The sequence below is a fragment of the Leuresthes tenuis genome, unplaced genomic scaffold (genome assembly GCF_036924035.1).
Source record: "Leuresthes tenuis unplaced genomic scaffold, fLeuTen1.0.hap1 SCAF_21, whole genome shotgun sequence".
NCBI lineage: Eukaryota > Metazoa > Chordata > Actinopteri > Atheriniformes > Atherinopsidae > Leuresthes > Leuresthes tenuis.
Genome location: NW_027325375.1, coordinates 11,125,885 through 11,257,384, shown reverse-complemented (window position 1 = coordinate 11,257,384; position 131,500 = coordinate 11,125,885). Strand labels below are relative to the sequence as shown.

At 39.0% G+C, this 131,500-nt stretch overlaps 4 protein-coding genes and 1 long non-coding RNA gene across 8 annotated transcripts; 3 read left to right on the top strand and 2 right to left on the bottom strand.

Annotated features, from left to right (window-relative positions):
* Positions 1-7,978: 7,978 nt before the first annotated feature.
* LOC140279698 (dual specificity protein kinase CLK4-like) lies at positions 7,979-14,563 on the bottom strand. Its single transcript, XM_072374858.1, has 10 exons — positions 14,457-14,563; positions 13,619-13,685; positions 13,276-13,389; positions 12,903-13,069; positions 10,832-10,926; positions 10,603-10,732; positions 10,436-10,518; positions 10,271-10,350; positions 8,261-8,351; positions 7,979-8,183 (listed from the first exon to the last, which is right to left on the bottom strand). The coding sequence occupies exons 1-10, from the start codon at positions 14,467-14,469 to the stop codon at positions 8,025-8,027; spliced, it is 999 nt and encodes a 332-aa protein (XP_072230959.1). The 5' UTR covers positions 14,470-14,563; the 3' UTR covers positions 7,979-8,024.
* Positions 14,564-30,671: 16,108 nt separating this feature from the next.
* On the top strand, positions 30,672-31,918 carry LOC140279742 (uncharacterized). Its single transcript, XR_011909359.1, has 4 exons — positions 30,672-30,736; positions 30,845-30,907; positions 30,996-31,058; positions 31,339-31,918. It is a non-coding gene; the product is annotated as an uncharacterized lncRNA (long non-coding RNA).
* An 8,556-nt stretch (positions 31,919-40,474) lies between these two features.
* On the top strand, positions 40,475-50,296 carry LOC140279647 (rho GTPase-activating protein 24-like). Of its 2 annotated transcripts, XM_072374802.1 has the most exons (9): positions 40,475-40,732; positions 44,615-44,728; positions 45,037-45,244; positions 45,327-45,459; positions 45,658-45,731; positions 45,818-45,939; positions 46,197-46,431; positions 48,025-48,966; positions 49,149-50,296. In XM_072374802.1, the coding sequence occupies exons 1-9, from the start codon at positions 40,681-40,683 to the stop codon at positions 49,384-49,386; spliced, it is 2,118 nt and encodes a 705-aa protein (XP_072230903.1). In that variant the 5' UTR covers positions 40,475-40,680; the 3' UTR covers positions 49,387-50,296. The 2 variants fall into 2 exon arrangements, with proteins under 2 accessions (XP_072230903.1, XP_072230902.1); XM_072374801.1 differs by lacking the exon at positions 40,475-40,732 and having other exon boundaries at positions 42,753-44,728.
* Positions 50,297-51,388: 1,092 nt separating this feature from the next.
* On the bottom strand, positions 51,389-62,465 carry LOC140279543 (putative monooxygenase p33MONOX). 2 transcript variants are annotated; one of them, XM_072374698.1, is made up of 9 exons: positions 62,315-62,465; positions 60,716-60,839; positions 59,678-59,743; positions 57,653-57,828; positions 57,417-57,531; positions 56,732-56,859; positions 54,440-54,540; positions 54,166-54,335; positions 51,389-53,140 (listed from the first exon to the last, which is right to left on the bottom strand). In XM_072374698.1, exons 3-9 carry the CDS (start codon positions 59,700-59,702, stop codon positions 52,932-52,934), a joined length of 924 nt encoding a protein of 307 aa, XP_072230799.1. In that variant the 5' UTR covers positions 59,703-59,743; positions 60,716-60,839; positions 62,315-62,465; the 3' UTR covers positions 51,389-52,931. The 2 variants fall into 2 exon arrangements, with proteins under 2 accessions (XP_072230799.1, XP_072230800.1); XM_072374699.1 differs by lacking the exon at positions 60,716-60,839.
* Positions 62,466-65,641: 3,176 nt separating this feature from the next.
* pof1b (POF1B actin binding protein) lies at positions 65,642-108,374 on the top strand. 2 transcript variants are annotated; one of them, XM_072374896.1, is made up of 13 exons: positions 65,642-66,312; positions 70,129-70,209; positions 84,651-84,925; positions 88,194-88,227; positions 89,298-89,378; positions 90,368-90,460; positions 94,767-94,880; positions 95,489-95,641; positions 95,896-96,015; positions 98,538-98,669; positions 99,192-99,262; positions 101,379-101,493; positions 103,788-108,374. In XM_072374896.1, the coding sequence occupies exons 1-13, from the start codon at positions 65,896-65,898 to the stop codon at positions 103,794-103,796; spliced, it is 1,695 nt and encodes a 564-aa protein (XP_072230997.1). In that variant the 5' UTR covers positions 65,642-65,895; the 3' UTR covers positions 103,797-108,374. The 2 variants fall into 2 exon arrangements, with proteins under 2 accessions (XP_072230997.1, XP_072230996.1); XM_072374895.1 differs by having other exon boundaries at positions 103,743-108,374.
* The last annotated feature ends 23,126 nt before the right edge of the window (positions 108,375-131,500 follow it).

Genomic DNA, 131,500 nt, shown 5'->3' with positions numbered 1-131,500 from the left:
TGACAGGAATGTTAGCATTGGTTTTCGAGAAGAAAAATGTAATTTCCTGTTACTAACCTTACTTTTAAGTCTGTTCTTTCTACAGCCATGTATTTATAATAACAACTAGAACTAGTAAAACCAGAAACAGGTATTTCTGTGATTTGTACAATTTAGCACAATTCAATTCAGTTTTACTTATATAGGCAAGGCAAGTTTATTTGTAGAGCACAATTCGTACACAAGGCAATTCAAAGTGCTTTACAGCTACATAAAATCAGAAGAAGGCAAATAAAATCATTCCATAAATATAAAAAATAATCATTGATTAATTAATAAAAAGTGAAGAGTGCAGATAAAACACTTTCAGTTGTCATATGCACAGCTAAATAGAACTGTTTTCAGCCTGGATTTAAACATTGTCAGAGTTGAGGATTGTCTCACATCTTCTGGAAGACTATTCCAGATTTTAGGAGCATAAACCTGAAACGCATGTATATCTGTATACAGATATATCTGTATATCTATATATAGATATACAGATATATAGCGTCAAATCACAAAAAAATTTCATTTCAAGGCACTTCAAAGATACAGCCCAATTCAAGCCAATTACAATCCAAGTATTTATAATCCAATCAGGTCCAATTAATTCAATTCCAAATTAGTCCAATTCATACAAAGCCAATTTAAAAGAGAAAGTTGCCTTGTTAAGCACACCAAAAGATGAAATCTCTCTTCAAACAAATCTTCCACCCTGAACATGCACAAGGCGATGATGGTACAATACTATGGTACAGGGTACTTCTGCTTTTGTTACTTATATTAGTAGAATTATACCACATGCAGGACATATATGTGGAACTAGGGATGATTTAGTTAAAGTACAATAAAAAAACAACTTTGGAGTACTGATGTTATTAAACCTACTCTGGCATCATGCTTCTGTAACTCTTCACCAAAGGCTTTCCAACAGCAAAATATTTGCTGTAGGATCCAAAGATAGTGGTGCATTGATAACGGTTAACATCAAAACATTCCTAAAAGTTAGAAATTCAAAGAGTTAAACTTTCCTCTCAAACTCATAGAGTAAACCAGCATGAAGTGAAAGTTGTGAAACAGTATGGAACCCATGACATTAAACCTAGATTATGTGCCTCGATCCTCTGACCCACTTTGTTTCATCCCCATTTATTGCATCTACTCATTTAAACTGATGGCTCTCAGATAGGAGATGGTCTGCCTGTTTATCTGAGTGGCTGTAATGGAGCACATAATATTTTATACCTGAATAACTATTTGGTCATGGAAACTTCCTTGGCTGCCCGAATCTTGATGATCATCATCCACTTTACGTGTCATCTGTCTGCATCAACAAAGCAGTTACACAACATGATATCATAGATTTTTTCTATGAGGAGTTGGCAAATATTTACTTTTAACTGATAGGCTTCAGTGTTTGCAAGAAGTGTTGTCAGCTCTTTGGTTCAGACATACAGTGTTTTAGCAGGGTGCCCATTACAGTTTACAGACTCAATTGATGATTTTACCTCACTGGCACTGTATCACTTTCTTCTGTTTCCTGTTTGTGTCCCAGCGAGGTACAAGAACACTGAGGCAATTCATCCACCACCAAGGCCAACACGTTATATTGCAATTTTCACAAAAGTGAGCCTGATTCATATTTAAATTAATAATTTCATGAAATTCAGTGCAGCAGTTGTTCTGCTGTTCTGTTCATGATCTTTACGATAAGCAACCATTAGTTCTCACCTTTGCCTTTACTCTATGCAGTTAAAATTTGTTAGTGTACAGTTTTTACAGTCAACTTACTACCAAGAAATAATACAATAAAGCCACAGTGCATATGCAATAACCTGAAACTTTGCAAAAGAGCTGCCAATTAAACTTAACATGACCTTGCATATTTTTTTTTTTCTGATAAAGTCTTAAATTTGTTGGAAGATTTCTTAAACTGAAATAAAAGCTCAACATTGTTATTATTATGACCATTCTTATTATTTTCTTGCCTCACCACTAGATGGCTTCATGGTTCCCTTGCTTTTCCAGTCACCTCATCTCTGCTTCTCTCTGGACACCTGCCATTATTACCATACATTACCTGCCCAATTTCCTTTTGTTAATTAATAGGTTGTCTTTGTTGCAATGTGGGTGCTCCATTCTGTAAGTTGTTTTTACCACATACTCCAAATTTCTTCTTATTCCTTCGTCCTCTTGACTGCCAGAGCAAGTCAATTTCGCATCATCGATTTGGCACGTTTTACACCGGATGCCCTTCCTGACGCAACCCTCACCATTTATGTGGGCTTGGGACCAGCACGAGAAATACACTGTCTCGTGCTTCCCATTGGCTGGGTGCTCACACTCACACCTAGGGACAATTTTGTGTGTCACCAATTAACCTAACATGCATGTTTTTGGGGGGTGGGACGAAGCCGGCGTACCCTGAGAGAACCCACGCATATACAGGGAGAACATGCAAACTCCACACAGAAAGGCCCCAGTCGGGAATCGAACATGGAACCCTGAACCCTGTTAACCAGCACACCACTGTGCAGCCCTCACTGCTAATTGTGACTACTTGACTATAAATCTAGATTTGGCAGCTCTGTATTTGGTGTCTACAGCTACACAGTGCCTATGTATAGAGAAAAATCTTGTAACTTGTATCTAAATTGTGGCTTACGAGGAAAACTAGATCAAAGTCCAACTTGAACAATGTGGGATAAACTGGGTAATGAACCACTTGCAAGGCTGCTTCACTCTAAAATACTCAACACTCACTAAAGTCAAAGTCAAATTTATTTGTATAGCACATTTCATGTACAAAACAATTAAAAGTGCTTTACATAAAATAAAAGCATTGCAACAGGGAGCAGAAAAAGCATTAAAATATGTAAAAGAATATAAATAGAAATAAATAAAATTAAAATTAATTAAAATTAATAAAAACAAGCAACAGTCAAGATAAGTTAAAAGATACCGTGCAGATTTCATGCATAGACACATGTTTGCAGCATAACTGCTACATGCTGCTTCTCTTTGTTTAGTCTGGACTGTGGATTGGACTAGCTGACCTGAGTCCTTGGATCTAAGAGCTCTGCTAGGTTTATATTCTCTGAACATATCACAGATGTATTTTGGACTGAAACCGTTCTGGGATTTGTAAACCATCAGTAGGCTTTTAAAATCTATTCTGTGACTGAAAGGAAGCCAGTGTAAAGATTTTAAAACTGGTGTGATGTGTTCAGATCTCTTAGTCCTGGTTAAAACTCTAGCAGCAGCGTTCTGGATGATTAACTAGATTATCTTAACAACACTGAAGAAAGAGTCCAATACTCACAGGAGATTGTCTTATGGCTCACCTTACAAAGTCTTTCTGAAGTCATTCAAATCTCAATGAAATCAAATGAAATATTTTTTGTTTTCTCTCTTAAGCTAAACATCACTTACACAGAAGTCTCTGGGACAACAATGACAAAAACGTTTGATTGTATTCTAAAATGGCATTTGAGAGTTTTCCATTGATTGGAGTCAACCAGCCAGGGAAGCCTGTGCTTTTTGGGAGGTAAAAATCCTCTTTAATTTCTGTTTTAACTGGAAATATGTAAATATTTGCTAGAAAATTTTGCTCCACTTGCCATTATATATGTGTTTATAGTCACGATTTTAGTGTCCCATTTATCAAGCTCTAACCTAGAAGACCATGAAGCTCAGGAGTGACAAATTCTCAGTTAATCTGTGTAGAATGGCAAAGTCAAAGCAATACAAACGATATATAGCCATGATATATAGAAGAGAGTGGCATTTCAGTTTGTTCAAGAGAGGGAGAAAGTTTATAAGACAATAGGGAGGCAAGGCAGCTTAGAGGATGCTTGTGATTGGGAGATGCAGGTAGATTTAGGAGGAAAGCTTGTTGTTCCCCAGGAAATAGCCTCTACAAATATAATAAAGTATTAGTATATAGTCTTGTGGTCTAGGAGTAGAATGAAAATCTATTTCATAGAGCTGACTGTTCCTTGGGAGGAATTAGTAGCAGAAGCATATGAAAGGAAAAAGCTTAGGTATGTGGAATTGGGGACAGAAGCAGAGCAGCTAGGATGGAAAGTGAGGATATGTCCAATGGAAGTAGGAAGTAGAGGATTTGTTGCAAAGTCTGTTTTCTCATTGTTGAGGGAGTTGGGTGTAAGTGGACAGAGTGTGAGGAAAATAGTGAAGGAAGTGTGGCAAGATAAGGCAGTAAAGTCCAGTCAGTGGATTTGGATCAGAAGAAGCAATAGTAGCTGGGGGACCAGCAGGGGGAGCACTTACTTGTAGCACTTACCATGTAGCCTGGTCGCCCACCAATCGGAAGGTCGGTGGTTCGACTCTGGCTTCCCCGGGCTACATGTCGAAGCGTCCTTGGGCAAGACACTGAACCCCACGTTGCCCCCCCAGTGTATCATTGGGGGTATGAATGTGTATGAATGATTAGAAAGCACGTAGTTATGAATCTTAAGACGTGCTGTATGAGTGTGTGTGCGTGGGGTGAATGTGGCATGTAGTGAAGCGCTTTGAGTGGTCAGTTAGACTAGCTATAAACTAGCATTTACCATTTACTTAGGGTCAACAGACTCTTGGAAGAAACAAGGAAGAAATCCAGGATATATTTAAGTGGAGGGTGTGGCCCATGTGAGCCTTTTGAAACCAGGCAGCCATTTTAGATGAGCTGGCCTATATGGCCTTGTTTTTGCTGGCATTTTTAGTGATTGTAGGACTGTTAAGGTGAGTTTGTCAGCTGAATCTGCTAGTGTCTTGTCCTGCCTCCCCCTCTGGCACCCTCTATACTTTCATTACCCCGGGCCGAACTAGGGTTTGAATCCCATTCCTACTTTTCTTTGCCTCTTTTGTTTCTACCCCCTATCCAAACCAGGGTTTGTATCCCCACCCCGCTATGACTGCTGTGCAGTTGGTGAGAGGCTGCGGTAGCATGTGGTTGAAAAAAAGATGGTTGTTGTGGTGTGAATAGCAGTGATGGCTGGCATTAGGGGAGTGTCTCCGGGACGCCAGTCATCACTATCTAGCCTCCTGGAGGTGTCGTGGGCCCAACTAGATGAAACACTGATGAAAGGAGATTCCCACCTGATGACCCCAATGAGATGTTCACTGCTCACTGGTCTATATAGGGATTATAGGAAATTTCACTGAGTCTGGTCCATTTTTTTCTTTCGCACAAGTTTCTTGTGTTTACCTTGAAGCCACAACATCATCATCACATGCCTAATATACTCAGTGGGTTACATGAGTGCAATCGGATTAATGGCTAAATTACAATAAGACTGAGATTATTAAGTTCATATAGACACCTTCATCTGACAAAAAATCGGATCAGGTTACACGCCATCAGATTAAGACCGCGAGATAACTTGATCCAAACGTACACTAAACATGCATGTAGAAATTTTTTTCCCAGTATCATCACCTGGTAGTCAAATGAGACGATATTACTGTTGTTGTCACTGCCTTCGGAAAGAAATAAACAACACGATGGAGAATGCGCCGTTGTGCATCGCGTTTGTGCTATAACCATGCTCATCACAAACTAAACGTAGAGGGACGTAGCTTCATCTTGCTCTTTGTTCACCATCTTTCTCGATTACCTGAGTTTGTTGTTGTTGTTGGTGAAGAAGTCAACTGGAAGTGGCTCTTTTAGCGATAGTTGAAATGGGTACAGCGCCACCTATTGTACCGGGGTATGCCAGTGATTCGATTCATTCACCACCATATATCCAAGGATAATTACTCTTGCTCAAATAAGGAGCATAACCCAACTATAACTATAATCGAGTTAATCTCATCATGTAGACCTACTGACTGTGCTCTCCTCATCCAGCCAAAAGAGACCTGACCAGTTAAGGTGTGGTCAAGGAACATCTGATGGTGTCCTGCAGTGTCTTGTACCAGGACCTTAGCAAAGGATCCTTTGGGCCCTGTGGGTTGTGGGGAGGGTCTTCGTGTATTGACTTTGCTTCTCATGGATGCTATCAGATCCCATGAAATTAGTATCTAGAGAGTTTAGAAGCCAGGGGAATACCTCAAGCTCTTTGAGACGTTTTTTTTAGCCTATCCTAAGCTGTTTTTACAAGATTTTGGTGCTGTCCCTCTGCAGAAATCTGCTTGTTATTGTAATCACAGCTGTGGGGGATGATTGGTCTGCAGAAATGTTTAGGTAGGTCAAAGTGAAATCCATGAGTCCCAGGATAAAGGTTTTCCCAGCAGAACATTGCAATGGATTAAGATGAGAAGTGATGCTCACTTTAGCCCTCAGTGGTTATAATGTCATGACTGATTGCTGTAAATGATGGTTTCATTTTCATTATATGATTTGTAGGCTTTACGCTCACATGCAAATAATGACATTTCATGGGAGGGAAAAAATATTTTATCAAAGTACAAGTTGAATCAGCAATACAAACAGAAGATTCATAATATAAAACACAATTAAGACACTCAAATATGATAAATGTACAAAGAAAATTGTTATAGAATTTAAATTCTATAAATGAGATGGATGTAGCAACCATGGTGTCACCCATTGCAAAGAATATGAAGTGCTATTTTGAAGCCTTGAGTTCAGCATTTGACCGTCATCATAATGGTATTTTTTAAGACAAAAATAACCATGCGTCTGATTTAATAGTCAATAAAATGACATCATATAATCATTACCTAAGCTCATTTTCTTTCCCTGGAGAAAGTCAAGTGACTTTATTCTATTGCCATGGCATGTGGATGTTAAATTTTTAAAGCAATGGATCAGAAGATGTGCAAGTGATTACATATGGTAACTTGCACTATAAAGGGTTAAGGACTTCAAGAATTGAGGATTCAGGATTTTTAAGGACTTGTAGAAAAAACGGCCGCGCTGCAACAAGAATTTGACCACATCTACACTAAGCTGTGATGTGGGTATGGAGCACTGAAATCACAGCTGTACATGAAATATTTTGCAATTGCCTCGGATACTTTGTTTATTGCAATTTTATTATGTTGCTACTCCAAGGTTATGTCATAGATTATTCATTAGATATAATAAAGAATATGACTGTATTCTGACTGGAAGTTGACTCTAGAAAAATTTTTAAAAGAAAAAATAAATAAATATAGTGTTATCATAAGATGCTTCTGTTCACCCTCTTGTCCACATGTTTATCCACATGACTGGATGAAAATAATAATTTCCTTTGCGGCCGCAAGGAAATGTGGGACAGAACGATCTTATTTATTGTTAACCTAATTTCTCCTTAGAATAAAGAGTATTTTTTAAATTTTTATTTAATCTCCTTCCTTTTATCCTTCCGATGCTAAAAGAGAAAAATAAGGAGGCACTGGAGCTTTTGTTAGCGTTTAGGGAGCATTTAGTCGCAATAGCTCTTATCGTGGCGGCCAATTAGATGCTTCCGGGTCATTCCACTCACTTAGGAAGGTTCCTTAGCAAAATAGACTATTCGATTGACCCTGTCTCTGGATGAAAAGGTGGAGGAAGAGAGACATACATAAACCTGATTGGTCAAAGCATCTCTTTTGAGGCCTACTATCAATCTAATTTTGGAGTTACTGTGATGAAAGCAAATCTAACGAATTACATTATGTCTTGAGGGAAAAATTCCCAGACTATATTTCACGAGAGAAGTTGACATGTTTTGATTTTGGAGTCTGTTGGACACAGATGTTTTTTAGCTAGTTCCTGGTGAGCATCATTCATACTCAAGTGTCACATTGGGTGACTATGTCCAATGACCCTAACCCTAACCCTAACCCATCCTCTTTTAGTCCATGATGAAAATATGGAAGCTTATAATTCTTACTGTATGATTACCATGTGTCAGACTAGATGAGATGTCTACAAAATCATTTCAAATCAAACAGGAATGTTCTCTGAAATTATCAGTGAAACAAAGTAATCCAACACAGAACTATAGGTCTAAACAGTTAAGCACTCATCAAGCTGAGGTAGATGCCATGTGTGTGTTTATGTGTGTGTGCTAGCTGCACTGTGATTGCTTCTGTGTCTTCAGTGGCCTGAAGAACGGGTGCCACAGTGCTTCCTCCAGAGTGATCCGTCTGCAGACATCATACTCCAACATGCAGCTGAGTAGGTCGAACAGCTGTCGCTCCTCCTCACTCTTCATCTGCATGTATTGCTGAAAGAGAAGCAGTTACTATGGCTTCCTGCTGCTTATGGATGCAGCTGTCTGGTTAATTCGATCACTTTGTGTACCTTGAGAGGTTGACAGTGTTTTTTGATGTAGTTGTCAGAGGAGCTCTGCTCGTCCCAGTTCAGGCGGTCATGGTTCACATAATGCTGCTTCCTACACACAGTACAAGCATATGGCTTATAGTGAGGCACAAACAAGTATGAAAAATCTATTACTTCCTTCCTGTCAGCACTTAACATCAAGTCATGCTCACAGCTGAAAAGAGCACATGGAGTGAAAAGCACCAAAGGATGACCTATGGTGCTCTCTCCTCTCAGTCTATAGTATAAATTCACTCTCGGCATGCAGACAGCTGTTGTTGTGTGTGTGTGTGTGCGCGCATCAGTAGGGGGGCTTTCTTAAAGGGAGAACAGTTTGGCGAAAGTCGGCGTCCTTCGGAAGCTATTTAGATAACTCGTGATCGGCGTATACCCATATAACGGAGTAAACGGGGCAGGGACGATGCAGCCTCTAAATAAGGCATTATCTGTCTTTATTTCACCAATACTTTAAGAAGAATGAATGAACGAACGTGTACTATAGCTCTGTTAGTTCATAGGTGCTGTTATGGGGCTACTTGCAGCTATAGGAGAGCTAACGGAGGGATTTCTACACAGGCACTCTACTGGGACGACGCGAGTTATCTAAATAGCTTCCGAAGGACGCCGACTTTCACCAAACTGTTCTCGGTGAGTAGATAAACGTATTTCATGCCAGAAATAAGGTCTAGGTTTAAAAATACCGGAGTTCCCGGTATTTTAAATGTGCACAATCCTGAAATTCTTATAAAAGTGTGCATTAAAACACCTAACAGAAAACGGTGGCTGAGGTGGAAAAGTAGGTGTTTTCACAAGAAAATATAACACATACAGACTTTCACTGTCAGTAAAAATGATCTTAATCGGAATCATGACACAAAACTTTGTGTTGTTTGAGATTTGAGCATCATCTTAATGCTCTACATTGCTTTTGTGGCAACAACCAAATACTTATATCTTGATGCCAAAAAGTCCTCCAACTGAAACGTTCACATACATAGTTGGTTTATATTCCTCATGCCCAAATATTCACATAACAGTTTTAGGCAGAAAAGGACAGACATGTGATGCATAACTTTGCACTAAGTAAAGCTTGTATTGTTACTGTAGATGTGGTTTAGTTTTTAACTATAACTTTTTTCAGCTGATTCCACAATCTCTACTTGATGTATGTATTAATATGGTGCTTAGCAGTCTCTGTTTGGTATGTGTGAATTACCAACGAGGAATAGCGGCAGGTTAAAAGGAATTTTTTTAAAACTAGGAAGTCAAATAAGAGAAAAGGGCTACAGCATTGATATGTTTGCTACCATGTTTGTGCTAAAATCTGAGCTAAATACATAATATAAACTGTGGAATTGAAAAAAAAGAAAGACTCAATAAATTAATTTATAATAAATTAATCTAAAATAGGAATGGAAACATACACCTTGCATGGTAAAATTGTCCCATTATGAAGTCTTATAATCCACCTTTAAAGTATTCTAGAGATGTACTGGAGTGGTGGCATGTGTTAGCTCAAACGGCCACAGGATTTGCTCTGGAGATCTCAGAGAGATTTTCCAAGATCTCTGAAAGATTGGCAATTGAGACAATACGCAAATGTAGCGGGAAAATATTCTAGAGGATTTGCAACCTGTGTGTAAGTAAGTATTTGTACATGCTGGTAAGACTTGTTCCTTCATTTTCCTCTCTGTTGACCTGTTTGCTGATTTCTGCCTGCTCCTTGCCATTGTAGATATGTACAGACATATGCGGTACTCATATAAACACAACATGTAGCCTCATCTGCTATTCTCAGCATACTTTGTGCTGGAGATGTGCTGCTTCCTGCAAGAGCACAAAATTTCATGCTGTGAAGCTTATCTTTTGAACAGAAACTGTGGAAAAAGTCAACACCAAACTGTCCACTCACTGTCATGTAAATCTCCAGTGTTAATGAGCAAAAATGGCTTTACATGAATGATTTATTTATGGACAGGTGAGCATGGCTACCTGGTCTGCTTTAGCAGATGTAAAGGAATCGGTCCCAAGACTTTCTCCATCATGGCCAGGTGCTCTTTACAATCATGACTCTGAAACCATAACACAGATTATCAGGATAGAATTAACAACAGTTTCTGTGTGTGCCTGAGAGAGGGAGAGTGTGCGTTTGTGTACCGGAAAGAGTGTTCGTCCAAGGTAAAACTCTATGAGAACGCAGCCCAGACTCCAAACATCACATGACTGGTTCCAGCCTAGATCTAAACAGAAAAACACACAATAGAAAGAAAAAATGTGGATAATTCTCTGTGTGAGGAAGTTATGTGTGGAATATGTGAGCATACCTAAAATGATTTCTGGAGCTCTGTAGTGGCGTGTTGACACTAGGGACTCATGGAGTTGGTGATCAAATGTTGCAGTACCAAAGTCCACCACTTTCACATCTAGACTCATTGGCTTCCTTTTTTCACACATCTGACAAACACATACGACACACAGCCAAATATTGATCACTGCTTGACAAACTTTTAAATGACACATGATTGTTTCTGTATTATCCGTGGACTCATTTACTTTCTCATGGTTGTACTTCACGTCAAAGTCGGAGCAAACAAACAGGATGTTCTCTGGCTTCAGGTCTGTGTGTGTCAGCTTGTTACGATGCAGGACTGTAAAAACACAAAAATTCGCAATGTTCTCGTTTCAGTGTTCAGTGTGTTTTGTTTTCCTCTTACCAAGTGAGTTAAGCAGGGTGGAGTTATCAGTCTTCTTTCAATTGTCTTTCCTTTTTCAATCATGTCTTTACTGTTCATAGCAGCCATTAGAGGCTAATGCTTGTAACTGTTGCTCATTTGGATGAGGATTTACCAGTATTTAGATGTGTTGGGAATGGTGGGTTCTTGCATTGCATTTCTACATACCTATTTATACTGCATTTAATAACAAATAGAAACACGGAACTCCAAATTTCATACTCTTGGCTTAAAAACAAAATAGAAGAAAACAGAGTCAAGTTTTCTTCTTGGGACCTTAAGTAACGTTTATCAACCCAGACTTCCGCCTTTTAAACCAAGTTCATTTAAAATCTTTGATCTTATTTTTTAAATCTGAAATTCTTGATCTTATAAAAATAATTAGCTTATTCCTTTCTTAAGTAAAATGTATAGCTGCTGATAAAAAATCTGTTGATAGCACAGAAAAAAGGCAAAAAGAACAGAGTTCTGATCTCCAAATTCAGATGTACAATGAATGCAGCATGATGTGAAATTGCATGTGGAGATAAACAAGGGGGATGCATGGTGCTGTGGTGGTTAGCATTGTTGCTTAACAGGGTTAATAGGGTTCTTGTTTTGAATCCCAGCTGGGGCCTTTCTGTGTGCATGTTCTCCCCGTGTATGCATGGGTTCTCTCCGGGTACTCCAGCTTCCTCCCACTGTTCAAAAACATGCATGTTCGGTTAATTGGTGTCACTAAATTGTCCCTAGGAGTGAGTTGAGCGTGTACGGTTGTTTGTCTTGTTTATCTCTGTGTGGTCCAGTGGTGGGCTGTCAGGGCCTGCAAGGCCTTCTCTGCTGGCCTAAAAAATATCTGAATCACAGACTGATGTTAATTACATTTGGTCCATGAAAAACTTATTCCAAATAGTCTGTCTGCTTCTTTTCATAGCTTTTCCCTTGGTTGTGCTGATTCCAGATGTGTATTTTCATATTAAAGCATTTAACCAATCACATTTCAGCCATCATTTGTTGCCAAGGTCAAGGAAATCTGCCTGGAGGCCTTTACAATCAGCTCTGCGGGCCCTGTAGCATTTCAGAGCCATCCTCTTTTCTTTCTGCTTCCACCTCCATCCTTCAAGTCTCGTAGTCTGTAAATTCCAATTGAAATAAATGTAGCTGCAGTCTGTAAACCCTTAAATGGGACAGCTGGAATGCTGCCCCAAGAAGATTATAATAATACAGGTGGGGAAAAAAGATGGTGACGGGTTTATGTTTGAGTCTGCTGATGGAAAAATAACACTTTGATGTGGACAGTTGTTCTACTAGATTACATTAGATTACAGCGGGGTTGCGGTTCTGGGCTATTGAAATCTTTTTGAACATCGACTAAACCCAAAGAGTTTTTTTTTTAAAATGAGAATACAGTACCTTTGGTTGAAAAAAATAGATATGTTTATTTACTACATTCAAAGAACTCACCTTGTTCCACTGTGCTTAATTGTTTAGTTTTAATCTAAGGTTGACCATTGCCTGTATCATTTGCATGATCCCTTTGCCTCCCTTGTAAGTTCCCTCACACAAATTTCAAGTATTTGATGCAACTGACTGCGTCATTTAAGTATTGACAGATGGTTTAATTCAATAAAACTCGATTTTTTTGCACTTGCTTATTTTTACATTTCTCCTGCAAAAGAGGGGATAAATTAAATGTATTTATATCTGATGGCACCCAAATGTTTCAGTTGCTGTTGATCTAACTGTGGTGACAGTCATTGAAATATATATTTCATGGCATAGGGATTTTATTGTTCCTTTCTGCAAAAAGAGCCTCTTTAAAATACAAGATAATTAAATAAAAAAATTGACCAACTACTTTCAATGTTGGGGTCAGAGGTTACAGACTTCACAGAAGCACAGACTTAACTTACAGGAGACGGCTCTGAAAATCTCAAAGGCCATGTATCTGATCTGCTCCACGCTGAATGGGAGGAAGTTGTTCTGTTGGAGGAAATCGAAGGTACTGAGGCCAAGCAGCTCAAACACGATACAGATGTGCCCCTCGTGCGTGAACCAGTCCAGCATCCTCACACAAGCACTGGCATAAGAGAGGAAATTATCCATTATCGTAGGATGTATGGTTTTGATGTTTGTAAGGGAGAAGAAATAAAATGCAAAATCCTGCTATTATCACAGAAGCCTATAGTTTAAAAATAAATTACACCAGACATGAAGTTGAATGCTTTCAGAGAACAATGTTATACTTCAGGATGTATTTCAAGAATCTGAAGCAGCTACACTTACAATATATTGTCATCATCCAGGCTTTTGATCTCCTCCAGCACTGCGATCTCAGATCTAGCTACTTCACAGAAACTCTCAAAGTTCCTCACAATCTTCACAGCTACATGCTCCTCTCTGAACACACAAATGCACACAAACAGATGAAAGAAATAGATAAATAATGCCACAAATATGATTTCACCCACACCAAGTGTGCATTTTACACAAAGATTAAATGTTTACAGTTTTAGGTTGTTTCCATGATGGGTGGAAACTGGTTGGTTAGTTCTGAGAATTTTAGCACACCGGGTTATTAGAAAGTTGTAGATTGTAGAAAGATTAGTAAGTAAGCATGCATGCTTACTTGTGTCTATCAATACACTCAACCACTCTTCCATAGGCTCCTTCTCCTAGTGTAGAGACCACCTCATCTAGGGAACAGAGACACATTTATTTTAATTGGCTGATGTTTATGAAATTGTGAACTTTTTTCTTTGCATCCAGCCAAATTGTCTTGACAGCATGATTACATAATGTAGCAATGTAACGTAGAAAGGTAAACATACAGCAGACCTTGTGGTCATAACTTTAGGTCATCATTGAAGAAATATCATATGGAGAAAAGTGGAGGCCAAGTCTGTCATTAAGAATCATACTCACAGTAGTACAGACTATTGGGACAGTGGGATGAAACAATATCTACATATCTCATAAAAGGGCATACAGGACTTAATAATACTCTCAAACTTATAGGCAAATGTTTAACTGGACCCTACCCTAACTCTAACCCCATGTATACATTGTAATCAACCAGGCTCTGTCACGCATTTGTTAACAGGATGTAATGCATTTCAGGAAACATTAAAGAGGCACGTCATCATCTTCAACTGCCACTTACAACTGAAAATCAGGAAAAAGAAGAAATTGTTTTCACGCTTCTAAAACAAGCTTTCCTGCCATACTTTTGTACTCTACAACAAACTTTTCTTTCATTTTAACCAGCTTTACATTTTGATCTCTCCATTTCTGTCAGTTTGATGAAGGGTAGTTAGCTTTAACTATGATAAGACACCTTCAGTCACTCCGCAGTCATCAAATAAATTTCATGAGATGGAGTTTGTTTCCTTTGTGATGCCATTTTAGAAAGTCAACATATCAAAGTTATGACACTGACAAAAAAAATAAAGATTTGAGTTGAGTACATCTTTCTTTCATCACAAGGCCAATGTGATAGTTCAGGTGTCCTTCTTCATCATCGTCACATGCCTCTCCCTCTTTATTCTCATTTACTCCATTGTCAGCACTGACAGCTTCATCCCGGAGAAAAGGGGATTGAATCTGGAGTGAAGTATCACCAGGCTGTTAGAAGAATGCAACAAATTGTGGTGGTTCAGAAGGTTTGAACTCAGATCATATAAATGATTATACGATGATAGTCAGATGACACCATATGAGTGTCAAGACAACATAAAGGTCATTGCACAATTTAGATAATGTAAGAAAGTTTTCCAAAGTTACAAGCAAATAGTTAATAAAATTTTCAAAAGATTCCTTTGTAGGCAAGGCAAGTTTATTTGTTGAGCACAACTCGTACACAAGGCAATTCAAAGTGCTTCTAATGTCACATATTCCAAAGAAATGTTTCCATCCAAACCGTCATCAAAATTCAAACTGAAAGAAATGCAACATAATTATAATAACAAAGTGTGAATGACCCTTCCTGTGAGATGTCAGACCATCCTGACTCACAGCCACACAGATTGACACAGAAGGCTACAGGGAACAGGAAGAGAAAGTAAACCATCATACCGAGTTATACATTTCCTGGGTGGGTTGTTGTGTTCGCTGCTTGAAGCTCCCTGACTTTATGTGAGAGCGACAGTCGGATTTGGAAACATCATTGCCTGCCAGGATGCATTCACAACAAATTACTGCATATTTCAGTAAACACTCATCACAAGCATCAAGTCACATGTATGAGGGTCACAGAAACAGACTAAACAAAAATGTGTGTGTAATACTGTCCCACTAACTCAGTGTGACATGAACTAGTTATGGATATAAGTTGTAAGTAGAAGTATTGTTACCTCTCCAGGAATCGCAGTCATCGTCCTTCCTACCCATCGTACTGTTGACCACAATGAACTCTGTGACCCCCACTTTTTCCACTTAGTCTCCAGTCCCTGGAGGTATGATGCTAAATTAGACAGAAAACTGAGTTATGCAGCCACCTCTTTAGAACATCTCAGACAGTCCAAACAATCCAAATGAGAGGTTATACAAATCAAAACCTGTTCATTTTAGAGTGTAGGTTGATGCAGTTGCTGTTGTTCGAAGGTAAAAAGATTTTGAAAACAGTAACACATAGACAGCAGAGAAGGAGAAGAATTCAGCTCAGAATAAGCAACCAGTCATCATCTGATGAGTCAAATTAGATTATTTGACAAAATTTCTAAATTTAAAGAAACCAAGTTATCACTTGACTCTGTCAACATCAAAAGATATAAAATGTTCCATTAGATTTGACTGAAACTTCATGAGGTAGCCCAGCTAGCTCGGCTTGCTAAGTCAGTTTCCATGTGAGCACAACAGTAGCAGTCAAGTGTGCATTCAAGTGTGAACTACAGCTCACAAGAGTTTATTACCAGTTTAATTCATATTTAATAAGTTTAAACTTCAAAATGCAGTACATTTTGTTGAGCATATGGACACACACATATTGGTTTTGTTTATCCCAGAATTAGGATTTAGCTGAAGAATAAAACATTTTATGTCCATTTGACACAAAAATTACAATATAGAAATATTTCCATGTAGGAGACACGGTTATGAAAAACAAAATTTGAATACAGCTGACATAAAATTCATGTGTAAAATCTTAATTTCAGCCTGACGACCAGTCCAGGATGTACCCCACTTTTGTCCAATGGCAGCTAAGATAGTCTCCAGCCCCTCCACAACCCTGAATTGGATAAAGCAGGTACAGAAAATGGATTGACAGATGAACATTTTACTAATAAGACTCATTATGTGCTCTAAAAACAAAAATAATTAATATTTGTATTAAACAGACAAACACATCTGCTGATATTAGGTCATGTAACACATTAAATGAGGGCCAGGTGTCCCCAGAACCTTCATATTCCTGCACAGGTGTAAACTAGACCTTTTATATAGGTTCAGGGTTACAATGTCTCCTCTAAAATAGTTAGGGGCAGTCTTATAATTTCTAAGATCTGTTTCTTCATCTGAATGAAAGATTTTGTTGTACTCTTTGCCTATCTGTCACATCTTTTTGCCACACTATTTTGGCCATCCTGCCTTCTGTTATGCTTTCAAAGCTAATGTTACACCCAGTCCAGCCTGCAAACTGATCTGTGCTGTTTCCAGGGATTTCCCTGGCCTTTGTAGACTTATAGCTTCGACCACAGCAGGACACCCTCTAAGGGATGAGAAAATAGCGTGAAACCATTATGGTTCCTATGGGGAAATTATGCCGGCAGCAGCTGTCATGTGAAGTACAATAAACACTAAATAAAAAACAGTGATGTTACATCAAAGAACAAATTGAAAATATTTAAGATTAACTGCATTAATATGATGTTGATTTCTTATTTTATCTGTAATATATAACTCTTTTAAGTAATAAGTGCTCTCAAACTCATTAGGGCTGGGCAGAGTAAAATAACTGGCTCAAACTGGTGCCATATGTTCTAGAACTACAATGCAACAGTGGGATTTATTCCTTTAAAAAAAAAAAATTGGATGACAGTGAAGCTCTCTAAAAGAAAGACGAGACATCTCATGCTACGTTTAATTAGACAATATACTTCAGAGAGTCGTTTATGGTTTTGGTGGGACCGAAGAAAAATTAATGACAGTTTTGCAATAAATTAATTGCATTCACTGCACCATCTGCATAACACCTGTCATTGCTTCTACTCTATACTCATGCAATGAACCCCCCCGGCCCCTTCCTTCTCTCTTCCACAAATAGCAGGCATGCCTGCAGAGTGGGGGTTTCTCTCTCCATGTTTCTTTTTTGGCTTTTCATCACCCCCTTCTCCACTCAGCAGCAACTTAAATATGCATCTGGCTTTTGTGATAGGCTGGGTAATTCTCTAAATTATATGGAAATATTTCTACATTTTGGTTGGTTAGTCCAAGAAGGGTTATGCTTTTTATAGCTAACAATGCACACAAGTATTAGTCATTCCCTTGAAAGGGTTATCCTCCTCTCTCTCTCTGAGAAATAGATCTCTCTCTCCACACCACCCCAGTCAGCTGATCGACTGTAAATCAGCATCAAGGAAGACTCATACCACCTGACAACATGTAGGGACCTTTGTCACTCACTTGAGATCCCCCAACACTCACTAGACACCACTAGCCTCTGCCAGGAGTGTAGAGGGTGTCACTCTGCTTACAGCTTGGTACACAACACAAGACTGGAGTTTGGAGTGTACCTGTCACCACCAAAGCTTAATGTATTTAAAACATGCCTGATGGCACAACTATGATTCTTCACTCTGATAGTAGACCTTTCTCCACAAGGATTGATTTATGCCCCTTCAACAATTTAAACATTAAAAATAATCCGATTGAAAATTATTCGAATGATCTAGTCTTACAATTTCATAGGTGACTGTGAAAACCTAAATGACAGCTTGGTGACAAGGTCTTGTATGTTTCTGCTCATCCAACTTTTATCAAGAATTAATTGCTTGTAGTGTCCAACTATAACAACAAATGTCTGATCTGATATCATCAATTATCAGTGGCAGTGGCTTCTCAGAATATTGTAAAATATTGTACAAAAAACAATGACTATACAATGTCAATGTTGTCTTAAGAGGGTGTATCTGAGCTTTTTGTGAATGACCAGGTTTTGTGACTGTAGACTGTAAGTAGAGCAGGTGATTGGCTTCATCTAACTCATCTGATTAAGTCAACAAGTGCTAACCAGAGAGAGGCATCTGAAAATCAAGAGGTGGATCCCACCTTGCACTGGTACCACACTGCTGAATGTGAAACACATCAGAAAAGATTAAAGTGTATATGCTCAAATATTACAGAAATATAAGTGTTCTTTATATCTTTTTCTACTCTGCACTACACCATCCTGAGGAAATCCTTGTTGTACAGTTAGGAGACTGAAACAAATAAAATAAAAGATGTTTATCACTGGAGCTTAAAAAATAATTCTCTTTTGGAACAGTTGTAATCAAGGATAAAAGAATGTCAAGGTTTGATTTTCTTTGACATCTTCCTCCACAAATTTGTTTATTTCTGACTGCTACTTCGTGACAACACCACACTTTTTCCTCCTTTAATCCAAACTGGGAAATAGTCATAAGATAACAGTAGACAGACGCTGCTACTATTTGAATGTAAAAAAAAAAGGCCTTTTAAGCATCTGCTGCCATATCCAAGGCTGCTGGGTTTTTTTTTGAGTGCAACTTTCTCTTTCAAAACAATATTTGGCTTCTGCTTTGTTTTTCATTTAACTCATTTCTTGTTCATTCAGTTTGTTTTCTGTACCTGAAGTGAGGCAGTAAAACTATCTTGAGAAGAGACAAGTGAAAACACAACAATAACCAAACAACTCAGAAAGGTGCATTGAGGAGATAATACAACTTGTGTTTTTGTAAAAACTATTTCTGTGGTCCAAAAAAGTGTTAACCCTCTAAAACAGAGCTCCCACTCTGTTCAGGTTCTGAAACCGCCTGATTTACAATAAAATACTGGATTTCCCTTGCCATGTTGTAAATAACTATTTTCTCAGCGTTAAACACCTATTTTACATATTCACAGATGCAAGCCAGTTTAATACATGAATTAATTATTTTCATGGAAAGAATATTTCCATGAGACTTACTTCTACTAGGTAAAATGTATCAGAATGGTTTTAGTTAGGCAAGTTGCCTTTTATCAAATGTAATTATTCAGCCCTATCTTCTGTAGTTTAACCGTTCACCTGATATGGCTAAAATTATGAGGTGTGACCATTAAATAATAAGACAAATCCTGGGATGACTAACATAAGCTGAGCCTCGTTACCTAACAGCTTGTATACTTGGGTTACATCTAACAACAGTCTGAGGTCTGAGAACTGACTAGTAGCTCACAGGAGCCTCACAGCTCCGTCAATGAGCCCTATACCTGGTAACCACCCTGATGGGTAAGAGTGTAGCATCCATTTATACATCTAAACATACATACATACTAAACCTGTCACATTGTGAGCAGTGATTTACTTAAATACTGAGCATACATCAGCTACAGGTTTTGAAACCATGACCATTTAAAATAGACCTCATCATGTTTTCTATTGGTAGATTTTTATAATACAAAAGTTCACACCAATGGCAATTTTTTTATTATCAGGGTTTTAGCACGTGAATTAAAATGTAAATTTACCTTGTATTGTAGTGTAACATTTGCACAATTTGCACAAGTTAGTCTATCCATACTCATAGAAAATACTGGAATAAAAGTCCATAATGTGAGGAAAATTGATTCTGCCATTGTAAAACTGTACGCTTGACAGCAGACAACACTTCAGATATCTGCTGTGGAGAAGCTACACATTATAAAGTTGAGCTTCCTCACCCACATCATCAGTCAACTAAAGGTAGATACACAAATTTAGTGTTTAGAAGATACATAAAAGATGGTCATGACTTTGACTTATGAAATGTTATTGCAATTTGTTTATGAATTGTTGTATCTTAATTATAATTGTACTTTGTGAGGTCACAAAGATGTATTTGAATCAGCCATTTTAAAGCAAGTCTTAAACCATGTGTTTCAGTGTTACATACTACACTGCAACACAATGCTTTCCATAAAGTGGCTGGTTAAATGGAATTACACTGCAATGAAGTTAATTCATAGTTAAAAGATCATCACAAATCAATCAGCTTATGATTTGATTGTATGTCACATAATTTTTATAACTTGACAAGAGCAAATGACTTGCAAAAACTTTAAGATTTAGACATCTCTTTTTCAGCTTTCAAGACTTCAAACTGTTGTTATCAGTGACAGGGATTTTTCTTGCCTACCTGTGTTAGCTCTTGCTAGTTCTTGCTGTTGTGGTGTCTTCTCCTTCTCCTCTCTTGCACGTCTATTTGAAAAACTTTCCCTCCTCTTGTTTAGTGTACCCCTACCAGTCTGCTCCTCCCACCAGCAACGCAAACACTTGTTGTCATGCTGCCTAGCTGCCAAACAAGGAGAGACAGAAATGGTGGCGGGGTGCAATAAAATGTTACGCCCCCTACAGAAAACCAAGCCTTGGACATTCCTGTGTACTTGAAGGCAGTAAAATCCTCAGCCAAGTGCAGTGAAAAGAGACACGGGGAGCTGCTCCTGCCTTGACCCTTAGCCTGGGGCTCCTTTTTCATTGAGCAGGAGAAAACATAGTGTCCTGTGTCTGATCTGCAAGTGCTGATGCACAGTGATGCTGGAGATGATCTGACGTATATTGGGGATGACACTGGAAACTAAATGGATTTAACCTACACTTTTTATACAACAAATGTGTGGTCAAAGATGATATTACTCTTGTTTCAAAGCAATGAAAATTTGTTCCAGGAAAGTTGTTTTTACGTTAAAACATACAGTGCAATAAAAATCAAGTGTGACAGTGGAAACTGTTGACCATAAATAAATAAACTCAAGCCCATTTTCTGGGAAAAGAATATAACATTATTATTACATTACATTATTACTACATTATTTGTAATAAAAATGGTTTTATTCTTGTTTTTGGAAATTATTTCATTCCTCTCTTGAATGAAATAGTAACAGTGCAAAAGGACACATAACAAAGGTCCAAAACCAGAATGAAACTTTGGAGCACTGTCACTTATGGTGTTGTACAGCTGAACACCACCAAATGCAAATGTTTTGATTAGGGCTGGGCAAATATTAATTTCTTTAATTGTGTTAATCGCATGATTTCCTGTTATTAATCACATTGTTACACGCAAAATCCAATAATGAATGAAAAAGTAGCATATAACGCACTTTTATTGGAACTGTACATTGCATTAATGGGAGACAAATAATTGTCGGGGATAATGATTTCATTAGTTAACGCAAAATAACGCGTTAATGTGCCCAGCCCTAGTTTTGATGCAAAAAACAAATATGCAGATTGAATTTATTGTTGGTTTTAGAGGGAAACGTTACCAGTGTTTAAGAACTGAAAAGAAGACATCAAGTGCTTTCAATTAATTGTATATAGGTATCTTAAACCTTAAAACAATACAATTGTCACACATTGCAAATAATAACCAAAACTTCAGCTCCACTCAGCTTTTTCTAAATGTTATAGTCAGTTCCAGCTGCTTTGCATTATACATTTTGCATGTGAAAATAATGATGTTGCTCCTGCCAAAAAAACATGAAAAAAATATTAACTTAACAGAACCTAACACTGACAGCCATCCCATATAGAAAAGAAATGGAAAAAACACCTACACCAGTAAATCTTTATGTTTTACATGTATTGTGAGTATTACAAGACTTATAAGTCCCATACTATGATAAACTCTTGAAGGTGGCCACTTTTGAATTCTTTTTCTACAAGATAATAAAAAGAATAAAATATAATCAAGTAAAAATGATGTATTTGGTCTATAAGGAAATTGAAAGGCAAATTATGTTTTCCATACATGTGTCATATAATCTTTGTAGTCTTTTAATATGTCAGTTTTCAAGACGTGCTTTTCATATATGAAAATATAACAGTAGGTTTTCTGCGTGTAAAGTGTATATAATTTTCAGGGATATTATGCTTTCTTTATATGATTTATATAAGCTTATTATACGTTATCTAATTAGAATGACTAAACCAGTATAAAAAACATATATGAGTAAGAATCATTACATATAAGTTTTTTGTATGTTACGGGATATAATGTCATCGTAAAAGTTACAATAGTATAGTATATAAATATAGTATATAATAGTATATAAATAGCATACTTTTTATGAATGAATTTATACAATGTGGTAATAGTCAAAAACAAATTAATCACATATTAAAATGACATGACTTAATTTGACACTATACTGACACTGAAATTGGATCAAACTGAATTACAAATTAGCGTGGCACAGACTACCTGGTCACAACTAATTTCTACTAATTCCCTTCCAGTTGCATAAATGCAGTCTGTAAATGCTGTCTTTCAATATCTGTAATACTGAAAACATATCTGTTGGACAAACCTTTAATTTGATAGACTTTATTAGCAGCGAACAATTAATACAGTGAAATACTGCAAGTATTCGGTCTGAGATCTGTATGCAACCCTAATTCTTTGCAAAGTTAATCATAACTCAAACTAAGCAGGGCTAAGACCTGCCCACTTATAACAATATCACAATAATTGGTAAAACCTGGCAATAATTTAACTTCCAGGTGGATAATGTTGATTGAGTTGCATCAGCACTACTTTTTTTTTTACCCAAAGTTAAGAAGTTTTTAAGCTCTTGGGATAATAAATATACAGACATTATCTGATTGTTACTGTCTATCAAAAATGAGTGTTCCTGATGCTGTTTACATCTGTACATAGCCAAACAGTGACAGCTAGTGACACAAAAAACACTACATTAGGGTGATTCGGCAAGGAGTAGTTCAAATTTAAGTGCAATCTCAATCCAGTCATTCTTTACTGTTTGCTATTTACTTTCAGACTCAATAAAACACATCTTGACTGTAAAGCATGATATATCCCAAATAATTTAGTGTGCTTCAGCTTGTCACAAGGGGTCCGTTTCACAAAGCAGGTTCAACAAACTCTGAGTCTAATCCTGAACTCTGAGCTGATCTACTCTGAAATAGAAAACTGAGATAGAGTTTCCGGTTCCAGAAATGCTGATTTGAGTTAGTTTAGTCAACTCTAAGTAGTTTCACCTTGAGTTAAGCACGTGCACCACAACTATAAAAAGCCAGCATCAATTGAGCCCAACCTCGAATGGAAATCTTAATATATACTCATACGGCGAGTTTCAACGGAAAGAAGTGCAACACCGCTGCAGCTGCAAAAGAGAGGGACACAATAATATTACAGGGGAAAATTGCTTGAATGGCAGCCTATTCATTTATTTCATTTAGGTGCAATCCCACAGGGGAGAAGTGGAAGTGCAACAGTTTAAGATTAAATATAAAAACATTGTTCAAACATTTTGATAATGTTTTACAAATATTAAGTGGCTATTTGACTGTCCAGTTGTTTTATCCCCAACATAATGCTGTTTTCTCACACATAAATGTCTTCTCATCTATATCATGTTCTGTTAAATAAAATAAGCCTATTTAAACTAACAGACTTCTACTCAGCCAACAGAAAGAAGGCAGATGCCCATAAAACGGGTGGTGGCCCAGCACCGCCACCTCTAAGGGCGGCAGAGCAGCCGGCCCTAAACCAGAATATTGGAAGGCCAGTGGCTGAGGGAATCCCTGGAGGGAGCTCATCCTCTGAGTCCACCCCCCAAGACACAAGTGCCTTTAGAAAATGTACTAGGCCTATAGATATCTTTTTTAAGCCTATTCATACAAATATTTATTGGTCTTTTTTTCTTTCGTCACAACAGATTCTTATGGTGCCACTCAAAAAGATAATTGTCTGGAAATGCTATAACATCTATGCGTGGTCTGATAACCATCTCCCAACAAATATTTAATTCTCTGCGCAGTAATGCTGCACCTTTATCCACAGGATCGTTGTCAAAAGGACATGCCATGTTCGTGAAAAAAGTTGCTTCCTACTGTGCTGGATGGACTTTTTGAACTAGAGGAACTAGGCTATGCCAAAACTCGCGTGCTGACTGAATGAATGAATGTGGAAATCAAATGGCGTGTGTGGCTGAAAGAGGGCGAAGACAGAGAGAAACTCAAGGTTTATTGAGAAAAACCTGATCCCAACCAGGTTAGGTTCATAGAGTCTGTTACTATGGTAACTGACCGAGAGCTTAAGTTACCTCGCTCTCTAAAACAGGTTACCCCTCTTTCTCTGGTTTGAGTTACGTCCCTGAAACAGAAAACTCAGTTTCCCTCATTTCAGGGTTAATAAACTCAGAGTTTTCACTAAACCTGCTTTGTGAAGCGGACCCCAGTTCTGTAGATGCAAAACAATTATCTATAAAACCAACTTGTTACGTTGCTTTGAAACAGAAAAAATTAGAAAAAGCTGTTCCTGCGAAACAGCAGTGAGAGTACCAATGAGCTGAATGGGGATAGCTGACCCTGCTAAAAAAAACTGAAAATAGTGAATAATTTTTTTGCAGAAGTCAAGTGAAGTCAAGTTAAAATGGCTGCAGGGTTATATGCAGCAGAGTAGAAGACAGAGTCATAACAGTGATAGGAATGTTTGTAAACAGCTGCGGCTTAACGAGCTCTCTCCCAGTAGAACCAGCAGAAATGGCTGAATGGTACTATGGCCTATTGTTACTTATCCATAGTCTTGTTTTGTCTTTATTTATTTTCCACAGTTTAAAATCATAGATATCCAACTCAACCGCGCCTTTTGTTTGTTTTTTGTTTTGTTAAAGGGGAACTCCGGTACTTTTAAACCTAGACATTATTTCTGGCATGAAATACGTTTATCTACTCACCGAGAATAGTTTGGCGAAAGTCGGCGTCCTTCGTAAGCTATTTAGAAAACTCGCGATCAGCGTATATCCATATAATGGAGTTAATAGGGCAGGGACGATGCGGCCTCTAAATAAAGCATTATCTGTCTTTATTTCACCAATACTTCAAGAAGAATGAATGAACGAACGTATACTATTGGTCTGTTAGCTCATTGGTGCTGTTATGTGGCTATCGCGAGTTTCACCTTTAATAAATCAATAAGTCTTTTTCTCGAGTTCTGCATCTGGGTCCTCCCTCCGCACCACATTCGTGACATATCAAACACAACCCAGCTAACTAACTTTTTACCGTTGCTTAAGAAAAACAAATAAAACATTTTTACTTTTAGTCCAGAGCTCTGTGAGCTTGGCATTGATTATGGCTTGAATTATGTTCTTCCATTTGGTAGAGGCAGTTCTTCATTAACGGTTATACGACATAGAAATGTTTGGTAGATATGCATCTCTCATAGAATTCAACACAACTGGCACTAAAGTTTGGCACCATAGAATTTTGGTATCATGCATTGGCTCTTCTTTTAGGTTCCTTGTCTGAAATCAGGAGATACAAAAAAAGCATGGACTATTGGCAAAACACATAACATAAAAGGCTGAAGATATACTGTAAATGGCATCCAATTTATTTTTGTCTAGAGGTAGACGAGTATCTCCTCCACCTCATTTGCCCCCTCGAAGATTGCTCACCAGCAGTATCTCCAGTGGGAAGACTGCTGTGAGCAGACGCCTCACAAATACTCCAACCAAACTTGCAATGAGGGCATAGGTCCATGCCAGTTTCTCAACCTTGACAAGCTGAATCAATAATATTCTTCATGGTCCGTAAGAGTTCTGATACATCTGTACACAGTACATCAAAAACAAAAGAACTAAACAAACAAAAAGGCTGTCGTTATTCTTATTTAATACAAAGTAAAGTACCCTATACTCTAAATACATGAAGTGATTGAGAAAAAAATTTATTATTTGACAAATGCCTTAATGAGTGAGTGATATGAACCAATATCCTGAACAACCATCTCCTTCAATTTATCATTCTCTTCTTTCAGGTCTTTGATCTCTCACTTTAATTCAAATACTATCTTTCTCAGACTTCCATCATCTAAAGTAGGCTGTGAACCACAGTACATCTCAAGGAAATTTTTAGTCAGTCTTTCCTTGTACGAACCTTTGATTTCTGGGTGTCCAGAGAAAGGAAAATAGAATAATTTAAAATAAAAACACAGCTGATGGTGGAGTTTAGCAGCTTAACTGTACAAACAATAGATTCAGTATCAAGAATTAATAATTCTGATGTATTTTTTTAAAAGCTAGATAGTAATGGCTATTATCTAGTAGTGCAAACCTCTTACATAATATGTTGACATGATTTCACTGAGAGATATGATCATCATAAAAGAGCTAAAAGTAAAAATATATCACCTTGACGTGCAATGACTCAGAATCTGAGTCTCAGTGTCAGTTGAGTTATCAAAATATCATCCTGATATTTTTGAGGGGGGACTGATACCCTCTTGGTCAGCTCTAGAGGTTCATCTTCCTTCAGCAGTGAGTTAAGTTTACGGGTTGCCCCAAAAGTAGCTAGAGAACAAAGGAGCAATACAAAAAGACAGATTTATACTCAATCATCTGATTACTCCTCATCACTTTTTTGTAAATTAAATGGCATTTTAGTCAAAAGACCCTGATCACCATTAATGGGAGGACTGACATTTTCATTGGAGTGCCAGACTGAAAATATACTTTGACTTGGCAAGCGCTGCTTGCATGCTCTGTATGTATTGCTCACAACCTGTTAACCTGTTTATAAAGTTTGAGAGTAACATAATGATGTAACACTTCATTTGAATGGGTTATGCATAGGGTACACATGATACCTAGCATATCATACTTGCATAAATGACAAAAAACAAAACTAAGAAACAAAAACCTTTTCAACCTTTGTCAGCTTTCGAAGTGTTATATCTCTTTCGGTATAAACTATGTCAAGTGGCAGAGTTGACATACTAATGTTGTACGACAGTGTCAGCATCCCAACATAGTATGTGTTTTGTTGAGCAGTGGTTCCCACATTAAATTTAAAAAAATCATTCAAATGTTTATAATTTATCTTTACTATTACTATTTTTACTGTGTTACATATGTAACGCAATATGACTATTTTGGTCACAATTTTTATACACGTTATGAAATAAGACATCTAAAAGGGGTCTGTTGTCTTAATTTGTGTCAGTTCAGGGGTCCTTGATGTGGAAAAGCATTAGATTTGGTATGTCTTAGTGTTACTCATGAAATCACTGGGATAGCATAGTGGTATGATTGCCACCTTTCATGTGGAAGACCTGGGTTCAAATGAAAGGTGCATGAAAGGTATTACCTCCAGTAGGGGTCCTTAGGCAAGGCCCCTTACTCTACCTGTGAGTTGCTTTGGAAAAAAGCATCTGCTAAATGCATAACTATGAACTTTGGCTCTGTTCACACTGCAGTTGCAAGTGACCTGAATCAGATTTTTTTCGCTCATATGTGACCCATATCTGGTTTGCTTTAGACATGCGTGTGAACAGCACAAGTCGCATTGAATCTGACATTTTCTAATCAGAATCAGGCCACTTTTAAATGTGGTACTGAATCGGATACGTATCTGATTTTTTTTAATGCGACCACAATCTGAACAGCCAGGTCGCATTTAATGCGACTTTGACATCATTCTGACCCTCGCTGCACTGTTTTGTATGTGATTGACAAATAAAGTTCATTGAAAAAAGAAAATTCATTCAACTCCCGTCTGCCTGAAGCCTCACAGCACCTCCTGGAGTTCGTCTCCCTGGGGTAGTTTAATATAGTCAGGCATGAGGACCTGGTGCACAGCTTTGCAGAAGTAGTAGCAAAAATGGAGGACTTTGCGATGCCAAACAGGTTGGCCAAGGTGCGGTAAACCAACCCCGTTGCTACCCAATATACCCCCACTCCCCCTCGCTTTCTCAAGGAGATGGATCTCCTGAACGACGTGTCTCCTCTTGAAAGTCTTGGGGAGAGGCGTTGACAAATGTGATGAAAGGTATTCCTCGACATTCTAAAGTTCTGGAAGAATTCCTGCTCCGTGTAACCAGCTTGATCCCACCGCTCCTGGGTCCGACGCTGCATCCAAATACTTCTCTATGCGGATGTTGCGGTTATTGCTCCGCAGAGAGCCATCATAAACATCTGAATTTTCTTCCTCCTCTTCCTCCTTCGTGATGTCACCTGCTCACAGATTTGCCGGCTGCCGCCACACAATATTTTTTGCAGGGCTCTCAAGTTTTGAATGAAGGCAAGAGTGAGAATCCCGCCCCCCTTTCCTGCAACCCGGCCGGGGGAGGCGGTGTCATCAGTTGTCGTCAGTGATCAACTGCGCATGCGGTTCACTTAAGGAGCCTGAGCTGTTCACGCAGCAATCTGTAGACAGGCCACATTTAAAGACATTATGTGAACAGCCAAACAAAAAAATTGGATTTGAGCAGTAAATCGGAATTGTGCATTAAGACCTGCAGTGTGAACGTAGCCTTAGAGCCAAGACAACTTGTTTTGATGAGTGACTGTTTATGAAACAGAGTTTAGCTGCCAGCTAATAATTTTCTAGCATTTTTTAGTGTGCAGTATATATGGTAAATGGTAAATGGACTTGTACTTGTATAGCGCTTTTCTAGTCTAACTGACCACTCAAAGCGCTTCACTACATGCCGCATTCACCCCACTCACACACACTCGTACAGCACGTCTTAAGATACACATAACTACGTGCTTTCTAATCATTCACACACATTCATACCCCAGTGATACACTGGGAGGCAACGTGGGGTTCAGTGTCTTGCCCAAGGACGCTTCGACATGTATCCTGGGGAAGCCAGAGTCGAACCACCGACCTTCCGATTGGGCGACTGCTCTTCCTCCTGAGCTACAGCCAGGATGAAATGGTGACAAAACTGTTAGAAAACAAAAGGTATGAGCTCTATTTACACGTGTAACGTTTTCAATCAAGAGGTGATGTATTCAAACAGGGCTCATGTTTCTGCTTTAACTATTTTATTTCCGCGATAACATTTAATTTTTTTTTTTTACTTTTATCTAACCAGATAAAAAAACTCATTGAGATCAAGACCTCTTTCACAAGGGTGACCTGGCCAAGGAAGGCAGCAACGCATGTCATGGTGGTCAAAAACAGACAAACAACATTAACACACAGACATTTAGACATTTAATATCTTAAAAAGCAAGAAAATAAGAAAAAAAAGTGCAGAGGTTGTAGATACAGTAGCACTTTAAAAACATAGGCACTCTTTAAAAGATTTCCATTGTTTTTTTGTTTTGTTTTTTAAATATAGCGGAATGCTACCAGAGGAACAATTTATCCATAGGGCAACGGCGGAATCTAACTTAACGCTCTTCTTCATTCAAATTATACGATACGTTATCCTTGTGTTACCTTTCAAACTCTCGCGTTGATAATTTGTTGACAGGAGGGCTAAGGCATGACCCGCCCTACTTTGCCTCTGATTGGCTTATCCTAATATTTTCACCCTAATATTAACCAATCATCGCTCTCATGACTAAAAAAAACAACAACAAAAACAATAAATTTCCAGGGCTCAGTCAAATCTTGGTTGAATTGTTTCACAGTTTTCCAGGTGAACTAAGCGGTTCACACCATAGATGGATTATAGACGAGACAACTATGCCGAAGAGGAAAATCGTTACACAAGATACAACAGAAAGAGACTGGTTGAGGAAAAACTTTCCAGCACGTACTTTAACAAGATGATAAAAAGGTATGCGCGACATGTCTCCTAACGCAGCTCATAAGTAACGTTAACCTTATAGTAATTGGTAATTTACTCTCCATTGTTTTCGTCAGAAAAATCAACAGAATTTTGAAAGACATAAGGCACACAACATGTAAGTGCAACCATTTTTTTTACTGTCCGTCTTATCAGCTAATATTGTAATACTTAATGTAAGATACAGCGAACTATAATAGCTCACCATACAATAATCATTTAAGCCCTAGTTCAGTTCAAATGTGTCAAATGTGAGCTGAAATTTTCACTTTTTAATTAAAGCATGAAACCTAGTGCACTTGTGCAATGTGGGGTCATGCACACTCCACCAACAGATGTATTTTGCATTATGTTTTGATGGACGAGAATTACAGTGATACAGTATACAAGATTGTACGTAATGTGTGTATGTCACGTGAATAGGGAATTTATTGTTGTTGTGAGAAGAAAATCCCAGGCTTGACTAGACTTCATCATTTCTGTTGCATTCGTGTTATATGATTTTTAAAAGCTTAATCAGTTTGTTCAATAACCCTAGAAATTGTAATGGGAGCAAACGTAATCTACAAGGCAGTAGAAGAGGTACAGTTTTTAATGTATCAACAAAACATACAGTTTCATATTACAGTGTAGTTCAAAACCAACCAGTCATGAATAAAGGTAAGGAAAAAATGCATTGTGATAGTTTTCTGGGGACGTGCATGTAATCTGTCTCTAAGGAGTTGTTGATTTGTATTGTTTTAAGGAAAGTTATGAGGATGCGAGTGAGAGAGAAGATCGGAGAGCAGAACCTCTCACACAAGCTCAGGTGTGACAAAACTACAATATTATACAGCTCTCTTTCAGTCTCTCACCTCACTGTCAAACTACAGCTGCTATTTCTCTATCTCTCCCCTTCATTCTTATCTTTTTAATAAATAACGGAGTTGTGTTTCTCTCAGAACAGTGAAGATGCCATCCAAAGAGAAGAGTAGAGCACAGAGCCTTTCACATTAGCACTAGTGAGAAGAAATTAGTTTTATAACACTCTCTCTCTCTCTCACTCTGCCCCTCACTCTTATTGTTAAACTACAGCTACTATCTCTGGTGTTCATTTGTGTCATTCTTAGGAAAGTGATGAAGATGCCAGCCAGAGAGAAGAGCAGAGTGGAGAACCTCTCGCACTGGCACAGGTGAGGCAAAACTACAGTATTATAGAGTCTTCTTCCTCTATCTCTCTCTCTTCCTCTGTAATGAGCTGTTGATTTGTATCCTTCTCAGGAAAACAATGTTGCCACCAGCCAAAGACAAGAGCAAAGAGCAGAATCATTCACAATGGTGCAGGTGAGGCAAACTACAGCATTCGCATATGAGGTTAATTACATTTTTGAACATTTTGAACAACAAATTTAGTTGTCAACTGACAAACCGTAATAAAATGCACAAATAAAATTTTGCGGTTCATTGAAGTGTACTCGTTCTATTCATCCTCTTTTTTCCCCTCGTGTTGTTGCTTGTGTATATTTTTTATGCTAAGTACAGTCAACTGAAAATAAGGTTATAAGTAAAAGCATTTGAAACCTGATAAGATTTAATACAGTTCTGCTTTTTTCAATCATTTTAGGACGGTGTCCCTCAAGAAGCAGATGTCCACTCCCATGGACTAACAGAAGGGCAAAGCATCATCTCGAGTCTCTCCTTTGCATTGAGACAAGTTACATTCCGCTGGGACTAGTGCACTTCCAATAAGCAAGTATTTTTTTTGAGAAACCATTAGCTGGTATTGCTGATCAGTTTGAACTGCATCATTATTGCAGAGTTTGTTCTAAATACATTGGTTCTTCACAATCTCAAGAGAAAATTCTTAAATGTGTGTCATGTTCCTCATCCACAACAGCAGAAGCTAGTTTACAGGAAGGACATTTTTTATTAGTATTCCATTAAAGGATTCGCTGAAAGATTTTCTTGAGAACCAGGCCATGCATGATCTCTGTTTTCATGCTGATGACAGTAGTAGTGATTTAATAAAGGACATATGTGATGGCACTATATCAGACCTTAAAATCAAACAGTGAAGATGATTTCTTATCCCTTACATTCAACTGTGATGGTGTACCAGTCTTCCAGTCCTCTAAACTCAGTATTTGGCCAATACTGTGTCGTGTTAATGAGATACCCTCTGAGAGTAGAGATAAACATGTACTTTTATGGTTTGAATCCAAAAAGCCAGACATGTTGTGCTTCTTCAAACCATTTGTGGAGGAGTGTGGTTTTGCATGGCAGCATCCTAGTGATCAGTCATTGAGACACATTAAAGTGCACACATTGTGCGTTGTGTGTGATGCAGTAGCAAGGCTATTGCTCCAGAATTCTAAGCAGTTTAATGGTGAATATGGCTGTGGAATCTGCCTTCACCATGGGGTGCAAACAAGGAAAGGAAAAGGAAAAGCAAGGGTTTACACATGTCCTGATGAAAAGCCAAGTGACAGAAATCATAAAACCACAGTAAAAATAGGACAAATTGCTGAAAGAGAAGGGAATATCATATTGGGCATAAAGAGCCCATCTGCCTTTGCCAATTTATCAATGTTTGATCTAATCAATGGGATGGTCCCTGACTACATGCACTGTGTGTTGCTTGGTGAGTGCAGATACATGGCAACTTTATGGATGGATTTTAAGAGCATTTCTGGACCATGATCTATTGTTGCACAAACAGCAATCATGGACAGGCACCTCTTGTCAAGAAAACCTCCAGGTATTGTTGCTCAAGTTCCAAAATCTCTAACAGAACGCAAATTCTGGATAGCAACATTGGCTTTTGTACTATAGTTTGCCAATTCTGAGGGGCATACTTCCACAGAAGTATTACTCTCATTGGGCATAACTGATAGAGGGCATAATTCAATTCAATTCAGTTTTATTTGTATACCGCCAAATTACAACAAATGTCATCTAAGCATTCTGTTGGGTCTGCATTAAAGGCTGAACTGATAGGTCACGCACATGAAGCATTGGTGTACTTTGTTGGAGGTGTGCAGTCCCTGTGTGGGGAAAAGCAAATGACATTAAATTTTCATTCACTTCTGCATTTAAGCAAAAGTGTTGTGAACTGGGGTCCTTTGTGGGCTCACTCAGCCTTTATGTTTGAAGATTTCAATGGGTACCTCCTGAAACAAGTAAAAAGTAGTCAAGCTGTACCACAGCAAATATGCAAACGAGTGGCATTAACCCATGCTTTTCCCCATTTAGCAAAGCAATTCTTAACAAGTGCACCTGCAGAAGTGAAAGATTTCTGCAATGAAATGCGAAATGGAAAGCAGCGTGTGAAAAATAGTGTTTATATGCCATAGGAAACTATTGGAATTGCACAGTGCAGAAGTTAGTCAGAGGTTTTCATATCAGAACTCAACTGAGCTACATGTCAACTGTCCGCTTTCCCACAGGCTTTCACAAAGCCTTAAATGCTACTCAGGTAGTTAGACCATGCATGTATATTCAGTGTCCACAGTCCAGCTTGATTGTTTGTCAGCTACTGAACACATATTACTGTAAGTGAATCAATGTATATATATATATATATATGTATATATTTGTATGTATCATATATGTGGCACCTCACATAAGTCTTGCAAGATTTTAGTTTCACTGATAGTAGTCCAGCTCATATAAATTGTAAATTCCGATTTGACAAAGTCTATTCCATGAAAGTGCTGATGTAGCTTAGAGACCAAAGACAGAGACAATCACTAGTCTATGGTCCAGTCAAAGCAATAAGTTAATCTAAACATCACAGAGAGCCCAATTATCGGGAACAGTGGCCAAACACAGGTGGCAGGATACAGTGTAATGTTATCCTTTCATGCTGTTCTCGTTACAGTTTAGTCTTGTCCCCTGGACTGGTTCTTAAAACCAGTGAAACCTGTGAAAACATGCTACTTTTTGTTTAAAAAGGGCAATACTGAGACCTGGTCGGATACTTTTTTGGTTGCCTCTGTGTTGGCCCTGCAATGGACTGGTGGCCCTATCCAGTGTCTTTAACCCGATGGCATCTGGAATAAGCCCACCAGTAAGTACCACCAGTGACTCTGAATTGGATTAAGTGGGTATAGCTACTGGATGGATGTTTAATTGTTTTTAATTGGCAAAACTATTTGATGAGGGTTCCATCATAGCTGGGGATTAAAAAGCACCGTTTATGTAATTACAGCAATGTCACCTGACATGTGACCTGACAACTATGACATTGTTTAAAAACAATGTCATGAACTTCTGACCAAGCATACCTGTCAAAGGTTTTCTTTGACCGGTATTTTTTTTTCTATTCTATCCTATTCTTTGCCTCATGACCAATATGTACTAGGATAGACTGTCAATATATGGATTCCTCCAAAGACTACTCTTCCAAAACTTCTTATTAAATGTATTGAAGTTAAAGGTTTGGATGACCTTCTTTGTTGATGATGTTTTATACTTTGGACAAAAATAGTCATTGAACAACCAAAGGAAAATCTGTCAAGCCTGCAACTTGTCAAAGCATCAGCATTTAAAGGTCATGCCTTCACTCGAAAACATTCAAATAAACTATCTTTAGCTTTACAACCTGTAACAGAGCTAAAACTAACAACAACACTCAGACTGAATGAAACCCCACAGTAGAAGCGTCAAGCAGACAGACAGGCAGCCAGAAACCCCACAGATCCTCACACAAGTTGTGAAAGGTTGATTGAGCTGCCAAAGTTCAAAGTTTATGCAGTGACACCAGAGCTTGATGTGGCCAAAACTGCTACAGTTTATTAGCTCATGTGTCTCAAGTGCGGATAAATTCTTTAAATGGACTAAAGTCAACCTCGCAGCAGCTGCAGGTGATGAATGACTGATTCCAACTGCTTGTACCGTACATCCAGTGACTGTACTTTAAAACTTTTACATAACACAGGATGCATTTTGAACATTACCTTTAAATATTATCGCCAGTCTTGTTTACTTGACTTGTTAAGGTTAAAAGGGTATGAAGCAATGATAGTGAACAATGTAAACAATTATGATATCAAAGACTAGGACGCCAATTTTTAAGAAAAAAAATCTCGTTTTGTGAAAGATCTTGCTATTGTGTGATAATTGATGATAATTTTTAAGTCTCTTTATTTTTCTTCTTTAAATGGATTAAATGTGTGCTTTATCATCTCTGAACAATTCTTCTGAAAGAAAAAAACTGAAATTGGCCACTTTGTTAATTGGACAAATATGGAAAAGTGAAATATCCTATTCATGTATTTCGACCCTTCATTAAGTATTTGGCAACCATGGCTGTCTCAAATCTTCTTAAGAATAACTCTTCAAGTTTTCTCCTAATCCTCATTATAGAAATATTCAAGCTCAACCAGCGTGGCAGAGGAGCATGGCTGGAGTGTTGCAATCAGCTGGTCCCTGGTTTCCACCATGCTAACAACTGGTAGTAGTGGCCAGATAGTTCATTCTTATTTCAGTTTATCTTTTTCAGGCAGGTTTTTTTTTTAGTAAAGTCCCAACTGGCTGCTCTACCATAAAGAACCAAGAGGCGGTGTGCTGTATTGATGGTTACTCTTGTGTGAGGGTCTCCCATTTCAGAATTCGGGGCCACTTCCCATTAAACAAATTGTCTTACATTCAAACAATTAATTATTCCAGCTCTGTAATTAAAGAAAACATGTTTTGCAGATTGTTGAAAATCCCCTTAAAGATGAGTCTCATCTTAAAGCATATCAAAACATAAAAATCATAAATCATCCAGAAACTTTCTGTCTGCACTACCTGGGAGACAGTTTACTAAAAAAAATCAGGAAAATTACCTTCAAATTTCAGCTTTCATTCCCAATCATCTCACCTCTGCATGAATTCATGAGGACTGAAAACCAAACTATAACCAGAATACTTAATGCAATGTATTTGAACAGCTGGTTAAAAAGCAGGTGTCCGTGACAATCCATAACTCGTAAATTAGACTAACTGATATTTATACCTAGATGTTTGAAATCGGTTTGACACACAGACATAAAAGGTGACAAATGACATTTTTCCTGTGGCTTTGACGCAACCACTGCAGGCTTGTATTTCTTTCATAAACCTAAAGAATAAAAATACCCCTATCTTTAACAACTCTCATAACTTGAATTCTTGAACTTGAACATGAGTACAAGTAGTCCTCTCCTTTGAAAAAGTTATTAAGTCTTTATATCTAATCTATAATTGTATTCAAGTACATCCAGCATTGTTGAGATGATTAAATTTAACTGATCATGTTTTAAGAGTTTCATCTTTGAATTTAGAATTTTTCCAAATGTGGCCTATTAATTATCTGAAGCCAGATCAACCAAGTGGACAGTTTGAATTAATTAAATTGTACATGTTGTGTTTTATCACTTGGGGTGCTACTGTTGGACTTTGGGGTTTTCTCTAGAACATTCAAATAGTGGGCATAATTTTTCCAGACAGACCAAAGACAGCTGGGTTAGAAATACTTCCACACATTTGATTCATTACAGACATGCAGTCAAAGTGAGGAGATGAAAAAGTGGCACATTTCATTTAGTGGAGAGCAGTGAGCACATGCACATGTTCATACAGCACTTTCTAATGAAGAGCATGCTGTCTATTGCCATTTGTATCAACAGATGTGAAAGCTCTCAGCGAAGATTAGATTTCAGTCAATCAAAGACACAAACCTGCAGATGTTAAGTGGAGTATTGATATATATTGGGGTGTGAATCACAACAAAAACCTTGGGTTGTTTGTGAGAGACAAGGGTGCAAATGGTTTAACATTGTTACAGTGCTGTAAAATCTTTAAATAAGGAGGTGGAGATGGATTGTTGGCATAAGTGTTGGACTTGAATTCTTCTTGCCTCCTACAAGCTGTCTACACTTCTTTCTTGTGAATGTAACCATAATGTTTTCTCATTACAAGTTAAGTGCACCATTAAGTTCAATTAAGTTTGTCATATTTATTGCAGGCCTTTTTTTAGCCCCTTGGATTTTCTTTTGCTAAGGCCATCTTAGTGCAAGTCCAAGAAGCTTATAGAAGCTCCAAGAAAATTATACAATATAATAATAATAATTATACAATGAAAATAATGAATGGCCCTCAAGAATTCTTTTCATTTATGTGTCTTGTGATTATTTTATTATTTCTTTGGTATATCTGTTTGATTGGTTATTTATAGCAGAAAGAGCTGATGGTGGTCAGTCATGTGGTCAACATGCCACACCAAGCTAAGTAAAAAAGTTTTTGGTGAAATTTAGGAAGTTTCTTTCTAATTTAATAATTTTCCTAAATCTGTTCTTTCAGAAATTTTTAAGAAGAGAATGGCTTTAGACACAAAAAACCACTTTGTTTTACAATTTTGTATACACAAGATACATTTTGTTTGCAAACTAAATGCTGATACATGCACAGGAGATAATAATGTGTATGTTATGAGCTTCCCTGAAATGACATGTTTTATTCATATGTGAGGCTTAATAAACTGCAGCCGAATAAACAACACCTTTCTCCTGACACTCTCCAAAGCTCAGAACATGCATCTTGTTGCTGTTTTCCTATTCCTATAACTCAAATTTCAACTCACTGCTTATGGTGTAAATCTGAGAAAATGTTGCTGTAGAAAGTCAGGTGATGACACTGCAAACATCACCTCTAAACGCTTGTCACAACTGTGGCACTGTTCGTAGCTGAACAAACGCACATAACGTTTCATATTGAGAGTGGTAGACAAACTATTTGTGAAGAGCCTTCATGATCTTGAAAGGTTGTGTCATATGCCTTACTTAGCTTTCAACCCTAAAAAACACACAAACAAAAGAAAAAACACTAGGATAAAAAACATGTGAAGGAAAAAACCCTAAATGAATGCAATAAAAAATTAAAGGAAGGACAGACATATCAAGCAGTATATTATTGTCTCATGTATAACTCCTAATGAGCAGATTTGTCCTTGTTTCAGCCATTGAAAGCTTTCAGGTTTGTTGTTGAATTTATTTCAGTTGGACATTTGTGGACATTTGCATGAAAAAGAAGATTGTCCAAATCTTGTTTTATACTTTGCTGATTTACAGTCTCCATGAACCGGTACCATTGTAGCAGCTCCTACACTGCTGAAGCAAGGCCATCAAGACATTTAAAAAATATATATTTAAAAATGATCTTTTAGATTAAAAAAGTAAATCTTTTAAAAAAAAATATTTCCAAGCTTGTTGTTGCATAATGACAGAAGAGATGTCAGAGCTGATTAACCCCAAACTGTTACACAATATGGAATGTGTGATAGAATGATTGCATGCTTGTAAAACTGAGCAGTATTTCAAGGCAAACATGCTCATATCAGACAGAAACAGTTTTTATTAATTTTTTTAATGGTTTTGGACACTTACTAATCCAAGCCTATTTACTTTTTTAATGCTCTTTTTAAAATAAACATAAATAAATGTATTTATTTATTGCCAATTGCCAAATTTGAATGCCAAATTTCAAATCTAGTGAAAGTTGCAAGATACCTAAACATAACACATAAAAAAAAAATTTGGACTGTAAAGTTAAACTTGGATTTGGAATTCCACCGACTGTTTGCAACCACCACCCTTCCTGTTTCCAAATACACACTCGTATTCTGGTTCATAAGGCTGGTGCAAGATAAGATATGTACTCGTGCAAGAGAATATACATGAAAATGCTCTTGAGGCTTGTAGGTTGACTTACCTCTTGCCCTGAATGAAAGGTTTGGAATTTTGAGAAGTTTTCTGTGTCCTTACTTCAGAGAGGCATTTCACCAAAGCGTATGTGTTTGAATAGCCTTTTTCCAGCAGTGCATCTATGTGATCTGCATCATCTACTGTCTCAGGATGCAATGAATGCATGTGTCTGTGAAGTTTGCATCTGCAGACTTGATATATGTTTAACCTCTTAGCAAAAACACTGGTACTATTTGATTGCTCATATTGATTACCAACAAGGCTTTTGTAATGCTCTGTACACTGTATTGTTCTTTGGGCTTATTGAATTGGACTGTATTGAGGCAAAGAGGTTTCTCATACTTTAATTGAGTTCAAAAGTTGACTGGTCCAACCAGCCTCTCTCGCTTTTATGTCCACTTGAATAATGGTGACAGTGTGTGTGTGTGTATGTGTGTGTGTGAGAAGGCTGTGCATTAGGAAAATTGGTTCTCTGCGACGCAAAGCTGTTTTACCAAAGTAATCACAGCTGATGGGAAGAGAGGGAGAGAGATGATCTGGCTCAAATTCTGCTGCTCCTGAAGTATGGCCTACTGCAGCACACACACACACGCACACACTTTCTCTTACACATACACACTCAGAGACAGCAGGGTTATTGATGAGGTAAATGGGGAGGGGGACATCTGGGGGCACACACACTGCTGGGAAATGAAATGAGAGGGAGAGAGAGAAGGGATAGTGGAACGAGACAGAAGCAGACGAGACAGAAGCCAGACGTGGACAAAGAGAGGGACAACAGGAGAGACAGTCAGAGAAGGAAGGGAAAGAGTGACGGAGGAGAGGATGACGAGGGATAGGCATGGTGAAGAACTGGACATTCAAATGAGTAGACTGTGTTTTGGATATGGTGCAGTGGCGTCCAGTTATAGAGCTAATAAAGCAAAGGACATATGGATGAAGACAAGGGAGGAGGGAGGATGCAGGAGGGAATAGTGTGTGTCCATAAGGAAGATGGAGTAGTCTGATTCCATAACAGAAGGAAGAGACGAGGAAAAGAAAAACAAGACAAGAAGTTAAACATTCCTACAAGATGGCTTTACATTTTATTGGCTGGTGTGAGAGAACATAAACTACAAGGAAAAATACAGAGGCAAGATACTGAGACTGTTAACATGCGATACTCCAAAGATAGGACGTGAAGTTAGACATCTCACTCCTGCTGCTCTTTGGACTGGAGACAGTTTTGGAAGCCGACAGTCTCTTCATGTGAAAACCTGCAATCTCCACAATGGCTGTTTACTTTAAAGCATCAAAAGGATGAAGACTGGGTCTCTGGGTAGGGTTTGGGGATTTAAAATCCTTTGTGATAAAGATTTATGTTGATGTTGACATCCTGTCTAGAGAAGCATTTTGCTTGCTTGCTAAGCATAATTTCTCATTCATGTTACCGTAATTTCTCTCACGATCTGTAAGGACTTATTCAGAAACAAGTGGCATATTCACTGCTGTAAAAAGGTGTCTCATAAAGAGAATGCTAAAAAGAACATTTTCAAAGGAGATTTCAAAATCAAAAATATGTTGATAAAACTTTGAAGGGCATTGTATCTTTGCAGAGTTATGCAACAACCTGCAACTTTTGTCCACGTTTGACTGTAGACTGAAAAAGATTTTTTTGGTCTGGTTGACCAAGAATCTCTCCTGGATACTGTTCCCTATGAATTTCTATTTGCAGTGTACTTTCACATGAGTCCTGACTTAGTAACTTTCATTTAAAGTTAGAGTTGAGGGAGATCCTACAACTAAAAGAAAAGATTTATATAAAAGAAGAGCTTCTTTTTAATGACAGGAAGTCAAATAGGTTTCTTTTGAAAATACCAGTGTATCACAGACACTGCCATTCCATCAAAGCAACCTATGCTTTACATACCCACCAGAAAATCATCCACAGGATTTCTTTTTCAATTCTCCTTTTGGTTTGTCTGTCTTCTATTCATTCCTGTTTAATTTTTCAACTGGAATTCTGATTGAGAAAAAGTTAAACCTCCTCACAATATATGACATTCATTCATTAATTTCAATCTTTTCAAACATCGTTATTTTTTTAAGACCACATCAGGAATCGGAAAAGCAGAACTTTTCTTTGGGTTTTCTTCTTCTGCAAGAGCATATTTGCAAACTCATCCATCAAAGGCTCTCCATCCATCCCTTATGGTGAAATACCTACTCAGCAACCACAACCAGACCAGGAGTACTGCAGCATGGGACTCAGCTGCTTCAAGTCCTGGAAACATGACAGTACAGGCCACAAAGGTAAGACACAAACACTTACAAACAAGCTATCGGCATATTACTTCCTAATTCTTTCAGAGCTCTTGTTTTGTGTGCTTCTGTGTGCTGTTCTTTTAAAGGCTGAATCGGAGTGTTCTTGCTTCTTTTTTAAGTGACAGTGTGTGCTTGCATATTTGTCTTCTTATGTTTAATATGACATTGAGGAGGACATAAAGCAGAGCATCATGGGAAATGGGAAAAAAGAGGTTGGTGTGTTAAAGAGAAAAGACGGAAAATGTGAACAGGTGGAGACTATATATGTACATGTATACATGTATATACCATACATGTATGGTGTATATATGTGTCTGTTTGGTCATAAATGTTGTTTAATATTTATTGGACAATGTATTCCATTGTGCTATAGTTTCTTTCTCTAGATATATTTTTTTAAGAGGCATTTAGGTTTAACATTTGAGAGTGAACCTACTGGGAAAATGTTAAAACACATTAGAACATTTACATTTACCTAACAAACTGAGTTAATGTGAATAATGATTTATTCTTCTTTTTAAACATGACCATGATCCTCTTCTGAACAAAAATAGTAAGTTAAGAAGTAGTATATAAATAAATACTATGCCTAAGTCCAATCAAACGTTGTGGGTTTATCAATGTTTTGGGAAAATTGAGGGAATCTGTAGGAAAAAAGTAGTAAAATGTTTTCTGTGGCTGGATACTACAAATCTCAAAATGGAAAAAAAAACTTGGGGGAAAAAAATGGGAATGGGAACTTTAGTAGCCCCTGTAGTGGGTGTGACTCCAGTAACACATCCAATATTATTATGAATTATGGACACTTTGAAGGGCATTAATCTACTTGCACCTTATTCACTCGTGAAAAATAAATATTAAAACCTTTATTTATATTTTCATACATTTTTAAATCAATAGCTGAGTCATAATTCAGCTAATAATTAAAAAAAAGAGTGGGACTAGTCCTCGAGGGCTGCTATCCTGTCGGTTTTAGATGTTTTACTGCTTCCACACACCTGATTCAGATCAAGGCATCATTAGCAGGCTTGTGCAGAACTTAACAATCTTTTGCAGAGATCCATTTCATCTGAATCAGGTGTGTTGAAGCAGGGAAACATCTAAAACCTGCAGGACAGCAGCCCTCAGAGACCAACTTTGGACATCCCTGCTCTTGTACAATGAAACTGTGTTCATTATTACTTTATTATGAACAAACAAAATGATCTGGAAGTAACTGAGCAGCATCCTTGATGAGCTGTTCAGATTCTTCAAAATCACTTTTCAAAAAGTTTTTTCTACCATCTTTCCTTAACCCCATGACATTTTTCATCGAGGTCAAGAAAAAGAGCTCAGGCAAAGATTATTGAGATCATTTATTTGACTTTTGGTCTGGACCCCAGGGTTTAAGTTCCTTATTGACACACCTGCATCTTGTTAATCACAGTCTCCCTCAGAATTTCTACACTATATTTTCCATAGTTTTTTGCCAGATACTTGTAATGTTTTATTAAAGTTCTGCCTTGCTCTCAGCCTCAGTTTTTATGGTCAAGCTCATTATGTGTTTTTTTTCGGAATTTGTGTTTTATGTTTTTTTTCCACCGCTGGAACGTTTTAGTTCAATTTTACAATAAAGTCTATGTTTGCCTCATCTGCCTTTCTCCTGCATGTGAGCCTGTATTTGGGTCCTCTTCACCTGACCACTATGTGACAGAAGGATCAGATCCAGTAGACAAATACATCACACTGTTTAGATTTTTATAGCTTGGTTGCTCGCAACCCTCAATTGGATGAAGCTGGTTTAGAAGCCTGTTGTGATGGATGAATTGTTGGGAGGCTTCTAAGACTGCACTCTACTGTATTGAAAAAGATCGGTTCACAAGCCTTTAGCTGGAAAGTCTTCAGCTGGGAGCTAGTTAAGGTCAGACCTGGCAGAGAATGACATGGCTCAACACATTTGACTGAAACCAAACCTCCAGTGACTCTTTGGGCTGCTCCTCCCTCCCCAAGACCATGAGATTATGAGAAGACAGAGGAGATACACCTGGCAGTAAAATCCTTTATGGATACCACTGCTGGGTTATCTTGAATGAGAGAAAGACTTTGAGTTTCTGTTTTCATTTTTTCGACAGGAAGCCTTGGCTAGTTGACAGATCAGGGATGGCTGAGCTGTTGGATGAGGCAGAGTAGGAGCAGTGCTTTGCACAAGAAGCACAGACTATTATGATCCAGACTCCACCAGTCTGATCCAGCTGAAGAAGAGTTTCCCAGCTGGCCTACAAAATACCGCCCGCCCAGGAAGTGTGGCTCCCCAAAACGCTGTCCTTCAGTAACTACTGCATGCAGTTCATCTGTTCCACTTCTGCCAGTCAACAACCTGTTAGTCCTGAATTCAGCAGCCAACCGCAAAGGAGTTCCAGGATCCCCATGGCTGCCTTCCAGAATTGTTCTGTTGTCTACCACTCCTGTTTTTCAATAATTTGGGGTTTTCTTCACCTCACTACTCTGTGACACTACAGTCTAAGAAGCAATCAGAAAAGCAAGAATATTAAAAAGATTAGTTCATATGTGGCACTTGTGGAACTTTATCAGAGACAACAATCACACTGGATTTTAACATGCAGACTCAAGGCAACCCAGAAATTGCACAAAAGTGTAGCCCGTAATCCACCTGTGACCACATGCATACATGTGTGCTCATGAAAACTGGCACTATGATTTCCTCCTCTCTAGACCTTCCTTGAATCAGCAACCTGTTTATGTGGCATGACATGAGGGAAGTTATCAGACATGTCTGATATGAATGTACAGCACTGAGCCCCAATAATAAGACAAAGGCCGTCCGTAGATGTTGAAACCAAATAAAAAGCCATTCTATGGTGTAAAGCTATGGTGTGGGGAGACTGTAATTTTGGTGTTACTGAATAAAACCCCACTGTCATAAGAGCTGCTAGAATTACATTTCTTAATTTAAATTTAATTTCTATTTTTTTCTGTGAGATTTCCAATCAAATTTTTGCATGAGTATTACCCTCTGGTCCCCGATGAGTAACTTTATTCCATCAGGAATCCTGGTTCATCTCTTGCTGCAAACAGTGACTTGTTAATGAGTATAATGTGTGTAATAGTTAGTAATTTTACATATTTTCTTGTTGGAGAACATTTTCCAGTCAAAGAAAAACTATGTATGGTAGGCTACAAATAGAGCACAGGATGTGAGATGATAAGTGGTGGGAAGTATAGCTTCTACCACTATTGCAATGATAGGGCCTTCAGGGAACAAAGTACTGGAGGATGATACTCTATGTTATGAATTAGATATTTAGTCTTTTACATTTACCTTACATTATATTTGTAATGTCAAGATTTCCAAAATAAGAGAAACAGTTTCCGTGGAGTTTTGTAGGTATCCTTTGTCAGGAATCCATAGTCACCATACAATCAATCAGAAATAAGTATTGTATTCCTTTATACCTCCCAGCTGGCTTTGGAAGTGCAATACAGCACTAAATTGGTAGAGTGATCATTTGATAGTGGTGTGGCAAAGTAAAAAAAAAAAAGTCAAATGGTCAGGATGGATGAGTTTGATTTGCTGATATTTTCCAAACCATTTTGGCCAGTTGCTGATATCTTTTTCTCCACCAAACCGCAGAGAACATCATGTCACCCTTGTAGTAGAATTAATCTGTTCTTTCTCACAGTGATGGCCTGTTGCCTGTTCAGATGGTAATATTTGATTTTCAAGTCTTGAGTTATGTACTTTTTATGTTCACAACCAATCCCAGTTAAGAGGACTTCATTTATAGTAACGATCATCAATGACAGAAGAGCTTGCATTGTTATTTGACCTGAGCAAGTTGCCTAAAAACATCCATGATTGTATATCTGTAGGTAACAGAGATGTGCTGGCAAGTCCAGGCTCCTATTTCTTCCTATCCAACAGCGCTGGTCAGGGTGACGAGTGGTTGAAGAGTCTCAACAAGGGAGTCTGGATCCCTTTCACAGGTGCACACACGCACACACACAAAGATACAATCACAACTGTTTTTTCTACGTACATTGGATTTTTTTCATTGATGTAATGCATTCCCTACCCCTTACACTCAAATTTGAACCACCACATCCAAATACCTAACCCTACCCCTGACCTAAACCTAGTTCTAACCACTTAATATTCACCTCTTTCTTTGTTGAAAGAATAAGAGTGGTTTATACTTTGCGCTTGAAAATTAAACATAAAATGGGCGAATGTTATTCCAAATACATTGGTGGAAAGAGTTAATACTTATCTTTAAAATCTTTACCTCTTGTAGGGGTTTTTGGTCAGCGTCTGGAGGAAACAGTGTTATATGAGCGACGTTATGGAATGCGTTTGGTTCCTTTGGTAGTGGAGCAGTGTGTGACTTTCATCAGGGAACGTGGCCTGTATGAAGTGGGCTTGTTTCGCCAACCTGGACAAACCAGTTTGGTCAAAGAGCTGCAAGAGGCATTTGATTCAGGGGAGAGACCAACCTTTGACAGGTACAATCCCTCTTTTTTCTACTCTACAGTTTTCTCATCACAATTTCTTACAGAATATGGTTTTCTGTATTTTTTATTGTAGTAGTACTGACGTTCACACAGTAGCGTCACTACTGAAGCTCTACCTCAGACAGCTGCCTGAGCCTCTGGTCCCTTACAGCAGCTACCAGTACTTCCTGCTCTGCGGACAGAAGCTGTCAAATGACCGCACATTGGTAAGTGCAGCTCTTGTACACCACTTCATTCACCAAATAACCCAATTATTATGTTAAAAAGCCACTTAATCTCTCCTGGAAATCTTGTCTTTACTCACCTCCTGTGGTAAACATGTAACACCAGCAAATTAAGAAAAATAACTCCCTCCCTTCCCTTACCACCTTCCTCACATTGTTTCACATATCTTCCTCTCTCAGGGTCTGGGGGAGCTTAGGAATCTTCTTCATGAGTTGCCAGTTGCAAACTTCAACTTGCTCAACTTTATCTGCCAGTAAGATCTCTGGGACTTTTTGAAGAATGAACTGGGTTCTTTATCAATACTTTTTTTGATTAGCAAATATGTGTGTGGGTATGTAGGTTTCTGAATGAGGTCCAGAGTTACTCCAACAGCAACAAGATGAGCGTCCAGAACTTGGCAACTGTGTTTGGGCCAAATATTCTTCGAGCCAAAGCGGAGGACCCGCAAAGCATTGTGGGAGGTAGAAAAGCAAACTGACAAATTAATGTTTTCTTTCAAAATTATGATCACCTGAAAAATGCTAACAGAGCAATTGTGATGCCACATATAGGCAAAGGGTTGTTTAGGAATACTGACTTAGGATTTAATCAGCCTAAAAACCTAACATATGTCATAGGAATATTTAGAAAAATGATTTTAGTCAGAGTCTTTATACTTAAATATAAAGTATAACATTAAGTGTTGGTAAAGCTGTTCATCATATTATCTGTTTTGTAGGTGCAACACTGGTCCAGGTGCTGATGTTAGAGCTGATAAGAGAACATGAGTCTCTTTTTGCAAAAGTCCCATCTGCCATCTTTGCCTGTCCACTGGGAGGTTTGCATGCATCAATAAGTGCTCTGAAGCAGCCTCATCTCCAGCCATCTCCCTGTCTTCGCCAGCTGTCTCTGCCAATCATTGCAGACTGCTCTGGTGAGCCAGGACAACCAGCTAAACATGAGGACAACTCCAGGTAAAACACGCGTGTCTCACCTTCAATCGGCTCTCACATCATCTCACACAAACTACTCGTCCATTACAGATCAGTGTATTCTGTGATCTCATGACAAAAAAGTCTAGATTCCTCCCAACCCTGAGTATCTAACTTGTTTTAGCCATGACAAATTTGAAGGGTCAATATATAGCCTTAGAAAACCACAAAAGTGGCATACAATTTGTCAAAAACATTGAAGCCAAATTGAAAACAAATTCAGTCTTGTGGAGCCCTTCAGCAAATCCACTGTGGGAAAACCGGAGCAATTATGATTCTGGTATCATGCCCGTCTCTGATCTTATCCATATCTATATGTTATATTATACATCTCTGTCAACATTCCAACATTCTTTTTGTTCCTGGAAGAAAGAAATAGTAACATTATATTGTCGTGTGAATGTTCAATCTTTGCGGGTCAATTCTTGTGCTCTTTGGAAGACGAATACTGGTTGCTCCTTTGTTGTTCATACAGAGCTTACACCTGTGCTGTCTCTGTGTCGTCTCTCTTTGATAAACTTTCAGCTGATCATCTGTATGCTCACTGGGGTTTGCTAACTGAGGAGGGAGTTTCATGCAGGCTTTGTGTTGCTGCATAAGACAGATTAGATCGGTGGTAACAGGTAGACTGAGTAAATTACAAGCTTTGGAGAGTTGGCCTGAATTGAGCAGGTCTTGGACGTACTATCCCCTGGTTTTCAGAAAGTGGTCTCTCTCTTGCTATGGAGTCTGTGAGAGAAAAAGAAAGAATAGTTGGAGTCTTGTTGAGGTAGAGGTGTGACTAATCAGAGAGGAAACTGCTGTGAATTAACTGCTGATCTGCAGATTACACAGTCAAAGATTTTTCAACATACTGAACCACTGATCTGTCTGTCTGATCTCTGTCAAGCAGTTGACGTGGTCATGTAAACAAGTCTCTCTCTCAAGACAGTAATCCCATACAGGCAGTACAATCATCTTCTCGTGATGTTGTCTATTTTGTATTTTGGTAATCTCTCTACAATCAGATATGATGTTGCAATCTCATTGGCTGTAGCTCCTCGTAGGGGCTCACTCACAACTTGTCTTCCACTGACATGTCTGGAAGCCTTGCAGATCACGTCTGTGAAACTTTAGAGATCAGTGGCTGAAATTGGATCTGCCTTTTTGCCTCAAATCTTGGGCATTTTGAGTGCAACCTCCAACATTTTTCAGGGACATGAAAATCAAGCTATTGTGGTGTCGGAAACAGAGCTCTTGATTAGGTTGGTAAGGAGACTTTCACACTACAACCGTGGTGGACATTTTCCAAACCATAATTAGTTGTCTACATGATCTGTGTTTATTTCTGTTATTAAGTTATCAGAATGGATGATGATGCCTACCTGAGCCTCTTTGGAGACAGAGAAGACATGTTGTCTATGTCCAGTACTACACATTAATATGTCATCCCACATTATTGTTGTTATCAAAAACATTTTTAGGTTCTAAGAAAATCGAATTAGAATAAAAAATATAAATGAATGAATAAGTCAATAAACTATCATTGAAAACTGACAACCTTTAAAATCTAACCTTCCTCACTGTTTTCTTTAGCTGTATCTTCTCTGTTGCTGCCAAATCAGACTTGTCGTACAGCCAGAAGAGACATCTTGGCCATCGCTACACCTCCTCCCACCCAGAAAACTGCCTCTACCCCCTGCCCTCCTCCAGTCAGTCTATTCAGCACCACTCTGACAGACTCAATGTAGATTATTACAAGCATCATGCAGCCAATGGACCATCTCCTACAGATGCTCAAGCCTCCACAGCCTGCCTCCAGCTACACAATCAACAGCCAGATGGGTCAAAGCCAATGATGCTTATGGGTTGGGCAAAAGCTTGGCCAGGCACAGAGGAGGCAGCTTCTAGTTTCTGGAGCTCCGATGGTGCAGTTGAAAATAATGTTGTCCCGGGAACAGCCAGTGGGGGCAGCAGTGAGACTCAGGAGGATAGCACCCCTTCTGCTTATGACAACCTTGACAAAGCATCTCTGTACCATACAATGGAGAATGCTGCTGGAAAAAAATTTGAAACCAACCCCCAAGAAGGCCTTATTGGGTCCCCTGAAGTAAAGGTGGTGCAAGAGGAGGTGGGGCAGACAAGACGCTCCTTCTCTTCATGGTCGTCCTGCTGGGTTCTACCATTGGATGAGAGTAATGAGGATGTTGCAGCAGTTAGTCCTGAAATGTTACCAAAGAGACCTAAAATATTATCTTCAAGTCAGAAAGCAGAAGATGAAAACAGTGTCCGTCATTGGGGACAAATTAAAGACAATGATGAGGACGATTTGAACCATCAAAACTCCCCAACCTCATGTTCTGTACTCAGTGACACCTCTCTAAGCACAGGCAGTTCAGACGTCTTCCTTCCCTCTGGTCCTCCAGACCTCCAGGAGCAAGAACTTCAAATAGATCTCGGCGACACTCGCTCACTGATGGCCAAGCTGCGGCAGCAAATGGCCCAACAGAAGACTGAGTACCAGACCAGGATACAGAGGTGAGACACATGCACATGGAGGAACAAGGTGTTCTTTATACTTCATTCCTCTTAGATATGTATTATTCAGCTATATAAATATCAGAGTTGATAATTATGTTTCAGTTCAATTGGCATCAGTCAAATTGGTGTTTTAGAGGTGATACATAGCTTGTGTATCATATGGTATGTGTGTGCTGCAGGTTGGAGCGCTGTAATGACCTCCTTGAGCGGCAGGTTGCAGTTCTACGACTCAGTCTTGAGCAGCAGAGGCGGAGCGAGAGTGTTGCTGAGATCAAGATTCGTAACATGGAGCGAGCCAAAGCTGATGCTGACCGCCGAAACACCACCCTGCAGAGAGAGATGGAGTTGTTCTTCCAAATGTATGGAGAGATCAGAAGAAGGGAAGACCAAGGAGCAAAAAGTAGAGGGAGTATCTGAAGATTGACAGAATAAATGAGAATACTTCTTGGAAAATAAATTGATCAAAGGAAGATCAATCAGAGGGAAGCAGAGAGCTTGAGTCGTAATCCATCTTCTCTTAAACTGAGCAGAAAGGCTGTTCGGAAATGTAGTGCTGTCTGAACCAAAAGACAGTCAAAACAATGCAGATGTTTGCGTTTAATTTAAATCTACTTGCCTCAGCCTGAGTTGAAACTGGTTTTCAGAAAGTGGTCAGAAAGTCAGAATTTTAAGTTTTTGAAGTCTGAAACATACAGATTTCTTCTCAAGGGGACTGTTCTATGGAATTGTAAGGTTAACTGGAAAATTTGATAACATTGTATTTTTATTTGCTGCCTCTCATCTGTCCAATACAACTTTCTTGACCTTAAGTTTCAAGCTTGACACTGATAAAAACATGTTTCCTGTTGTTGTGTCAGGAACCAGGACAAGACTTTTTTAATAGATATCCAGACTTGATTTTCCACAAAATATCTAATATTCTCTATTTGTACTTTGTAATGAGAATGGGAAAATACCTTTATGTTTGGATAATCTGAATGTCCATGTTTTTTTTTTTAAATAAGACCTCGTGAACTGGATTAATACCTTGTTTCTCTAGGAATTAGATGGACTTGTTGAGCAGAAATGAGATTGAAATATCACAAAGACTGAAAGAATCCTGTTCTCTCTGCATGATCAAGTTTTTGAAATGTAATAACAATAAGTAAAAGATTAAATGCACCCAATTTATCATTGATTGCCAGTTAATAAATCTGCATAAAATGAGACATGCTTGAAGTATCTGGAAAAAGAAAACAACTCTCTCCTGAGGATGAAATAATACACAACGGATCCATTGTGATCTATGTGTAAATGAACAGTTAAAATTTGGACTAGTGTGCTTTGTCAAGTGGTATGAAAATTTGTTTTAATAAACCACAACTAATGAAATGCCGACTACTGTTATTCTGATGACAATGAAACATTTATTCTCAAAGTGAGCTGACAAGGAAAACTAAAATATACAGACAATAAATCAAAGAAAGTATCTTTCAACTATTAGCTTGAAAAAAAAAAGTCAGTCAGCACAACAGTTTCATGCTTACAGACCAGAAGATTTGATGCTTTCATTAGGCAAAAATTTAAAGGGAGCAGTGTCACACTGAACACAAAGCACCTGTCGACACAAATTCTAAACAACAAAATTTAAACTGTCACATCTAATAGCTACAGTTGGTGACAACAGAGTGCAATTTCTTCAGTAACCAGCTTTAGGTTTGTTTTATGCTGGATGACCAATAGCATCTGACTAAAAGCACAGCAGTTACAGGAAAAAAAATACAAACAAACGAAAAACAACAACAGACAATCTGGTTTTACTTCAAATCTAATACCAGCAACAAGATGGTTCCACTTCATAAGAGTGCAAAATATTTACCATGAGCTGCATTTTATTTCAGAGGAAATATACTCATTAAACTATGAATCTTTGCATACATCATCTTGCAGTAAGTATCTTGCAGTGAATATAACATCAGTCATAATCTATAAACTAGCACTGTAGAGATATTTCACACATCTGGAGCACAGGTAGAATTCTAAGGGACCTCCAAAAAGCAAAACCCTGCATCCCTCTCACTGTAAGGTAGCTTTTCTCCGAGGGGCAGAATGAGCCAACTGAAAACATGCCACTAAATGCCAAAAGGAAAAGTGGGTCTGTGAAAATGTTTCAGATATTTTCTAAGATATAAAGTGTTTCTGCAAGATGCAGCCATTATTAGGTAAACTATCCTTCATTTCAGTCAATGCACACACAGCTGCCATTAAGCCCCCTGTAGAAACATACAACTGTAGAAATAAAATAAAATAAAGTTAACTGAACTCACACACTGAAATACTTTACTTATTTTCTTTTAACTCTTCTTTTTTGGTCAGTATCAGAGTATGTATATTGACTACATGTAGCTCATTTTATGCATATGCACACATACAGTGGATGGAAACATATCTGTTTATCTATATATACATATATGAGGACTGTTTCAGTGAGCAGGAGCCTGCCAGTTTTCCTGAGACAACATCATAACCATATATTTGGAATATTTTTGTTAATAACAAACTACAATTATGGACTCGTTTGGACTAATTCTTCCCATCCTGCTTAGTGAAACACCCCTTTAAGAAAACAAGTGGTAAGTTTAAAAGTCCTAGAAGAAGTTTCCTGATGTTAGATCTGTTACACAGGTGGACATAAGCTGGATTGTATAACTGACCAAGAGACTGTGATACTGGTGATAAAGTGCATTTATATGGGATCATATCAAACTTTTATCTTCTTCACCATCAGATGAACAAAGTTGTTGATATCAAATAGCAGCCTTAAATTTCTAAATCAAGATCCGATTCACGCCACATTTCTTGATGCTATTTCAATGTAACAGTTCAGTGAGACATAAGAATGAAGTTTTGATTTGACAGCCAAGCAATATAGTACAAGCCAGCACATATGGAATTGTGTATATTCTTATATCCAAATTTGACTTGATGTTAGTGGTAATTGATTGAGAAATCAATGATTGTCCTAGGTGATTTCAGTTAAAGGTCCCATGAAATGGCAGGCTGATGAAAATAAGTAGCTCACCTGCAGAAGTAATTACTGAGTAAGAAGAAAAATATTCACCAGTCTTACCGAGGCCAGAATTAACTGACAAACCCAGTTTCACCCAGTTAAAATAGTTTATCACAACAATTTTTGTGATTCTGGTCAATAAAGTAATGAGTTTTGGGAATACCCTGGCATCAATAAAACAAAGTCCAGATGGGTAAGAGCAAACAGTCATATGACAACAGAGGTTGTAAACAAGACAACCGTTTACCCAGACTGGATAATACACTTTATAAGAATGCAAAATGGAAAGTTGGGCAAAAACCCCTGACAGAACACACCAGATGGTTTATTATAGAGGTATCTGAGAAGTCCGTAGGTGATTGGATGGAACATTTGTCTATCACTGTCACAAGCAAACTCAAACCAATCTGACCAATGAAGTGCTGAAACCAGAGCCTGTGAGTAAATGGCCATGACTGTCAACTTATATCACAAATAGAACCGGACCATAACTGCCAGCGAGATTCTACTTGATCACCACTTTAGTGCTTTGACCACAAAGTGATAATTTGATGCTTGGCAGGGTGGATTATCTCATGACTATGATCTTGTTATGGTGGATGTTGCTGACAGCACGTTAATATACAAACTTTACAGGTAATCTTCACCCCCAAACAAATTATTCTAACTTGAAAAGATGTTTTTCCACTTGACTTCTGCTTGACATTATTCTTATTACTGATACCGATTATTACTGACAGTAACTGATGATAGATGAGGCAATAATATCACTCCCAAGCTTTAACTGACCAGACTTTATGGGCAAAGGGACACCTGTTCTGGGGAGGTAAGACAGGAAGTTCATGGTTACAACACTGGGGGGGTTCATTTCACGGGACCTTCAGCATCTGACAGTGAATTGTCAGGCATCTTCTTAGAAGCCGGAGGGTGTCAGGATGTTCATATCTCTGTGTTTGAGCTTGTGTGGCCGCGCTCCCTGCCTTCGACCCTCCACTGTGGGAATCTCCATTTTGGGTGGGGAAACCTTCTGAGGGTTGTCAACAAGTCGCGTGGCCTGTGACTTCATCACCTCCATGGGGGTTGGCTTCTGGGCTCCACGGTACGCCTGCACTGCAAAGCCAGCTGGAAAAATGGAAGGAAAACAAACAAACAAACAATCTTGTAACTTTACACCACATTTATTCATTTATAGCTTCACCAAAGAGAAATTTCTTTAAACAAAAGTCTATGACTGTAGTTATCAAACTGATGAAACAACTTTACTTTTACAGATTTAGATTTCCCAAATGCTAGTTTAAAGGTTTTTGTGACAAAAGTTTCTATTGACAAGTAATTCTTTTTTAAAATAAGTTTGATAGTTTTTCTAACTATTTAATAGGACTAACAAATTCACTGGATTTCAGCAGCTGGGCTTGAGTGCAGTGAACAAACAGCAAGAAAAATATATTTGCAGGTCTTAGTACATTCTTCCATCTGCCTTTAAACGAAGAGCAATTTTGTTATTTAAACATATCAACCTCTGCTATAAATACTGATATCCAAGCACAGTCTGTGCTTTTCTCCCACCATATTATAAATGATATAAAGCAGTTATTTAATTTGTTAAACGCTTCGAGAAAAACTTATTTCCACTCAAATTCACACAAACTTGTAACTTTTCTGAGGTTACCTACCTAGAGTCATCCTGGAAAATAGAATTTAAAACTCTCCAAATCAGAGTGAACCATTCCATGTGTAAAAATCTAAATGTCGCTTGACATAGCTATCATTGATGGAAATGTAAACTCGCCCCTAAGAGAAATTCTGCGTCACCAGTTGCAAACACCAATGAGTGAACAGACACACGGGGTTCTCAGGCCTGAATGTTGGTCAGTGTTTACCATCAGTCTGAAGGTCCTTCACTCATCCTTTAACCCAAATCCTGAATGTGAGTGTTAATGTAGCGCATTACCTAAATCAGCCACTGAAGGGGGCATGTGCTTTGTTCAAGTTTTCAATACACAGCTTTGTGTTTTATGTCAATTTGAATGTTGTTTGCTGAATACAATCTGATGTTGTGGGATTTCTTTAAAAGGGGCCCTTCATTAAGATATAACCAACCAACGTTTGAGCATGTTTAATGTTTTCCACTGAGGAAAAGCTGTTACCTGCAGTTGTGCTGTCTGATCCCAGGTCAGAGATTGAATTCTGAATGAATGGTCGAGGGCCAAACACACCCCACCGTTCAACAGCACCTCCTGCAACCGGCTCTCCTCCTCCCATGTCCACACTGCTGTTAGAGGAGCTCACCTCTGAGCTTGTACTGCCAAACCAGCCCCTACACAAACACACATGTGCCAACTGGAGTTAAGAGTTTATCCTATATAACCAAGCTCAAACTAGATTTTGACCCGAGGATACAGACACGGAGCATGTGTGTACCTGCGTGGTTGTTTAGGTGAGCTGTGAGGAGTGTTGGATGGGGTAGATTGAGCAGAGGCACTCTTCTCTTCTCTGGTCTCCATGCTCTGAATCTGCAACTTCTGAACAACAATAACAAAAAGACTTCAGATTACAGCTTTTTACGGTCATTAATCAGAGCAATGCACGTATGATAATTAAATTCAGATGACACTCAGAATAAAGGTGAAAAATAAGAGAATTCTCTTTACATTAGTAAACAAAACACACAAAGTGATTTTTGATCAGCTAAATTTAAAAAACAGATACTCCCATCAGTCAAATAGACGGTTGCTTAAAAACAGTATAGGTGCATAACATAAGAGCAAGATTACATCTGGCTTTAAACTTTTGCTATCTCTTACATGTCTACATACATTTATAGTTGTACAGTCAAACTGATAGCAAGCTGTGGCGCTCACTGGATATTAGCAAATGACAGGAAGCATATAAAATCTGTTCATCGTGGCTCTATGGATTTAAAATGGTCTGTTATAGCAATAGGTCAATAGAGAGCACTGCTCTCTCTCTGTACACCAAATAGAGCAAAAAGATAAAAAAACATCAGAAATAGTTCAAGTTGCTCCTCAGCAGCGTGTTGTTATCATCATCATTAAGTCGTCCCTTCACTGAGATATATATTTTATTTTATTGAACAAAAGTACATTGTGTTAAATGATACCAAATATTAAGTATTGGGTGCTTCACAAAGTTGGAGGCTGGAAAGCATTTTAAAAGTGTCTCCAGATCCTGTCAAATGTGTTACCCAAGTAATGAATAGAGCAATTGATCTTTTGAAGACTTTAACATTATTTCTACTGCTATATTTAATCGTTTATGCCCCCCTTACCCACTGGCCTTTGGAAAGTGGGGCAGAACTCTTCCTTCATATTAATATTGCGCGTCTGGTCAGGAGAGATTTTTTTTTTTTTCAGAATAGAATTTTCTCAGAAGGCTGGTTTTACCCCACTCAATTTGTACAATAGGAAGATCAAACCTTTGCAAAGTGGCTCTAGTCTATTCCTGAAATGTGTTAAATGTGTTGGAACAGATGACAATAAAGAGAGAGGCCATATAGAAAGAGGGAGGGAAGATCCCAGCAGTGCAGGAAGATAACTAATAACCATCAAAGATGGGTTGAAGGGTTAATGTTTGTTTTCTTTTTTTACATGAAAAGCAACAACATATAGAAAGAATCTTGGCTGCCCAATAATAGATACGGAAATTGGTTAGTGTCAGTCCACCTCTCATTTTTGGAAATGTACTGTGGATATAAAAAGAGCTTGCCTTTGCATGTGTAATAAGAGATTATTGAATCAAATTTGACAAAAAACTATTTGAGAACAAAAAAAAAAACCCAGTACAGACTTTAAATAAATATAGAAATGTATGTAGGAATAAATTCATTATAACTAAGTTAAGAGTATCAAAGTTGCAGTTAAGGGTAAAGTGCCTCTTACTGTGAGGATGGGAGCTTCTCCAGAGAAAATAAACTGAATAAAACCGGCTGAAGCTGAAGGATGACCAGCAGGGTGAATGATTAAAAAAAAATTCTGATGGAAAGCAGTCTGGGTGATTTTTTTCAACTGCATCTGACAACAAGGTTGAACTGAAGCGCCAGTTTCAGTCTGTTTTAGATGAGTTTGGTATAGTCAGTGTCAGTATCAGAGGGGCATAATCTAATATCTCTACGCTCTGGAAGGAAGGAAGGAAGGAATACATAGTAAATTGTGGGTGTTTTAATTTATGCATCAAAACATAACTGCTCTAAAACTATCAGAGTGTAACATTTCATTGCTCCAAATCCACAAATTTCAGGGCAAAATCAGAGTCCTTTCATTGTACAACTGCTGCAGCATACACTGTATCCTCTCAGCTGATAGATGATCATTGATTCATCGATGTCTGAGGTATTTGCTATTCACAAATAGTAACTATTCATGCAGTAAAACTTAAAGTTAACAGCTTTTATGAACTATTGTGGACATAAAACCGGAAAGGACAATCACAATATTCAGCTCTGTAAGCTCCACTACATCCCAACCAGAGACTTTCAGGCGGAAGTTTCTCCCCCAGAACACTTTCTGCCCTCTGGTTCTCAGAATCAAAGTGAAGGAGGGACCAAGAAATGACCCTCTAAAAGATCCTGGTTACTGACGTTTCCTGTGGTGGAATACAGCTCAAGTTGTTTTTGCAAAGGGCTGCTTTCTGTCTTGATATCCACAAATAAATACATCAATCCAAGGTGTGCATATGGTGAGGTACGTGTCTGACCTGAAGGGATTCAGGCATGCGATGGTGGTGTCTGGTCTCCTCAGCAGTGAGGCCTTTGTGGGGTGTGTAGCCAGCATCAGTGAGTCCTGCCCTCTGCTCGAACTTGTACACACTTTCTTGAGTTTGCTCTGAGAAAGAAAAAAACGACATAACAAGATATAAAAAAAAAATCTCAAAATAAAGAACACTGATTTGTCAAACAGAAATGTTTTCAATTTAATTAGGACTTGATGGTTGCTTTTTGATTTTGCTCTGATCTACACAGTATTTTTTTGTTTCCTTTGTCATTTTTAAAAAATTTCTTTTGTGTTTTGAATTAATCAAATTCAAAGTATTGTTGAAAATACATATAGAATTGAAATGAAAAGAAAAATACTTTATTCATCCCCCAGTGGGGAAAATTCAAATTAGTCAAGTAGCTCAAATTTAACAATAAATTTGAGAAAAACATGTCAGCACCCACAGTTAAAAAGCCTTATGGCTGTGGGGACAAAGAACTTCTCAGCCCTGCAGCGCAGTGAGATGAGTGTCTCAGGATGCTGTGGAGGTGAGGTTTATTGTTCTCCAAAACATAGAAGTTTTGAATATAGAAGTTTATTAATATTGAAATATAGAAGTTATCAAGACAACATCAACAAAGGTTCTGCTTGGATAAAGATAATTAAGATTAAATTATGCAACATACTAGTGATGAGAGAATTCATGATGATGGAAGACGCCTTGGCTTTCACTACAGCTGGTGTTTTGGAGGGGACACTCTCCTGCATTGCAGACTGCTTGGCTGCACCACTCTCATCCTCCTGGTGGAAGAAAAAAGAAAACACAAACATTATCTTTTGCACACAGCAACACTGATGACAAACCAGGCGTGAATATGAGTGATGTCACAATAAAGAAATTCTGCGAGCGATGCACATCCACCTCAGCCAAGTGCGAGAACTTCCTCTCCGGTATGACAGGTCGTCTCCACAGGTTGTTAATGCTGATGTCGTGGGGCGGTGTGGACATGGGAGCCTCCAAGTTATCGTCATAGCTGAGGGCTCGTCGAGTCATTCCAATGGGAAGCTTCATCCCACCCATCCCTGAACCCTCAATGGCTGCAGACACAAACAAAACGTGAAAACTAAGCAATGGCTTTTCTAAATTTTTTAGCACTTGAAATTGAGCATAAATTCATGGTGAAATTTTATCATAGATTTACATATGTATAGAAAACTGTTCTTTGACATCTCTAGTTTATCCATCTCTAGTTTATCCATCAGTGTCAGAAATCTGGGAGTAACCTTTGACAGTCATCTGAAGTTTGACAAACAAATTAACAATGTTGTCAGAACTAGTTTTTTCCAGTTGCGTCTCCTGGCCAAAGTTAAAATGTTTTTAAGCCATCACGATCTTGAGAAAGCCATCCATGCCCTAAATAAGTTCAAGGTTAGACTACTGCAATGGACTTTATGTCGGCGTCTCCCAGACTTCTCTCAGTCGCCTTCAACTTGTGCAAAATGCTGCTGCCCGTCTTTTAACCAACACAAACATACATATGCATATCACTCCTGTTCTTAACTCCCTTCATTGGCTTCCTGTCCTTTATAGAATTGATTTTAAACTTTTAATGTTTGTTTTTAAAGCTCTTAACGGCCTCACCCCATCATATTTATCTGAGCTTTTAACTGTCTGTAATCCTGGTAGATCTCTGAGGTCAACAAATCAACTTTTGTTGGAAGTGCCCAGGTCAAAATACAAGCACTGGGGTGACCGAGCCTTTTCCGTTGCTGCCCCCAGGCTCTGGAATAAGCTCCCCCACGAGATGCGTCTTATTTCTGACCTGGGTCTCTTTAAATCTAGGCTAAAAACATATTTATTTCAGATGGCTTTTAATACCTAGTAGTATGGTGACTCTTTTATATTATCTTATTCAATTTTGCTTTATTTTATTGCGTTTACTGTTATTTTGTTGTTTTGTACTAATTCTTTTCTTTATTTATTATCTGCTGTAAAGCACTTTGGTACACCGAAATGGATTGTTGTAAAGGGCTGTATAAATAAATTACATTTACATCTAATGACTGTACTTGAACTGCACAGCCAAGTCAGGCAGATGAGAGAAGCTTTTCGCCCGTTTTAATATTCAGACAAAAGTCAGTGAGATTCACTTTTTGTTAGAAAGCAGGTTAGTAAGACCTTTACGTTTGAAGGTCGCAACTGTGATAGTTAAGTTGAACGATTAAAAACTGTTTTAGTAACCTTATGCAACGGTATGCTCACTTCAGTCGTGTTGCCGACGAGTTCGCATTATGTTTTTAACGCTACAACGTAAACTTAACGCTCATCATCTAACTGACATGCTCCATAATAAGTTACAAAGAAACTTCAGATTTTTGGGGGAATTCTGATAAGTAAACGGTAGTGTTGTGTCATTCTCCAGATCGATGCGGAGAACATTTCCGACCAATAAGGTAGGAGTTTCCTTTGTCGTTTCGCTGCATGGTCATACAGTGTTGATTTTTTTTCTCCGTTTCCGTTTAGTTTCACAGTTTTTTTCCCCCAGGAACTTGCTCAAATTTGAGAGGTCGAGGGAACTTTTTAAGCCCAGATGCAGCCCAGATTCTATTGTATCTGTCAGTTAAAAAAACAACAACTGCCACGTCATGTCGACATCGGGCTCCGATTGGGCTAAAAGTCGAGAACGTAGCCTGTGATTGGTAGACAGTTTCGGCTCAAAGCATCATGGACGGCATCATGGACGGCTCGAAAAATATACGAAAGCATCTTATCTGCTTTTACTTGGCCAGTTGGAAAACTGCTTGAAACATTTTATTTAACCAAACATACAGTTGAATTATTCCGGGAAACATTAATGTCGATCCCTGAGGGAGAGACGATCGCTCTCGTTACTAGTGTACAAACCAAAACACTGTGACACAATTGATGAATTAAAGAAATACTCACCTGGTAAGTCACCAGAACCAGACATGACTGCTATAAGACACTGAACAAAATCAGTCAGGGCACGACCTGAAGAAAGAGAGTGCAAGGCTTCTTCATTTTTACATCTACGTACAGAAGTGACATCAGCACAGTGAAAAACTTTAATCTTCATTCTCCAGCTTTCAGCTTCATAATTCTCCTAACAACAACACATTTTGCACAGAAGAATGAAGTCAACTACTCTTCATGCAATTTTGTAAAAAAAACTAAAACACTATATTGCCAAAAGTATTCACTCACCCATCCAAATAATAAAATTCAGGTGTTCCAATCGCCTCTGTGGCCACAGGTGTATAAATTCAAGCACCTAGGCATGCAGACTGCTTCTACAAACATTTGTGAAAGAATGGGTCGCTCAGTGAATTCCAGTGTGGTACCGTGATAGGATGCCACCTGTGCAACAAGTCCAGTCATGAAATTTCCCCACTACTAAATATTCCACAATCAACTGTCAGTGGTATTATAACAAAGTGGAAGCGATTGTGAAGGACAGCAACTCGGCCACAAAGTGGTAGGCCACATAAAATGACAGAGCGGGGTCAGCGGATGCTCAAGCTCAAGAACAGTGTGTAGAGAGCTTTTTGGAATGGGTTTCCATGGCCGAGAAGATGCATCCAAGCCATACATTACCAAGTGCAATGCAAAGCGTCTGATGCAGTGGTATAAAGCACGCCACCACTGCACTCTAGAGAGACATGTTCTCTGGAGTGATGAATTACGCATCTTCATCTGGCAATCTGATGGACGAGTCTGGGTTTGGCGACTGCTAGGAGAACTGTACTTGTCTGACTGCATTGTGCCAAGTGTAAAGTTTGGTGGAGGGGGGGATTATGGTGTGGGGTTGTTTTTCAGGAGCTGGGCTTGGCTCTTTAGTTCCAATGAAAGGCCGATGAGCGAATACTTTTGGCAATATACATGCCTCTAAATACATAATAATGCACAAAAAATGAGCCCAGACTGAGATTAAAACAGTGAGATGGAGGGTTAAGAGACCCCTACCTCCTTGCTTCGTTGCTCTGATTTGGACAAGCTGATGTGGTAGCAACGGTTACATCGGCCTGTCTGAGGTACACAAAAGCCTCTGGCAATGCATTGTGGGAGAGCAGCGAGGCCACAGAAGCAACTAAGGAGACAAAGCCACAACCTTCATCATATTAACTTTATAAAGTACAGATTTTTCTTCTATAGTTTCTTATTTCTTTGTACTGAGTCTAAATGTGTGGCATAAACAGGCGGATTGGTTCAGAATCTGCTGTAATGTGGGTATTTTACCAGAAAGCTGAGGGCAGGAGAAGATTCACAGACACAAGAAAACTGAAAATAATTTTCTCCTTAGTGTGGTTCCAAGAGAAACCTTTTGCATCAAAAAGAGGTGAAAGAGATGTTTCAGATATGATTTATTTTTTATTTAGCCTTTATTTAGCCAGAAGGAACCCATTGAGATACAAAATCTCCTGCACCAGGGAGTTCTGATCTGAATAGGATGTCACCTTGGTATCTTCATTTGGAAGTTTTCTAAGCATGCACATATCGGACAAGATTTTTGGGGAAACTGAGAATTTGATGGAGGGATAATGTATTTCATATTAGTTACATATCTCTACACAGTTCCTCCTAATCTGCTACAGCACTAAAGTAAAAATTACAGTTTTTGCCCACTGGGGCGACACATTCAAATCAAGTATGGATGGCTGCAGTGTCATCAATACTACTTAGTCTAATATGCTTTTTGTAGTGTTTTTATTGGACTGGTAGGATTACACGCTTAAAAAGTATACTATACATTATGTAATCTGAAGTCATTTCTACCTACGTCTCTACAATGCTGGATGAAGGCATGCAGTCATGGTGAGAAAGCAACACTGAGAGACACTTAAGAGAAAAGAATATATAGAGTGCAGGAGGGACAAACAAGCCTGTGCTGTTACTATACTGTTGTAATCAGTGCTGGACTCAAGATTAGACTGTATTACTTAACTGCTGCTTCACTTAAAAGGTTTCACTTAAAAAAACAAAAAAACATATGCTTTGTTTAGTAGGAGACTGCATCCAGCAGCTGGTTCAACAAATATTTCTGAAGCTAAATTGAAAGATATTCTACGATTTCACAAATTCTCGTTGTATCAATGATGCCAGGATTTGAGAAAAGACAAACACCCCCCCCCAAAAAACCAAAAACAAACAAACAAACAAAACAAATTATCTACACATTACACTTAAGCATCAGCAACAGTCGCAAATATCAATGGAATTGGGCATCAGCATCAGCGACAGCTTTGCCCCCATGACGATCCTGTAAATTGATGGGCGTTCAAGGAGTGGAAGGAGCAGACTCAGAACGTTTTCAGTTGATCTGAGTTTAACTGAGGCTAAAACCAACAAATAAAATTTAGCTCACTCCGAAAAAGAAAAAAGGTTTACCTACAGGCTGTCGGGTGTTTACTGTTACATAATCAACCGAAAAACGTTTTTTCTCAGTGGCAGCAATTCTCATTGCTATAAAATAGCAGAACCAGATAGTGGTGGAAAATATGCCCAACAGCAGTCGACAAAAGACGTTTGACAGCGGTGTTGTTAGTCTGCTCTGTTTTTTCTTACCAGAGGTAACGGCAGCCTCACATGGATGACATGGACATCGTTTATCCGGCAATGTCGACTAGCAGTATCGGATAACCACAGGGCAGAAGCGATGCAGCCATTATTGTGTTAGAGAAAATAGTAACGCTTCCTCGATGGACGCGACGGTTAGTTCTCGCAAAACATCGCGAGGATGGATGTTAGTATGTCTGTCTCTCTTGACAGTATTTACATCAAGATGAATCTGTGTAATTTGAAGTAAATTGGAATGCCCAGTTGTAAAGAAATAATCGTTACACTAATAATAACTGTTTATTCATGCGTTTAAGATATTTTCCAATAATTTTCAGCTTGAAATAATTATCAAGAACACACAAAAGAAGCTATTGAGAGTTAAATTGATGCATGGCTCAACAGAGCAATGACTCTGACAGCCTAGCTACAGTTCTGTAAAGAAACCTGGCATTATTCCTACTCTCCTCTCTTAGTGATTAATAGAAAGCAGTTTTAACTTAAAGCCTTTCTTAGATGTCTCTAAACTATTTTTCCAGACAAAGTGAAATACTCCTAAAATATGCCGTTTTCCTTTCAGCCTTCTTGAAGTCTGCTATAAAAGCATACAGCTGTCTTTTTCTTTCTCTTAGCTATTGGGATCTGAGTGACAATAATTTGACCAGTGGACACAACATTAATTATTACCAAAAACAATTTCAAATTCTTCATTGCTCAGATCACAGTTTTCCATCTCAGTCCACCTTTAAATGAGCTCTGGTCCAGAAAAGGTGGGAGTGTTTCAGGATCTTTTTAGAAATGTTTTTTTTTTATGTTTATGTATTAGACTTTTGAACATTTTGCATATATTAATGCAGAGACAAAGTCTGTTCACCAGGACAACTTTTCAGAAGTGTTGATGTTCAGTGATTTCCACAGCAAAACTGTGTCTGTTTTTAAGGCAGTGCTGTCTGACTATCAAAGCCATTCAATATTAGTTTTTAGCTTCCCCTTTGTATACAAAGATTTCTGTGAATTCTCCAAACCTCGAATGATACAGTGCTTACCTAAGTGACAAAGTCCACAGTATTTCACACCCTTCCATATCTTTACTTCTGAAAGACTCTGCCTATCTGGGATGTATTTTTTTTTATAATGAGCGTACATTGGCATAGTCTGAATGGAGTCCAGGGTCTTTCGGTGTGGTTTGCATGTTCTCCCCATACATGCATGGCTTCTCTATGGGTACCTTCCTCCCAGCATATAAAAACATTCATATAAGGTGAATTGGTGATTCTAAATTGTGTGTGCATGGTTGCTGTCTTGTTTGTCTATTTATTGACCCTGCAGGATGGCGGCCAATCCAGGGTCACCTGGAAGCTGAGATAGGCTCCTACTGCAAAAAAAGCACTATATATATATACACACACACACACACACATACACACTACCGGTCAAAAGTTTTAGAACACCCCAATTTCTCAAATTTTTTTATTGAAAATTACTTTTAATGTCCCATTGCATTCTGAAGTTAAATGAAAGCATAGTACAAATAAGCGATTGAAGCTAAAAAAAAGAAAAGAAAAGAAATCATGGAATCAATTTATGGACCAAAATTTATTCTGAACCTTTGACTCATCAAAATAGCCACCTTTGGCTGATATGACAGCTGAACACACTCCTGGCATTCTTTCTACAATCGAAACCAAATATTCTTCAGAAAGTTCTTCCTAACTCTGTTGCAGAAGTTACCATAAATGTGTGGCACTTGTAGGTTTGCTTTGCTTTATCTCTTCTGTCCAGCTCGTCCCAAAATCGGCTCGATGGGGTTTAAGTCTGGAGACTGTGCTGGCTACCCCATGTTTTCAAGTTTACCATCTTGTTCTTTTTTCCTGAGGTGGTTCTGGCATAGCTTGGACTTATGTTTTGGGTCATTATCTCACTGTAGGATGAACCCCTGACCAACTAGGCACATACCAGAGGGTATTGCATGGTGCTGCAGAATGCTGTGGTAGCCGTTTTGGTTCAGGGTGCCTCTTACTCTGTACAAGGTACCGACCCTGGATCCAGCAAAACAGCCCCAGACCATCACACTTCCTCCTCCATGTTTGACAGTTGATGACACACGCTGTGGAACCATCCTACAAAGATCCTGCGTGATGAACTGAAGATTTCAAATTTTGATTCATCAGTCCATAATACCTTCTTCCTGCTTCATGACCCAGCAAGCCTCTTTGTCTTATTCTGACGTCTGAGCAATGGCTTTCTTGCTGCAACTTGTCCTGTCAAACCTGCAGCTCAAAGTCTTCTCTTCACAGTTGAAACTGAGACTCGCTTACTATGAACACTATTAAGCTGTGCTTGAAGCTGTTGTCCTGTGAGCCTCCTATCACGCAAGCTGTTAACTCTCAGAAACTTGTCCTCTGATTCAGTTGTGGCTTTGGGTCTGCCAGACGTCTCCCTGTCAGAGTTTCCTCAAGTTTCTGAGTGCCTTTTGATGGTGAAGGAAACTGACACCTTGACTTTCTTTGCAATTTCTCTGTTGGAAAGACCTACATTTCAACGTTATGATGGTCTGTCTCTCTTACATTGTTAATTGCCTTCTTCTCGCCATTTTCGTAGGAAACATACTGTTCAACTGATACTCACGAGGGTATGGTACCACAGTGTATTCCAACACTGCTTTTATGTAGACAGGGGATAATCAAGTACAGTTGGAACAGCTGTAGAAATTAGTAGCACTAATTAGTAGCACTGCAGAACAGCTTTAAATTGTTAACCCATTTCGTGTTCCCTGAAAATAATTTATTCTGAAATTTACATTATTTTGTTATATTGTTTTGGGTAACCTAACCTTTTATTTTAACGTCTGCAGTTCACCACTTACCTTTCTACAATTTCAAGCTATTCATTAGACTTTTCATTGAACCCCATCGAGCTGATTTTGAACAACTTGCATTGCAATAAATAACTGGGAAAATTGGGGTGTTCTAAAACTTTTGACCGTGTGTTTGTACATGTGATAATAGGCAACATGATGTCTGTCTCCGCTTAGTGGCTTGCTCAGATAGAGCACCTTCTTTTCCGTTCTTGAGAAGCTGTAACCAGCAGTTGGTAATTTTATTTTATCGTGAATCTAATGAAACTTTGTCAACCTCTGCCAGCAAATCATAACAAAGAAAATCAACAACAAAAATGAACGCTTCGGTAACAAGAAACGTAACATTTGTGACAAGTTAATTTTCAGGGCATGAATTGACATGCCCCTGTTGTCAGAGCAAGTTTGAACTTTACAACGTGTTCAGAGCCCTCCCACCTCCGGATGGACACAGCAGAATTTGCATACATGACTTGCAGGGCACCTCCCTCACTATTTAGTTTATTTTCTTTGTATGTAGGCTACTTCTCCAACCGGACTTTCCTCTCAGATTTGTCTACAAGAGAAGGAAGTCAGTACGGGGTGGATCACCTTTCCGCTCAGCCGACGCTGAAAAACTCACAGGAGACCCGATAAAACTAACTGCGTAGTCTTCCAACTTTCTGCGGCTGTTGTTGTCTTTCTCTCTGTGTTATCGTTGGTTTGAGCTGCTTTGTTCCACCGTTCCTTCGAGATGTCTTTCCAGACGAACCACAAGACGACGACCCAGACATACAGAACAGTGAACCTGACCTCTCCGGAGCCGTTGCCCAGAGCGGTGTCTCCCGTGTCTCCCATGTCTCCCATGACTCAGGTGTCAGCTCTCCCGTACGCGGTGAACGGCTCCTACGACACGGTGAGGTACCTGATGCCGGCGCAGCAGGGAGTGCAGCAGTCGTCCTTCGTCATGATGCAGCAGCAGCAGCAGCCCATAATGCTGCAGCAGCAGCCCATGATACTTCAGCAGCAACCCATGGTGCTACAGCAGCAGCCCATGGTGCTGCAGCAGCAGCCCATGATGATGCGGCAGATGGTGTCCCCAGTGTACATGCAGACTCTGCCGCGCCTGAGCGTCAGCAGTCAGGAGTTCGAGGAGCATAACACAGTGGAGGTGAGGCCAATGCTCAGCAGTTAAACTATCTCTGTTTTCTTAGTCAGAACAAAAGTTTCTGGAGACAAAATGAAAAGTTACTGATTTGCCCTGATTTAAATATAGCATGATAGAGATGGACCCTCCATGCAGACAATTTGATCTTATTGTCTGCATGTTATCAAAATCAACGTAGTGCCGAAACAAGCTGGTTCTGTTGGACATGGTGTGGGATTCTGAGAGATTGTTCTTTCTCCTCAGCAGACATAACAATAAGTGGATACATAACTGGATATGATAATCTGTTGATATCTGAGCATGCTGTAGAGTCTATCTATTAGATCCATATGGTTATTTTGCTGTCTAAGAAAGAGTTAATAAATCAGTTTCTGCTCCCAGCTGGCTGTTAAACATCTTAGTTGATTAGTTTGCCAGTCACAATCAGTCACGGCTGTCATAGCAGTAAAAATGTGGGAAAAATGTGTAAAGAGCCATTTTACATTAGCAGTATGGACATGTTTCCCATGTGACATCAGCTTCTTATTTCTTACACTGTGCTTCGGATTTTCGCAGCCTGTGATTTCAGATGAGCAGGCGGATGTGATGGATAGAAGGTGGTGCTGATGTTTTGATGGCTGAAAGTGAAGAAATTCTTTGACATAGATGTGGATTGTCTCCTTTTTTTGTGAAATCAGTTTATGTATGAAAAAAGGCCTGCATTTTAGGGAGGTGCAAATATGCCTTCTGGATGAAAATGATGGAACCTTAAAATATTCTAGAACTTTAAAAAAGAAAAAGAAAAACATGGTAAAGCTACAGAAATAGAAAGTTCACCAGAGTTTTTGTTTCTTTGCAGACAACGTGTGTAATTCACTTTTAATATCTAATCTGCTATCTGCTCATTAAACCAGAATCAGGGCGGCCTGCAAAATGAACAGTGAAGTATTGTCCTGAAATAAATTATTTAATTAACGTAACTGCATAGATAATTTGATGTTTTGGTTTTTAAAGATATCAATGTGATAACATACCCCTTCATTTGAATATAAAACAGAAATAACAGAAATCAAAAAAAGTTCGACTTTTTGCCTCCGACGGAAAAAGTTCCGACATGATGTAAAGCTCATAACAAGGGCTGATGTTCTGGCTGATCTGCACACATGTGGGAACCTCTCTCCATGAAAGAAGAAGTGCACTGCAACTTCCAGACAGATTTGAACTTCCTCATTCTACACATTCCCCTGTGAAATGTTATGTGAACACAAAAAACGCCTTTTTGTTGTAAGGTAAAAGAGAGCTAATTTTAAATTTCACAAAAATGTGCTGTCCTCCAAGTTGGACAAATGACTGGTCTCTGCATTTAGATGGCTGTGAGGGGAGTGCATGTGGTCTGCAAAGTGTAACATCAAAAAGAGATACATCTGCTCTTTTTCATGTTAGATTAAGTGGGTGTTACTGGAATTTTTACAGAACATCTGTGCCTGGCAGACAGATGGAAGGTCCTATTATATTGGGAAGTTTTAGAATATATTTTTATGTTTTAAAAGGCTTCAAGAAAAAAAGTAATATTTCTTCTTGCTAGTTCCCTTCTGCAGCTCCTTTAAAACGGAGTTGCAGGTCTCAGAATTCTGTGCTGTTCCACAGATCTGGTTTATCTTAATTTCTACACGTCACATTGACACCAGTCTGGTCCTGGACTTTTACTTGTTGACCATTTCCTGATGTGATAATCACATCCTGAATGCACTGTGCTCTGAATGGTTTATACAAAGTTTCTACTGTAGGCATATCTGCTTCCCACTTTTTTCCCCTCTGCCTCTTTCATGCTTTCTACTTCCTAATTTTATTTAATATTTTAGGTCTTGAATGCAGCAGATGGTTTCTGTTTAATTTTTACCATTGGCTTGTCATCCACATAATCTACCAATTCAGGTTCATTTTTTTAGTTTAAGTCACTGCATTCAAAGCTGAACGCTCATAGCATATTGGATAAAGAAGGTTTGCCACACCTTGTCTGACTGAGTTGAGCCGGCACACCCACATATTTGTAAAAACAGATATGATTTCACCTGGCTAGATCATGACTACATTGATTATTATGCTTTTTGTTTTTTTTTCTCTGTCCTCCCTGACACATGTAAGCCCTGTGACTCTCTCATGTTGTGTGGGGCTTATGTCTGTAGTCTCGTCAAAAATAAGAAACTGTCTTAACTACAAAAAACCGAAAAACCTGATTATCAGAAACTGTGGTCCAACATAGGCTGCAGGATACAGTGTAAAGCCAGCCTTCATATTTTAGAGTTAGTTGTGGGCTTGTCTCTTTGTAGATAGTGGCAGTTAAGAGGTTCTCTCTCATCTTACTGAGGGTAAACATCTATTACTAGATAGATTAATAATGTAAGTCAGATTCAGGAATGTTTTGAATGAACAAATTAAAGAATGTTTTCAGGTCAGTTAATACATATCCTGTCTCACCTCATTTGACTGTTCCTGGCTTACATTCAATTTTTCATTTGGCTAAAGCCTTCAGAGTGACATCAGAACAAGAGGACAAGTAGCTACATCTTCTTCACACTGTCACAAATAACTGCTGTTAAAAATAGAACAACATATAAGGCTGAAACATTTGTACATGCATTTGTGCCTCATTTTTATTGTGTAGATTTACTTAAATCGCATTCAAATCTATTCTTTCACTTTTTATTCTTGTGGTTTGCACATAGTTTTTTATTTGTCATGGATGAAAACTGCTAAGCATACCTCTCTTCATTGTTCCATTTTTTTCATGTGCTTTAAGTTCAGCATTTAATAGTTCCAATGAAAGTTTCTTTGGTAACAAAAAAACACTGATTTACAACTTTGAATTCAATTAACTTTGTTGGGGAGTTTCAAGTTAGTTGGCCAGATGTTGCTGTAATGAGAAAAGGAGAGACCAACACTTTAGCAGGGAATAAAGCATCAGCTATTTCTGATTGAATGTGGTTGTCACAAAAAAGTGCAATTATGGGATGAACAAGATATTATGCCAGCAGGAGGGAGTAGAAAAAATAGGATGCCATTTATTTTTCAGTTGCAGCCTTCCAAAGAGCAAAACTGTGGGAAAGACATTAAGCTGATTTCCTCAGCGCAGACCAAACACTTCTTTTTTAAAGTACATATACATGTCCAGCATGGGGCACCACCACTAGCATGGGAGCCTAGCCAAGCTGCCATTGGGCGAGAGTCGGGTTACACCCAGGATGGGTCACCAGTCCACCAGTCCATCACAGGGCCACGCAGAGACAAACAACCATGCACATTCACACTCACTGCTAGGGTCAATTTAGAGTCACCGAATAACTAACATGCATGTTTTCGGTTGGTGGGAGGAAGCTGGATTACCGGGATAGAACCCACATATACACGGGGAGAACATGCAAACTCCACACCGAAAGGCCCCAGCGGGGATTCAAACCAGTAACCCTCTTGCTGTGAGGTGACGATGCCGACTGCAACGGTCACATTCTCTGTTGTAAATTGATGTTTTTGACTCCATTCTACAAGTCTGGAACCTGAGGAAAACACAATATACTCTCTTAAAAATGTCTTCATCCCATGCTTAATTAGCTAACTCTACATACAGCCCCAATCTATTAATGTTACAGTATAATCAAAATGTAATAAACTGTGATGTATGAGTCATAAGTAAGCAATTGCATTGATGTGCTTGAGCTCTAACGAATTTAAGTATGAAAAAAAATGTTCTGAACTGAAGGAGACAGATGATGCCATGCATTCTGTACCTGTTGTCCCTGATTCTCACTCTCTTCTTTCCATTTTTGTTCATGACTTTTTCAGAATGTCAGCACGAAGACATCTTCAGTGTTCAGCCAGTCATCTAGTCCCACGAAGAGCCCTGTACCAAGTGTCGAGGAGGAGGCAAGAAAACACACATGCACACATAGTAAATACAGCAAAAGCAGTACAAACGAAACAGCAAATTCAAACACCACTGAGGTTAGAAAAGTAGAGAAACTGAAAGAGATGTTTTGAAACCAAGCAGTAAGCCCCACAGGAAAAATAAATGCACAAAAACATTTGATTCCCATAATAAATTCTGATTTATAAACTGACCAAACAGGGCATTAATGTAACCTGGGCCTATAACTAAATTTTGCAGGTGAACAGAGAGGTGAACTTTCAATCAGAAGACAAATCCACAGAGTGCAAAGGTTTAGTGTCTACTGGTTTGGACACACCCATTTGTTGGCAGCCTCAACATGGGAACACATTGCTGTGTGAAGTTCACTAGTGTAGCAAGAGTGGTGTAAACTCTTAAGGTTTGGCCGGGGGCAATTCACTGCACCCAGATGCTGTCTGTGAGCAGTTACACCCTGATTCTACAGTCACACTGTTCAGAATCACAGAACATAGGATCCTAAAGTGTGGCAATGCAGACAAAGTGTGCAGGATGAGTGTTAAACTGAGGTGTGTCAGGCCACCTCCCAGACGCCTTTGCAGTAGGTGGGGACATTCCTTTGATCTGAACCTGCAGCGTCATGCATTTAGCTGTTGTCATAACAGGCAGGTTGTTTGATTTGCAGCTCACCTGTGGCTATTTACTTGGCACAGCCTGACAAAGTCCACACTGTATTCTCGCGTACAGAGTAACAGAAATGTTTATCTTCAGCTTCACTGTTGTCCTTTCAGTGTTTCCATCTTCTAAAAAATTAAACTGATATTTGAGGTTAAGTCTTGCAGTTGCTCTCTGGGCTCTCCTTCCTCTTACATCATCTGCGGATTGTGCTGGAGTCATACTCTACAGTCTGATGTGCTCACGCTCCAAGGCTGCAAGCTGCTCTCTTGTCAGCTACAAATTCAGAAAATTATTTGGGAAGTCAGGCTCCAGGCTCTAAGCCACTAATTAGCTTTCTTTGACCTCGCTGTGGAAGTCTTCTGATGATTTTACAGTTTCATAGTCGGATAAATTTGGTTGTCTAGGAGACAGCCACACCTATATGCATTTTCCTAACGAAGAGGAAAGGAGTATTTCAGGGTCTAGTTTGGGTTTAGTTTTTTGATTTGTGTTTTGTCATTTGTTCATTATCAAAGACATCAGAAACCACTTTGAGGACCAGGCTTTTGTATTTGTTGGAGTGTGTATTTTTTGCTATTTTTGACTTAGAATGTGGAGGTCGCTCAACTCTCAACATGTGTTTGTAATAAAAACAGAAAAACAGCTGCTTGTGTGGTGGAATGCTGAAATGTGTCTGCGTAGGTGGGAAATATGTTAAAAATATCCATATCTTTGTTCAGTGAAAGCTGGAGTTGTTAATGTCAGACAGGGTGTTCTTTTTGATCACCTGCAGTTACATTACCAGGCGCTAACATTATATCTCTCACATACAGGCAAGGCCTTGTTGAACTCACTTATAACTTATATTTTTTAACTCATTGAGCAAAATGATCTGTGACAGGATAGCACACACAGCCAGTCAACTTCTGCTGGGGTTTTGATCAGTGCAGTTACTGTATAGGCTGAAATCTACGGGTTACTACAGGCTGGAGACACACCTGTATATGTTAGGTTATTTATGACCTGACAGAAGAGTTTAATTGTGGATTTAGGTGCAGTAATGTTTGGGCATGTACATGAGACATTCTTGCTGCTATGGCACACAATGATGTAAGGATATGCGGTTGATTTTGTCCAATTACAAGATAATGAAGACAAAATAATGCTGCTCTCTTTTTTGTTGTGCTTGTTTTGTTGTACTGCTATGTCTCAGCTAACAAATACAACCTAATGTATGAACCTATTTTACTCAAGATGCATCTTCATTACACTCAAAAATGAGATCTGAAGTCTTTACAACTTTGCTGTTTAGACAAGGGTAAGCAGGAAGAACAACAGCATCTTTATACCACTCGTACCAAAATAAAAACGACTGAAAACTATTATTCTTATTTGCTTGCAAAACAAATAGATCATGCTATTATTCTGCATAGATCTCTCAGAAACTTTAAATGCACAGTGTTTCAAAAGTCATCAACCATGTTTCCATTTAAATGTCACATGAATTTTAAGCCAACATTTTTGGGATTCCATTAAAAATAAAAAACCTCCAGAAACAAAGCAACAAACTTGGCTGAGTAGTGTCTGTGCTGGGTGGAGGTTGTGGTGATCTTGTTTTTTCTTTGGAGGCAGAAACATCTGATAGTACATTTGAGACACAATTTGGCTCACAAAAGGGGGTTCCATCCATTATACTCATTTTTGTCACCTGCAATATGTAAAACCACCTTAAGAGAGTGTAAAAATGGGCTTGGGTTGCACTCTCCAGGTTGCAACCCACCTCCCATCCTAAGATAGCCTCTGCACCATCCTGAACAGGATGAAGTGGATTTAGAAAGTGGTTGAATTAAATAATGATCCAGAAATGTTCCATAAATGGGACCGCACGGTGTGGTGTGGTGGTTTAGTACCGCCGCCTCACAGCAAGTGGGTTCCTGGTTTGAATCCTGATCAGGGCCTTTCTGTGTGGAGTTTGCATGTTCTCCCTGTGTATGCGTGGGTTCTCTCTGGATGCTCCAACTTCCTCCCAAAAACATGCTTGTTAGGTTAATTGGTGTCTCTAAATTGACCCTAGGAGTGAGTTTGAGTGTGTATGGTTGTTTGTCTCTGTGTGGTCCCGCAATAGACTGCCAACCAGTCCAGGGTGTACCCTGTCTCTCACCCAATGACTGCTGGGATAGGCTCCAGCCCACCTGTGAACCTGAGTTGGATTAAGCGGGTATAGAACATGGATGTATGTTCCATAAATCATTTTAATGTGATCAATTGATATGATAAATGTGATAAATTGAAAAAAAGCATGAAAGTGTGACTACATTTAAATAGCCAACAACCTAAGTGTTTGGCACCATGTCAAGTTAATAAAGAAGTGGCTTTCACAGTTTGGTGTTATAACACATATGGTGGCCTGCAGAGAGCCAAACACAACTCTTTTTGCTACAGGCAATTATTTTTTTCATAATCAATATGTGGATAATTATCTAATGTGTTGATTATTAATGTTGCTTGAAAGTGACAGCATGGAGAGTCATCAAGTAATAGTTTTAGCTCATAATAGGGCTGTTTACAAGTGCTCGTACGAATGATGCTCTCAGGCATAAAATAGAAAAGTATCTCTACTGTCTCTTGCATTAACCTTCGCTGGACTCCAGATTAGTAAAGATTTAAAAGGGTGCATAAAAATCCAGCTTTTCTTTAAGCTTCATTTTCAATTGAATGGCTACGTTTCTCTGAAGTTTCTCTTGTGGTCTGCTTGTATTTTTATTTTATTTTTAGAAATTATACATACAGTATGTATATTCATATGATATACAACACTGGAAAGAATAGTGAGCCTGCAGGTGGTCAGGTTGAGATGATAGTAGTAGCTGTAGTTCAGTGATTGCAGGTGTGTGTGTGGGTGTGTGTGTGTGTGTGTGTGAGCAGTAAAGTAAAATAAAACGTGAGACTACCAGGAACCCAATTGCTGTCCTATTCCAAAACTGCAAACAACCTGGAGTACCCAGAAATACAAGGTGATCAGTGCTCAGAGACATTTGCTTAAATAAGGCTGAAACCAGATAGATGGACCTGTGGCTCGATCAGTAGTGGACACAGAGCTCCACTTCGAATCAGACGCCAGTGAGGGGGAAGTGGGGTACTGGGGTCTGGGCTGGTATTATTAAAGATGAGCTAATATACACAAAGTTGATCGTCAACATGATCGACTTCATGAATGGAAGGCTTATGACTGTTGAAAAGAAGGTTGGCTGTATTGGTCACTATTGAGTTGTTTGTTTATTATTCTGACTTTAACAGATGAAAATGAACAAGTGAAATGGGAAAATCTTGCATTTTTCATTTAGTTGCATAATAATTCTGTTACATAGTAGTTGCAATAATTATGCACACACTGATATTCTCCTAAGAAAGCCAAAACCTCACTTTTACTTTCTTAAATATTCAGGTTTGAGGTTTATTAACATTTTGGACAGACCGAGAGAACTTTAGTGTCAATAACAAAATTGGTTCTGAATCAAAAAATACAACTTGCCTAATAATTGTACACATAGTGTACTTGTGTGCCGAAGTGATTAGCATTTAGATTAGTTGTCATTAGTGGGAATCCGGGATGATCTGATTATGAGAGTCTTTCTCACCTCTGCATGGTATGTGAAGTATTCAGGCTTAACTATTGGATGGCAAGGGAGGGAGTCACTTTGTGGTCAGGCCAGTTTCAGAATCTTATAATGAGGAAATTTAGTTTTTTGAGCCAAGATGCAAAATCTATAGAAAGCTATCAATCAGCTTTCATCAAAAAGTTAAAAAAAAATAATAAGAATAAAATTATTCTTAGCTTTTGCATTTAAATTTCCCTCATTTAACTATTGGCGATGATATGTGGCTTTAAGAATTCAGCTATTATTCATTACAACACAGATTTAAAGCAAAATTCCCAGCTCATAATGTAGCGTTTGTTTCATATTGCATATCAGCTTGGACCATTTCACTGCTGTGAATTCTCTTTGTTACAATATAATGAGTGAAAAGATAACATGGCCCCTTTCTGCAGATCATGTACCCGTTTCTGAAGATCATGTAATTGGGCTTATGTAGATTCTCTTTTCACATACTCTACTTGTTGAGCTCAGTTACTTGTTTTTATTCACACTTAAGAGCTGAAACCCAAGTGCATCTTATATATATCGTATCACATCTTATCTTTCCCTCAAGCTGATGTTGATAGACATCCACGTCTGAAGCTGATATAATAATGAGTTATTGCCTTTTTTTGTGGAATTGTTTTGGTTTGAGATTGTAAAAAAACAAAGTCGGATCAGCATTGTGCTTATCGTCGGTATTTGCCTTAATTATTAAGAGGTTATTAAGAGGTTTGTAATTTCAGTTGCAGGGTAATGGAAGAATTTTGTAGATTTAAATGTTGTCTTCGAGCAACAGTTTTTTTTTCTGACTCTGGCATACTCTTAATCTCACTTACAGATGTGAACAAATTGAACACTTTTCTTGCAGTATGAACTATATGACATGAAGGGATCAGTTATCTTAGCTTTTTAAATTCATTAGACTTAACCAACCCCCTAGAGTAATTTGGTTCTCCTGGGAACATGATTGAAAAAAAAATTGATTGTGAAAATAAATAAATTAAAGAATGAAAAACAATAATATGTAGGGCTGGGCACATTAACGCATTATTTTTGCGTTAACTAATGAATTCATTATCGCCGACAATTAGTTGTCTCCCATTAACGCAGTTTTTATTATTTATTATGTTTATTGTAAACGTTTGTTGCTCACGGGCTTTTATTTTGAAAAAGTTCATCGTGGGCGAGCCTAGTATGTTGCTTACTGCTGCGGCGCTCACAGGAAACAGTCAGAAAAGAAAAGAATGGCGGATGAAGTGGGCTAAATAAACACGGAGGAGGTTACAGAACTTTTACATGGCCATTTTCATTTCAAAGTTCTTCCAGACGGCGCAGTCGACAGAACCAAAGTTATTTGTAAGCACGGCAACGTTGAATTGTCTTATCACCGGAGTATTTCAGTTCCTTCAGTGTACAGTTCCAATAAAAGTGCGTTATATGCTACTTTTGAATACATTATTGGATTTTGCATATAACAATGCAATTAATTGTGGTTAATTACAGGAAATCATTTACGCAATAAAATAATTTAATATTTGCCAGCCCTAATAATAATGATAGGTCTGACAAGATCTTGTATCTTTGGGTATACAGTACAGTTTGCAGCATGGAAAGATATGGTGGAGGAATTGCAGCTCTCAACTGAACTGCAATTCAGTTGAGAGCTGATCAACTGAATTGATCAGCTCTCAATTCAGAGCTGAATTGAGAGCTCTGAATTGAGATCTATTATTAGAATAATAATAGATCATTATTCTATTCATATACCTATGAATAGAATAATGATCCTATTCATAGGTAAGAATAGGATCATTACCTATGATCCTATGATCCTATAAGAAAAATGGAAAAATAATCAGTTCCAACAGTTCCAACTTGGATCTGTAGAGAATAAATGACAGTTTCAGAAAACCTGATTAAAACAACCAAGATTTCATGTAACAAACTAAGGACCCTAAGTCAGGGAGAAAACCTGAGACTTCAAATGTTCTCTATTTTGTCCATCTGTTGTGCCAATCCTTAGATCAATGCATAGTTTTAATGCCTGAGAACAGTTCCCAGGTAAAGTGAAGGCAATGTATAGATCTCAAGTTGGACACTTTTTTCTTAACAGTGAAAAATGGGCTTGATAAATATTGATTTATAATTTGGGGTTTCCTTTGGGGATATCCTTGGAAAACTCTTTTATTAACTTTCCAGTTTAATGTGCTGGCTGGGATTATTAGCTGAGTGGTGATATGACAGATGTGTAGGGGATCTAGGAACCAAAAGCTGACTCAAAAGCAGAGATCAGTTATGGTGGATTTATTTAGAATAGATGAATTGGGTGGGTTTAGACAATAAGTGTTTGACAAGTTCGTCTTGGCATCCAGTGCAGCTTCGGATGGTGGTAAGGCAGGACTCCGGAATATTTGTTGACATGACAAACCTGAAGCTGACTGACTATATACAGTGCAACAATCTGGCCAGCAGTAGATGAAGCAATCGGGTATTTGTAGAGCGCTGCACCTGCATTGTCTCTCTCACAAGGAAATAGCTCTTCAATTAAACACACTGACAGAGGAAGAGAGAAAAGACTGTGTTGGTACTGGCTGGCACCATGACAGGTGGAGCTGAATTGATGGTGATCAGATCTGTGTATCTTAAATGGGGCAGAAGGGCGTCATTACACCTAAGGGATTGCTTACATGAAAAAAAAAAAAAAAAAAATTAGAATAAAAAAAATTCTGAATATGTGATTTTTGATGATCAGAACTGGGTTTGAGTTTTGTGAGGGTTGATCCATAAAGGACTTTAATCGTAATCTGTGTGTACAGAAACAGAGTCACCTGATTTGTGATTAATATCCAAATCTGACACTATAAGATCAGCTGTGTTTTTCTCTCACACAGTAAATTATGTTATTTTGTTGCTGAATTTTATAGGTCACATGCAGTTCTATGTTGGAAAGGCTTAATTTAATTGTGCTCCATGTTACAGAACACAGTCTCAGTTGAATGTATTGTTTGGTTTTGCTGAATAAAACTGCCTTTGTAAATATGCACCACATGTCAAAACTGTATGTTTACTACAGAATTACTTTAATTCACTGTATGTCTTCATTATGTGTTTGTATGAATGTTGGTTAGAGGCTTGAGGCTGATACTTGCCGACACACCTCTGTGATTCTGGAAAATTTGACCTGAGGAATTTTGCAGGTGGGAAAACAGGCTCATTAAAATGGGTTATGTCAGTACATTTTCCCTTGGAACAGTTTTAAAGGAAGAAGTTTGATACCTATTCATCCAAAGCGTTTTTATCTGACATTCTATGATGTGATATTGAGGCCTGTAAACTGAAAGATCGCCTTGATGCTTCAAATATGACATCACACTGCATTACACAACAGGTGATAATGTCTTGAATATAATTTTTCTGCGCTTGTGGGACGTTAGATGAAATCAGGAGAGTTTGTCTATGAATAAACAGTCATTGTTTCCTTGTAGTTGTCTCCAAACATTTGAAAGTATAGCTGTAGAGTACTTCATACTCTGGAAACTAGACAATTTAGAAAATGGAAGCCTAATTCTAAATGCTTAAAAATACTTGTGTAAAAAATGGGGTTAAGATACGAATGACTGAAAATTGTCTATATTCCCTGACAGCGTTAGTCTCACACTAAATTCCTCTCCCAGAGGGAAATGTTTTGCACAGAGACACTCGCAGAGACGCATACAAAGAGGCTGTGTGGTAAGGTGACTCCTCTGTGCAATAACAACCTCTACTGTTACTTAGTCGCAGAGTCCTGAGAACTTGGCTCACACACCTAGGTGTAGGTCAGAACTTGGCTGACCTACATCGGCACTCACACACACATGTACCAGAGGGCTGAAATGCTCAAGAATAGAGTTTATAGATTGGATTTCTTGTGGTCTTTGGTGGGAGCTGCCTTTATAGCCTGTAAAGAGCAGAGATAAAACCAGAGTTAGTTTTGTGTTTGTTTGTAAAAGTTTGAGGTTGTAAAACTGTGCACTCAAGGTTTTTTCCTTTACGATGATGATGCAACGCTCTCGTAGGTAAAAGCATGAATATGTTGCATCAGGTCTGAATACATTGAAAATGTACAGTGTTGCAATATTTGTATAGTAAAATATGATTGTCTCAGGTAGGGGTGTGATTGTGGTGCTCTCATACGTACTCTCTGACATGATTTCATGATTTTGCCTTTTCTGAGTTGAGATGACACTTTGATGTTGCTTGTTTGATGTTCCTCAGATTAGCTACAGCTGGCTGTTTTTAATTTCTTTGCAGCTGGAAACATGTGGTCTCTAATGTTTATCATATTTCCAGAATATTTTATTCAACTTTATAGAGGCCAAAGTGATTGAATATGCCAGCTTTCAATGCAGAGGATGCTGGTTTGATTTCTTGCTCAGTCATCTTGTACTGCTTCCACATAGGTTCCATATCCACATCTTGATGCATCTAAGATCAGAATATTTCCTTCATCCCTTGTCTGAATGCAAGTAATCTTCTGAGGAAGTTTCAAGATATCACTGATATTTCTCTGATTATCTGTAGTGTCTCCTCCTAAACTATTTTTCAAATGTTTCTAAGACCTGAATAAAAATGACTTGTTAGGATGGAAATGATCTCCTTTTGCTTATTAAATTTAACTCATGTTTTCTCATTAAAGCTTAAACTTGTGTCATGCACAACCCCATGAAACTCAAGTTCCAGACAGAGTAGTCTTTTTTTTTTTTTTGTTTTGTTTGGAGTTACATAGAAACCTGAGGCAGCTGCACTGAAACCCCTCTACCAACTACAGTTGATCACTACAGCATAGATTCAAAATAGCAATAAAGCAGCAATCAATCTCGACTCTTGATTCTTTCTGTACACTCACTGTTTTGTAGGTCAGTCAGCTTCACATAGACAAACACGCACCCTGCAGACTCACCAACTTATTATCATGAAGCTGTTATTCTGGGCTGCGCGGTGGTGTGGTGGTTAGCACTATCACCTCACAGCAAGAGGGTTCCAAGGTTCAATTCCTGGCTGGAGCCTTTCTGTGCGGAGTTTGCATGTTCTCCCCATGTATGTGTGGCTTCCTCCCACCATCTAACTCTAAATTGTCCCTAGGAGTGAGTGTGAGCGTGCATGGTTGTTTGTCACTGTGTGGCCCTGTGATGGACTGGTGGACTGGTGACCTGTCCAGGGTGTACCTTGCCCAATGATAGCTGGGATAGGCTCCAGCCCCCCTGCAACCCTAAATTCTTTGCAACTCCAATCAAAAAAAAAAGACTTCTCTGTCTGGAACTTGAGTTCTACGGGGTTGTGCATGGCACAAATTAAAGCTTTTATGATAAAACATAAAGCAAAAGGAGATTATTTCCATCCTAACAAGTCATTTTTATCCAAGTCTTAGAAACATTTGTAGAATGGCAGTTTAGTGATCCCTCAAAATGGAACTCCCCACCATCCCCATTCCCAGCTAAACACAATTCAGCCTCACCGCTGAACAGCTTTTGTATGATTTAAGCTAGTGAAATCAGCCATTGTCTGCCTCTGGGGACCTTTCAGAATCATTTTGATTTAGGTAATTTGTTTTGATGAACAGTCTGACATCCATCTTTGTCATGTTCAGTTTCTTTGTCATTCAGCATTTGGTCCTGTGGGACAAACAACCTAATTGTCTTAAAATTTGCATTGTTATAACTTCATCAGATTTATGAGTTGGTGCACACGAGGAAATTGAAAATATGGCAGCATTTTAGAATTTACATTAGTTTAAGGTTGATTCTTGTTGTTCCGTGTAGAATATATTTTTAGTGCACAACCTGCACAAGTCTTAAATATAGTAGAGCTACATTAATTAACTAAGATTTGGTTGTAAGATAATGAAAACTAGTGGAGATTTTAAATACTTAACACAACATGTCTGGGGGGAACAAAATGATGAACTTGATAAGTGTAAAATATTTTGCATAGACTATTCAGTTATGAATACAAAAAGTATCAATTTCAACCCAGTGAGAACTGAGCAATGAAAGAAGCTTAGAAAGAAGTTCAGTGGTGATGATATTTAGTTCACAATCATATGACATAAACTGCAAAATGGAAGTTATCTCAAAATTTGCACTTATGACTTTTATTTTTGATGCTTTGAAAACTTCTTGAAGTCGGGATGATTGTTAAAACCACTAATGCATCGGGACTCACATCTATCAGTAGTTCTGGTGACACCCTGAAGTTGTTTTGTACCTAGACTGGTTTGTACCGGTCTCCCTTTTCTCTAGAATGACTGGTATGTTAGTGTAATCACACCCCACTGCACACACCCACCTCCATGTTCTCAGGAATCCCATATTTAAGCTGCTCATCCGGTGGTCACACTTTTTGATCTTGTGCTGTTTGCAATTAAATGAAAAACATGTTGATATTAGAACCTGCTGCTGAGACCTCTGAGCTCTTGAATGCAGGTTTCACACTATCTGCCCTGCATAAAGTCTAACAGGTGGGTTAGACTTTCCAGCCTGTCACATACCAGGGTCACGTCATATGATTTTGTTGCTTTAGTGCCAAGTCTTTATTCAAACACTGAGAGCTGGTTCAATTGTGATGAGAAATACAGTGCACAGTGTGACTCATTGTGTATAAGATATCTACTTTTATTGACTGTTAACCATTTGCTTTTAGCAGCATAAAATCACACACAAAGATTTGATATAGTTTGTTGGTAGCTGTAATCAGACACCCCACGGGTCTGTTCTGCATTAGTGGGCTGTTGAGGCAACAACTGAAAAACTGAGATGACATCAAGATAAGTTGGGCTTTTGAGGGCATACGATTTTGAAGAAAGATCAGTATTTAGGAGACAAGCATTTAGTCACAAAAAAGTAAGAACAGTATTCAAAAGTACAGTCAGCAAAATGCTAATTGCTTCAGCATAATAAAAGTGTGTTTCCTGTTACAACAGAAAGTAAAGTAGCTGACGTCAGACTATAGAGTCAAATCTGCTCTGATTGGTCAGTTCCAACAGAACAGCCGCTACACCCTGATAATTTAGTTTGAATTCAAAGTCAAGAGGAGGATATGAAAGTACAACAAAGTGTTTAATAAAATGATAAATTATTGTATGCCGCTAAGTTGAGAGTCAGGCATGATAATTTTTTATAGACAAACACTAAAATGTCATTTCAAATATCTAAAATCCACTTTTTGTCATTATAAGGTGATATAATGGAGGTAGAAGGGGTATAACACAAGTTAGTGTTTGTGTATGTATTTGTCAGTGTACATATAACATCTGAGCCTGTTTTTGACTTCTGCTGGAACTAAACATTTTTCAGGCATTTAAACTACCTCACTACACAGATTTTTGCTCTCTTCTGTGTAATCTCCTTGAATTGTTTTTTGTTTCATGACGAGTGTACTGTAATTTAATTGGAATGGTGAACTTATTGTTCAGTCTTTTTTCCAATAGTTCTGCTGCATGACTGATTTTTGAAGCACAGCCCAACACACTTAGAAATCTGAGACTTGGCCTCAGTCATTTTTTCTTTCCCCATTCCCTGAATTACCAGTTTAACAGTAACATCTGTACAATTGTGGTACAGTCATATGCATCCATCCTGCAGATGACTAATGTGCATAAATCCTCTAATGTCAAAACAGTGTACAGTTCACCTGTTGGGAAAGTCTAGTTCCCTATCTTACCTTGAGCTTGCATGGAACCTGGCTAAACTGTTCTGTGCTGCCACGGTTTGGATATTTAAGAAGTCCATGTTTTTTCTCATTGTTTCTGTTTGGCTGTGTCAATGGGAAAACCAAGATTTTAAACTAAAGTGAATGATAAGTTGGTTTAAAACGAAGCTGCAACATCAGTTTCAGAGAGGACTTGTTTAATTCATATCATATGCATTAGTCAGTCATGTGACAGTAAGTATTTTTTTTATTTTATTTTTTATTTTTTGAGAATTGAGATGCTGTGTCTGGGAAGAGTACACACAACCAACAGCTTTGCTCATGTGGCATTAGATAACTAGTTTGACTGAACTACACGGATAATAGGAGATGACAGGTGTGTTTTGCTTACATTGTCTGTAGGTGTGGTTTGTAAGTCTGTGCAGGATGGCATGTTTTGATGGTTAGCTTCTTAAAAGAGGCTGTACTGTAAATATACATCATACATGCCAACAAATATGCTCATGTCCATCTGGATGCTGCCTTGCACTTCTCTGGACTTGTGTTTTGTGAAATGGGCTTTTATATTTCTAGTCTTTGTGACCACAGCTTTGGTTCAACAATTTGGGGAAAGCCCTCTACAGTTATAACATGACAGTGCCTCCATTCATCAAACCACATCCATAAATCACAACTAATTGACTGAGATCTACATAAAAAATAAATGGGTTCACACTTTGCTCTCCACCGTTGCTGAAATTTAGATTGATAGATTTTTGACTCATCTTACTGACACACAATCTGCACTACACACACATGTCTGGCTCAGCTCTCACCCTCTGGACAAATTTGTGTTTAAGAACTCAAGAGGCACGCACAGATCCTTGACCTCAACCCAGTCCAACAACTTTGGAGATGACCCACAGACTCATGGGCCAGACCTCATCACTGAGTGTTAGTGACTGGTTTCATCGATACTGTTATGAATCAGCTGAAGCAAATCTCTGCAGCCAATTTTAAACTTAGTTGAAAGAAAGTGCTTTCAGACACTTGTGTGTTCTGATGGGATCACTTTTTATTACTTACTTTACATGTATATTTTCAGCTGTCCAAGATTATCAATATCATAACAGAATCCAGCCTTACTCTTAACAGCTACTGCAAATATATAAAGATTTTACAGGAGGTCTGTCTTTTTTAATAAGTCTATACCAGGCTCAATTACAGTTTTACAATTTAATGATTTTTTTAATGGTGTGCTACAATCGGGCAGTAGTATGTAAACCTCTTCCTCCAAAGAGGCCCAGTCTGCTCTGAAAATGGTCAAAATGACATCAAAACAGCTGCTCAGTCTTGGAGATATATCAAACCAGCTGGGCAGTTGTATTTCATGGTTATATCACTACATGGAGTAAAAAAAGCCTGGACTAAAAATGTGGCATTTGGGGCAGTTCAGGGTCAGTGTTGTCTGTGGGACAGATTAACTCCCTTGTGTGGACAAGGGGTATTTATAACACTGCAGACATTTAAACACACATAAAACTAGACTATACACTTATGAAAAGCGTGTAACAGCATTTTGGCCAAAGTTTAAAGACATAGATTATAGATGGTAATTCTGGCCTTGTGCAAATATTTGGAAAACAGCTGAATCACTACCCACATTTTGTTCCAACAATTCATTTAAAGTGAAACATAAATGTCAACTTGGCACAAGGTGAAAGAGAAAGTTTTGGAACCCATACTTGTATCTGGAAAGTCAGATCTTTAGAGTTAGTGAAATTCAGAATCATACTGCCTCCTAAAAAAAAAAATCATACTTGTTAATAACCAACAGGGCTGAAAATATTTATGTTTTCCTGACATCTTCATGACATTTTGAGTTTTAAGATTAAGAGATTAAAATTAGATTTATTGTCATGCATACATACATACACACAAAATTTGTCCTCTGCTTTTAAACCATCCAGATTGGCACCTGTTGACACACACATGCACAGGATCACATACTCATAGAGACAGATGCCATACACTGGCGCGGTGGGCAGCCATTCACAGCGCCCGGGGAGCATGGTGGTACGGTGCCTTGCTCACGGGGACCTCGGCCGTGACAAGGAGGTGGACTGACACCCCTCCAGCTGTCAGTTTCACCAATCTTTTTGAGTGGCGAGAGTGGGATTCGAACTGCCAATTATTGACGACCCACTCTAACCACTGAGCCACGGCTGCCCCTATTATGTCATGTGCTATCTGTTAAACTGTATTAGAAATCATTCAGAGAAAGAGTTTACAACTCGTCTTAGCGTTACAATACATCTATCAGGAAATCTCTACCCTACATGTTGAATATAATGACTTATATTTTAATTAACAGCTACACTGACTGACAAACTGACTGAAATGTCCTGCACATGCAGTTTAGAAGGGCCAAAAAATAATGGAGTGAGCGGATCATGTAAAAAAACAGTTTTTAAAACATCGGTTTTGATTTTTTTCAGGAAGAAGTGGAGGAAGAGGAGGAGGAGGAGGAGGAGGAAGAGGAGAGTGAAGGAGTGGAGGTTGAAGAGGTGGAAATTGTCAACATCATACAGCAAAAGCTACCACCAGTGACGGAGAAGATCTCCAGGATGGAGGTGAGGACTGAGCTAAGGGAAGTACCAGAGCCGACTAAGCTGGACACACGTTACTTCGGCGAGCTGCTGGCCGACGTCTACAGGAAAAACTGCGACATCCACTCCTGCATCTCCGACCACGTGTCTCGGGTCCGCGGACAGTAAGTGCATGTCCACAGCAGCACACACAGCATTAAATATATGATTTTCTGAGAAACAGAACAATTTGTGTAATATTTTTCCTATTTTTTTTTTAAGAGTATTTGTAATTTTTTTGGACTCCAGCAAAAATCTTGTTGATTCTTCTGCTTCTGAATCAACAAGATAGCATATATAGCATGACACAAATAAATTGAACTCTGCTGTGAGAGGTCAATCCTCCCACTGTTAATGTCACTTTTTCATGTCTGTGACTACATGATTCACTAAATACGAATGAGCTTTTAGGTGTGGATGTAGGAACATGTCTGTAATTTTGTGCAGCATCCAAAAAGACATGTTTATGCTAGAGGGAATGAAAAATAATAAATTATTGCATAGCTCACCTGATGCTTTGTAGTGCACCACAAGAATCCAGGAATCACTTTCACTCTTATTCTTTTTAAAATCTCTTCCAAGATCAGTTTTCAGATTGATTAAAAAACAAAGTGAACAAGAAAGAAAATGCTGGTCTTTATCTATCAATTTTTTTGGTTTTGATTTCATCACAAAAGTGACAAAAGGTTTCTTGGTCCAGAATAGGACTGGATTGGATAGTATTTTTAATGTCAAGGGGAAATTTTGATCACAATGTAGTAAATGCAAATCACACTCGAAAATCACACTATAAAATCTAAAAAAAGAAGGAACATAAAGATGCAAAATACGTAAAAACATAATACTTTCTAAATCTCAAATATGTTTTATAAATGTTGTACTTTCACAAATAGATTAGCTTGATCGCAGTAGGAATCATTCCCTTCCTCAAGTTTATCATTAACAGCTGAAAACAGTTTGGCTAGTGATGCTGCAAAAAAAAAAATCTAAATCATATCAGAATCAAAGGTTAAAATGTTGATAGAATATTTAACAGTTGCATATGGCTTACTATGTTTTGGCTTAGGCTCACAAGATAATGTAGCACGTTTCTGCCTAGAAACAGCTTGTCATCACAGCTACAAAATTCCCTTATCAGATTAATTACATGAAGTAACATTAACAGGGCGGGTTTATCATCTTGGCATATAAACAAGTAGACTCTGAGAATACAGCTATGGATGTCATGATGGAGTTTGACGATGGGTTTGCCAGCTTGGATTAGTTTGATCTGTGGCTTGTTCAGACGGGTCACAAGTGAGTTTCGATGGGTTTCACTCCCTTATAAGTAATTGATTTCCCAACACTGACGTTCTTAGGTAAAGACCTGTCCTGCAGCCTTTTGCAGGTGCTGTCATGGAGGTCCACTGGTCAGTTATATGGGGGAGATTTAATGCTCTGTTTAATGATAACTTGGTTTAATAAAGAAAAACAACAACAAAAATCTAGCCTTTGGAAACACAAAGATAGGCCTGGAAAGGATTACACATTTGTTTTGTAGGAGTTAAACTTCATTTTAAGGTTCCTTAAATAAAAAGAGATGTAAAGTGTATGTGCTGTGAGAAGCTCAACTTCATTTTAAGGTCCTTTAAAAACAGACATGTAAAGTGTAAAACATGTCCTGGCTCTGTCACTGAGGCCTTGAAAATGTGGTGCAGGGAAACAGATTATAAAAGGATGTTTCCAGGTGGTCCTGATAAGTATGTTTAAGTTTCAGGAGGAGCACAACAGGATCGCTTGATATATTATATTCATAATGGAAATACTTCAAAACCCTGGAGTACAGTTCTGTAGTTTTGGTTGCCAGGATTTTTTAAGTATTACCTGACAATAAGGCAGGTAGTGACAAGAAACCTGGATGAGACAGTTGGTGTTGACTTAAGCTGTAAGTTAGAAGATCTAAGGTAGCCAATGAGAGTGAGAACTGCTGTTTAGGAGGGGAAGGTTGTGGTCTGACAAGTTCCCACCCAGCTGATTCATGTGCTGTCATTTAACTGGAAAATGTGTGTGTGAGAGAGAAACCTTAAGATTGCAATTCTTTTACAACTTTTCACCTCACTGTGACATGTTAGTCTCTAAATTAGTCAGCACTGACATACTCACAAGCGATAAGACTTGCAGTCTTGGCAAGGCAATATGGTTGATAAATCTGTAAATGAAATACAGTATGTCAAAGGACAAGGCAAAAAACATCTTAAGATGTAGATAAAATTTTGTAAAGGCAAGCATTATGTGACATATTTCATTCTATTCATCAGAAACATCAGTGACCATCACTTCTGCTCTTGATGACATATTCCTTCATTATTAGGAGCAAACACACTGCAGCTTATCTTGACTCAACCCCATTCTGCTGCTGTATATGTCTCCCAGAACACTGAGCATATGTTTGTGACGATGAATCTGTTTTAGGAAGAATGAGCTTTTATTTAAACAAAAAAACAATATATTTGTAATTCTAACTTCCATTAGAAGTCTGTAGATGTGGGGCTGTGTGCCACAGACTGAATAAACTCCTGAGAAGAAAACCACAGCCTTTTTGAAAAAATGTTTTTATGTGAATTGATGATGAGTGCTCGAGAGCAGTTTCTTTTCCAGGACTAATACTGTATTTTGCAGTTTAAAGGGATCCAGTTCAGCCTGAATTTGTCTGTAACACATAAATCTACAACACCAACTCTCAAAAGTTTGCTCTGTCACTGTTTGCTCTTTAGCCACTTGCTCTGCAGTAATTACAAAGATTCTGATCGGTGGTTCTCACACAATATCAGCATTTCCAAGGAAACAACACAGTTTATGCTTTTCACAGCAGCAGTGAAGAGAGACCCAATTTGATCTGTGTTGACCTAGTGACCCACTGTGCCTGTGCAGTTATATAGGAAACATTGATGACACTTATTCCATCAAAGATTAATTTATCTGTTAGATACTGTAGCTAAACAAAATGCAGACACTTTTGGAAAAAAATTATCTTGTGAAGCCTAAATAATTGTATCCAAATAAGTCTCTTTGTGAAAGATGAACAAGTTTTTGTCTGCATGGTAATGATAACATTAGAGAAGACATAGACATCCACACTCCACACGCTCTGACAGTGAGAGCCTGTTAAGTCTTCTTAATCTCCAACTGTGAGAAAAAGGCTAAGTTGTCTTGACCCTGCAGATAAACACTTTCTTTTCTTCTTTGCATTCACACACTACAATTTGGTCCCCAAGCCTAAAGGAATTTCTCACATTTTTGTGTACTGTTGAGTGGTATATAAATGCACACACAAACACACGCACACGCCCTTCTCAGGTCACTCCAGTCATGCTGCTTCCCTCATTGTTTGTCTTTCCTCTCACTGTGTTACAGGAAACACCTACTGGATCCCAGCAATGACTACAAGGTGAGAAACAAATGGGCAGAACACACATTTGAGAAACATGCTTAAACTGAACTCACCAGACACGTTATTTGTGGACAAAATAAACTAGACCTTAAAATTAACCAGATTTCAGATACAATCCCAGTTCCAAAAAAGTTTGTACACCGTGTTAAATCCACAGTTCACAATAAAGCATAAAGAACATTTGAAATGAGAACAATTTTACTAGTTAATTAAAAAAAAACAAAAAATCTGGATATGAAGCACGCCTTAATGCTTAAGTAGATATTAAAAAATGTATTTGGTTTTTGTTTAAAGTACAAATTAGTGCCAAACCTGACAGGGGGAACAAAGAAAAGGCAAGAGTGAAAAGAAGAGAAAGAAGATAAATTTGTTAAAGATAGAAAACAACAAAAACAAATGTACGAGCAAAAGCAAAACTAGATAACCAGCTGCTACATCTGTAGAGATACTTATCAAATACACCCTGGAGTATCTGTGGGAAAACCAGGCAGACCATATGCAATAACAATACCAGCAGAAAGTATATGAAAACATAACTGTAAATATCGTCTTTTTCAGGGAAGGCCTTGCTTATTTTAGCAAGACAATGCTAAACCACATTCTGCATCTATTAGAATAGCATGGTTTTGTTGTAGAAGAGTCTGGGGGCTTTCACCAAATGAAAACATTTAGTTTTCTATGCTTTATTATGAATAAAATATTGGTTTATGGAATTAGCAGTTGTTGATGTTCCCTTTTTGTTTTACAAAGTGTCCCAACTGTTTTTGGAATAGGGGCTGTATATTGTTAATAAAACATAATGGGAATAGATGTGAAAATATTTGGTGCCATGTTAAACAAGATTTTAAAAAAAGATCATTTCTCAACATTAAAATTATGAAATGCTGTCTTAGATTTCTTTGGCTCTTTGATTTCTCACCACTTGTGTGGACACTCTCTATACTGCGACAGTCATTTGTAGGTGTGTGTATTTGGGAGTTTTGCAGGCCTCTCATCCAAAGAACATTTTTTTACCCTTAATGTGTCACTTGTTTTATAGTTGTGTGTGTGTGTGTGTGTGAGTTCAGGTGGAGAAAGAGGAGGTAGAGGCTTTGATTCCCAAAGGAGCCACTGAACTGACCAAACAACAAATACGCTATCTACTGCAGGTGAGATACATGAAATGAAATAAAACACAATAGATTTGGTGGGATCACACCACATTACCTAGCCAGCAGATGATTATTTTCTGAATCCATCCATTTATTTTCTGTGTTTCTGCATCCAAGTTGCAGGGATGCACTTGTAGTTTCTGGTCAATCTCTTAGTTCACTCTTTCCACAGCCTTTAACAAAGACCCAGATAAGTTTCCCTACTAAAAGTAAATACTCATACTAATCTGAAATGGACAAATAATCAAGGTGACAGTCCTGATCTCAGCTGCTGTGCAGAGCTTCAAACGATGTAGTTCTCGATGAAGCCAACAGGACAGCATCATTAAAGCAAAGCCTACTGAGCTGACACACACTGAAAATCTGAGCACTGATAAAGATTTATATCCAGTGTGATACAGGCCACACATTTGTTCATCAAGTCTTTTCTGTTTATTCAATTTCTGTCAAAACTCCCGAGTTTTAAACAAGGAAGTTTTCACCACTCTTTCCTGGTTTATTACGTATTATAAATGCATTAGTATTTGGATGTAAACAAATATATACATTTTAAAGCTTTTATAATATCAATGTAAATAATTGTAACTTCTGTAAATGCTGAGTAATAGTTTTACAGGATGGCAGAGGTGTAATTATGTATAATAATGAACAGTATCCATTTTCACAAACCTGAACAAACCTTTTACAGTGTGTTAAAGCATACAGTATAATGGTTTTGGACACTTGTAATTTTCTGCTTTAATAGTGTGTAATTATGTTTCCCTCATGATATATTATTATCTCTGATTATAAATCTGTTACATTGTCAACTAGTAATCAGATGGTGAGTTATACAGAAGAAGAAAAAAGCTAAATTAGTTTATTTCAAACTGAAATATATAGATATTCTTCTATGGGTGTATGTGGCTGCATATCAGAGCAGGACAGGGGACCCTTTGTGTTGTTAATTCACCTGTCTGTCTGTCTGTGTGTGTTTTGTGTCTCAGACTCGTCTCACTGCAGATAAGAGCATGAGGTTGCTGCTGTCCACCTTCAGCAGTCTGAGGGAGGAGCTCCTGCAGATGTCTGACGACCTGCGGGTAAGGACTGTCACCACCCGCCAACACAAACAGAGCTGTGTGGCTACCACATGGTGACAGTTTAGATTATTCACAAGATCTGAACATTGTAGTCTGCTGGTTGAGAGGTTTCAGTTTTATTTATATGGCAGCAAATCACAACAAATGTTATCTCAAGGCACTTTAAAGATACAACTAAATTCAAGTCAACTACAATCTAATTCAGGTAGCAGACAAAAAAAAAATCTGTGGTAACAAACAAGCACATCAGAAGTAACATTGGGTGACTGAAGGTATTTCACAACAAGCAACACAACAAAATAACATGTAGTATTTGTTCAGTGATTTCTCTCTGGTTCAGCCTGAAATGTTAAGCAGTGCTAGACGAAATGTTAATTTCTCAAATCCAATCAGTGAAAAGGCAAAAACAAAGTCCTATGGTACAGGCAAAGTCAGAAACTAAGCAAACAAATCGCAAAAGCTTGAAAGCATGTACTTACGTAGAGACAATGACAATCTGGCGGAGAACACAAGGAAACACTAGGAATAAATAGAGTGTGTCTAATGGCAAAACTCAGTACAGGTGTGTGGGACAAATTGCCGGGAAAACAACAGGAAGTAACTTGAACCAAAGTGCACAAAGACCATAAGTGTCAAAATGAAACAGGAAGTAAACGGAAGACACAAAGACAAGGCAAGATCTCACAAACTAAAGGCTTTGCTTACAGCGTCCCAACCTAAACGTCATCAAACATGTGTTTACTGACCTCAGAAGAGCAAAGAATGTGGACGGCTCAAGAATCTCACATAACTAGAAACGTTTTGCAGAACAAACCTGAAAAATCCCCCAAACAAAACCAAAGGACTTGTTGCTGCTGAGGCATACTTGCCAAATGCCAAACATTTTAGCTTCACAACCTCTTCAAATTTTCTGCTTTTCTCGGTGTAAAAATTAAATATATGAATATGCATATGAAAAGCCGTGCCTAAAATATTAATGAAATGTGACATATTAAACTATTATGGCTTTTGAAAATCAGCTCATCTCATTTTCCAACTCACTTCACAGGTAACACTGACCTTTGGAGCGGTCACTGTAAATGTACTTGAAAGTGTGGTTTTGTGAGGGACTTATGAGCAGTCAGTGTCTTACATCTTGTAAACGGTGGTCAAAGTGCTCAGTTTGGAAGAGCCGGGAGGGTTCCTGATGGAGATAGACCGAAATGGTTCTTTCAGGGACAATACCGATACCGACTAGTAGTAGTTAAGGAGGTTGATAACTGATATGTGGAGCCGATATTCATTTGCAGTAAAAGTGAAAATATTGGCGTCAAAATTTTAAATACCGTGTTTTTCGGACCATAAGGCACACTTAAAATCCTTTTAATTTTTTCAAAAATCGACAGTGCGCCTTAAAATGCCGTGCGCCTAATATATGAAATAATTCTGGTTGTGCTTTCTGACCTAGAACCGATTTTATGTGGTACATGGCGCTCAATAATCTGTCAAAATGTTTCAGCACGGCCTTGGTAAACTACGAAGCTGCACTGCTTGATGGATTGAGCATTATGGCCACCGTAGTCACGAGCCTCACAGAGTAATATGATCTGTGCTTCAACATTAAGGTGTGCACATTCATTCATTAATTTTCTATACCTGCTGCCCCAAAAATGGCTCCTGTTTAGAGACATGCTTACAAAGTGGATATCAAACTCAACGCTATCTGCAAGTACAACAAGTGAGTTGAATAAAGTTTGACTTAAGTGAGTTTTATTTAATTTAATGTGCCTTATAACCTGGTGCGCTTTATGTATTAAAATAGATCCATTAGCAGTCAATCATTGATATTGTGCCTTATAACCCGGTGCGCTTTATAGCCCGAAAAATGTGGTAATACAAACTCCAACACTTGAATTTGTTTAAATGCCTTAAAGCATATTTTCAGATAACAGAACATGGTAAAGGTTTTTTTTCTTAGAATTTTACAACAAAGATGTCTATTGTTTAACTGAAAGTGCAGGGAGCTCCAAGGCTCAGCAGCATCTCTTATAAAGTGAACTGAAAATTTAAATGAATAAATAGATTCCTGAAGTTTTATAAAGCTAGGCTGTTACATTAATAATGATTGATGTTACTATAGCTGAAAAAATAGTACAATAGCAATAGGAAAGACTCACACTATTCTCTAGCCATCCCCTCAATGTGCTTCCCTGCAATAAAACTGGACTGAATTGAGTTAATTTGGTTTTTACTCTCCCTTTCTCTGTGTTCCAAACCACTCCAGTCCCCAAATCATTGTGAAAAAGGCTAAAAATCAAGAGGTTTCCAAGGTGAAACATTTCTTTCTTTCTCTCTAAATAAATGCAAATAACCCAACAGCCAATAAATTAACAGTCAGTGCGAATCAGTGCAAAATTATAATAAAATGTGTGAAACTGTGCACAAATGGAACATTTAACTAACCTAAACAATAGTACAAAAAATAATATTCTAACATTCAACAGTGCACCATTAGAATAAAATAAATATGTACTGAATGAATGAACTTCCTTCAAAATGAAGCCGGAAGGGACAGAGAGCGAGTGAGCTGTGAGCTGGAGCAAAGCCGTTGCTTCAGCCACGGAGCTAATACAGCAATTAGATTAATATGTTTGCAGTTAGAATAACAGTTTTGTGACATGTCTTCTCTTTGCAGTTAGTTGGCAGTAGCAGCGGTGAGTCAGTGAACGAGTTTATGGAGACAATGACTCGTAACTCCCAAGTCAGTAAAAATAATCTTCAACAATTGACTCATGAATCGCACATCACTACTGCGAGCGAGCAGAGCTGCTGCTTGTATTGATATAACGTTATTGGGCTCACAGTAATGTTACTAGTAGTTGTGAGTTGTAGAGGGCTGGGATGTTTATTACAATTTCGGGAGGTTGCTGCCTTAACATAGCTTCGTAACATATATCTGCTCTTCGTCGCTTCTCTTCTCGTCAAACCCGTTTCTCCTCTCTGCCATGTGGGAGCAGTGTGCGTGAACAGCTCTCACTGCTGATTGGCTGTTACCTGGTTCTGTGTGTAACCAATCAGATGGTGTTGTGGGTGGGCCAATGCTGGACACAGAGTAGAGACAACAGACAGAGAGGCAAAATAACCCGGTTTGAAATTGATCTCTTATCGCCCGTTGGATAAAAAAAAAGGCTGATGCCGATATGCGCCAGAATGCTGAAAATCGGTGCCTATAATCTGCCCGGCCGATATCCGGTCGATCCCTAGTGAACTCCCTAGGAACTATCAGGAATAGCCTATCAGGAATAGCCTATCAGTTTGGCTATTGCAGTGGAACCACCAGATGAGCCCATTTTCACCTTCTAAAACAAAAAAAATGAATTGTGCTGCAAGTGAGTGCTATTCTGTGGATTTTTACACAGTATAACTTTTGTATTAGACAATCACGTGGACTCGGTTGGTGTAGGGCCTATGAGCATTTTAAACTTTGAGTTGAAGCAAATGACTAAAATTCACCCATATGCTGGTCTAAGCAACAGTTAGATGGCTTCTCTGATCGCTATCAACTGGAGGTAACACACTGACTTATAAGGACTTCACACAAACCCACTTCAAGAAAGAGGAAAAAGAAACTATTTATTTTCAACAAACTGTGTTATCGGCATTCAGACTGTTTTTTAAGGTTTTGCCCTGAAGATTGTTAATTCATGCACAACAGTGACAGGCTACAGCTTAAGGCACATTTAAAGTTCTTGAAAAATCAGTGCATATCTTACATCTCAACTAACTGAGCCATGTTTACTTTGTTGTTTTATCAAAACTAACTAGATACAACTAAATAAAATAAGTATGTGTGGGAGCATCATCAGCATCATTTTTCATGTTCCATAAAAAAAAAAAAACAACAACAAAAAAAACTAGACATTTCTTGCAGCATGTATGAGAACAGTATGTCCTCATAGCCGTCATGCACAATATATGAGATTTTTTACAGGTTTGTGAGTCTCTTTTATGCTTTCAAGCCTCAGGCCAGATAATCGCAGCTTTTTAAAGCCTGTGTCGAAGAGGTGTGTTGGCGTCACTTTTACTATATTGAATTCCTTAACACAAATGATTAGCATTTCAAACACACACTACAGTACAGATAGTAATGTGTGTGGTGTTTCTTTATCCAACAAAAGACAAGACACAAGAGCAAATAACGTCCTACCCCTACAACATAATGACTTTCACAACTAATCCAAAGTCTAAGATAAAATGTAAATGTGACAGAGAAGTTAGGAGGCTACCACAGTAACAGCATGATGTATGTGTGTGTCTGTGTTCACAGCGTCTGGAGGGTGAGAAGGAGTCTCTGGAGAGAGATCTGAGTTTCAAAGCAGACCAGGCTAGACAGTACGACTGCCTCCTGGAGGCCGTCAGAGAGAACAACAAACAGCTCCAGGTACTAAGTGTGAGTGTGCGTGTGCGCACACACATTTTTGTGTAAAATATTTCAATTGAGCATGATGCCTTGCAGCCACAGTCAGCTCTAGTGTCTGTTGCAGGTTCAGTTGAACAAAATAAACCTGAATGGACACATCTGTTTTATATGTATCTCATAAAATTATACGTGTGTTGCCTCTGCCAATACAGTTGTGTATGAGATGTAAGTTTTGGAGTAGTTTCCATACTTTTGGTTTATCATCACCTCTAATTACCACTGTACACAACAGCATCTGACAGCGTTATATATAAACTACAGTTACAAAACAGTATCTACAACCACTGATTCCTTCAATTTGTTCTTCTTCATCACTCTCTGGATGGTAGTCTTCTTCTGCTTGCCTTTTATTTTCAGGTGGCTTGCTTCTTTATTATGGTGTGGTTAATCCAAACTTTCAAAATGAAGTAATAGCTTTTTCTCGCAAGTTTGACTAAAAATGATTTCATTCATTTTTTTTTCTTCTTAAAACTCAGATTATTACTTTGCTAAATATCATTTTTAAATTGCCATAACCGTCATAAATGTCATTAGTTAAGAGAGCAGCTGTGTGTGTGTGTCTGTTACAGATGTCTCTGAAGGAAGCCACTGCCACTCAGCGTTCCCTGGAGAGCCAGCTGATGAGTGGCCGAAACACTGATTCGAAGCGCGAGTTCAAGATCAAGGAGTTGGAGGGAAGGATGAGAGCGCTGGAGAAGGAGAATGAGATGCTTCGACAGAAGGTACACAAAGTCTCACCTTCCAAAATATATCCTTGTGGAAATAGCGGTCTGTTTGTCAGTGCTTAAAATATCTTGTGAGGAGGTCACTTAAAACATAAAACATAAAACGTCATCAGGTATCTGACAATTGCTGGAAGACCAATTAATTACAAGTATTTTATCTTCATAAAACATATCAACAAAACTGGGTTAGGGAAATGTGACAATTCACTGTTGTACTGAATCCACTTCTTGTTTGCTCATCTGTCCTTTAGCTGTCTGGCCAAAGCAGCAGCACCACCCTGCAAATAAAAACGGAGGAGTTGTCACGTCAGTATAATGAGCAGCTCAATACCATGAAACAAGAAAAAGACCAGGAGATACAGAGGCTGAGGGTAAGACTCACCAACAGAATCAGCATGTAAAGATGGAGGGATAAAATGGCATAAAACATAAATGAGTCACTGGGTCTTTGAAGAGACTAGGATTTTGAAAAGACATTTCTATCACTGCAAAGTACACTATATTGCCAAAAGTATTCGCCCATCTGCCTTTACACACATATGAACTTAAGTGACATCCCATTCTTAATCCATAGGGTTTAATATGACGTCAACCCGCTCTTTGCAGCTATAACAGCTTCAACTGGTCATGCTTTACACATGGTTTAGGAGTGTGTTTATGGGAATTTTTGACTATTCTTCCAGAAGCGTACTTGTGAGGTCAGACACTGATATTGGACGAGAAGGCCTGTCTCTCCTCTAATTCTTCCCAAAGGTGTTCTATTGGGTTGAGGTCAGGACTCTGTGCAGACCAGTCAAGTCCTTCCACACCAAATTCGCTCATCTATGTCTTTATGGCCCTTGCTTTGTGCGCTGGTGCGCAGTCATGTTGGAACAGGAAAGGGCCCAGACTTTTTCCACAAAGTTGGGAGTATGAAATTACAAGATTTGAAATTACAGACAAGTACCGTTCTCCTGGCAACCACCAAACCCAGACTCGTTCATCAGATTGCCAGATGGAGAAGTGTGATTCATCACTCCAGAGAATGCGTCTCCACTGCTCTGGAGTCCAGTGTTGGCGTGCTTTACACCACTGCATCGGACGCTTTGCATTGCACTTGGTGATGTATGGCTTGGATGAAGCGGCTCAGCTATGGAAACCAATTCCACGAGGCTCTCTATACACTGTTCTCGAGCTCAGCTGGAGAGTATGTTCTTCCTCAGGCTGCTTCGTAAGATGAACGTCTTACGTCTTAAGGTTCGCACACAATTCTACAGAGCCATCATCAAAAGTGTCCTCACCTCCTCCATCACTGTGTGGTACCCTGCATCCAAGAACAGACTGGAGCGTATTGTACAACAGCAAGTCATCTAACGGGCATTAAACAGGAGCCCATGTGTGTTCTGCACAATAGCAGATCCAGGCAGAAAGCTAGAAGGATAGTGGGGGACCCATCATACTCAACTCACTCCCTGTTTACAACCCTCTTATCAGGCTGCAGGTTCAGGTCCATTAAGACCAAAACCACCAGACCATCACTCTCCCAAATAAACCATCCCAGTCACCCCAATCTCTGTATACACATCCACGTAAATATCCACTTCTTGTCTACAATATTTATTCCTGCCATCCTGTATATATTTCCGGTCATCTCATTGTGGTCATCTCATTCTGTACATATCACACGTCATCCATTTTCTATATCGTCAATCCGGTAGGAGTAGGAGCCTATCATCAGGTGAAAGGCGGGGTACACCCACTAGTCCATCACAGGGCCACATAGAGACAAACGAGACAAACATCCATGCACGCTCACACTCACTCCTACGGACAATTTAGAGTCACCAATTAACCTGACATGCATGTTTTTGGACGGTGGGAGGAAGCCGGAGTACCCAGAGAGAACCCACACATACACGGGGAGAACATGCAAACTCCACACAGAAAGGCCCCAGGCGGGGATTGAATCTGGAACCCTCTCACTGTGAGGTGACGGTGCTAACCACCAGGCTTTTTTCAAAGGCACAACTTCTGTTTTACTTGTTTCTGCTAAGTTGACTTTTATTTAATGTTCTGTGGCACTGTTACACCAGGTCAAATTCCTGTGTACGTTGTACATTTGGCAAATAAAAAGATTCTGATTGGTACCATTCCACCTCACAAAGCAGCTTAGGCTTTATCCCTGCCAGTGAGGTGACATTTCATGTCACTAGAGCCAGTTTGATATGCCGGGGATTGACACATCCCAGGCCCCCGCCTTCATCTGCCGCCTAGCTCACATTGCAACCGACTTCAGATTTCTCCACGTGGAGGTGGCTTTCTGATTCTTCTTCAGGCTAAGCCCGACCAAGCCCCCCCCAGGCCTGGCTTCAGGGAACTTCCCACGGTTTCCCTTCTCTGGGCAAGGTAATTTCCTCTGGTGCCACTCCATCGAGATCTTTGAGTTGCTCTTAGTGTGACCCCTCCCCTGGGACCAATTTGCAATGGGAGACCCTACCAGAGGCTAACGCCCCCGAGAATGCAGCTCCCAGGATCATAGGGATACTCAAATCTCTCCACCATGTTAAGGTGGCGATTCTACGAAGGGGTGTAGCATACATGTTATTTTGCCCTCCTCAGGAGTCGTTAAGCTTTAAAGCTATTTGAAAAGCTCACCTTAACAAAAGCCAACACTCTGATGAAGGTGTAATAGTTTAACACAATAGTATTGTTTGAGATGACCCACACCTGCACAGAATCTCTAACAGGGATTCTGTCCACAAAACAAGGCCAATTAGGTTTATATTCAATCTGCATCTGCTGCAAAAAAGAAAGTTTATTTAGGAAAATATTGTTAATCTGTAACTGACATAGTTTAATGTAATCTCTTTTTGCTTGTTTGTTTGTCCTTCATCTTTTGCTGAACTGCATTCAGTCCCAGATAACTACAATCCAGACAGAGGTCACGACCACAAAGTCGTCCTCAGAGAAGAGTCTCCAGCTGAAGATCTCTGAGCTGCTTGCTATGTTGGAGCAACGACAGAACACCATCACACAAAAGGAGGAGGTCTGCAGCATCTATATAATCTTATTGCACTCTAGTGTTTAACCACAAATAATCATCTGTCCTTAGAGTGTGATCTTTTCAGCTCGACGTTGTATTTAAGATTAACATTGAGCTTCAAGAAGACATCTTGAACTTGAACTTTTTCCCAACAAAATCTGACTCAGTTATCTATCTAACACATATATGCATTATACTGTACTCTGAGAAATGGTTGCGACCTCAGGGTGCTGCCATCACATACCAATGAGTTTCTCATCTAAACATATGCCTGATTTAGAGTGAATGCGGAAAGAATTATTTTTTTAAGGATAGAGTATCAAAAATGTAAAATTGTTGAAGTGAAAAGAGGAGGAGGGAAAAAAACCAAAAGGCTTTTTATAGCAAAGTACTCGATGGAAACATTAAACAGAAGAGGCCAATATTCTTAAATGCCAAAAAGTGAATAACATAAGATGAGACAAACAATAATCTTGCCTAAATCAAATATTATTTACCTGAACTTTGAGCTCACATTGTCCTCAGGAGATCAGAAGGCTGATGCAGGAAAGGAACGACAGCTCCAAGAACTTCACCAAAACCATCATCACAAAGAGGTACTACTCCATGTCTTACTGTCACACAGCACTACAGAGATTAATTGATGGAAGTTGATACTGCCACTCCAAGATCTTCAATAGATGCTGAAAGCTGGAGTTCTCATCATCTATTAAGTTCACAGCTTTGAAAGTTGCCAGTAATTTGGAGTCTTCTTTCCACTCTCAGAGTTGGAGGACAAAGTTGGTAGTGCCTCTTTCAATCTTGGCTGATTAGTCAGGCTGGCTGTGTTCCTTCTGGCTGCAGAGGTTGGGTGAGGGTGAAAACAGCTAACTTGATTCCTCATTATTAGACGCTTTAGAATAGAAGAATAGAATAGAAAAATACTTTATTCATCCCTCAGTGGGGGAAATTCAAATATTAACAATGATTGTATATTAGACAACAACAATAATAATAATAAATTACTGAACAGAAATTTGAGAAGAATGTGTCAGTAGTCAGTGTTAAAAAGCCTTATGGTTGTGGGGACAAAGGACCTCCTGAATATTTCAGTCCTGCAACGCAGAGAGAGGAGCCTCTCACTGCAGCTGCTCCTTTGTCCTGCCAGGATGCTGTGGAGAGGATGTTTATTATTCTCCAAAACAGAAATATAATTTCCTGCTCATCTGTTGCTCCACCACAGCACTGAGAGGAAGCCTTCTGCCTAACATAAAACCAGCCTTTTTCACTAGTTTGTCCAGGCGCCTACAGTTTTGTCTGTAGTGCAACTCCCCCAACAGACAACAGCATAGAACAGTGCACTCTCAATGATAGTGTGCTAAAACATGCATATCATGTCACTGCAGACACTGAAGGACCTGAGTCGTCTCAGGAAGAAGAGACGGCTCTGGCCCCTCCTGTACACTGCTTCTGTGTTGGCAGACCACTCCAGTTTATTATCCAGCAACACCCCCAGGTATATGCAGGTCTGAACAATCTCTATCTCCCCTCTATCAATGCAAACTGACTGGTATGGAGTTCTAGATCTCCTGAAGTCCAACACCAGTTCTTTGGCCTTGGTAGGGTTCAGGAGCAAACAGTTATTTTTGGTCCAGCCATTGAAGGACTCCACAAGGACCCTGTACTCCTTCTCCTGTCCACCATGCACACATGCCACAACAGCCGTATCATCAGAATACTTCTGTATGTGGTAGGACTCAGAGTTGTATCTGAAGTCTGATGTGTACAGGGTGAAAAGAAAAGTAGCCAAAACGGCACCCTGCTGAGCCCCAATACTGCATTCCAGTGTTCCAGAAACATCTCCCCATCCTGACATAGTGTGGTCTGGCAGTCAGATAGTCAATAATCCACGATGTCAAGGAGGGGGCCACACCCATACCTAGAAGCTTGTCTTTCAGTATGGGAGGCCATATGGTGTTGAAGGAGACTGGAGAAGTCAAAGAACATGATTCTCACATATGAACCAGGCACATCCAGATAAGCATATGCCCGATGCAGCATGTTTTTCTGGTAGGCAAACTGGAGGGACTCAAAATCCTCAGCAACCTGCAATCTCTCCAAGGTCTTCATGATATGAGATATCAAAGCCACCGATCTGTAGTCATTCAGCTCCACCGGTTGCCCTAATTTGGGCACTGGTATGAGACACGAAGTTTTTCACAGCACCAAGACTTTTTCAATCTGAAGGCTGGTCAACTGCTAGCACAGTCCCTCAGAAGCCTTGGACAGACTCCACCTGGGCCTGCAGCCCTTTCTGACTGAAGTCTCCTAAGCTCAGCTGCAACCTCCTCTATAGTTAGACAAAGAGGTTATAGTGGAGAGATGGCGACAGGAGTGATGCTGCTATCAATCATAGAGATGAGGGTGGGAGTGCAGCTGGACAGAGGAGGGCTAGTGGTGGGAGTTGCTGCAGAGGTGGAGGTGGAGGTGCAGCTGGATTGAGGAGGCCAGGTAGTGGTAGCTGCCGCAGATGTGGAAGTGCAGCTGTGTTCAGGAGGCCTGGTGGTGCAATGTGCCGCAGAGGTGGAGTGTGGCTAGGTTCTGGAGGCCTGGCAGTGGAAGCTGATATAAATATCAGATATAAAATATAAATGAATATCATAAATAACTTACAATTGTTTCACAAAAAGATAGCCAAAATGTAACACTCAATATGTCTTTGTGTGTTTGTAGGTACAGGAACCAATACCCCATCCTTGGTCTGCTCAGTGACGACTACCAGGTCACTTCGCCTGTCAAAGAAGCTAAAACCATTGTCATTGAGAGAACTGGAGAAATAATCAAACAGGTATAAACAGGAGAGGAGAGGGAGAGTTTAAAGGTGATGACCAAATAAAAAGAAAATTGTTCAACATATGGCAGAGTAAAATATTTGCAGCAGAAACCAGCATGACTGGTTTACTACAACTGATGTATGATTTTGTTTGGGGCTCTTCAATAAATGTTTGATATAATGACACAGCAGACATTCTGCACTGAAGTTGTATGTGAGAAGTTTGGATTTATTGGTCATTAAACACATTCATATGACACTAAAAAAGAAACTAATTACGTCAAATGAAAACACTACTTTTAAGATGTTGTGCTAACAAAAAACGTAATTGAGTTTCTCAACACTCTGCGAACTAACATACCCAGCTGATTTGATGTATCATTTAATCTTGCATGGATACACTGAGTTAGACCCAATTGGACCAAGGTGTTCTGTACATGCTCCAAAATTTCCTCTTTTCGAGTTTAGCTATACAGCCAAATACCCATCTCAATACCCAATACATCTGCAGTAAATTCAGCTATACTTACATAAATTATAACTTCCCACAGAGAAAGGTACAAGCTAGAAGTCTTGGAACATTCTCTCACACAGTTCACAGTGTTGTGGCATCAGACTACTTACTTACTTAATAATACATACTTCAATTCCATTCCTGTGTTATTCCATGGCATAGGATTTAGCTTTCGATTCGATTCAGCTTTGTATGTGACCTCAGCTTTGTAGAACCCAGAGATGTGTGGTGGTAGTATGGAAGGGAGGTTTCTTGCGTTACAGTGACATGAAAATCTATCTTTTAGAAATTGTTTATATTTAGTATAGATTTATTTCTTTTAGATCCACATTCAAATAGGTTTCATGACAGAAATGAGAAGAAGAGAGGAAATCCTGAAATTATACTCCACACTGTTCCTATTTATATCAAGAAACTTTTGCATTGCAAGTGCAGCAACAGAAAAAATTAGTTTATATTAATTTGCAAGTGATTCTGCTGGACAGTTATAGATGGACAAAATTATCTTCTTTAGAGAAACTGATGAACATGCAAATAAAACCTTTCTATTAATTTTTTTACACAACTTTCTTTAAACTATCTGTATAAACTATCAAATAGGTTACTTGTCTTCCATCTGTCCACAAATCCATCCATTTTCTATTCATGCTTAACACAGCTAATGGATCCTTCCTTGGACAGGACGCCACTCCATCATCGGCCCACCACAGAGACAAACGAGACGGTTACTTGTCTTAATCTTGACTTTTTTTAAATATCAAATTAATCAACAACTCTTGTGCTATTTTAAAAAAAAAAGCTTTAAATACTGTAAATATAAATGTAAAAATAATTGTATCATCAGTGTAGAGTTCCTAGATTCATGATCACACAGCTTTCTGACTGGCCTTTAAAGACTGGCCTTTGATGCCACCTTGTGGTAACAATCCACTCTTGCAGACCATTTAATTTTTCCCATCATAATTCTTCAGAAGCTATTTCATATCAACACACGGTACCTTTTCCACACCCTTGAGTCAAATCTCTAAGTTGTCTCTGTTATGAGTATTATACTTTAATGGTCTAAAGTGAGAGAGCAGTGCGCATTCTCAGAAGATGTGATTTGGATCTTGTTTTTGCCAAAATGAATGAAAATATTTTGCATCTCCTTGTCAGAAGTGTTGTTTTTTTTCAGTTGTTGCCGCCATACTGAACTGTTACAGACTTCATGTACCTTTTGTTTTTGTTTTTTTTTAATACTCGTTTGTACTGAAGTCTTGAAAATGAAATTATTAACGAAATCACTTTTCAAATTACACAAAAATATACAAGTGACATATTTATTACATCAGAGTTAATCAGTGTGGTTCCAAATTTCTTATATTTGAATTTAGCCAACACCCATTTTGTAATTATAATTCATTATTACAAATACAAAAGTGCCCAATAAGAAATCTGGATGTATCGTGTCAGCCTGATTAAAACCAAACTTTGACAAGAATCTCAGTTAATTATTTTTTTTATGTAATCCCGATTGAAGAAAACCAAGCTACTTAAAATTTATTGAATTAACACTATATTGCATATCGAACTACAATTTAAATAAAGTTGAGACATTGTACTGTTTCATACAAAATATTAGAGTCTGATAGCAGCAACAAATCTGTCCATGGTGAGAAATAGAAACTGTGTTTTTGTCCACACTCTTTCTTGTATTTTCTCTCAGTGGTGCAAAGTGTAACAACTGTGCATGTGTTTTATTCCAAAACAGGAAATCATTACAACCCCTTAAAGACACACTGCTTCTCTCTGACAGGACAAGTGAACGACAAGAAGACCCTGATGTCACCCTCCCTTCCCCCTGCATGCTCCTCCCCCTCCCCTCGGGGCTCTAGGGTTGGTGGTGGTTAATAACCCAACAGTCTAAAACCAAATATGTTGAGACTTAGCTGCAGCCAGTTAAGTTAATTATTACTATTATATTTTACTGAATAAAAATATTTTTTTATTTTAGCTATTAGAAATAAAGTCATGACAACTGGGATCTGGTTATAAGTTGGGATTCTAGTTGGGAACCCATTAACAAATGTAACAGAACAATTAACCAACTTGAACATTGCTTGTCTTTGTAGTTTCAACTAAATGTCACATGAGTAAGTCTATCATTTCTAAATTTATCATTACTATATTGACAATATTATAAAAACTGTCAATGACCAATTGAAGGCTATTTGCAGTGGGGATGGGAACTTGTTTTTGCTCTGTATGGGATCACATAGCAAGTGATTCTCTGATATAATGCAAAACAGTCAACTGTGATACTTACCAATGTGTGTTTCTGAAGAGGAAAAACTCCTTAAAATATTCTATCTTTTTACTTTTAATTGAAATAAGTTTATGGACAACTGGAATAGAACCAAAGCACAAAATGTAAACATTTGTCAGTATCACAGAAGATTGTGTTGTGCTATATTGCAGCACTGATAATTTCCTGGTCCCCTGGTCTTAGAGGATCAGCTAATAAGTTACTGTAAGTCTGCCTTTGGCTCCACATTGATGTTGTCTTCCCTTGATTCCAAAGTGTGATTACCCAAAATGAGGATGAAAATTACTTCTAATTAAGGTGAGATTTAGTTCCAGTTTATGTGAAACACATGCAAACATACATATAAACAATCATTAAGAGTAAACAAACAGGTCGCTGTTGGAGGTCCTACACTCTGTACATATAGCACAAGAAAGCATCCTACCTACTAGTTGTAATTATTGTACAAACTATATATTACATATATTATAGATTTGTCTTCATGTCTTCATGTTTGCAAGTGAGGTTGGTAAAACAGTAGAAAGACCCTAGTTTAATGCATGCAGTCTACCTGAACATTGAAAATTATGAGCTCTGTAAAGTAAACAGTTGAATTAATATCTCCCTGATTGCGTCACTCAAATTGAACATTATTATCTTGGGAACACGGAATTTAGAGCTGAAAGGACACTTAAGTGATAATTCCTAAAAATTTAAGAGACTGAGTAGTTTAGCCATCCATCCATTTTTCTATACCTGCTTCATCCACAATTGGGCGAGAGGCAGGCAACACTGTGAACCAGTCTCACCAGTCCATCACAGGACTGGATTTGAAGCAGGAACCCTCTTCCTCTGAGGTGACAGTGTTAACCATCACACCACCTTGCAACCTTTGACAAAAGTTAAGTTCTCAAATATAAAGACCTTTTTCGCACAGCTGTGCGTTATAAAAATCTTCAAAACTGTTAAAATCTATACATCTTATATTAAACACCAACCAACAATAGGTTGGTGTTTGTTTAGAAGCTAAACAAAAAAAAATCTGTTACAAATTATTGTAAAAGTCCTGGGATGGACTGACAACCCATACTGGTTGCACCCTGCTTTTCGCCCAATTCCAGCTGCGATAGGCTTCAGCCACCCCGCCAACCCTGAATTTGATTAAGCAGATATAGAAAATGGAAGGATGGAAAACTGTCAATTTTTTTTTCTTTGGTCTTGGTAGTTTGTTTTGCTGTTTAACTGAAGGTTCATGAGTTCTTGTTATTCAAAAATCCTGTAAGGAAAGACAATGTCCCACTGTGGAGCCAAATTCAAACCAAAAGAACAAAGTCTCAGATTCCAGTTGTCACTAATGCTAATTAATCCAAACCTGGTACCATGAGAGCATGAAATACTTAAAACCACCATTGCCATGCTTGCCCAGGGGATGAGGAAGTGGATGTTTTGCTAGATTGCTATATGTATGTAAATATTTATGTATATTGGCATGATGGGCATGCTCAATGAATGTTGTTCCAGTGTGACTGTAAAGCAGCCCTCCTGCAAAGTGATTCTGTTGAACATTTTAAAAATATTCTAATCGGGTACTTCTCTATGCTGTTGTTTTGTCCTAAGTGGTAGTTCATTTTGTAAATGAGATCTTGTATGAGTCACAGGTGCATGGGTTCACATGAAGCTTTTATGGGTTTGTATGTGATTGGTGGATATGGGTCAGGGCTCTGTTATGTGTCACATCCATGAGAGAAATGTAAGCTTGTACTGATTCTCATGGGTCAGTAGAACCTTACATAATATTACAACCAGTAGTGTTGTAATGTCGTGTTAAGGGGTGAACGCTTGGCTGTATGGAACTGGGGCATGACTTCATGGAAATTTATGATGGTGGAAGAACATTTTTAAAGCACAATGTTTGGTTTATTATACAATTTTCTCCAATTTTATGTAAATAAGCATGTTGAAGGCTTTGTGTCCACTGGTTGGCAGTGTAAATGGTGCTGTACTCTGCTTCAACAGCTGATTTTCACTTGACAGAAAACAAAATATGGAAATTGCTTTTAAATTACTTGTCAGAGCTCAAAAACATCTAGTTGATTGTGCAGCAAAAACTATAGACAGCAAGGCTTTCACTTTATTGTTTTTCAGACTAGAATGTTTCTCAAACTTATTTCTGGTTTGTCTTGCAAACTGCTCTTATCCAGATTGAATGAATTATTATATTGCAACTATATGCATTAATCAGCAACAACAATTAAACCAAATGTTTAGGGTTGGTTCCACAGGAATATACTGCAGAACACTACTTATAAACAAAGCTTTTTCAAAAACTTCAAGCTGTCCGATAAAACTTTTATTTTCTCAGCATTAAAAGATACTAGTACCATGAATTAAAAGCAATTTGAGAAGTTGAATTCTCTACTTTTACTGTCAAATATTGACCTTACCTTTTCTTTTTCAGTAAGCAAGTATGCGTTTCATCATAAATTAATAGGCTGAAACTTCACCATGTATTCAAGAAAAAACTAAATGTCTTGTATTCTATCAAATCAGAATTTTAAATAGGTTTTGGAAATATTTAACAGTGTGACCTTCAGTTTGGACAGCAGAGAGAATATCTAGCTGGTAATCAAGACACGTTAAAAACTAGCATTTGTGATAGTATGGGGCTGAGTTAGTGGACGTTGCTGATCTGTCAAGTAAAAACAGGTATTAAGAGGATTTCAGGTTGTTTTAGGTATGTTCTGCAACAGTTTTGGAAGTGTATTTGGAAGTTTTGTGTCTGTTTCAGTAAAGCATTAAAAAAAAGTTTACTCTTGCTATTGCATCAGGATGCGTTTTCGCTGGATTTAATCACTTAAATTCACAAAGAAGCAATTTCATTTTGTACAACAGATTCAGGTAGCCACTAAAGAGGTGGCTGCTACAATTTACAGCTCATTTAACAAGTACAAAATCTCACACAGTGTTAATTGTGCTGCCAAGGCTTTAACTTAGCTAAAGAGGAGCTTCTCAGTAGACACAGAGCCACATTTCTATCGGAAGCATGTAAAAAGATTTTAACATTCTGGGCTTCAAGAGCTTTATTGTGTTTTCCATGTTACCAAACTAATGCTAGGCTAGCAACATTGCTGGGCCTGCTAAGTGGACAAAATGTCTTCCTGATCATCAACATCACTGTTGGCAAATCTCAATATTAATATATGTTCATAATGCACCTTAAAATGATTGTTTTAATAGTCATATCTACATAGGTGTAGAAAATTATGCATATTATATTTATCCGTGTAACAATCCGAAACAAATTGTCTTGATAAATACTGTCCAGAACATTCTTCAGCTCATTCTTCTTCTCAAAACGATAAAAAATGCTGAAAGCTCATCATGTCAAACTTAAGCCCAAAAAATGCAAAAGGGCATACTGACCTGAATGTAACATTCTTTAACATGTGTAACATTCACAATTGTCAAGAAATTACATTGTTACTGTGTCTAACCTTGCTGCAGGTAGAGCTGTCCAGGCGTCTCTGTTGCAAACTACTCAGAGTCGGCTGCCTTTGGCAAAAAGAAATGGGGATGTTTGCGTCAGCTTTGTGTTTAGCTAGAAAGTGATATTTAAGACTCGACATACTCTGGTGATAACTCAATTTACATCGACGGTAACAACAGATAACTTGGCCTTTTTGAAAAAAACTATGGAAAGGTTTTGAATATAAGATGAAATTGCCATTTAAAAATCCCCTTTTATTTATGCAATGTAGCTTTCCATCAACGACATTAGGCAGGCTATCTTGTGTAAAAAAAAAAAGAAGAATGGCCTTGAAAAGACATTTTGATACAGATAAGCTCATGGTCAAGTCAAAAACTGCAAGGTGTCCAGGTCCTGTGGCTGCAAAAACAACAACAACAACAACAAAAAAAATCATCAGCCCTGCACCACTGTACTTGACAGTTGGTATGAAATGTTTGCGCTTGTGTTGGTTGGTTTTCTCCAAACATGGTGTGAACAGTTCTGAGCGAAGCGCGCTGTCATGAGGAAATGTTTTCACACACAGACTCAAACACACAGGCAAGAGATATAACTTCAAAATAAAAGCCTCTGTAAATACAAATAAATTAATAATGATTTGGATTAATTCATAAGCTGTGTTCTGCAACACCAGTTACATTCACCCCCTGAATTTGATCAAAATCATGCCACAAGTGTGATTCACTTCAACTTCAGGTAAGTTTGGGTAAATCTTGACACAGGTCTGGACACAGGTCTCCCTCAACCATCAGCTCAAGTACAAACAAGTCAGTTAAAAGCTTTCTATAACAAACATCATAAAGAAGCAGGAATGGTCTCCAACTTACTTAAAAGTTAATAAAACATTGATATAATCTTGTTTCAAGATGGCAGCACGTGTGCACGCAGTGGCTCAAGGCTCTCTGCTATTTACGTTTTTATTCGTGTTTTTGTGAGTGATTGTTTTCACTTTGCAGCAACTTGAAGCCCTAAGTACGGAAAGGCTGTGCTGCTGAAGTTGGGGGAAAACAACCTTTATGCTCCCCCAAATCTGGATTTCATACAACCTGAGCTGCAGCAAACCACAGGGGCTTTCACCATCGCCCCACTGTGGCCCAGGAGACGGACGGAACACCGGAAACAAAAACGCCAGGTCACTCGCCAACTAACTGGACAAGATTCAACTGAGGATCGTCTCACGTAGGACGGAGAGCTGTGTGTGATCTTCACTGAGACCTGGCTGGATAACAACATACTAGATGCAGTAGTGGAGCTAGCGGGGCACTCTCTGTTCCAGTCAGACAGGACTGCAGCTTCAGGCAAGACCAAAGGCGGAGGTTTGGCGCTGTACTTTCATAACTTGTGGTGTACAGCGACAAACACAATTGTAACATTCTGCTCCCCCGATTTGGAATACCTGGCAGTGAAGAGCAGATTGTTCAAGCTGGTTAGAGAACTCAGCGCTGTTAGCGAAACTAGTGAACTAGTAGCGACCTACTAGTGTTGCAAGCTAATGCTAAGTTAGCGCTGGAGGAGCTGTACTGCCTGATAAGCGGCAACATGAACACGAATCAAGAGGCTGCTGTGATCTTGGCTGGGGAGTTAATGTGGAATTAAAAGCTGTGCTCCACAAATTCATCAACTCTCCGACCAGAGACTATAACATACTAGACCACGCTTATTGCAATATTCCAGGGGCATACAAGGCTACAGCAGATCCTTACTTCGGCATGTAAGATCACATCTCTGTGGAGCTGATCCCTGCCTACAGACCTCTGATCTGCAGGACCAAACCCACCACCAGAACCATACAGGTTTGGACTGAGGAGGCTTCTTCAGCATTGCAGGACTCCTTTTAGCACACTGACTGGGGAGTGTTCAAAGATGGTGCTGATCTTGAGGAATACACATCATATGTGCGGTCCTATATTAGCTTCTGCACTGATGCTGTCCTACCCACGATCACAGTGTTTCCCAATGAGAAGCCATGGATAGATAACGGTGAGGGCCCTGCTTAAAGCCCAAGACGCTGCCTACCGATCTGGAGACAGGCTGGCTTATAGCAGGGGCCGGAAATAACTAAAAAAGGGCATCCAGCTGGCAAAGTTCCGGTACAAACAGTGCATTGAGGAGCACTTTAACAACAACAATCCACGTAACATGTGGAAAGGCATTAGGACCAGCAGGTCAGTCGTGACCCCACTCTACCTGACACCTTAAACAGCTTGTTTGCATGCTTTGACTCCCCGAGCGGCAGAGAGAGTGTACATCTTCCTCAGCCAGAGGTACAGCATCAGCCACTTGTACTGCACCTGCACCAAGTGGGTTTTAACCAGAGGAAGATCAACACCAACAGGGCCGCAAGATCAGATAAGATGTCAGGCCGGACCCTGAAATCATGTGCTGACCAACTGGCAAAGGTTTTTCTGGACATTTTCAAGCAGTCCCTGCAGCTGTCCATGGTCCCTGTCTGCCTCAAGTCCTCCACCATTGTGCCTGTGCCCAAGAAATCAGCCATCACCTGTCTCAATGATTACCGCCCTATCGCCCTGACCCCAGTCATCCTGAACTGCTTCAAGAGGATTCTTCTAAAGCACATAAAGGATGCCATCCCTGCCAGTCTGGACAGCCTGTAGTTTGCCTACAGGGAGAACTGTTCTACAGAGGATGCTGTCTCGTTAGTACTTCACAAGACCCTGATTCACCTGCAGCATTCCAACACCTATGTCTGGATGCTCACAAGACTATTCTACCGGACACGCTGGCATCACTCAGTGGGATTACATAGCACTGTAAAGAATCAAATTAATGGCTAAATTACAAGAAGACGAGTTATTAAGTTCACGTATACACCTTAATCTGACAAAAAAATTGGACCGGATCGGGTTCTTCGCAGTCGGATTAAGATCCCAAGCTAACTCAGTTCATAGTCGCACTAAACATGCTTGGATATAGTGAATAGGACTGGGAACTGCAGAGTCTCTGGAACAACTGGCTGTAACAGGGAATTTATCGATCTGTGTCTTGTAAGAGTTGAAAGGAGAGGCACCCTGAGTAGGAACACCATCAACCTGTGAGTAAGGTCCATCACACCCAACTTGTCACAATGAGTGCTGCGCACATCCAAGATCTGAGAAATAAGCTCCTCTGGCACAGAATCCCCATAAATGGCATGGCTTGATTCAGATAGGACCCACAAGGATGACCATGCTTGAGAAGTCTCACCCTCCAGACTGTCGATCTGACCTCCCACAGAAACTGATGCAGCCAGTATCTGATGAGCTGTCCCATAATGACTTTCCAGTCTATCCTGAAGCTCACATCCAACAAGAGGTTTCGGTGCACAACTTTACCGTGACCTAGGGCATCACAGTATAGACCACAGGTTCCCACTTGTCTGCCAGTTTCTTTTTGCCTCATTCTCCTTTATTGGTATGCAGAGCATGGTCCCCGACCCATAGGGAGACCCCCTTGGCTTTCTTGTTGCACTGGCAAGCGTGGTTTTCTTGTTCCTTGGTAATGTGTTGTTGAGCAATTCTAGCAGCTAAAGATAAGTACAACAAGAGAGTTTTGGAATAGCTCATGAAGTCTGCCACAATTGGGTCTAGCAAAACAGACTTAAAGTCAGGACTGCCATGTAATTAGCCAATTTGAAGATCGCCCAACTCAAGGTTTGAGGGTCTTTCTTTCAACCTCAGAAGAAGCTGATCTGATGACTTGTTCTTGAGTCCCTTTGTCTATTTCACATGAGCCCAGTTGGATGTTGAAATCCTCCACGGCAAGATAATATGAAACATCTGCAATCTTTGAGTTGTGTTTCAGGGTCACGGGTTGGTTATCTTCATAGGTACCCCCGTTCTCCCCACATTGCCGTGATGACTTGACCCACAAGGACATCTCTGGGTCTTGACTTGGAAGAGCAAGGCTCTATGAGTATTGTGCTAGATACAGGCACATTGCTTGGCATGCAACACCTGAATGCAACCAACAACCTGACAAAACTTCAGCTTTTATAGAGGTGCTCACACCTGTCAATGATCAATTGATTAGGTCAATCAATGAATTAAGTCAATTTGATCAGCAGCACTTACCATCTTAATTTCTATAGAAGCAATAAGGCTGGATTTAGCTTTTCACACAGTGCTTCTGCACTTTTTGTTAAAAAATGACAGTATAATCTTAATGTGTTCTCCACCTCGTGAGGCATCAAATTTCAGTCTTGCCTGTGTCATGTTGATCACTGTATTTTGATAAATGTTTCAGCAAGCTTTGTTATGTAATGGAGGCAATCTGAGAGAGTAAAAGGAAATTAAATGACATCTGTGATGTTACAGAAATCTGCTGACTAAAGACAAAGAAGTTTAAGCTTTTAAAAACCATACCATTTTTCTGTGCAGAATTGTTAAGAAAAGTGTGGACACTGTTAACCACTCCACTAACTGTCTATTGGACACATTTACCTTGTAATTTACAACAAAAAATAATTAAGTGGAAACTCTGCTGTCTCCATGGAGGTGCAACAGATGAGCAAATGGTAATCTATTATAGACAGGGACAGACTTTCTTTAACTCTTTTGTAAGAATTTGAAGCTCCTGCAAGGAGCTCTGTCTCCAGCAGAGAGAGCCATCCCTGCTTTGCAGCCTGCCTCCTTTCAGTGTCAGCAAGTGTTGCTGATGGAGCAGAGACACAGAATGAGGTCATTACAGCTCTGTAGGGCTTGGCTCAGTTGGCTGATTGTCAACAATTTTGACACTTGTGACTGTTCTCAAAGCTCACATAGTTGCAAAAAAGCTTGACAGTTTATTTACTAATACAAAATAAAAAAGTAAAGCAAATCTCTTAAGACTTTTTTAGATATAATATAAAAAGATATTACACTTAAAACTTTATGTTGTGACTGAATGAATGTAACATGGACTCAGTTTTGAAAGAAAATGTTGAGACACACAAAGACTGCAAGATAAAATGCAACTGATGGTAGATATTGTGAATTTTTTAAATGTAATTTATTTGAGCCACATAACCTTTTTATTCTTTAGACATTTATCATTTTACCCTATTATCTTTTCTTAATTTAGACTCAATTTTCAAAATGGTTATAGCATAGTCTGATAAAGACCATTATTACTATAGCTGGTTCTGGGGCAAAGTTCATGACGTGACTGAATGTTTCCACTCTCATCAAGGACACTCTTCTTTACTAAATCGATTATGTAGCCCCTGTCTATGAAGGCCTCATGAATTAGATATGAAGAAATACACTGAGGAAAAAGCATGTTCTCCAAATCTAGATTCAGTCGTGACACATTTCCCGGTTTCTGTATAATTCTAAAATTTGCTCATAATAGTCATAATAATTAGAACAAGCTTGATACCTGTCTTATAAAAGTGTTTAATAACCATACAGCTAAGAATGTTTGAACTTGGCCTACAGATGAGTGTACAGTATTATTCAGCAAAAATAGTGCAGTTAAGTATTTGCTGTACCTCAAAAACAATGCAAAGGGTGAAAGGGCAGTACATACTGTAGTGTACTATTTGTGACAAAAATCAAAATACTTATTTTACAGTCTCATGGACCAGTTTCTATAGATCTGATTGATGTAAGACAGGAGAAAAGTGCAGCTCAACTCTTATTGGTCAGATTTCACTCTCCATTAAAAAGCTTGAAGCACTCAATGTGGAGTGGTACATCACACTTCTCGTATCCATACACAGTGTGGTTGTGGCATCGTCTGCATCTTTGGTAACTTTGGTTTTCCTGTGTTGACAGCCCAGTGATACTTCTCATCACCTCTAGTGGAATCCTGAGGTTTTGCAATTGCATTTCTTCTGGCTTGGCAAAGAGCTTGTTTTCCATATTTCTTAAGGAGATCCAGGGACAAAACACGCTGAAAGGGCAGGGGGTCATAATCACTGCCAACAACATCTCTGAAAAACATCCTGCTACTCACCACTGCACTGTGAAGCGACCAAGCCAGGACTAGCCACCACCACTTCTTTGACCTTATTGCAGATCTATATCTTGTCACATGAAGGTCATGCAGATCCACACCGCCCATGTTTTAGTTGTATGTAAGGAAAGACAAATGCTTTTTTCTCCTTACTCCATCTGGATACTTGACCATCTGAGTAGCTTTCTACAGCATTAGTTGCCATGGTTACAACATGTTGCTGAAGGTTCGCAGCCATCCAATGACGGCAGTCATAAGAGCTTGAATAAAGGCCACTGGAGTTCTTCTTGGATTTTGAAGATGTTTCACCTCTCATCCGAAAGGATCTTCAGTTCTGAAATAGATGTTGGGGAGTATCAGCTTATAAGCAGAGGGGATCGTTACAGTCAATGCGGTATTGTAGGTGCTGGGAAGGTGATAACTGAGACCACCTCATCTTTTCAAAGATGTTTTTTTCTAATTTGACATAGATGGCTTCCTCGACTCCTCTCTCAGACCATCTATCTTCTCTGGTCAGAATGTGTACATAACTGTCCTCAAAACAGTGTCTCTTTTCTTTGAGATGTAGGTGCACTGCTGAGTCTTGACCTGACGAGGTAGCTCTCCCATGTTGTGCCATGCACTTGTGGAGCTGTTGTTTAGTCTCTCCTATATAGAGGTCCGCACACTCCTTGCTACATACACTACATACACAACACCACTCAGTTTTGGTGAACCAGTCTCTTTCTGAGGGTGTTGTTGGGTATTAAATAGGGGTGTGATGATACACTCAGCTCACGAGAACAAGACAAGACAAGATTTTAAGAAAACTACCATGACAAAATGTATGACTGGACCAACACACTTTTATTTAACCAAGTTGCACATGCATTTTGAAATGTTTTATTATAACTCTTTACATGCATGATGTAAGCATGAGCTTTTAATAAACTTCTTCTTCCACAAATTTTAACTAAATTGCTGCAGTGTACGGCATTATTTTCATACAATGCCTGCATATTGTCTGTGTCTTATCAGTCATTCTACTGCCATTTATCATTTCTGCCGCGTACCCAGAATGCTGCCAAACAAACGATTTGAAAGTGGCGGGGGCATCTTCGATGGTAATACCCGTATTTTCCGACGTCATTCTGACTGCTTCCTGCTTCTCATCCTCTTTTTCTTTTCCTTCTCCTTCTTTAAGTTTTGGCAGGCAAGACATAGCAAAGGTGCATTACTGCCCCCACAGGTCATACATAGAAGTTTGGATAGCTCATAAATCTCACGAGACAGATTTTTAATGCAACAAGAAATATCGTTGAGTTTAATCTTGCGAGATCTCGTGGTATGAGATCTCGTCACACCCCAAGTATTAAGGTGCAGTCTTGGTAGATCCAATCTCCGCCCGGTGATGTAACGTTCTGATGACAGCCATTTTGTGTTCTAGTAGATGATGTGAGTTGAAAAGCAGGTACTGGTCAGTATGTGTGGGTTCACTGTAAACCTCAGTGTTAAGACTTCTGTGCTCTTCATTGTGCACGGCACAGTCCAGAAAGGGCAGCTTTTGGTCTTTTGTATTGACTAACTACTTCCTCATCCTCAAGACAGGTAACCACTGTTTCACTATTTAGTAGTCTAGCAGCTAAATGGCTTGTTTTGCCTTGGTACTCTCTATCTGAGCAGTCTCTGTCACAATCACTTTCAATTTCATCTTTTACTATCCCGTCTTCACAACATCATTACTAGTCGAGCTAGTTGCTGTGTTTAGCTGGTTAAACTACAGCTTAAGATCTTTGTAACAAGCCCGTGCTCATCTCTGTGTGCAAATGTTAATAGCCCTGTGCGTAAAGTGTGAAATGTCTTAATCAGCCTCACCTTTTTCCTGGTGCACTTCTGAACTAGGTTACTGTATGAACACATTTCTTGTGAGTTACACAAAAACGGCATTTACTTCACCCACATGTGCTCCCACCACCCCCCTGAGAGAGCAGTGTCACCCATAGCTATGCCAACTCACTTGTTTATGTTTATGCATTTAGCAGACACTTTTATCCAAAGCGACTTACAAACGAGGATAAAATTACAGCTAACATAATTTCATAGGCGTCTTTCATGTTTGAGTGCACTTGGTATAAGATGTTGTTACCTCTGGTTGCACAGTTAACATATTGCACAGTGCTTGGCAGCACAGTTCTTAAACATGCCTGGTTAAAGTTTCCTGCAACGATGTCAATCCCCTCTGGGTGACTCTGTTATTCGTTTAGCATGGTTAGCAGGTGGGAGCGAGTGGTGCTAATATTTGCGCTGGGTATATAAACAGCAGTAATTGTCACTGAAGATATCTCACAAGGTAGATAAAAGGGTCTGCAGAGGATCGACAAGGCTTCTGGGTCAGGGTAGCAGTGGTTCGCAATGATTCTGCTATTGTTAGTCACATACATGCACAATCCCCCACCTCTCTTCTTACCGGTCCTCATACCTGTCCTGTCGGTAGCTAACACAGTCTGCTACCTGCACTGCTTTGTCGGGGTTGAGCTGGTCGTAATTGTTAGTAATAATGGTCAGCTCCAGTTTGTCCAATTTTTGCGTGATTGATCTGGCATTGGTTAGGAAGATGCTAGGAATTGCAGTGTGGTAGCTTCCTTGGCCTGGCAAGTAGGAATCCGGAATCCTCTCTTTCATGGGGCGCACAGCGTCTATCTGACTTCCCATTTCTCCGATCATACATTTCTTAATTTTTGCATTCATAAGTCCGACTCCCTATTTCTCCGACTACCCAAGACTTTGACTTCCCATTTCTCTGACCATACATTTCTATATTTTTCCTCGAGCCTTTTCCAAACAGACCCAGAGGCGGTCCGGTCCAAAGTTGGAATTCTGGATGGCCAGATTTAGCTCTGGTCAGAATACAGGGATTACTTTGGTCGGAGCAATGAGCAGTCGGGGCAATGGGCCTTGAAAAGTTGGATTAATGGGTAGTCAGAGAGATGGGTGGTCGGACTTTTGGGGCGTCGGACTAATGTATACCCCCCTCTTTCGCCTCCGCTTCTTCCGCCGTCTCCAAAACCTGAGGGCACTGAATATATTCCAGGGAGAGCCTGGAGGTCTTGAGATGTCCTCATGGATATCGTGGGCAAGACTCAAAAAACATATGAGATCATCCAGCTGCAGTACCGCCATCTTGCCGATTATATATGTTAATTAAGGTATTTTACTAACTTCCTCTTGTACAAATTTGAGCCAGACATCTCCTTCCAGATTTGCAGGCAAGAAGTAAAGGCACGTGGTCATGTGACTATTCACACTACTCACTTTACATTCATACAATTTGGAGGAGACAACCTATTCTTTTATCTTAAAACTTGCATTAGCTGCCCAAAGTGTAAACAACACTTTTAGAGCCTCCAGAAGTCATAAAAAATGACTGGCAACAATTGTTGCCAATGGGATTAAACAGGTTTTAAGATGCATATTATTATTAAGTATATGCAACACATTTGCCTGCAGCTTATATCAAAGAGACCAATATTAATGAGTTTACATTTAGTCAATGACTGACAGAAATGGAAAGCAGAAACAGAAACCTTCAGAGTCATTCAAGTCCAACATCTTGGGGAGCCAACCATCAATCCATCAAAACCTTTTTAAACAAATTTGGTAGCTCTATAATCACATCAGACTATTATCTCCTTAACTCAAGCAGTTCAATCTAGATCCCTATGGCTACAAAATATCTACCCCTTCAAAGCAAATAATTTTGGGCATTTCCTAAAACAACTGATGTTTTTTAGGGGGAGAATGCCCAGCTTTCTCTTCCACACACTGAATACTTTCTTTCATTCACTTCAGTCATTTACATGTGGATGTATATTGTTACATCCTCCCTCTCTCTCCCCTTCCAGATTTTACCTGTCACATTCAAGCTTATGTACCAAGTACAAACACACACTCTCTCATTGAGTCTCACTCTCAGTAAACCCAATATCCTCTGAGGCCTGGGGAGTTTTAAGAGTGTAAAGGCCATGCAGGGGCAGGAAAAGAGAGACTGCATTATCCACATCAAAGTGCCAGAGTTATCAGCCATAATCAATGCTTTCCCATTACGCACTTCAGTCAGCATCTCTCATTCACTCGCTCTAATCAGATCAATATACTTTATTGGCCTGAATGGAAGAATGATACTAATATTGGCAAAAAAAGAGGGTAATTTATAAACAAACTGACAATCCATTGAAAAGGTTGATTAAATTATTGAAGCTATGGAAAGAAAGTCTGAACATTTCTCCTAAATTTCCAGTATTGAAATGTGATACAACCTCAAAATCCTATTTGCATTACAGTTGCAAATCATAAAATGCACACCATTTAAACTAGATTTTAGAGGTACAGGCAGTATTGGGGATGTGTGAAATTTATCAGCTGGACAATTAAACCATCATCAATTGACACCTGAAATATTTGTCTAACATGCATCAATTTCCATCAGACTACCATGTCTGTGTGTATATTCAAATGTTTGTTTTCGTCAGATTAATGTAAAATACAATCATCCACCTTCTGTCACTTCTCCAAGAACAGGTCATGTGGACAACAGTCTGAGCAGAGATTACCTCTCTCTCCCAGCCACCTCCTCTAGCTCACAGAGACATTCCTAAGGCAGTCAAGATATGATCTCTCCAGTAAATCCTTGATCAATCTCCTCCAATGCAGAGTAGAAACTCTACTCTGAGTCCCTCCCTGATGGCAGAGCTTCTCACCCTTTCTCCTAAGGATAAGCCCAACCAACTTTCAAAGGGAGCTAATTTTAGCCATTTATATTTGCAATCTCATTCTTTCTGTCACTACCCACAACTCATGACCATGGTCCAGGGTCACTTTCTATGACTAGGATGAAAACCATACTTCTGAATCTAAGATTCAACAATCTGCTTGGTTCTTCTCCCCATACCCTGGCACAGGTATTCCCATGGAGGCTGCCCCATTATGGTCTAATGTTTAGAATTTCTGATTTTTATCCAGACAGTGCGCATTTAACTCACTGTATGGCAATAAAATTTCCCCGTCATGAATTTCTACCTTATCATGATGGAAGGGTTGGAGTGTTCCAAAGATCTGTGTTGTCAGGTAGTTTACCTGTGCAAGGGTCTCCCAAAGCAAACTTGTACTGGTTACATTGCAATTCAAAAGCACAAAACACAAAATGATGAGCGGGTAAAGGAACCAAGACATCTTGCAATGATACCACAGCCCCACTTTGGAGCCGGGACTTTGCCCATGGGATCAGCTAAGCAAGGCCTGAATGAACTGCCCACTGGGATCATCCTACTGTGGATCCACCACCTGCAGAAAATGTCGTCAAGGTCGAGTGAAATGTGGATTAGGCAGAAATCTAATCCCAGGTTGCTATAGTAACACTATTATTAGATTTTTTTCTGATATCACTTAATTGTACAGAGTGTATACATTTAATCCAGTTTGGTTTCACAATGTACTTCATGCAAGAGTAACAACTTACAGGTATAAGTCTATCAGTATGCTGGCAAGTAGCTTGTGGTTATTTAAATTATTGAAAAAACAAAACAAATGTCAATTTAGTTGCCACTGTGTTATATCATAGTATGGCATTATTACCAATAGTAAGTAGTAGTACTTACAATGGTAGTTTGAATTTGAACACATCAAATGTTCTGATTAACTGTAACTGTTCAAATCTGGACAATGATCACCTCATATTACCAAAAAATAGCTGTTTGGTTCAACCTATGGTCCAGGGAATGTTTCTTAAGTGAGTCCTAATAAGAGAAGAACAACTAAGTTGTCTTTTATATATTTCTGTCTTTCTGAAAGGTCTGTCAGTCAAACATAGTGAGAGACAAAGGCTGCAGCTGCAGGCAGTCTTTATATACATGGCAAGATAACACAGTGTTATCTAAGAGCTTCTTAGGAGCAGTCTAAGTTAGCGCTCCTTAGAAGCTCTTAGCGCTAAGAGCTTTTTGGCGAATCTGGGAAACGCGGTCCTTGTCTGTTAGTCTGAGAAGATGCTTTGTTCACACAGTGTTCTTTGTTGAGTTGAGACAATAGCTGATATTCATGAAAAACAATCATAAGAAGCACATAAAACGTTCCTGTCTATTGAGCTAAGACAATTAATGTATTAATTTTCCATCACAGGACTTACATTTGACAGCCAATAAGTCAAAAAGAGTTAAAGTTGTTTTGTAAAGTCAAATCAATTCACCCTTAAACTTTTCGTTTTTAAAATAATAGTGGCTGTCAAATGTGTGAAATAAGGTTAAAAATTATAGCAAGACTGGGTAGATTTGCTAAATGTAACAACAAATATTTCAGTAGTTCTCATGATCTGTTCAGTTTAAATGGTAATGTGGGGAAGTAAGGTATTGTTTCTTTTCAGTTAATTTATTTCAAGCTCAATTTACCTGACTGAATAGTTAATTAATTTAACTGAATAGCTAAATTAAACCTAAACTGACAAAATTAAATCAAAAAGCTACAAAAGAGTTAAATGCAAAAATAGCCAAATTCATATGAATGTTTTCTGTGTCTTTTGTTTTAACCATCCCTGTCACTGCCAGGCCTATCACTCCCACATTCTGAGTCATCAGGTCTCATATCAGCAGCCCACAGAAGTCCCCTGCCTAGCTGCTCCAGCTCACACTTATGCAAATCAAATTTGAGTGCAGTATAAAGAACAAAATCGTGAGTAATCACCAGTAACTTTAGACTTTTATATTTCCATTTACTTATGCTTGTACTGAGGCAAATATTACTGTCTTTAGGCCACATGTTGCAGGGAAAAAAGAGTAATGGGTAAGGTTTGGGTTAGAATATTGTTGATAATTTCCCCCTGCTGCTCAATAGCTGCCCCAGGGTTTGAATTAGAGATTAAAGGTGGGTTTCATTTTGAGATCAGTTCAAAACCCTGGATATATGTGTTGTACCCATTATATGTATGGTGAAAAAGTGACCCAGGAGGCCAGGGGTACACTCCAAATGTTGTGTGAAACGTGTTGTGTAAGGTGCTTGATGTCTCTGGCCTTACATCAGTGGTGACCATGTATGCATAAACACATTGGTCCTTTGTTTATGTGTGTTATATGGTGCGCTTAGTCAGGAGGCGGAGAGAAAGTAAAAAGAAGAGAAGAAGGGAAAAGGGAGGAAGGTGTGGCTGCGTATGTTGTAGTTTGCTTTGTTGGTGTCATGTGCTGCGGGTGCATTGGTGTCTCACAGAACCCTTGTGTCTGCAAAAGTGATATGGATGTGTCTACCATCTTGCTACAAAAGTGTGTGTTATGTGGTGCCGAATGAGATAAGGAGAGAATTTTTTAGTATGATAGGAGAAGAATTGTGTCAGAGTCAGGGGAGGTTAGGGTTAGGAAGAGATACAGACTAAATTTAAGGTAAAGAGTAAAGTTAGGATTAGAGGATGTAATTTGAGTGGGATTAGGATTACATGAGTGGGTAGAGGAGGAGAGTGAGAGAGAAAGGATGGCATGGAAGAAAGACAGGAGAGAAAAAGAGGGGAGAAAAGAGTCGAGAGTGCAAGTGGGAGATGGAGAGAAAGAATAAGGGTGGGAATAAGAGAGCAGAGAGAGTGAGAAAGATTAAGGTTTAGGCTAAGGCAATGTATTTGCAAACGCATTCTGAGAATTTCTGGATGTGTCATTCTGGTGGGTTAAGTGGGCAGTGGTCACGAGCGTTCCAAACCTGTGCTTATTTTAAACCCTGTTTTGAAACCTTTTGCAGAGCTAGTCTGGAGATACCAGCATCGTCATAGTCACCATCTTTGTTGTTGTTTCGCTTTCTACTTTTTCGCTGCAGAATAAACACAAAACTGGTATGCCAGGTGGACTTGTCTATCCAGTTTACATCCAATCAGCCTGGATATTTTCACTTTTCCACCAGTCATGGCAATCACCACTTTCTCTGTCTATGTCTACCTTAGGTTCTTCCTCAGTATCTTCACTCTGCCAGTACATGTTGACAGCTCATAATTGCATCCATTTGATGTAATTATGCCCTGCAAAGCACATTCAAAACTCTCCATTCACATTTTATTGTGGAATGAAAGGCCACAAAGAATTGCTCTCATACAGTTCTCAGGTTCTCTGGCTGGAACATAACCACAGGTACAATTACGGTTCTTGGATAATGCTTTACATACATTTCAGAATTTAAAGAATCGCACCAATATGGACATTAGAGTCTGTCAACTCTAAACTGAATACTCTTCTAGTATATGGAATAATTTTTTACACCCATAAAAAAGCGATTCTGAGTCATCATGTATCCTAGCTATTAGCTCTGTTTTGACTAAAGATAGTTGTTTATTTACATAGCAATAAGTGTTTCCTGAACTGATCACTTAACTTGACACATTTTCCACACAAAACATAGAATCCTTGTTAATTAGGAAATGTAGATTTTATGAATCTTTTGACACTATAAATCACAGAATATAGAAAAATAATTCTCTTTTTTGGACTGTCAAAGTCTTTCAACCTACTGTATTCTGCATGAGTAAATGGCCAACAATCAGCAACCCTTCTTCTACATACTGGGATCTCTCAAGTTCCAACATTTAACTTACATAATTTCTTCCCGTGGTTATCAAGCTTTACAAAGCAATCTAATAAAGTTACTTTCAACAAAGCAATAACAAACTAAAAAGTTATAATTTATCATACACACCCACACACACACAAATGTACATAGTGTATATCCAATGAAGCACTGTGGAAAAAGACTTTCCCTGAGGGATTATTAAAGTATATCTGTATCTGAATTATTCCTGCCAAACTTTTCTTTATATACTCATTGATCTTCTGTTAAATATAAATAAAGCATAGATAAGCATAAATGTAAAATTATGCTTATGAAGCTATATGAAGCTTCTGACTGATTAATTAGCTTTTGGCTAAGGTTTTGCTTATGCACTCAGAAAAATAACTCCTGAGGTGAATTTCCACCTAAATCAATTACTTTAATTTAGCAAAAAATCATTTTGTTGACTAAATGCTGTGTCTCTACATTGCAGTTAATTTCCACTAATTTTGCTGATTTTATTTTGTCTTACTTATTGTACATATCCTTAGTTAGCTGTTTCTTTTTTATTCTATTTAATATTAGGCTTGCACCTGGACCAGAGTAACTTTGCACTTTATCTTTCTGCACTTCCTTCTATGCCTGCACCCTATCTCTACTCTGTCACCTCTGACAGAGTCGGACTAGTGGGTTCCTTCTATGTAGTTTATTGTTAGCTTTTTATATAGCTTGTCATATCTTAATTTGTAAGTTGCTTTGGATAAAAGCGTCTGCTAAATACATAAACATAAACATACATAAACATAACTAATTTCATTCACCCAATGTTTTTAACATGTGTCCTTGAATCCTTGAATTATTGAATCCTTGACTGATTATTTTCGGCAAAGTCTCTAACATATATCTCAGCTCTAGGTGAGGTTCAAAGCGTATAGAAGTGCAAAGAATATGACCACTGCAACTGGTACATTCCGCAACTCATCCAGAACTTGCACACCCTCCAGAATGATACTTCCAGTTCATCAACTGGCTCTGCACCTTCTTTGCGAATAACAAAGATTCCAAACGTTGTCTCCATCATTGGAACTTCACTCTCTGTGTCCTTTAGAATAAAAATACGAAAATGTTCTTGCAGGAGGCCCAATGTCTCCAGGAGCATGAGGCTTGTCCTTAGCCATGTCCATTTTTGTCTCTCCTGCATCATGGGTAGATACTCAGAAATCCATCTTTTCCAAAACAGTTCAGCAATATACAGTGCTTGCTTCTACCTTTTCCTTGTGGCACTTGGATTTTACACCCTTTTTAAGTAGGGGCCTGCAGCAACACGAGAGAGGAGGCAGGCAGAGCAAGAAGCAGAGGAGAGTTGGAGGGAAGAAACAAGGGAGAACGGCACGATGCCGGAACGGCCTGGGTCGCCAGAGACTATGGACCTGGGTTGCCGGCGGGCGAACACCCAGGAGTGGGGACAGAAATGTCCAGCTGTTAGCTTACCACTTGTCACTTGATGTTTTACACGGTCACTGCTGACAGTTACTTAATGTTACAAATATATTGCACTCTAAAGACATGCATGTTAGGTTCATATGTGATTTAAAATGTTGGAGGCAGAGACTTGAGACTTACTTGTGACTTGCAAAAATGCCCCCAAACTGGCAGCTGGCCCTAGTATTGTCCTTTTTGGTGAAACATAAGCAAACTTTGGAGCGCTTCTCCCTCGACGCCATTTTAGAAACATTCTGAGCCAAAATACAAAGCGTGCACATGTCGTCATTGCGCAAATGTGTCAGACTTTAGCAGAACCTATGAACGGGATCGTTAGGTTGGCGGATTAGCAATTCCACAGAATCGAACTACTGGGAGCTGGTTGTCGATCCCTGTATACTGTCTATGATAATGATTCATGATCATAACTTGGTCAAAAATGCCAACCTGCTGTAAAAGAATAGTGTTAGAGAGAAAAACCCATATATTTTTACAAACTAAGGCCATGTGTCTTTTTTATAAGTCAGACTTAATTGGCAGAAAAAGTGGACTCAGTGACCTGCGGTGTAATTCAGTTGGAAAATAGGTTGTGAGGCTGTAGAAAAGAAAATCCCCTCCCTATCTTCTTTTCTTTGTCTTTTAATGTCTCGGGTCTGGTTTGTCTCTTAATTCTATCTTCCCATCTCCTGATCTATCCATCAGTGTCTGTCTCTCACACACTCTCTGCCCCATACACACCCTCTTTTTCTTTTTTTTTTTTGTATCAAATTGTGTCTCTTTGCTCTCATTTTTACTTCCATCAGCCTTTCCTTAGTTCTTTCTCTCCTCCTTGATGAGCCGTTGAATGAGAGGGTGAGGGAATGAGTATGGACGAGTGGGCTTAGCAACTGATGCACTCCTGGTCATTAATAAAAGTTTTATACAGTCAGGAAATGCATTTGAGCTCCGGTGGCTGGAGCTCCTCTCAGATGCACAGGAAATTGTTCCTTGGCCGACAGCCAATCCTGCTATTTCAGGGGCTCGTCCTAAGCCAATCAAGCTGAGCCTGGTCAGTTAATGGATCAGTGGCTCACTGCTCTCTAGACCCAAATATCAGCAACAATTAGAGGTTGCTTGTGAGGTGCTGAACAAAACACATCATTCATGATCCTTTTGATATGATTTTATTTATTTTTATTTATTTCATACAATGTGAAATCTGACTGCAACGTGGTTAGATTCAAAAGATATAGGAGAGCCAGTTCGTCTAAATGAGCAACTGTTTTTCCCTAAATATGGTATTCTTTCTAATGAAATGGCATATAAGAATAATTCTGCATGTTTGCATGCAAAGATGTGGCACATTTAGTTGTTCTGTATTGATGCAGTAACTGTAACCTACACAATAATAATATAGTATACTGTTGTTAACTTTTGATTTTCAGTCTCAGTTAAATAAAGATGCAAAGTTACACCATTACATCATCTTTGCTGTAAAGCTGAAGATTAACTTAACTTACACAGCTCTTTTGCATTGAACTGTGGGTGCCAGTGTCTCTGTGATAAATTTGATGATATGGATGATATTGGTTCAATTGGAAACTATTGTGAACCTATTGGAACTAGATAAGATGCAGGTGAAAAGTAATTTTAGGAACCACACAAGATATTTTCAACCTGACTTAAGGTCTACAACTTCTAAGAACACAGCAGGCCTTAACAAGACAAAAAAAAAAAAAATTGACAGCGTTAACAACTTTGCCCTCTTATAGATAACAAATTGAAATGACATAAAAATCATCTGACAAACATTTAGAAACTTTAATTGTGGCAGAGAGAAGTGTGGTAGAAATCTTTAGGGACTGTCATCAATAGATTAGTTTCGCTTTCCCCGATCCTCTTTGCTCTCTGCATTGAGCCTCTTGCACAGGCAGTACGAAAAGATGTCCTGATCGAAGGGATTGAGGATGGTGGTGGAAGAACTCATAAAATCTCCCTTTTTGCAGACGACATCTTGCTTTTCATAAAACATTTGCTCACTTCAATACTAAGACTTATACAGTGTCTGAAAGATTATGGAGATATCTCTGGATATAAAATCAATCAAAACAAATCGGAGGCAATGCTGATATCAGGTAGATGAAACAACATAATTTCATTGGTCTCTCCTGTTCTGACTGCGCCAACAGGAGCCAGTCATCTAAATAGGTGGCCAGCTGTACGCCCCGGCATCTGAGAGGGGCGACAGCGGCCTCTGTGCACCGTATGAAAACCTTCGAGTTGAGAGACAGGCCGAATGGGAGGACACGGTATTCATAGCACACCCCCTGAAAGGCGAATCGGAGATATTGTCTGTAAGGGCGGTAAATGGGAATCTTTCAGATCCACGGACAAAAAACAATCTTTCTAGATGGAGCAGCGCTGCATGTGTCAGCATCTTGAATTTGTATTTCCGTAGAATGTTGTTCAGAGCCTGCAGGTCCAGAATAGGGCGGATTCCTCTTCCCCCCCCGTTTGGGAACGAGGAAATATCTGGAGTGAAAACCTGACACTCTGTTCGGGAGATACAACAGAAACTGCTCTTTTTTCTAACAGAGAGAGGATTTCCTCCTGTAAGATTCAAGCTGATTCTCCCTGTGACTGTATTATGCCGCAGAAACGGGGAGGGACAGCGGCAAACTGGAACCTGTATCACCAAGAAATCGTTCGTAACACCCACGGTGAAGCTGCGGTTGCTTTCCAATTTTCCCATTTGAGAGAAAGTGGAGTAGCATACTGCAGCACCTGCTCTATCACAGGAGGTCCCGACAGCGGTGCCGTGGAGCCCTCTTGCGGTAGAGAGGTGAAATAATCCTTGGGCACCGCCGCGGGAACAGCGGGGCCTGTCGCTGTGGAGGGCTCGGTGGCCACACTGCTCCTAGACAGGGCATTTTTGTTCGTTTTGGCTTTTTTGCCATTTGCATCCTCAGCTCATGGCCTGGCTATGGCAGATTTCTGTCATGTCTCTCCTCCCGCGTACCGGCTTTGGAGTGGGCAGCGGCGGCGTGGGGAGTACACAAACCAGTCAAAACGGTGGGCCTGCATAACGGGGAATGGCCGGATGCTCCACCCGGAGGGGCGAAGGCTGTCAGGCCGCTCTCTTTTTCTTCTTCACCAGCGGAACTGCGGTCGGGGCGGAAAGCCTACTGTGCTAGCCGGCTCCTGGCTGTTGCGGCCGCTTCAGGATTTTGAAATGCGGTGGCTGGGAAGCAGCTCGAGCAAATGATTTGCACCGGAGGCATTGAGAGGAGACCCTGTCCTGTCGAGGGATGCTGCGCCCTGGATGGGTTTCCTGTTGCTGTACAGGCAGTTACAGCACTACGGGCCAGGGGGAGCCTCGGATCTGTTTGCACTGGGCGGCCCAGTCGTAGCCAGTCTCCGGAACTTCGGCTATGTCCTCATCTTCCTCCGTGGCTGCACCTTGGTCAGCGGTGGGGAGAAACGAGTCACGGCCTGTGAGGCTAACTTGGCGGGCTAGCCTGCATCTGAGGCTCTTGACTGTGAACACTTTGCAGTGTCCACAGGACCCGGGAATTTCGAGGGCTAACCTGGCAGGGTTAGCAGACAAGTACTGCACACCGGGTGGGTGTCTTTCCCCGAGACTTTACTCCCGCAGCCACAGAGCCAAGAGTCTCCTCTGGTGTGAGGATCTTTAGTGGTCACCATTTCACCAACAAGCTGGGGTGCCAGCGGAGAAAAGGGCTGTGGCTAGCTGGTGTGCGAGCGTGGGGTCGAGAGGAGTAGCTGGTGTGCTAGCCTGGCTCGATCAACTCGAGCGTCAGTGGAGGGGAGCCGAGAGGAATTCCGCTGTGGAGGGGCTGGAATTAATACTTACTGGTCCGGTCTGGTGTGAACAGAAAACGCAGAAGCCAGCAAAGATCTGTCTGGTGAACAGTTAAGCTAGTGAAAAGCTCCGACGTGAGAAGGGTTCTCAGGTGAAAAGAGCTTTTGAATTGAGTGAGTGTTATCTGCATGTAGTGTGGTACAAAGTGAAGTTGCCTTCCACTACACATTTAATTTGAAAAAGTCTTATATTTTTGTTCTGCAACTAGAGCAAAAAAAAAAACGTAATATTTGTCATTGTTACGCCACACACATCTTCACACTCAGGTGTATGTTCTCATTCTCACAACGTATTTACATAACACAGAAAAATTATGAACATCTGCACAAACATGCAAACAATAATCATGACCGTTACATTGCTAATCCAGACCAGTTGTCTTATTTTGTGCATTCAATATCAATTTGTTTCTCCAATACACAGTCAGCCAATCATGTCTACCAAAATGATCACATTGACCAAATCAATTATGTATCTATCTTAACTTATTTATTTATCTCTGAACTATACACGAGCAGTCCGGGCTCTTTAAACCGGCTCATAGCTCTCTCCAGCCTTATGCTTGCTCACAGTTGCTAGGCAACGAGTACTATCAACTGATAGCCTATTTCCGGACTATTTTCTGAACAGTAATTCTAACGTTTATGAACAATATGACACTCACACATTACACATTCACCCATCAAATACACAATTCTAACTCTCTCTTCTTACCTGCAAAGAGCAAAAAAACATGTATTTTTTGTCACCGTTATGCCACACACATCTTCACACTCAGGTGTGTGTTCTCGTCCTCACAACGTATTCTCGCGAGACTTCCCTTGTCTCTGAACATTGTGTAGCGAACACGGCCTCTGCTGGTGAGGGTTAGACACTGCATCACCACATTTGTCAAACAATAAACAAGCCCTTCCCGATCAGACAACACACAGACAATTATCAACACACTCATGAGCTATACTTAATGCAAGTAATATTAAACATATAAATAATAATAATAATAATGTGGGTATTTTACCGATGGCTCTGTATTCCACATGCACACACAATATATAGTAAGTGGGACTACAGTGTGCAGTGCGGATGAACACCTTCACTGGTCAATCAAGATTGGCGGATTGAGATAAATACTTCTATCAGGGTTGCAGGAGGCTGCATCCCATAGCGTTACACCGAGTGAATATTATGAAGAAGAACATTGTAACTGTTGATAGCAATATCCTGATCTGAGACTGAGACCAGATTTTAACTGTATCAATTTTAGGAAGCAGGCTCCGGATATCTAGGTGTAAGATACCATGGCCTGATCTGACTCTGAGTTCATCAGGGGTACTAATATTCTTCAGAGAGGGGCTTGGGTTATACAGCCAGATATAGTAAAAGAAGAAGAAGAAGAAAACATTTTCTTTGTGCACAAGTCAGTATTGGGAATTACCAGTCAATAACATTTTAATTAGACTAAATAGAGAATATCATGTAGTTAAAGAAGGAATTAAACTCTTCATCTATTCATAGCATACTTATTATCCTCCTCTTCCATTATCTTCTTGCCCTTTGTCACAATAATTATCAAATTTAAGCTAGACAATAGAATGATGACATACAATATCTCATCTAAGCTACTTAGAGATTCCTTCCTTTCAGTCTAAATTAAACATCTTGGCTGGAGCTGTTGCCACAGAAACAGTAGGTAGAAAGTCCTACTTCAGGTATCAAACCATGTCTTCAGAAACAACACAAGGTGTAGACAGGGAACTACATGGCAGTACTTCTACAGTCTGCTAACTTCAATTACTTTTTCTTTTCTTCATTGTTTTTATTGCAGTTTTTGTTTCCATTCAACAAACAAACAGTGTCTACAAAACATACACGACAGCTCTTACATGAGAGAACATATGGCATGATACAAGAGGTGGTGAAGTCTTACAGCACATGAACGTCATTTAAATAGGGTGGAGGAGAGGTCCGGACTGATATAGTCCAAAAATGGGCGCCATACTTTGTAGAACTGATCTACACAGTGATGTTTGATGTTGGTAAGATATTCTAGATAATTGGTAAGATATATCAGTTCAAAAATTATTTTTCGCCAATTACAGACAGAAGGAACCTTGTCACTGACCAACTGCAAAAGAACATTTTTCCTAGCTGCAAACGTTAGAATATTATACAGCCTTTTATTGACTGCTGTTTTCAAATAGTCACTTGGAAGACCTAGAATCAGGGACATGGGGTCCAGTTCTATACTGATATAAAAAAAAAATCTCCATTTCACTTATAATTTTAACCCAATATCTTTGAAGTTTATGACAGGACCAGACACATTGAGTTAAAGTTCCCACATCAGTTTTACACTTGAGACACAGAGGGGAAAGAGAGCGGTTGAAGAAATGCCTGCGGTGAGGGGAAATATGTAATCCGTGTAAAATCTTGCATTATATTGCTCTTGTCCGAGTGCAAATTGAAATCTTTTTTGCAAGAGACCAAATGGTATCCCACTTTTCATCATAACTTTAATTACTTTATAACTTTAACAAAAAAATCAAAACAACCAAAACAGCTAAAGTGACTCGTCAGTCATTTCACAGTGATTCATTAAACCTGTCATCAGCACAGTTTGAAGACTGACCTAAGGGCGTATGAAGTGGGGAGATATTACTAATATTAATATATTATATTACAAATATTACTAATGCCTCTTATTAATACTAATAATATTACTAATACCCCTTACTTTGTGTTGAACTGTTCTGTCAGGCACTTCAGATAAACAAATCCAGTGAAAGGTGAGTGTGTGCGCTTTTGCACAAATTGCGTGTGCAGTTTTGCTCAGGACAGACATAGTTTTTGGTGTTCTTTACGTTGATACCCATGGGTGGGACCCCTGCTCCACATCATCAGAAGTTTGTTCCTGAAGCAAAATAACATAAAAAATCTATCCTACAGAAACACACATACACACATATATACAGACACAGAATGTGTACAGAGTAGAGTGCTGGCAGAAATGAATGACTTTGTCAGCTGTATGCTGTTAACCAGGCCATTTGTCATTGATCCCTGCATGACCCAGAACATCTCTTCATGTCTCTCTCTTCTATCTCTGACCATTTTTTTGCATAATTGGCATGTGTGTTTAGCTACCAGAAAAAGTAGCAACTTATCTACCCCTCCAACAGCACTTTTCGAATGTCTAAGACAATGCAAAGCTCACAACAAAAAGTAGTCAGTAGTTGGATGGAAAATAATTTTATACTAATCTTACGCCCTGTAGGCCTTGATAAGAATTATCCACAATTATTTAAAGCTTTGAATGTTGAACAGTGTTCTTGGGGGGGATTGACTATGGTTTGATGACAACTTTACAATACTATAATAACACTTAGCCACAGTTCCCAACTTTGTGTGTACGTTTCTTCTATATAATCCTTCATACTTTTATCTACAGTTTAATTTTTTGCACTCCCGTCTCCATCTTTGTAAATTTTCAAATTAAACATGATTACTTAATAGCTTGATCTTGCTATTGTAGCAGTAACTTAAAAGCTAATTTATAAGCTACTCTTTTTTGCATGCCTCTATTTCCCTGTTATTACTAACTTCATACATGTAATGCCTAACAATAAGTTTGATCAAAAAGTAACAGTTTTAAGCATAATATTGAAGGTAGAGAAGGTGTATTACCTCTTGAGCCGAAACTGGGAGCTGGTTTCACAAGAAAGAGGTCTGATAACTGAAAGCTCTGCCTTTCATTATACTGTTGTCTGAATTTATAAATTTTAAAGGCCAAGTGAGCCTGCAGTCTGAGAATGAGGTGCTGTCAGACTGCAGGTTATCTTGTGCAATGAGAGCTTTATAATACAATGAAACTTCGTCATT

What these genes read in the sequence shown, in the direction of transcription:
- LOC140279698 (XM_072374858.1), bottom strand. An exon ending in AGCTCCAGAAATCATTTTAG is followed by an intron (nt 10,519 to 10,602) that starts GTATGCTCACAT and finishes TTTTCTGTTTAG; the next exon opens with ATCTAGGCTGGAACCAGTCA. An exon ending in CATCTGCTAAAGCAGACCAG is followed by an intron (nt 8,352 to 10,270) that starts GTAGCCATGCTC and finishes TACTGTGTGTAG; the next exon opens with GAAGCAGCATTATGTGAACC.
- LOC140279647 (XM_072374801.1), top strand. Translation starts at nt 44,542, where the DNA reads ATGACAGAAGAGCTTGCATTGTTATTTGACCTGAGCAAGTTGCCTAAA. An exon ending in AGTCTGGATCCCTTTCACAG is followed by an intron (nt 44,729 to 45,036) that starts GTGCACACACGC and finishes TACCTCTTGTAG; the next exon opens with GGGTTTTTGGTCAGCGTCTG. An exon ending in GAGAGACCAACCTTTGACAG is followed by an intron (nt 45,245 to 45,326) that starts GTACAATCCCTC and finishes TTTTTATTGTAG; the next exon opens with TAGTACTGACGTTCACACAG.
- LOC140279543 (XM_072374698.1), bottom strand. Translation starts at nt 59,702, where the DNA reads ATGTCTGGTTCTGGTGACTTACCAG. An exon ending in TGGTTCTGGTGACTTACCAG is followed by an intron (nt 57,829 to 59,677) that starts GTGAGTATTTCT and finishes TTGTGTCTGCAG; the next exon opens with CCATTGAGGGTTCAGGGATG. An exon ending in TCACCTAAACAACCACGCAG is followed by an intron (nt 54,336 to 54,439) that starts GTACACACATGC and finishes GTGTTTGTGTAG; the next exon opens with GGGCTGGTTTGGCAGTACAA.
- pof1b (XM_072374895.1), top strand. Translation starts at nt 65,896, where the DNA reads ATGTCTTTCCAGACGAACCACAAGACGACGACCCAGACATACAGAACA. An exon ending in AAATACGCTATCTACTGCAG is followed by an intron (nt 89,379 to 90,367) that starts GTGAGATACATG and finishes TTTGTGTCTCAG; the next exon opens with ACTCGTCTCACTGCAGATAA. An exon ending in CTGGAGAAATAATCAAACAG is followed by an intron (nt 101,494 to 103,742) that starts GTATAAACAGGA and finishes ATTCCAAAACAG; the next exon opens with GAAATCATTACAACCCCTTA.